We start from the raw sequence: 114,418 nt of genomic DNA, 5'->3' as shown, positions 1-114,418 counted from the left end.
AGAGGGGCTGGGATGTGGCTCAGTTGGTAGAGTGCTTGCCTACGATGCCTGAAGCATTGGGCTTCATCCCTAGGACAACATAAATTGGACGTGGTCACACACCTTTAATCACAGCCCTAGGAAGGCATTGGCGGAATTATCGATGGCTCGAGGTCATCATAGAGATTTGAAGGCCAGCCTGGGCCTTCAAATAACAATATAACTTGTGCAAGTTAAATTTAACCATTCTGCAATATATATTTATCTCAGCTACTTGGAAGGCTGAGGCAGGAGGATTGCAAGTTTAAGGCCTGCCTAGGCCACAGAGTAAGTTCAATGCCAGCCTAGGCAACTTAGGAAACTCTCTCAAAATTAAGAGGGTCATCATAGCGGCACATACCTTTAATCCCAATACTCAGGAGGCAGAGATAGGCAAATCTCTTAAGAATGCCAAGCCAGCCAGACATAGTAAGACCCTATCTTAATAGATAGATAGATAGATAGATAGATAGATAGATAGATAGATAGATAAGGGGCTGGGGAGATAGCTTAGTGATTAAGAGCACTTACTGTTTTTGCAGAGGACCATGGTTCAGTTCCCAGCACCCATATGGTGGTTCACAACCATCCATAAACTGCAGTTCTAGGGGATCCAACACACCCTCCTGGCCTCTGTGGGTACCAGGCATGCATATATGGTGCACAGACATACATCAGGCAAAACATAAGATAAAACAAATAAATCCAAAAAAATAAATAAAAGAGGACTGTTAATATATAGCTCAAACACAATGCTTGTCTGCCATGCAAGAATCCCTAGGTTTAATCTCCAGTATTATATATGCATACACATACATCTAAGTATATATGTGTGTATATGTATATATACCTACATACATATATATATGTATTTATACATAAATATGTGATCATAGAGTAAGTACATACTATATTGCCTGTCAGTTAAAGAAAAAATTCTAATGTGATCCCAAGAATGCCACCATCTCCCTGGTCCATGCCATATGGTGAAAAAGAGCCCTGATTTCTGTGTCTGTCATATCCCCGGCACACTCACCAAATCCCTGACCCTCTGGGTCTCAGTTGCCCTGTCCAGTAAGAATAATGTCTAATGCCTACCTTGCCCCCCCCCGCGCCCCACACACCTTTCTGGGTAATTCTCCTAAGGGTTCCTTTTGAGTGTGTGTTCTATTCTCTCTTGGCCAGAGTGGGAAGCTATGGGGTGGCCGATTTGTGGGTGCTGTCGACCCCATCATGGAGAAGTTCAACTCATCCATCTCCTATGACCGGCATCTGTGGAATGTGGATGTGCAGGGGAGCAAGGCTTACAGCAGGGGCCTGGAGAAGGCGGGCCTTCTCACCAAAGCCGAGATGCAGAAGATACTGCAAGGCCTGGACAAGGTAGCCTCCATGTCCTAAGGCCCACCCTACATCCACTCCCCTGGGAACCCAGGCTCCTACCCCAAATCCCTAAGCACTACATTCAACTTTATTTCTTCCTTCGGATGCTGGAGATGGAACCCAGAGCTGTGGTGCATTCTGGGTAAATGCTCTACTTCTGAGCTATGCCCCCAGGCCTTCACTGGGAGATTCTAGACAAGTGTTCAATTCTACCACTGAGCCATATCCTGGCTCTTATATCCTGGGGCACAAGCTGTAGTATTCCAGGTTTGTTGTTTAATCTTGAGGTAAGGAGATGACTAGAGAGGTGTTACAATCACCATCTTTATCTTTTAATGAGTCCTCCTGGCCCAAGACCAAGGTGGAATGGGTCTGAGATCATCCCTCAAGGATGAGAAATATTCTGTGGCTAAGCTTCCATACAAGGGCGTTTAACCATGGTGGATCCAGACCAAGGCAGGGAGACTCCTGGCTCCTGATGCCTGTTAATCTGATACCCTGGGTTGCTGCCACCTGCTTCAGGTAGCTGATGAGTGGGCCCAGGGCACCTTCAAACTACACCCAAACGATGAAGACATCCACACAGCCAATGAGCGTCGCTTGAAGGTATGACACACCCTTTTCCCTAACAATTGGTCTCCCCTTTTCACCTTACCCTGGACACTAACCATCATTGGCAGAGTAGAAATGCTAAGAGGCTTGGGCAAGACCGGGGTTCCCTGGCATAGGGAGAGAAAGCCATAGGCTGGCAAGGACCGCTACCTAGACTCAGCATTTGCACTGAGCAGGGAATTCTAGCCTACTAACTTCATGCCTCTTCACCCCTAGGAGCTCATCGGCGAAACCGCGGGAAAGCTACATACAGGACGAAGTCGCAACGACCAGGTATCAATCACCAGCCCTCTTTACCCTCTGCTATGAACTTTTCAACCTCGGGAACCCGGGAGGCTCTTAGGGGCTCAGCTGTAGTCCTGGCTCTCCAGGGAGGCAGCAAGCTCCTCTCCCTGAGTGGGGCCTTTTCATCCCCACAGGTGGTCACGGACCTCAGGCTGTGGATGAGGCAGACCTGTTCAAAACTCTCTGCCCTCCTCTGGGCGCTTATTGGAAGCATGGTTGACCGGGCTGAGGCGTAAGTCTTCTGGGGGACACTGCCACGAGGATTTTCTCTCTAGGGGGAATCTAAGCAAGGAATGGGTGTTGGTAACCCTAAGGCAGCCAGGCTGGAAGTACGCAGGCACCCAGCATGGATGATGGTTCCGCTGTGGCTCCATAATAGATGGGGTCCCAGCCTATATACCCTAGCTCCTCCAGGGACCAGATGCGAGACCATGTACAGTTAGAGCAGAATTGCATATAAACGCCTGAGTAATACGGAATACTCAAGTGAGGGACCAAAGAAGCTCCTGCTCCTTCCTAAAGGAAGAGAGTATCAACAGTCCACAGGCCCAGTTGGGTTTGGGGGAGGTGGTATTTGTTTTAGATTTATTTTATTATATATATGAGTGTTCTGATTGCATGTATACATGTGTTCCATCTGCATGCATACATGTGTTCCACCTGCATGCCTGATGCCTCTGGAGGTCAGAAGAGGGCATCCGATCCCCTGGAACTCAAGCTGTGAATAACTATGAGCCCCCATGTGAGAACTGGGAGTCAAATTGAAAACAAGTGGCCTTAAGCAATAAGCTATCTCTCCAGTCCCATGGGCCCAACTGTGATAGGCTCAACTGCTCTCATGAAGATGGCAGCGGTTTGGCTCAGAGGATAAGGCCTTAAAACAGACACTGGGAGTCACAGAGGCTCTGTGTTCTCTAAGAGCAAGACCTAGATGGCAGGGGTGAGGAGAGTTGGAGAATGAAGCCCTGAGGTATTAGGTGGGCTTAGAGCTCCAAAAACAATACAGAGTAGTAAGGAATGGGGAATATATATATGTATGTATGTATGTATGTATGTATGTATGTATGTATGTATATAAGTTTTTTGAGACAGGGCTTCTCTGTGTAGCTTTGGAGCCTTTCCTGGAACTCACTCTGTATCCCAGGCTGGCCTCGAACTCACAGAGATCCGCCGGCTCTGCCTCCCCAGTGCTAAGACTAAAGGTGTGTGCTGCCACCACCCGGCTTTGTTTTTGAATTTTGACACAGGGTTTCTCTGTAGCCCTGGCTATCCTGGAACTCGCTCTGTAGACCAGGCTGGCCTAGAACTGAGATTCACCTGCCTCTGCCTCCCGAGCGCTGGAATTAAATTGTGCGCCACCACCACCTGGCTAGGAGTGGAGCATGTCTTCATAGCTCCAGCCTGGATCACAGGGCAGTGACCAGTCATCTTTAAGGATCTTTGGAGACAAAAGCTCCAGGTGCCCGAGGAAAGGTCGTGACTGAGCCCGCAGCAGGCAATCACCCCTCAGTTCACACTGTCCCCTCTTACCCCACATCCCTCCCCGACATGGAAGGCAAACCACAGAGCCAAAGGCTGCCTCCCACCAGCATCATCCCATGCTTTCGTGTTCTAATGTCCCTGGAACGGGCTTTGTCCCCTGCAGACTTGACAAAGGAGCCCCTGAAAAATCTTAGGTGGTATCAGAATCAGGGATGACCCCCTCCTTGTTCCTGACTCTGTGTCCCCTATAATTGTGAATACATGGGGTGGGGTGCTGGGAAGAATAAGGGATGTGAGGGCAAATTAATACAAGGTTGTTTGTAGTGGCATGATAACAGCATTCTGAAAGAGAATATGGTGATGGTTATACACTAAGGGTCGCCTGGGACTTGCTATGTAGCCCAGGCTAGCCTCAAATTTAATCTCCTCCTCTCCTTCCTGTCCTCGACTTTTCATTTCTTTCTTCTTTTTTTTTTCCTTCCTACAGTCCAAGCTGTCCTTATAGCTTCTATGTGACTGAAGCTGACCTTGAACTCCAGGTCCCAAATGCTATGGTCACATGTGTGCGCTACCACACCCAGAGCTGGGCTTTGTTTTTCCGAGAGGTTCTTATCTGTAACCCAGGCTGCGTAGGACTCACCATATAGCCAAGGCTGCTCTCAATCTTACGGCAATCCTCCTGCCTCAACCTCCGGAGCACTGAGACTGTAGACTTGCACCCCTTGTGCCCTTCCTGGCTTAGTCTTTGATCTCATTGTCTCGCTTCCGGTCTCTTTTCTCGGAAGACCTGTTTTGTCTCCTGGTGAGCATCTGGTCCCCTCTTCAGGCAGAGCCCCACAGGTCTGTTCCTACTTTCCCTGAAAAGAGCCTAGCCTGCAGGGTTCCAGGTATCCTAGGCAAGCCTTACCTGTCCCTGCTGGACCCCAGCCCCTCAGGTCTCCTGCTTCTTCCTCGATTGCAGGGAACGTGATGTCCTCTTCCCAGGCTACACACACCTGCAGAGGGCTCAGCCCATCCGCTGGAGCCACTGGATCCTGAGGTGAGCTGTGTGGAGCAGGCAGGGGGCCCTAGCCAGGGGTCTTGATGGACGGGGAGGCTCCCTAGCGTCCTGCCTCCCACCACCCACCCGTTTCCGGTTTCCCACAGCCACGCTGTAGCCCTGACGCGAGACTCAGAGAGACTGCTGGAGGTGCAGAAGCGGGTCAATGTCCTGCCGCTGGGGAGGTACGGCTGTCCTCAGTGTCCCCAAGGCCTGATGGGAAGTGAGGGCGGAGAGCCACACAGTCAGCATGGATGAAGAAAGCTTGGGGGTTAGAGGGAGGGGCTTGTGAGGTCCAGCCCCTTCCTCAGAGTCTATTTATACACAGTTCCGGGTGCTGGGGCGGGGCATTTCTTCAGTGGGTAAGTTGCCCATGCTGCTGTTGGGAACCGTTCACCCGTGTGCCTGTAGCATCCCCAGTGAAACCCATTGGGTTACCAAAAAAGACATGAAAATAGAAGGAGCTGGGGACGGGCTGGAGAGATAGCTTAGCGGTTAAGAGCACTGATGCTCTTCCGGAGGACCCGGGTTCAATCCCCAGCACCCTCATGGCAGCTCACAACTGTCTGTAACTCCAGTTCCAGGGGACCCACACACAGGCAATAACACCAATGCACATAAAATAAAAATAAATCAATAAAAAAAAGGGGGGAGATGGGGAGAAAGGATCAGTAAGGTTGGGAGGACAAGAGAGGGTAATGGAGGAGTGAATATAATGGAAATACATTCAATATAATTGAAATACGTTTTTTTTGAGGGGATGTTGGGTCCCTTGGAACTGGAGTTAGACAGATGTGAGCTGCCATGTGGGTGCTGGGAATTGAACCTGGGTCCTCTGGAAGAACAGTCAGTGCTTTTAACCACTGAGCCATCTCTCCAGCCCCTGAAATACATTCTATACGTGTATGAAAAATATCATAATGAAATCAGATATGTATAATATATATGCTAATTAAAAGCTCCAAGGTGGGCTGGCTCACTGGTTAAGAGCACTTGCTCTTCTGGACTAGAGTTCAGTTCCCCGCACTCACATTGGGTGACTTAATAACCCACCTGTAACTCCAGCTCCAGAGAATCCAGTACCCTCCTCTGGCCTCCATGGTGGCCTCCATGGGCACCTTCATACATGTGACATATTCACACGTGTACATATATGTACACATAAATAAAAATAATAAAAACAAATCTTTAAAAACAAAACAAACCCATAAAGGCTAGAGAGGTGGTTAAGAGCATTGGCTGCTCTTGCAGAAGACCCAGGTTCAGTTCCCAGCGCTCACACTGGGTGGCTCACAACTGCCTCTAACTCCAGTTCCAGCCTCTCTGAGGTCTTCTTTTGGCCTCTGTGGGCACCTACCTGCATATGGTTCACATACAGACAGGAAAGCACACACATATACACATAATGTTTTTAACAACAACAACAACAAAAAGCTAGTCCCTACGTGGTCTTCCAGCTCGCTAACAAGGGGAATAACCAAACTTAAGAATGTGCCGAAACTCCAGCCAACTTCCCATTGGACACCATTTTCCCTGCCCAATGCCAAATGTTTGGGGTCTTAGGTGGCCAGGCCAGCAAAGGGGCTGAGTACCTAAGATTTGAATCTGAGTGTTGCGTGTGTGCGGTACCCAGAACCTCAATCACTATGAACCCTTTGTCTCTACAGTGGGGCCATTGCAGGCAACCCCCTGGGTGTGGACCGGGAGCTACTCCGAGCAGGTGAGGTATACTCTGTTCGTCCTTCTCCGGAGACTGTCACTCTTAGCGCCTGCTGGGTCCCAAAGACACAAGAGATGACATGTGGGAGATACGGAGGTCCTTGTGTTCACCGATAAGCACTAGGGGAGCCAGGAATGTCAAATACACAGGGTTGTAGGTTCAACACAACTTCATGTTGGTTCAAACTTTGGGAATCTGACCCCAAGCAGTTTATTTTAGGCATTTTGAAGCACAGCACAATTGGATGAAATTTTCCTTGGTGATAATTAACTCAATCCCATGTGCACGGTAATCCCTTGTGTCATAAAACTTATGACTATATTGAAACTCTTTGGAAAGTACATGTGACACCTTCCATAAAGATAGGTTCTATAGATTGACAAGCTCATGATAAGGGTCGGTGGGGGGGGGGGATCTGGTGTGGTCTTGGCCACACAGAGAGTGCAAAGGTCACCAGGCTATTAACCTCTTCTGCTCCCAGCCCTCTGGGTGGAAAACAGGTTATACACCCCTCCTTTTGAAGTGACAACCCTATGTGTTGTCATTTCTGGGTTCCCCTAATGCTTATCTGTGAACACAAAGACTTCTGTGCCCCCCCCCATGAGAGGGCAGAGGCCCTCATATCTTGCCTATGGGTATTGAGATGAATGGGGTTGCCTATGGCAGGGGTACCTATTGCTGGGAATTCTCAGACCTCCATCCGCCCTCCTGAGATCTGTACAGAGGCCCCTCTCCCCATCCCATACTCCTCCTCCATTCTCATTTCCAAGAAGGGGTCCAGGATGAAGCTGGGGACCCCAGTTCAGGGTAGAGAAGAGTGCTTCTCACCTTCCAGTCCAACCGTTTTTCCTCCCTCAACACCCAGAACTGAACTTCGGGGCCATCACACTCAACAGCATGGATGCCACCAGCGAGAGAGACTTTGTGGGTAAGAGAGAGAGGAGTCCAGGGCGGGGGATGGTACGTCAGTTAGTAGAATGCTTCTTAGTGTGCATGAAGCTCCGGGTTTGATCCTCAGCACGGGGCATGAACTGGGCGTATTGGTTCCCACCCACAGTCACAGCACTTGGGAAGTGGAGGCAGGAATTCCAGTAATGGGAGGACATCCTCTGCTAGTGAGTTCGAGGCCAGCCTGGGCTTTCTAAGACCCTGTCTCAAACAAAGCCCAAAACAAATCCAGCAGGATTACTCAGTGGGGCTGGGCGGTGGTGGTGCACACCTTTAGTCCCAGTACTTGGGAGGCAGAGGCAGGCGGATCTCTGTGAGTTCGAGGCCAGCCTGGGCTACAGAGTGAATTCCAGGACAGGGCTCCAAAGCAACACAGAGAAACCCTGACTCGAAAAACCAAAGAGAGAGAGAGAGAGAGATTACTCAGTGGGTAAAAGCGCATAGTTCCAAGCCTGATGTCCTGAGTTTGATGCCCTGAACCCACATGGTGGAAGCAGAGCTCTGACTCCTACAAGCTGTCCTTTGACCTCTATGAGAGAACCCACACAGAGGGTCAAAATTAAAAGAAAGAGCCTGTTGTGCCTTCCAGCGGAGTTCCTGTTTTGGGCTTCGCTGTGTATGACCCACCTCAGCAGGATGGCAGAGGACCTGATCCTCTATGGCACCAAGGAATTCAACTTCGTGCAGCTCTCCGATGCCTACAGGTAAGGGCGGTATCTCAGTACCAACAGGAACGGCTTCCTCCCACCCCGTCCACCCCAGCCCTTGCAAGACCCGCCCAGTGCCTCTGCCAGTGGGCCAGCCAGGCGTAAGCAGAGCCTTAGTCCTCACACCTCTGTCCCCAGCACTGGAAGCAGCTTGATGCCCCAGAAGAAAAACCCAGACAGCCTGGAGCTGATCCGGAGCAAGGCGGGCCGAGTGTTTGGGCGGGTGAGCTGGGAAGAGTGGAAGGCCAGGCCTCCAGACGGACCCAGTGGGTCCTCGGGGGACTCCATGATTGGCTCTGGTGTCCCAGCTCCTCAGCTTCGTTCTTCCTGCAGTGTGCTGGGCTCCTGATGACTCTCAAGGGACTTCCAAGCACCTACAACAAGGACTTACAGGTACGAGGCTGGGAATGTAAGGAGGAATCCTCCGCGATACCCCAGCCTTCTTCTCAGAACACTGACACACCCCAACAGGAACCCCTAGAATTATTCCTTCCTGTCCTGGGCACACAGTCCGTGACTGCCCTCAGAAGTACCCTGCTGCTTCTTGGGGTAGAAGGGAGAGGTGCTAAGTGTACCGAACGGAACAAGGGGAGAAATCTGGGTGACGGGTGGGGCAGCCGGCCCCTTACCTGCCACATGCCTCCCAGGAAGACAAGGAAGCCGTGTTTGAAGTGTCCGACACCATGACTGCTGTCCTCCAAGTGGCCACGGGAGTCATCTCCACGCTGCAGGCAAGACTAGCCCTCCCCATATCACCTACCTACACCCTTCACTAGGCCCTTGGTCAGTGGAAATGCCAGTGATTTGCAGGGGAGGAGATGAGGCCAGAAGACCTGGGATGGGGAGGGCAAGGCCCCAAAACCTGGAACAGAAGAATAGGGATGGTTAGATAACACCAAAGTCCCAGGTTTTGGACAGAGTAGGATTTTGTTTTGTTTTGTTTTGTTTGGAGACAGGATCTTACTGTGTAGCACAGGCTGGCCTCAGCCTCTTCCCACTCTCCTTCTGAGATCGGGTCTTGCATATAGCCTAGGTTGGCATTAATCTCACCATCCTGCTGCCTTTGTCCTAAGTGCTGGGGTCGCAGGCATGCTCCTTACCGCTAACCAGATTCCGGCTGTAGCCGGTTATCACATGAATAGCCGTTTCTTTTCTCGGGGGCGCGGGGTGGTGGTGGTGGTGATGGTGGTGGTAAGACAGGGTCTCAACTATGTAAACTGGCTGTCCTGGAACTCACTATGACCAGGCTGGCCTCAAACTCACAGAGATCTGCCTGCCTCTGCCTCCTGAGTGCTGGGACTTAAAGGCGTACACTGCTACACGTGAGTTAGTATATATACTGAACTTTCAGTATACAACAAAGAGGCATAGAGAACCCCCATGTGCCAACATCCAGCTTTAAAAATAACCACCTCATGGTCATTCTTTGGTTAAGACAGGGTCTCACTGTGTGGTCACATGTTGCTTCTGCTGTCTTTCTTCATTTCTTCTCCTCTCCTACAGTTATTCTGAAGTCAGTTTCCAATGTCTCCTCATTTCATCCTTGAATAGTTCAGCTCTTTCTAAAGTACTGGTTCTCAAAATGTGCCTCTGCTTACCTGATGCGGACGGAGGAGATCGCCCAGTGGTTAGAGCACTTGCTTCACAAGTGTGAGGCTCCGAGTTCCCATCCCCAGAAACACATGCAGATACCAGCTGGGCATGGAGGCACATCTGTAATTCCAGACCCCCAAAACAGAGACAGGGTGTCTTAGTTAGGGTTTCTATTGCTGTGAAGAGACACCATGACCACGGCAACTCTTATAAAAGAAAACAGTTGAGGCAGCTGCTTACAGTTCAGAGGTTTAATCATTATCATCATGGCGGGGATGGTGGTGTGCAGGCAGACATCATGCTGGTGAAGGACCTGCTGCATATTGACTTGAAGACGACAGGAAGTGGTCTGAGACACTGGGTGTGGCTTTAGCATATATGAGACCTCAAAGCCCGCCTCCACAGTGATGCACTTCCTCCAACAAAACCACACCTACTCCCAGAAGGCCACACCTCCTAATAGTGTACTCCCTTTGGGGACCATTTTCTTTCAAACCACCACATAGGGGATCCCCAGAGGAAGCTGGTTAGTGAGACTAGCCATGTCTGTGAGGCCTGGGTTTGATTGAGAGACCCTCAGTGAATAAGGTAGAAGCACTAACAAAGATGATTCCCTGCCTCAGCCTCAGGCCTTCACATGCATGGACATGCACATGTGCCCGCACACATATTTTTTTTTAAAATCAGGCTGGAGAGATGTCTCAGAGGTTAAGAACACTGGCTACTCTTCCAAAGGTCCTGAGATCAATTCCCAGCAACCACATGGGGGCTCACAACCATCTGTAATGAGATATGGTGCCCTCTTCTGGCCTGCAGGAGTCAATGCAGGCAGAACACTATAATAAATCTTACAATAACAAAAACCCTGAATTAAAAAAAAAAATCATGCACATACAATAGGTACACCACACACACAAAATGGAAAAAGAAAAAAATATATAACCCTATACTGGGAGCATGGGGACACCCCTGTAATCTCAACACTGGGGGTGCTGAGGCGGGATTGTAAATGTGAGGCCAGTCTGGGCTACAAAGTCTCAAAAGATAAAAACAAACTGACAGTGCTGAATATGTCCAGCTGGTGGGGTGGGGTGGGGCCATAAGAGACTGCTCGATTGCTTAGCACACAGTAGGGCAGACCCCACAGGATCCCCTAGCTCACTTTTACTGAACCTGTGCCCCCAGATTCACCGGGAGAACATGACACAGGCACTCAGCCCTGACATGCTGGCCACTGACCTCGCCTACTACCTGGTCCGCAAAGGGGTGAGTGAGAAGCAGCTGGGCATGCGGACAAGGGTGTCCCCAAAGCCGGGCACCCAGCTCACGACAGCACCCGCCTCCGCCTTTGTCTCTAGATGCCGTTCCGCCAGGCCCATGAGGCCTCAGGGAAAGCTGTGTTCATGGCAGAGACCAAAGGAGTCGCTCTCAACCAGCTGTCGCTGCAGGAGCTGCAGACCATCAGGTGTGTGCGCCCCCCGCCCCCACCCCCACCCCCACCCCGGAAGCTGACCCTGGGCAGCTCCAGGTTGGCATGCACTGTCTGTCCTGACTCGTCTTTCTCCTCCAGCCCCCTGTTCTCCGGTGACGTGAGTCACGTGTGGGACTACGGCCACAGCGTGGAACAGTACAGTGCCTTGGGCGGTACTGCACGATCCAGTGTCGAGTGGCAGATCGGCCAGGTGCGAGCCCTGCTGCGGGCCCAGCAGGCCTAGATTCCACCCACCCAAAGCTGCTCGCGCCCCAATAATAAAGTGGGACCCTGAAGAGACGCCGTGTGTTTCCTGCTTCGGCCTGTCTTCCGCTCGGATGGGCTTGGGGGTTTGTTGAGCTGGCCACTGGGGACATGAAAGTAGGGAAAAAAAACTGAATGCCAATGGTGAGAGGCAGGAAGGGGAGTCGAGGCTCCCATCTGATCCTGTTGTTTCCAGGCTCTACACCTCCCATGCCAGAGGCCCCGGGCAGGCAGTATAGCTATGAATGCTCGATCAACACAAAATCATAAACTTAAAACATCATGAAGGGGTGCTGGAGAGATGTGACAGTGCTGACTCCTGCAGAGAGCGGCCCCATCAGGAGGCTCACAAACCTACCTACCTGGAACTTCAGCTCCCGGGGCTCTGACACCCCCTTCTGGCTTCCATGAGTACTGCACATACCCACATACTCCTCCATACCACATACACGTTTTGGTTTTGTTTTAAAAAAAAAACCACGTGATAAAGGCCTGGGGCCACATGAGCGCCTGTCTCAATAAAACAAAATCAAGTAAAAATACAAAACATACCGGGCGGTAGTGGTGCATGACTTTAATCCCAGGTAGGTCTCTGAGTTTGAGGCCAGCCTGGTTTACAGAGAGTTTCAGAACAGCCCCTACACAAAGAAACTCTGCCTCGAAAAACCGGGTGGGTGGGTGGGTGGATGGATGAATAGATAGATAGATAGATAGATAGATAGATAGATAGATAGATAGATAGATAGATAGATAGATAGATAGATAGATAGATAGATAGATAGATTAGGTAGATAGATAGATAGGTAGATAGATAGATAGATAGATAGATAGATAGATAGATAGATAGATAGATAGAGGGGCCATGATCAGCAAAAAGTGAGGAGGCTGGGGAACAGGTCCCCAGAAGGAAGGGGAGAAAAACCTTCACTTGGTTGGAGGCAGAACAGATGCAGCAAATAGGGGGAGCACCTTGACCATCCTGGGTGGAATAAAGCCATTGTTAGGGACACATGGAACAGACTGAGGGACCTTTGCTATATATAGCATTGCCCACTTGGTAGCCCAGGCTGACCTCAAATCCAGAGATCTGACTGCCTCTGCCTCCTGAGTGCTGGGATTAAAGGCGTGCGCCGCCGCCACACACACACACACACACACACACACACACACACCCCGTATAATTTTTAAAATTTTTTATGTGTATGACCTAGTGGTTAAGCGCACTGGCTGCTCTTCCAGAGGACCCAGGTTCTATTCCCAGAACCTACATGGCAGCTCACAACTGTCTCTAACTCCAATTCTAGGGAATCTGACACCCTCATCTGGTCTCTGGGGGCACACACATGTGGCATCTATTCACACACACAAACACATTCATGTATATAAAAGCAAGTCTTTTTTAAAAAAGCACTAAGAGGCTAGAGAGATGGTTCAGCAATTAAGAGCAATTGTTGCTCTCACAGAAGACCTGGGTTTGGCTCACAGCACCCACACAGTGGCTCCCAACCACCTGGAAATAGTTTCAGGGGATCCAGTATCCTCTTTGGCCTCTACCTGCAGAAGGCATGCACATGATGCACACACATACATGCAGGAAAAACACTCAGAGATGGAAAATAAATCTAAAAAGAATTTTACAGGGTGGTGATGGCACATACCTTTAATCCCAGCACTCAGGAGGCAGAGGCAGGGGGATCTCTGAGTTGGAGGTCAGTCTGGGCTACAGAGTGAGTTCTAGTTTGGCCAGTGCTACACAGAGAAACCCTGTCTCAAAAAAAAAAAATTTTTTTTTTACAATAAACAAGACTTAGGTTGTTCAGGATATGCAATATATAAATTGGGGTTTCTGGAATGAGCATGGGTAAATGACTATTTACTGGAGCATGGACCACATATTTGTGGTCACTCCATTGAAGAGAATGACACACACCCTTCAGGGCTTTGTGCATGCTAGGCAAGCAGTCAGCCACCTAAGCTTCATCTCAAGACACCGAATTATTTATTTATCTTTTAGCTTTTTGCTTTTCTTTTGTTTTTTGTTTTTTGGGGTTTTTGTTTGTTTGTTTTTTTCAAGACAGGGTTTCTTTGTGTAGTTTTGGTGCTTATCCTGGATCTTGCTCTGTAGACCAGGCTGGCCTTTCAGCTCAGGCTGACCTTGAACTTCTGATCTTCTTGTCTCCATCTCCCCAATCCTAAGACCACAGGTGTGCCCCGCCACGCCTGGTTTCTGGAGCACAGGCAACGGAACCCGGGGCTTCTGGCGTGCTAACCCCATTATCATGAATCCTTCTTTCTTTCTTTTTTTTTTCTTTTTCTTTTTTCTTTTTTTTTGGTTTTTCGAAACAGGGTTTCTCTTGTGTAGCTTTGCGCCTTTCCTGGAGCTCACTTGGTAGCCCAGGCTGGCCTCGAACTCACAGAGATCCGCCTGGCTCTGCCTCCCGAGTGCTGGGATTAAAGGCGTACGCCACCACCGCCCGGCCCCATGAATCCTTCTTTCAAAAAGGTTTAGTTTTTATATATGGATAAGTGTGTGTGTGTGTTCAAGCTGAAGCCAGAAGAGGACGTCTGATGCCCTGGAGCTGGACTTACAGGCGGTTGTGAGCCACCTGATGTAGCCACTGGGGACCAGGCTGGGGTCCTCAGAAAGAGTGTTAAGTCCTCTTCATTGCTGGGCATCTCTCCACCCTCTGCAGCCATGGTTCCTCCACAGGCAACTTTTCTCTTCCTGTCCTGTCCCTATTGGTGTCCCACAGCTTTGCCCACCCTGCAGATTCTCATCGGACCTGGAACCACAAACACTTTGAAGCTTTTGTCGTCTGTAGTGACGTGTGGCCATTCTCTCGTCCTTAAAGCATCTACTTTAACACCAAGAGCTGACACTACAAGAGCTGCTCACTTCAGACCCAGGTTCAATTCCCAGTATCCGTGTGGCAGCTCACAACTCTCTGTAACTCCCATTCCAGGAGATCTGACACCTTCACACCAATGCACATAAAATAAAGTTAAATAAGTTATTTAAAAAAGAAGAACTGCTCACTTCAGTAGTAGCCACAGTCGATGTTCCTATCCAAGATTATCAGGTTTCTCAGAGAAAGGGATTAATGGTGCAAGATCCTGATTTATCATCATTCTTCTCATCTGATATCCACCTCTTGCTGGCCGAGGACCAAGAATTGTGGCATAATTAAATAGATTACCTGCTTTAAAAAAAAAAAACAAAACTGTACTCGTCTTTCTGAGAGACAGCAGAAGCAAGATTGTGAGAATAGTTAAGGAACTATGCCAAGCCAACGCCCTTGTGAGCAGTGTACACCGAAGCATCCTATTGATGAGTTTTTCTCTCTCTGCCTGTGCTCCCTTCTCAGCTTGAAAGCCTGCAGAACAGACCTAAAAAGGTCTCCACTTCCAGGATAGAAAGAATCCTGTGGATACGATACATTGGCAGGTGTGGTGGCAAGCTTGTAAAGCCAGCACACGAGAGGTGGAGGAGGCAGAGATAAGGAGTTCAAAATCAGCCTCGTTTGTATAATTGATCCTCCCCACCAATTAATAAGAGATTTTAGAAGCAAGATAGAACAAGATAGAAAGATGGGGAAAGTATTGAAAGTCCTGGGTTCAATTCCCAGCATCATATAAATTGGCATGATGGCCCACACCTGTAATCCCAGCACTAATACTGGGGAGGAGATGGGGGTGGGTGAAGAGCAGGATCAGAAGTTCGAGATCATCTTTGTATATAGGGAGTTGGAAGCCAACCTGGGCTACATCAGACCTTTTCAAAAAGAAAGAGGAGACAGGGAGGGAGGGAGGGAGGGAGGGAGGGAGGACATGAGCAAAGGAAGAAGCCTCACCCTGTCCTGGCTAGTTTTGTGTCAACAAGGCACAAGCTAGAGTCATTTGGGAAGAGGGAACCTCTACTGAGAAAGTGCCCCCAACCAGGCTCACCTGTGGGGTATTTTCTTAAAGATTAATGATTGATGTCTGAAGGTACAGCTCACTGTGGGTGGACCCACCCCTGAGCTGGTGGTCCTGGGTGCTATATAAGAAAGCAGGCTGAAGCTGGGCAGTGGTGGCACACGCCTTTGATCCCAGCACTCAAGAGGCAGAGCCAGGCGGATCTCTGTGAGTTTGAGGCCAGCCTGAGCTACAGAGCAGTTTCAGGACAGGCTCCAAAGCTACACAGAGAATGGGGGGTAGGCGGGGGTAAGGGGAGGGGGTGGGAGGGGGGAGAATAGGGGAACCCATGGCTGATATGTAGAACTGAATGGTATTGTAAAATAATATATATATATGTATATGTATATATATGAAAAGAGAAGAAAAATACCATTTAGAAATTCACGTTACAGTGTAATATAAAATATTAGTTCTTTTATTTTTTTACTCCAAATCTGAAATAATGTAAGTCCATGAAATAAAGTTTAAATTGGAACAGTGTCAAAAAACAAAAACAAACAAACAAACAAACAAAAAACCAAAAACACAAAGAGAAAGCAGGCTGAACAAGCCGTGAGGAACAAGCCAGTAAGGAGCGCTCCTCCATGGCTTCTGCATCTGTTACTGCCTCCAGGTTCCTGCCTTGAGTTTCTGCCCTGATTTCCCTAAATAAAGGTGAAATAAACTCTTTCCTCCCCAAGTTGCTTCTGGTCATGGTTTTATCACCATGGAAACCCTAACTAAGACACACACCCCCTTGGGTGGCTGGCTGCTGATTTATGCTTCTAACTGACCAAGTCAAGAACTTGGACATAACTTACACACAATCAAAATTCCCATCGAGAGTTCCTTCAGCAACATTGCTCAATTTTTCAAAGATGTGTCTCCAACAAGAGTGTTTAAATAGCCAATCTGCCTTGCTTACAGTCAGAATGTCTGTGACCTTTGATTTAACCTTATCAATCCTGCTCTCCATGCCTGGATCTGAACAGAACACCCCAGAAAAACCACCTTACAGTTTCATTTACAAAAGAAAATTCTCCAAGATAAGAGGAATACACGAACCAGCTCGTTTTTCTTTTTTTTTTTTTTTTTGGTTTTTCGAGACAGGGTTTCTCTGTGTAGCTTTGCGTTTTTCAAACAACCTTTAAACTCTACTTAATATTTAAACTCTGTTCAGCCCTTGAACTTGGTTCTAAATGACATTGTTTGAGTAATATAATTTCAGTTGTGCAAGGTGGTGCACACTTGTCAGCTCAGCAGGTGGGAGGTAGAGGCAGGGGCATTAGGAGTTCAGGGTCATCCTAGATCAGCCGCTGAATTCAGCACCAGTAGGGGATACATAAGACCCTAGTTTTTAAAAAAAATGCTAGCAAGATGGCTCAGCAGGTAGAGGTACCTGCTACCAAGTCTAAGGACCTGAGTTCAATCCCCAGGACTCACTGGAAGGAGAGGACCGACTCCCACAAGTTATGCTCTGACCTCCACACTCATGACATGGCATAGACGCATCTCCATACGCAAATAAGTAAATACTTGTTACTTATTTATTTTTGGTTTTTTGAGACAGGGTTTCTCTGGGTAACAGCCCTGGCTGTCCTAGAACTCACTCTGTAGATCAAGCTGGTCTCGAACTCAGAGATCCGCCTGCCTCTGTCTCCCGAGTGCTGGGATTAAAGGCATGTGCCACCACTGCCTGGTAAAAATATAGGTTTATAATGTTTCAGATATAGAATGACAATGGCAGAGGTGGTGGTGCTTTAGTCCTTGCACTCAGGAGGCAGAGACAGGAGGATCTCTGGGAGTCTGAGGTCAGCTTATCTACACAGTGAGTTCCAGGACAGGCAGGACTATGTTGAGAGACCCTGTCTCAATATATATATATTTACATATATATATGTAAAATACACATATATGTGTATAAAATGTGTAAAATAAAAAAGATGCTAAAGGAGTGAAATCACTTGTGTAACAGAAGGAAGCAAAATTGGTGAGTGGGGCAGTGGTGGCGCATGCCTTTAATCCCAGCACTTGGGAGGCAGAGGCAGGCGGATCTCTGTGAGTTCGAGGCCAGCCTGGTCTACAGAGTGAGATTCAGGACAGGCACCAAAACTACACAGAGATAAGTACAAAACTCTGTGTGTGTGTGTGTGTGTGTGTGTGTGTGTGTGTGTGTGTGTGTGTTTTGTTGTTAGGACCTATGCTGGTTTGGTAATGTGGCAGTTGATCGGACTGTACAAGTACAAGACATCACTAGCCCTGGGTAGCTAGGTTTTTTGGTTGTTTTTTTTTTCTAATCACTCTAACTCTATAAGTTATCTTGGAGCCCAAAATGGCAACACCTCCCATATTGATCTTTCAGCTCATGACTGCTATGAGAATCTGAAGTCTTTTCTGATTCCATGTGAAATTTAGGAGATTTTTTTCTTTTCTATTTCTATGAAGAATGTTAACTTTAGTTAACTTTATTGTGATTGTGTTGTATCTTTAAACTGTTTTTTTGTAGGATGATAATTTCCCAAACATTAATCCTACCATTTTATGATTTTTTTTTTTTTGAGACAATTTCTCTGTGTAGTTTTGGCGACTGTCCTGGATCTCTCTCTCTCTCTCTGTAGACCAGGCTGGCCATGAACTCACAGAGATCCACCTGGGTCTGCCTCTCAAGTGCTGGGATTCCATTTTATGATTATTAAATGTCTTTCCATTTTGTAGGATTATTCTTCAAACTCTTTCTCCTGAGATTAGAAGTTGACTTTTCTTCTTCTTGGTTCTGTTTATCCCAAGATATTTTCTTTTCTTCGATGCTACTGCAGATGGATGTCTGTCCACATCTCCCTCAGTGGCTTTGTCGTTGGTGTATAGAAAGGAAGTTGATTTTCGTAAGCTGATTTTTTTCCTTGCCATTTTGCTGAAATCGTTGACTCTTCTACCTATATTCTGGTATAATTTGAGGATGTCTTATATGTAATATCACATCATATGGAAACAGGGATAACTTGAATTTGTCTTTTCATAGGTGTATGCTTTTAAATTTCCTTCTCTGTCTGTATTGCTCAACGTAGTGCCTCCAACATAACACTGAAAACTGGGAGGGCAGCCTGTCTTCCTCAGTTTTTAATGGATTTCCTTGAAGTTTTTCTACATATAGGATGATGTTGGCTATACGTTCGTCACAGATAGTTTTTATTATTTTGAAGTATATTCCCTCCAGCCCTACACTCCCCGGGAGTTTTACCTTAAAAGCATGATGTATTTTGTCAAAGGCTTTTTCTTCATCTATTGAGTTCATCATGTGATTTGTGGCCTTCATTACATTTTATGATTTATTATATTTATAGAATGATCTATGTTGAACCAAGCCTGTACCTCTGGAATGAAGCCAGCTTAATCATGGCAGATGATCTTCTTGATATGGGCAGGCATTCATTTTGCTAGTATTTTATTAAAGAATTTGCCCCTATGACCATCAAGTGTATTGTTCTCTCTCTCTCTTTCTCTCTCTGTCTCTGTCTCTCTTCCTCTTTCTCTGTGTGTGTGATCTTTATGTTGGGGCTTAAATTAATACTGGCTATATATAATATATTTTAGAGTGACCCTTCACTTTCTATGTTTAAAAAGAATTGAGAGAGTTTGGTTGTAATTCTTCTTTGAAGGGCTTCTGATAAGACTGATGTCCTTTTCAGGGTCCTCCCCACTGATCTTGATGGTTGCTATACCAGTTTTCACTTCCACCAAGAGCAAACAAGCATGGTCCTTTCTCTGCATCCTCACCAGCATGGCTTATCACTTCTTTTATTGATCTTGTGCATTCTGACTGGGCTAAGACAAAGTCTCTAGACAGGTTTTGTTTTGTTTTGTTTTGTTTTGGTTTGGTTTGGTTTGGTTTGGTTTTTCGAGGCAGAGTTTCTCTGTGTAGTTTTGGTGCTTGTCTTGGATCTTGCTCTGTAGACCAGGCTGGCCTTGAACTCACAGAGATCCACATGGCTCTGCCTCCCAAGCTCTGGGATTAAAGCCACCACCTGGCTATATTCTATTATTATCTCTATTTCTTTTTTTTTAAAAAAAGATTTATTTGTTTGTTTGTTTGTTTGTTTATTTATTTATTTATTTATTTATTATGTATACAGTGTTCTGCCTGCATGTCTGCAGGCCAGAAGGGGGTGCCAGATCTCACTACAGATGGTTGTGAGCCACCATGTGGTTGCTGGGAATTGAACTCAGGACCTCTGGAAGAGCAATCAGTGCTCTTAACCTCTGAGCCATTTCTCCAGCCCCTATTATCTCTATTTCTTGAGATTATAATTACATCATTTCCCTTTCCTTCCTCTAAGCCCTCTAATATACACCCCCTTGATCTTCTTCAATTTTGTGGGCTCTTTTTTTCACTAAATGTTTTACATGCATATGAGTTCCAGGGTCTCAAGTGAGTCCTAAACCTTTTCTGAAGATTTGGAGCTAGGAATAAGGTAAGAGACAGAACATGCCACACTTGTTTTTAGAGATCTGGGTTGCCTCACTCAGTAGGATCTTCTATAGTACCTGCCATTTACCTGCAAATGTCATGATTTCATTTTTCTTCACCATGAAATATATTCCATGGTGTGTATGTTCCATCATTAGACTGTTCCATCCATTAGACTGTTGTTTCCATTTCTAGATGCTGTGAATAGAGCAGCAATGAACATGAATGAGGAAGTAACTGAAATAGAACGTGTCATTTAGGCATATTCCAAGGAGCTGTCTAACTGGGTCACATGTACATTTACTTTTAGAAAATTAAGAATTCTCCATAGTGTTTCTCAGAGGTGATGTTCAAAAAAATGTCTCTGGGGCACTTGTTCAATCTCTCTCTCTCTCTCTCTCTCTCTCTCTCTCTCTCTCTCTGTGTGTGTGTGTGTGTGTGTGTGTGTGTGTGTGTGTGTGTGTGTGTGTTTTCTTTCCAAATGACTCTCTTCAGGGTCCAGGCCCATTTTGTGGGACTGTATTATGATCAATCCACGTGAGTCTATTAAATGGGTAACAGAATTTCTTAAGATTATAAACTGAGGAAATACACTCACAAATACAGAGTGGGGTAGACAGCAGAAGTCATCCTCTGATCTGACTGGGAGTGAATCCACCTCACAGGCAGGAGCAGGGAGAAGGGGCGTGTGACCCTTCTCCAACTCCTTATAAGAGGTCATACACAATGGCAGGAAGCACCACCTCCTTTCGGCCGTATAGCCCAAGGTCATGGGAGGAGAAAATACCGCTACAGGACTGTGTGTTTTTTGACACTGTGGGTTTTAAACTTGTTATGTATTCCGGATATTCATCCACAGCTAGCTTGTTTGCTTACACTGGGCCTAAACTAGTCATTTCCTGTCTTCTGAAGGTTATGGAAGGGGACCTGGCTCATGGGATTGCACACTTCCTTTCTGAACTGGGCCACTGGTAGGTTTGGGATTGGAAACCTTCTCCATTATTCCCACTTGTGAGGCCATTAGGGCCCAAGAGTTAGTTCCAAAGCTAAGGGCACACACATAGCCCTGGTTAAAGTCATAGGGCCACAAATAAAATGAAAATAAATGATACTGGGAAGGGGACTTGTTGGTGGAGGGGTTTTGGCAAGACTGAGATGAAAATGCTAGACATCAGAGAGAAGAATTATCAGAATACTTTATATATGTGTTAGACTGTCAACAACCAAGAATTATCAGAATATTTTATATATGCATGAGATTGTCAACAACCAAGAATTATCAGAATACTTTATATATGCATGAGATTGTCAACAACCAAGAATTATCAGAATACTTTATATATGCGTTAGACTGTCAACAACCAAGAATTATCAGAATATTTTATATGTGTGAGACTGTCAACAACCAAGAATTATCAGAATACTTTATATATGTGTGAAGTGGTCAACAACCAATTTTCTAAAAATAAAAGCATTTTATTGGAGAGATCCATGAAAAGTTACCAGTATGGAATGAAATTTGAAATTCTGAGACAGTCTGTGCATTCAGGTTCACAGCCCTGGGTTCCTGAGTCACAGACTCTTTCTTCCATGCATTCCTCCACCCTGACCCAAGACTCAATCTTCTCTTTAAATGATGCTAGTGGAATGTATGTGTTCTCCCAAACTGTAGAATTTAAAAAAAAAAAAATAAGAGTGGAAGGGACACTGGTTTTCAGGCTTCCTTCATGTGCTTTGGTTTTCTGTTACCAGTCAATAAGAATGAGCACAGAATCCACTTCATAATCCAATAACAGACTGATGATACACTTTTCCGCTGGCTGACCTTTTCAAACCAACTGGATGATTCGCTGATTTCTGTCTCTCAAGAACTCAGCTGCTGTGGATCTTGGCTTGATTCTCAGGATCAATACGAACAGAAGTCGCCTGCATGATTTCACAGTTCCCAAACACCGGTCTGAGAATTCAATTGCCTCCACCATTTTGCCAATACTCAGCCTTGGAGCACAGAAATATTGCAATGTGTTCATCATGGTTTCCAGTTTTATTTTATATTTTCAGAAGGAATAAAGTGACTTGTTACATGACTGCTCCATTTCATTATTTTCTAGAGCCCTCTGTTCAAATCATCACTCATTTATCTTAGCTGTGTTCACTTTTGTTAATGACATTAGGGATTTCGCTACCCATTCTGAATACATGTGCTATCATAAATAATGTATTTAAATATCTTCCCAAATATATGACTTTTCTATCAACTATTTCTTCAGTGTAGCTCAAAGTCCCAAATATCTAAATTTTGATCAAGTTTACTGCTGTGCCTCTGCCTCTCTCTGTCTCTCTGTCTCTCTGTCTCTCTCTCCCCTTCATAGGACAATGCAGACATTCAGTGGTGATTTTCCTAAAACATTTTCCCTCTATCCTATATTCAAGATGTTAAAGCTTCAGGTGACCAGTTCTAAATCTTTTCCAGTGTTTGCCTCTTCAATATATGCATCTCAGGTTTTCCTGGATGTAGCTCTATGTACTGTGGAAAGTGACTCAGGAGTTTCTGATTACACATACTCATTTTTTTTCCTGAAAAATAAATATGTTGCAAGGAGTAACTTTTTTAACTCCCAAATGTTTATCAAAATACTTCTGCACAGAATATCCACCATCAATGTGCTCCTTGACATTTTCAATAAAAGTTTATTTTCCCTATTCCCAAATGAATAGCTACATCTGGACCATGCTACATTATGAAAGGATATGCTTTCAGTTAAATACAAATTACGACTAAACAGCACCAGAGTGAATCAACCAGGGTTACTCAGAAAACCAATACTCTTTAATTTTCAGTTGAGTGACAAATCATTTCAGAATCCCAACCTCAAGCAGTGCCTTTAGCTTAGGATTCCCGTATCATCAAAGACACTTATCACCATCCATTCAGGTTGATGTCACATCAGAATCAATTTATTTTATTGTTTTCTCTTTCCATCATCTTTCCTCTTCTGTATGGCAGGAAGATGCCCTGGACATTTCCAGTGTTTATGGTGGAGTAAAAGCATATGCATTTTCTATTTACTGATTTACCACCGTGTCTCAGAATCCCAAATATCTAAAGGTTAATAAAGTAAACCTCTCCTCTCCACCTCTTTGTAAATCCTAGAATAAAACGTTCGCTCCTTGATGTTTTCCCTAAAGGAATTCCTATGGCTAAAATGTCCAAGTTCTTAGACTTGATCAGTCCTTCTAAGCTTTCTTCTACTCCCTTCTTAAACACATAGATCCATGGCTCATCTAGATATAGCTCTAGTGTGTGTGGGAGTCTGTCAGAGTCCAGCTCCAACCTGTGGAAGGGTTCTTGGGGGGAAGAGAGAGGAATGAGGACATGACAGAAAGAAAGACAGACACAGTAAGAAAGACAGAGACACTGGATAGCTTCGGGAGGGCCCTGGGTCAATCAATACCCAGTCGCCTTGAGGTTTATTCCAAAGGGCCCTTTATACAATGGGGGGGGGACTTCCCCCTTTCAAGATCAAAAGCACAACACACAGCCAAGTGTAGACCCTTCAGAACACCTGGTAACCGTGCCCGTGACCAAATCATCCTATTATGCAGCCCTGCTGGGTAAAGCAAGCTCAGACTCTGACCTTGAGTCATTTGGGCCCCTACAAGTGTATTGGAGGAAATGAGTCTGAAATTTTTGATTGTAGATAGCCATTTCTCTCCAGAAATGTGTTTATGATAAATACCATTTTTCTCTTGTGCTTATCAAAATCCTTCTAGATATCCACGGACAACTGTCTCCTTTATATTTTCCAGTATTCAGTATATTTTTAACATTCCCAAATTAATATCTACACACTGAGGTTTAAAGAGTACAAAGCTGAATCGACCATGAGAGTCTGAAAAGTAAACACTCTGTGATGTTCAGCTGAGTCTGAGTGAGAAATCACCTCAGAGTCCCCAACCTCGACCGTTCCCTGGGGTTTTGGCTTCATGTACAATCCTTGGCAATTTGCCTCATCCGTTCAGGTTGGAATCTAATCAGGACAGTGTGTAAATATTCCTTCTTCCCTCGTCTTCCTCTTCTCTATGGCATTAATGCTCCATGGATTTCCCCGTGTCTTTGCTGGAATATAAGCATATGCACAAACTTAGTTAAGGATTTGGTTTTCTTTTCTTTCTTTCTTTCTTTCTTTCTTTCTTTCTTTCTTTCTTTCTTTCTTTCTTTCTTTCTTTCTTTCTTTCTTTCTTTCTTTCTTTCTTTCTTTCTTTCTTTCTTTTTTCTCAAGACAGGGCTTCTCTGTATAGTACTGGTGCCTGTCCTGGATCTCACTCTGTAGACCAGGCTGGCCTTGAACTCACAGAGATCCGTCTGGCTCTGTCCCCCAAGTGCTGGAATTAAAAGCATGCGCCACCACTGCCTGGCCTAAGAATTTGGTTTTCTGAAAAGCTTTATCGCACACTTTTAACGCATTCATTCCAGTTCCCTTGTATCTATCTATCTATCTATCTATCTATCTATCTATCTATCTACCTACCTACTATCTGTCTATCATCTATCTACCTTTCTAAAATAACCACAAAACAGATATGTTAGTTCATCAAATTTTCCCAATTTTCTTTTTTTCTTTTTTTTTTTTTTATTTATTTTTATTTTTCGAGACAGGGTTTCTCTGTGTAGCTTTGTGCCTTTCCTGGAGCTCACTTGGTAGCCCAGGCTGGCCTTGAACTCATAGAGACCCACCTGGCTCTGCCTCCCGAGTGCTGGGATTAAAGGCGTGCGCCACCACCGCCTGGCAAATTTTCCCAATTTTCAATGTGACAACAACTGATTTAACAAAGTCCTGAATTATGACAGAAAAAGGAGGAAATACAGGATGGTACAGAAGAAGGAAAGGTAAGGAGCAAATGATATGATTAATATAATATCTTAAAATTAAAGAAATAAAAATATTTCAGGGCTGGAGAGATAGCTCAGAGGTTAAGAACACTAACTGCTCTTCCAGAGGTCCTGAGTTCAATTCCCAGCAACCACGTGGTGGCTCACAACTATCTGTAATGAGATCTGGCTCCCTCTTCTGTGTACATAATAAATAAATAAATCTTTTTAAAAAGTTTCAACAACTTCTACATTAATGTCTGTTATATAGTGCTGTATCTATTTATTTTGAAATGTGTGAGATCCATTTTTTTCATTTCTTTCATATTCCCTTGATTTTTTATTTTATATTAATCTTATGAATGATGAGCCTTATGGGCTCCTTTTGATCTTGTATTCAGAACTCAACCAAGGGTAGTAACTATGAATTCCATGGTCACACAGTGAAAATACCCAGGATTCTGCCACATGAGATCCTTGTCTAAGAACATGTTGCGTTCTGAGAGCTTTCTCTCACTCTGATGGCTGACCTTAAGCTAAGGTTTTGCTAGAAGGCGAAAAGCCCAGGCAACACCATTCAAGGCAAGTACAACTTTATATCCATGAAGCTATTTGTCCTTTATTCTGCATGTTTTGTCCTTAGAGTCACACATTCCCCACGTAAAACAATGGACTCTTCCACACTTTCCTCTGTTTCTGCTTGTCTGTGTATTTTTCTCTGCACAGAGTCAATTTGGCAGACGCTACCTTCCAGAGCCACGGCAATGAGGAAAGTGTGTAGATATAACCAACAGTCTTATTAAATAAGAAACACAGAACCAATGTAAAAGAGAAAGCCGAGAGGTCAGAGCTCAGAGCTAAAATCTCACCCTTCCCCCTGCGGTGTCCCAGCTTCCCGTAAGAGAGCTATATCCTGTCTGTCCGTCTTTTTATAGTATTTTGTTCTGCCTTCTCATTGGTTGTAAACCCAAACACGTGACTACCTCGTCACTGTCTGTATGTACAGCCCCCCAGGTCTTAAAGGCATATGTCTCCAATGCTGGCTGTATCCCTGAACACACAGAGATCTATGGGATTAAAGGCGTGTGCCACCACCGCCACACTCTGTCTATGGCTCTAATAGCTCTGAACCCCGGGCAACTTTATTTATTAACATACAATCAAAATCACATTTCAGTACAATTAGAATACCACCACAAAAGGGAGCTGTTGGGAGTGACTCAGTTGAAACTATGGATGGAAACATCTCAAATCATTTTCAGAACATGTGATGAAAAGTAAGAAGAAATGGTCCTCAACCAAGAGAACAGTGACATAATTGATATCGAGAAGGATTCAGATGAATCATAATCAATGATTCATTTACAGTAACGTCTGGTCCTGACTGTAAAATGTAGGAAGTTCAGTTCTCTGTTGGATTTGAAGGAAAATCCCAACTCAGATCCAGATGTTTAACTATGTTCTTTACATATCAGGTGCCGTCTCAACACATTTCCCTGTTTTCAGCTGTCACCAACCTACATCATTTTCCCTCCTCTTTTCCTCCCTCCAGCCCCTCCCACCTGCCCTCCCTTAAAACGCCTTCTAGAGACCCACCCACTCAAGTTTATAGCCTTTTGCTTTGATTATTATTGATACATGCATATGTATATGGATATACATCTCCCCGCCACACACACACACACACAACCTGATGAGTTCCGTTTTCTTGTGTGTATATAGATGGTTTCAGGGCTGTCCATTCTGCACTGAACAGCCAATCAGGGTGTCACTCTTCCCTGGATGGGGTTATTTCTCCTTCTCCCTGCACTCCTTAGTTTGCTGTGGTCGTTACTCAGGGGTGGGACTCTACATAAATTTCCCGTTCCATGTTAACATGTCCACGGATATTTCCGGTTTTCCCCCCCATCTTGTTAATTCAACTGTTTATAGCAGAGAAAGTTTCACAGCAGAATTCCTGGTATTCTGGCTTTTAGTACCCTTCCATGTTATGGCCCTTGAGAAGTCCCACAAAAGGCCACCAGACACATATGCAATCAGCAAGAGTGTTTAACAAAAAATTCCAGCATGCTGGGGTCAAACCATATGACAAAGTGGCCAATATCAATCCTGAGAGAGAAGCTTGTAGGCTCCTTTTGAACAGGATTAGGGGAATTTCAGCTGTGGTTAAGTGTACTTTGAAATGATTGGGTCTAGACCCTTACTGGTACAAAAATCGTTTTATGATTGGCTCATGACATCTGGTCACCAACTGTGGTTGCAAGTGTCAGGGGTCTTTTTGGTTGAAAATAGCAAGAACAGGTCCTGCTTGTGGCTGGGTAGGATTGGCTACCAGACTAGACATACTTCTTGAGGGTCTGATTGAAGCCAGACATGCATCAACAAAGGATAGTGGGGTGATATGGGGCGGAGGTCTTAGCAAACTGGTCCCTGGAAAAAAGCAAAATAAATAAACAAACAAACAAACAAACAACTGGCCCTGTTAGGTTCTGTCCTGTTATAAAAGGGGACAGCTGTTTCATCCATGCCCTCTTCAGAGATGTTCCCTGGTCCCTAGATGCAGCTGACATGTAGATGGGTCCATTGGGGCCTGGGCCCCCACGATCTGTTGTTCTCTTCCTTGTCTCCAGTTGTGGTCCTTCTGTGATGGTTTCCGTCTGCTATAAAGAGAAGCTTTTTCTCGGGAGGGGGTTCTGCCTGCACTCATCTGTGGTTAGAAAGATAAGCTTTAGAGTGTAGGCAGGAATTGTGCCGGTCTAGCCAAGCTGCAGTGGTAGATGCTTTTCTAAAATCCATGACCTCACTATTCCTGGGCACTTGGCAAAGTTTCCAGCACCAGAAATGATTTCCCTCCTGTCGAGAGGTTCTTGAGTCCTATCCGACAGCTGTTGACTGCCACCAACACACAAATGTCACTTCTTGTTCCTTCGGTGGGGGCCCACAAAGGTTTCCTAGTGAGATCTGAGCTTGCTTTACCCAGCAGGGCTGCATTAGAGGATGGCTTGACCACGTGTGTGGTTACCAGGTGATTGGAAGGGTCTACACATGACTGTGCTGAGGTAGAACTTTTGCTCCACCCCTTGGCAAGCCTATAGAAAGCCCTTTAGAAGAGCCTGATGGGGCCGGTGGATAAGGATGCAAGTCCTCTTGAGGCTAACCTGTGTTTCTCTCCCCTCCCCCTCCCCTCCCCCTTCCCTCCCCCTCCCCTCCCCCTCCCCTCCCCCTCCCCCTCCCTCTCCCCCAATAGCTAGCCTGGTCTACAGAGCAAGAACCAGGAAAGGCACCAAAACTACACAGAGAAACCCTATCTCGAAACCTCCCCCTCTCCCAAAAGATGTGAATGGCTATGCATATGCATATGTATATATATGTATATAACCCACATTCAGATGTTTTGTGCATATTTTCATGCATTTGTATATAAATACAAAATAAAATTTTAAAATGAATATGAAATATCCCTTGAGGCTTGATCAAACAGCTCTGTCCTCATTTCGCTCCCCGCTCCCTTCCCCCATTGTATTAAATTATTTCCCTCACCCTCATCCCCACTTGGAACTTTGGCCCTATGATTCTGTTTTCATCTTTATAGCACCTTTATTCTGCCATTGACCTCCCCATCCTCAGCCCCTCCCTGCGTGTGGTCCCTCTACACGTTCCTCACGTCTTTGTTCACTCAGTGTTGTATAAATCTGTGGCTCTGGAGCTAGGAACTGCAGACGAGAATGCAAATAGGATGTTTGGATTTCTTGGTCTGGGTTAGCTCGCTCAATATGGTCTCCCCTTCCTCCTTTGATTAACCCACAAAGTTCACGATTCCAGTTTTATTCACCTCTGAATAGTGTTCCATAGTGTACGTGGAACACATTGTCACCATCCATTCCTCAACTAAAGAGAATCCATTTCCTAGCTATTGTGAAAGGAGCAGCAATATGCATTGACTGAGAATGTGTCCATGGGAAAGGAAGTCAAGTCCGTAGGAGGTGGGTGGCAGTGGCGCATGCCTTTAATCCCAGCACTCAGGAGGCAGAGGCAGGTAGATCTCTGTGAGTTCGAGGCCAGCCCGGTCTACAGCGTGAGATCCAGGACAGGCACCAAAACTACACAGAGAAACCTTGTCTCGAAAAACCAAAAAAGAAAAAAAACAAAACAAAACAAACAAACAAAAAAATCTAAATAGGAAGTCAAGTCCTTTGGGCATGTGCTAAGGAGTGGTATAGTCATTTCATACAGTATATTTACTGTCAGCCTCTTGAGAATTATCCGCACTGGTCTGCAGAGTTGTACGATTTTGCAATCCCACCAAAAGTGAATAAGCATTCCCTTCACCCCTTCCCAGGCATCCTGTTTGTTGTCTGTTTTGATCTTTGCCCTCCTGGCTGGGTTCAGATGAAATCTCTGTGGTGCTTTGGTTTGCATTTCCAAATGACTAGTGCAGAGGGACATATTTATGAGATGTTTCTGAGGCATCTTTCTCTGTATTTTTTTTTTAATACTCTCGATGGGTCCAAGGCCCATTTTGAATGGAGTATTTATTTTCTTCTTCTTTCTTTCTTTCTTTTTTGCTTTTTGTTTGTTTTTGTTTGTTTTTAGAGACAGGGTTTCTCTGTATAACAGTCCTGGCTGTCCTGGAACTTTGCTTTGAAATCCACCTGCCTCTGCCTTCCAAGTGCTAGGATTAAAGGCATGTGCCACCACCGCCCAGCTGGAGTATTTATTTTCTGACTCCGCTTGTTTGTTTGTTTTTAGCTCTTTACGTCTTCTGTATATTAATCCTATACCAGCTCTAGAGCTGGCAAAGTTTCCCCCCTGTTCTGTGGGCTTCCTCCTCACATTGATTATTGTTTCTTTGGCTATATCATTTTTTTCTTTTATAAAGTCTTACTTATAATGCTTTGGCCTTAATTCACATATTACTTGTTTCCCTGCACTGAGCCTATACAAGACTGTGTTGGGAATTCTGGATGAGGAGCTGATTCATTGGATTTTACCCTTCCATTCTGACCTATGGGCCATGGAAAGATTTTTCTGCAAGGAGAAACATTGCCTTCATTATTGTACCCATTGGTAAGGCCCTGCACCCCACTGTCATTCCCAAAACTACCTGTAGTCACACTGATAGGATAAACTTATTGTGTCAAATAAGAAAATTAAAAAGCGGATCTCTAAAAGGGACTTGTTGGTTGGGAAGCTTTGATGAGTTTGGCATGAAGATTTGAGAGGCGTGAGATGAGAGGAAACAGTAAGAACGCCGAGTGTGCCCCACATCTGTGAAAGAAACATCACTAAAGCTTAAATCACACATCAGACCCCACACACTAATAGTGGAAGACTTCAACACCCCACTCTCACCAATGGACAGGTCTGCCAGACAGAAACTTAACAGAGAAATAAGGGACCTAACAGATGTTATGACTCAAATGGACTTAACAGACATCTATAGAACATTTCACCCAAACACAAAAGAATACACCTTCTTTATGGCACCTCATGGAACCTTCTCTAAAACTGACCACATACTCAGTCACAAAGCAAATCTCAACAGATACAAAAAAAAAAAAAAAAAAAAAAACAAAAACAAACCCTGAAATAGTCTCCTGTATTTTATCAGATCACCGTGGCTTGAAGTTAGAATTCAACAACAACACAAACTACAGAAAGCCTACAATCTCATGGTAACTGAATAATGCCCAAATGAATCACCACTGGGTCAAGGATGAAATAAAGAAAGAAATTAAAGACTTCCTAGAATTCAATTAAAATGAATGCACAGCATACCCACACTTATGGACACTATGAAAGCAGTGCTAAGAGGAAAGTTCACAGCACTAAATGCCTGCATAAAGAAGATGAAGAAATCTCACACTAGTGACTTAACAGCACACCTGAAAGCTCTAGAACAAAAAGAAGCAAATTCATCCAGGAGGAGTAGATGCCAGGAAATAATCAAACTGAGGGCTGAAATCAATAAAATAGAAACAAAGAGAGCAATACAAAGAATCAATGACAAAGAGTTGGTTCTTTGAGAAAATCAACAGGACAGACAAACCCTTATCCAAACTAACCAAAAGGCAAGAGAGAATATCTGCTCAAGCAGCAAAAATATAGGAAGTAGGATTTCAGCTGATTATGACAAGCTAAGACCTGGAAGAAGCCAAGGGCCTTCCAGAGGTCAAGCTGAGGCTCAAAGAGTCTTGGCAATACTGGCTTTTGATTATTAGCCATTTCCTGCTATGAATTTCTCGCGTGCTACGAGGTTTTCCATCATTCTTTGGGCACAATTTCCCTTCTACTAAAGGAATATTTAGATAAACTTCTGTGCAGTAACGCAGCCAGGATCCCTAATTTAGGCCTTTCTGTAATTATCGTCATTAACAGCATCTGGCCAGGACCATCCCTGGATGCTGACGGAAGTATCTTATCAGAGATACCTCACAGACTCTTTAAGAACAGACTTAAGCATCCAGACTATCTGTTTGAGAAGGCCTGGTGGATGTGCTAATTAAGCTTAACTTTCTCCTTTCCAAAGTCTTATCTCTAGTTTTAGATCCACCCTTAACAATTAACTCAGAACTAAAGGGTTGCTACTTACAGGTACATTTAGCTGTGCTAAGCCAACCGAGCACACTTCCTCCTGCCCTGCCAGAAACTGTGGGAGCAGAGATAGCTTGGAGAGATAAGGGCCAAAGGGATAAAAGGTAGTTTTATTTTCAAAGCAAGGACGAGACATAGAAGAGAAAAGAGAATGGAAGAACTAGATGGGTAAGAACTGGAGGGGAATGAACTGAAATGGGGAAGAACTAGATTGAAGGGCTAGAAGAGAGGACAAGAGGAACTCGATGGAAGATGAGAAAGAGTCAGATGGGGCCGGGCGGTGGTGGCGCACGCCTTTAATCCCAGCACTCGGGAGGCAGAGGCAGGCGGATCTCTGTGAGTTCGAGGCCAGCCTGGGCTACCAAGTGAGTTCCAGGAAAAGGCGCAAAGCTACACAGAGAAACCCTGTCTCGAAAAACCAAAAAAAAAAAAAAAAAAAAAAAAAAAAAAAAAAAAAAAAAAAAAAAAGAAAAGAAAGAGTCAGATGGGGAAGAACAAGATGAGAAAGAAGGAGATGGGAGAGGAATTAAGATGGGAAAGAACTAGATGGATGAGAACCTAGATGGAGCAGAACTAAGATGAGAGAATTAAGACAGAACTTAGAGGGGACAGCAGATAAATATAGAGAGAAATCAGGCAAGAAAGGAGTTAGGCATGAGAGCAGAATTGAAGCTGAAGAGATAAAATTTTATCCCAGAAGAATAAAGTAGATGGATGAAAGAGTTTGGTGCACTTAGATTCTTTTCCTGAAAATAATTTGCACCGTTCATAGCTTCTCTTCTGGGTTCCTGGAAGGGAGATTGTTAAGAATATCCAAATTAACAAAATCAGAAATTGTTGTAGAATATTATTTTAAGATGTGTTACATTTATTTGTGCTGTGAAACATTTGTTTAATGATGCAAAGATGTGTTGAGTTGTTTTCTGTTGCATTTGTTTAACTCCGTGAAGCTGTGTTACTTTGCCTGTCTAAAACACCTGATGGTCTAATAAAGAGCTGAACAGTCAATAGAAAGGCAAAAGAAAGGCTAGGCAGGGCTGGCAGGCAGAGAATAAATAGAAGGAGAAACATGGGAGGAGAAGAAGAAAGAGCTAGAGAACAAGGAGAGAAGGATGTTAGGGGCCAGCCACACAGCCAGCCACGGAGTAAGAGTGAAAGTAAGATTTACAGAAGTAAGAAAAAGAAAGGGCCCTGAGGCAAAAGGTAGATGTGATAATTTAAAGTTAAGGAAAGCTGGCAAGAAACAAGCCAAGCTAAGACCAGGCATTTATAAATAAGAATAAGTCTCCATGTGTGATTTATTTGGGAGCTGGGTGGCAGGTCCCCAAAAGTGTAAAAAAAAAAACCAACAACAAGAAATGAAAAGGAAGATGTAACAGCTTACACTAAGGAAATCCAGAGACTCATTAGGTCATACTTCAAAAACCAGAACTCCACAAAATTGGAAAATCTAGAAGAAATGGACAATTCTCTGGATAGGTACCACATAACAAAATTAAATCAAGATCAGATAAACAATTTAAATCGACCTATAACCTCTGAGGAAATAGAAGCAGTCATTAAAAGTCTCCCAACCAAAAAAAGGGCAGGGCCAGATGATTTCAGCACAGAATTCTACCAGAATTTCAAAGACGAGCTAATACCAATACTCCTCAAATTGTCCCACACACTAGAAACAGGAGAAACATTGCCAAACTCTTTTTATGAGGCTACAGTTACTCTGATACCCAAACCACAAAAAGATGCAACAAAGAAAGAGAATTACAGACCAATCTCCCTCATGAACATTGATGCAAAAATACTCAATAAAATACTGGCAAACTAGCTGGGCAGCAGTGGCACATGCCTTTAATCTCAGCACTCGGGAGGCAAAGCAAGGCAGTTCTCTGTGAGTTCGAGGCCAGCCTGGTCTACAGAGTGAGATCCAGGACAGGCATCAAGACTACATGGAGAAACCCTGTCTCGAAAAAAAACAAAAAACAACAACAAAAAACCCCCAAACCAAACCAAACAAAACAAAACAAAAAAACCCTGGCAAACTGAATCCAAAAACATATCATCTCCCCTCCCCCGCAAAAAAAAAATCATCCAACATAATCAAGTAGACTTCATCCCAGAGATGCAAGGATGGTTCAACATACAAAAATCTGTCAATGTAATCCACCGTATAAACAAACTGAAAGAAAAAAAACACATGATCATCCCATTAAATGATGAAAAAGCCTTTGACAAAATCTAACACTCCTTCATGATAAAGGCTCTAGAGAGATCAGGAATACAAGGAGCATACCTAAACATAATAAAGGCAATTTACAGCAAGCCAACATCAAATTAAATGGAGAGAAACTCAAACCAATTCCACTAAAATCAGAAACAAGACAGGCTTTCCACTCTCTCCATATCTATTCAATATAGTAATCGAGGTTCTAGCTAGAGCAATAAGATAACAAAAAGAGATCAATGGGATACAAATTGGAAAGTAAGAAGTCAAATTTTCACTATTTGAAGATACTATCATATATAGTATACATAGTGACCCCAAAAATTCTACCAGGGAACTCCTCCAGCTGATAAACACCTTCAGTAATGTGGCAGGATACAAGATTAACTAAAAAAAAATCAGTAGCCCTCCTATACACAAATGATAAATGGTCTGAGAAAGAAATCAGAGAAACATCAGCATTTACAATAGCCACAAATAATACAAAATATCTTGAGGTAACTCTAACCAAACAAATGAAAGACCTGTATGACAAGAACTTTAAGTTTTTTAAAGAAAGAAATTGAAGAAGATCTCAGGAAATGAAAAGATCTCCCATGCTCTTGGATAGGTAGGATTAAAATAGCAAAAATGGCAGTCTTACCAAGAGCAATCTACAGATTCAGTGCCATCCCCATCAAAATCCCAACACAATTCTCAATACTCAACTTCATTTGGAAATACAGAAAACCCAGGACAGCTAAAATAATCCTGTACAATAAAAGAACTTCTGGAGGCATCACCATCCCTGACCTCAAGCTCTACTATAGAACTATAGTATTAAAAACAGCTTGTATTGGCATAAAAACAGACACATGAATCAATAGAATCGAATGGAAGACCCTGATATAAATGCACACACCTATGGACACCTGATTTTTGACACAGAAGCCAAAATTGTACAATAGAAAAAAGAAAACATCTTCAACAAATGGTGCTGGCATAACTCTATGTCAACATGTAGGAGAATGTAAATAGATCCATATCGATAGCCCTGCACAAAACTTAAGTCCAAGTAGATCAAAGACTTCAACATAAATCTAGTCACACTGAGCCTAATAGAAGAGAAAGTGAGAACTAGCCTTGAACATATTGGCACAGGAGACTACTTTCTGAATATAACACCAGTAGCACAGACACTGAGATCAACAATTAATAAATGAGACCTCCTGAAACTGAAAAGCTTCTGTAAGGCAAAGGACACAGTCAATAAGACAAAACACCAACCTACGGAATGGGAAAAGATCTTCACCAAACCTACATCTGACAAAGGGCTAATCTCCAAGATAATCTCAAGATACTAGACATCAAAATACCAAATGATCCAATTAAAAAATGGGGTACAGATCTAAACAGAGAATTCTCAGGAGAAGAACCTCAAATGGCCAAAAGACATTTAAGGAATTGCTCAACATCCTTAGTCATCAGGGAAATGCAAACCAAAATGACTCTGAGATACCATCTTACACCTGTCAGAATGGCTAAGTTCAAAAACACTGATAACAGCTTATTTTGGAGAGGCTTGAAGTAAGGGGAACACTCCTCCACTGTTGGTAGGAGTGCAAACTTGTACAGCCACTTGGGAAATCAATATGGTTGTTTCTCAGAAAATTGGGAATTAACCTTTCTCTGTCCAGCCATCACCCCCTCCCTAGTGCTGGGATTAAAGTTGTGTGTACTTCCCAAGCAAAGGCATGAGATCTCAAGTGCTGGGATTAAAGGTATGTGCCACCACTGCCTGGCTTTGTTTCACTTCTAGTCTGAGTCAATCTCATGTAGTCCAGGGTAGCTTTGAATTTACAGAGATCCAGACAGATCTCTGTCTCCCAAGTGCTAGGATTAAAGTGTGTACCACCACCACCTGGCTTCTATGTTTAATCTAGTAGCTTGTTCTGTTCTCTAATCTTCAGGCAAATTTTATTAGGGTACACAATATGTCAACACAAACAAGTGTCTTCTAATGTAGCCAGCTCCCAGGCTGGCCTTGAGTTTGCTATGCAGCCAATGATTCCTGATCCTCCATCTTCCAAGTATGGAACTCTGGACAGAATACAGGACTTTGGGCATGCTAGGCAAGCTTTCTACCAACTGACTTGTATCTCCAGCCTACACTCCTTTGGAGGGACATGGTTTCATTCACCCAAGGTTGTCCTCAATGTAGCTGATGATTACCTTGAAGTCCTGATCCTCCTGCCTCCATCTTCTGGGTGCTAGGATTACCAATACACCTGAGAAGATATGCCAGGCATACTTGGGGCAGGATGGAAAGGCTGGTAAAACAGTGCTGTGGTGGCTCACACCCTTAAGCCCAGCACTTGGGAGGCAGAGGCAGGTGAATCTCTGAGTTCAAGGCCAGCCTGGTCTACAGAGCAAGTTCTAGGACAGCCAGGGCTACACAGAGGAAACCCTGTCTCAAGAAAAAACAAAAAAAGAATGAAAGAAAAGAAAGGCCGGTAAAGTTTTGGGGATACGACTGTAGAGAGGTGCCTTTTACCCAGGACTCTAGTTGAGGGGTCTTGCCAATAGAGAAGAATTAGCTACTGCCAATCTTACCAAAAGCAATTTACAAATTCAATGCAATCCCCATCAAAATTCCAACACAATTCTTCACAGACTTGGAAAGAACAATACTCAACTTTATATGGAAAAACAAAAAACCTAGGATAGCTAAAACAATCCTGTATAATAAAGGAACTTCTGGAGGTATCACCATCCCTGACCTCCAGCTCTACTATAGAACTATAGTATTAAAAACTGTACTGGTATAAAAACCGACATACAGACCAATGGAATTGAATTGAAGAGCCCGACATTAATCCCCATACATATGAACACCTGATTTTTGACAAAGAAACCAAAACTGAGCCATGGAAAAAAGAAAACATCTTTAACAAATGGTGCTGGCATAACTGGATGTCAATATGTAAAAGATTGCAAATAGATCCATATCTGTCACCATGCACAAAACTCAAGCCCAAGTGGATCAAAGACCTCAACATAAATCCAGTTACACTGAACTTGATAGAAAAGAAAGTAGGAAGTACTCTTGAACACACTGGCACAGGAGACCACTTCCTAAATATAACACCAGTAGCACAGACACTGAGAACAACAATTAATAAATGGGACCTCTTGAAACTAAGAAGCTTTTGTAGGGCAAAGGACACAGTCAATAAGACAAAAAGACAGCCTACAGAATGGGAAAATATCTTCACCAACCCCACATCTGACAGAGGACTGATCTCCAAAGTATATAAAGAACTCAAGAAACTAGACATCAAAATACTGAACAATCCAATTAAAAATTGGGCTACAGAGCTAAAGAGAGATTTCTCAAAAGAAGAATTTCAAACGGATGAAAGACATTTAAGGAAATGCTCAACATCCTTAGTCATCAGGGAAATGCAAATCAAAATGACTCTGAGATACCACCTTACACCTGTCAGTGAAAGACCCTAACCCTTCAGGCTTACACACACCCCCAAGCCCCAGGAGAATGAGGAACTAAAAAGCTAGTTCCAAGGGCAAACTGACTCAGCCACCCCTGCCACAATGTAACAATGTAAAGAGATCTCTATTAAGAGATGCGCTTGCCGGGCGGTGGTGGCGCACGCCTTTAATCCCAGCACTCGGGAGGCAGAGGCAGGCGGATCTCTGTGAGTTCGAGGCCAGCCTGGGCTACCGAGTGAGTTCCAGGAAAGGCGCAAAGCTACACAAAGAAACCCTGTCTCGAAAAACCAAAAAAAAAAAAAAAAGAGATGCGCTCAACTGTGACTGGGATAATAGCAAGTGTTCCAGGAAAGACCACTGTAACCTTTGTGCAACTCTCACTCCTACCCTGATACCCCCCTTGAGGTTTCGGGAAGAATGTGCATGGGAATGTGATTGTACCCACCCTGTGATCAGGCCATGATCTTGTGAAATTAGCCTCTAGACATAAATCAATCGAAACGAAATTGTATGGGAATTGTAATCTTGTGGCTTTTGTGGGTTTTTCCTTTAAAATTACCTATGTGGCTGTAGTAGGATGCGACTCTTGCTCTCAGGACAAGAGTAGCCTGACTGTACAGCCGCATCAATAAACCTCTTGCTGTTTGCATCAACTGGACTGGAGTCTGGGTTCTTGGGGTGCCCACCGGAGAAAGTAGTAGTACCCTGGGTCTGAGGTTTATCATCAGAATGGCTATGATCAAAAACACTGATGACAGTCTATGCTGGAGAGGATGTGGAGTAAGGGGAAGACTCCTCCACTGTTGGTGTGAGTGCAAACTTGTACAACCACTGTGGAAATCAGTATGGTGGTTTCTTGGAAAATTGGGAATCAATCTACCTCAAGACCCAGCCATACCACTCTTGGGCATATATCCAAGGAATGCTCAATCATACCACAAAAAAACATGCTCAACTATGTTCATAGCAGCATTGTTTGTAATAGGCAGAACCTGGAAACAACCTAGATGCCTGTCAACTGAAGACTGGATTAAGAAAATGTGGTACATATACACAATGTAGTACTCTTCAGCAGAGAAAAACAATGACATCATGAAATTTGCAGGCAAATGGATGGAACTAGAAAATACCATCCTGAGTAATATAACTGAGACTCAGAAGGACAAACATGGTATGTACTCATTCATAAGTGGATGCTAGATATAAAGCAGAGGACAATCAGACTACAACCCACAGATCCAGGAAGGCTATCTACCAGGGAGGACCCTGTGGCCTATAGTAAGTTCTGGTTTTGCCCAGTCACTGGGCAAACATTTAGTGAAACATTTCACTATTAGTATAATAATTTGTACCATATCAAGCTGATAAAAGAATATGCTGGCTGTACTTTTGGGAGAGGAGGCTAAAATCTTCTTACATTATGGATTAGCCTATAGAAAAATGGCTGCCTTAAATCAAGCAGTGAGGGGGAAGATAAATAGGAATCTCACTTGCATAACTTAAGTAAATCATAGCTCTCAGAACAGATGAAGATAGATCTCTTCTGTATCCCAGAATCTAATCAATATTTATATGTATAATTCAGCTATCATTTGGCTTAAAAGGGCTTATTGGGAAATGTTACCATTTTTACTATTTTCTACAGAGAAAATATTTTCCAGTTTTAAATAATTCTGGACTTTAGAATTATAACCTGTTCTTATATTAAAAAAACATTGAAGTGTAAAATGCTGAAGGACCACTGAATTTGATGTTGTATTTACGTATCTATATCTGCATAAAATAATGATTATAAATGTTTGTTTAAAAGGGTGAACTGAAAATATGAAAATAACAAGAAGTTGTAGATTTTCAACACTGTACACAAACTCCTTTGTTACAAATAAATACTTAGGCTTCTAAAAAAAAAGAATTAGCCACCGCTTAAGGCCCGTCTTCCTCCCAGGCTGTCGATGGCAGTTTTCTAGGACTCTTACCACAACTCCATTTTCAAAGAAAGGACACCTACTCGACTTCTTGTGCAAGCCGGCAGCTCCTCCGGGTTTCCTCTTATCAGATTACAATTCCACCCCACCCACGGCATCTTCAGAGGCACCCTACAATCTCAGCAAGTCAAAGATGAGCAAGGGGCAAAGGTTTCTTAACACTTTGGGGTGTAACTTGAAAGCCATCAAAATGATCTACACAGCAAATGCTAAGACCATTAATCACAATTTTCTCTCGAGGAGTCTACACCCACCCTTGAGCATGCCCTGCTGCTCTCCTTACAAAGCACATGCCCACCGGTGCTCACAGGTGTGTCTTGCTTGCCTCTCTGTACTTAAGCCTGTATCAGAACGTATTTGGGGGACCAAGTGTGTGGTGGTGCATCCCATTAGCCCCAATACTCGGGAGGCAGAGACCAGGCGGATCTCTGTGAGATCGAGTCCAGCCTGGTCTGTAGAGTGAGTTCCAGGACAGCCAGGGCTATACAGAGAAACCCTGTCTCAAAAAAAAAAAAACAAAAAAAAACCCAACAATATTTCAATTTTTAAAAATAAAAAAATGGATAAAAAAACAAACAAAAATGTTTGTCTCTAACACAGGCTGGAGGGGACCTGAAATCCTAGTTAAATTTTCATGTGATGTGCTCTGTTCTTTGCTTTCTAAATCATTAGATAGCACAGGCACAATGGGGAAGACATTAGACTTCTTTTTCCCTTGTTATTACTAAACTAAACAATAATCCATTTTCCTTTTACCAACTTCTATTTCACTATTTCTTTGAAATACAGGGAAACTGAGGCAGTAGGTTAATGAACCAGAAACATAAACAAAAGCCTGTTGCGATTGCTCTTGCCTGTATTCCCTATACTTAAAAGGCTGAGGCAGGAGGATCACTGTGTGAGGCTAGCCCAGTCTACATAGTCCCCCAAGACCACACACAATTAGGCCGTAAGTACACACAAATTGCCTGGTCAGAACCGATGGAAACGCAGCTCAAGACTGTTTTCCAAGGGAGTTAGCCTGCTGTCTTTTCATTTTGTTGATTTTCCAAATAAAGAACTATATTTTGTTACTTATTTTTAAATTTTTTGGGGGAAGTGTTTCAAGACAGAGTTTCTCTGTGTAGCCCTGACTGTCCTGCAACTAGTTTTCTATAGACCAGGCTGGCCTCGAACTTACAGAAATCTACCTGCCTCTGCCTTCTGAGTATTAGAATTCAAGGTGTGCTCTACCAATGCCTGGCACACTTATTTTTAGTTAAAAGCATTGTTTATGTGTATGGGGCATTTTGCCTGCCTGTAGGTCTATGGGCCACATGCATGTCAGGTGCCCACAGAGGCCAGAAGAGGGTGTCAGATCCCCTGGAACTGGAGTCACAGACAATTGTGACCCTCTACGTATTTGAACCTGAGTCAGCTGAATCTGTGCCCTCAACTGCCTTAAACCAGAATATTGGAACACGGGTCTGTATCCCAATACTCCAGAGAAGGAAACAGGAAGAATGGGAGTTCAAGGTCATCTTGGCCTCATGCACTTCCTGGCCAATCTGGGCTACGTGAGAACCTGTCTCAAAATAACAATAAAAACGGCCGCCAGCCAGAGGTGGTGGTGCACACCATTAATCCCAGCACTCGGGATGCAGAGGCAGGTGGAACTCTGAGTTCCAGGCTAGCCAGGGCTACAAAGTGAAAACCTGTCTCAAAATAAAATAAAATAAAATGTTCTCCAAAGGCTCAGTTGCCCAGTGGGTGGGTTTTAGAAAGATGACTGGACCTCGGCAGTGGATTAGCCTATTCACGACTGACACAGATTGAACCATAATGAGGCAAGATCTAGGTAGAAGCATGTCACTGGGGTATTCCTTTGAAGGTTCTATCTTATCCCCAGACCTTCTCCCCCACCCCCCCCCACCCCCCGCTTCCTGATTGCTGTGAGGTGAGTTGCTTTCCTCTGTCACGATCCTCTGCTTTCCAATAGGTGTGTCCTGAGCCAGGCAGGTCATATGACCACAGACAGCTATCCAAAACCATTGCAAGAGACATTTAGCGCTCTTTAAATTATTTGCTCCTTTTTGGGGGGTCACAGTTATGAAGAATCGCCTCAAGGGAAAGTTAACCAATGCCTAAGAGGACGCAGGAGGGACCAGGCCTGGAGTGACAAGGCCACTGCCGGGACATGAATTCTGAGATGGTGGGAACCTGCAGGCGCCAAGGATCTAAACGCCTCAGTGAAATTACGTACAAGGAGCAGGAGAATGACCTGGATCAAGGGACATATGGCAAGAGTAAAGATGTCTTAACTGAGTTGAGTGTGGTGATACACACCTGTAACCTTAGCATTGGGAAAGCTGAGGCAGGAGGATCACCAGCAGTTCAAGGCCAGCCTGGGGGAAGAAGGGAGGGAGAGAGAGAGGGGGTAGTTGAGTTTAGGAGAGTTTACTCATTGGGATAAGGAGAAAGGCTTCCAGTAGCGGGGGAACGGAAGGCCCAGAATGAAATCAATTCAGTTAAGCACAGGTAATGTTCATATGGTGCTAATTGGGATTCCAATGTGAGAAAATACAAATTTAGTTATGATAATAGTCAGTTCAGGTTTTTCAAAACAGCCTTCATATTTTTGTTTTTGTTTTCTGAGACAGGGTTTCTCTGTGTAGTTTTGGTGCCTGTCCTGGATCTTGCTCTGTAGACCAGGCTGGCCTCGAACTCACAGAGATCTGCCTGCCTCTGCCTCTTGAGTGCTGGATTAAAGGCGTGTGCCACTGCCGCCCAGCACAATAAGGAGACTGGACTGGGGAGATGGCTCAGTTGGTAAGGCTGTTGCCGGGCAAGCATGAGGACCTGAGTTTGAATCCCCAGCACCCACATAAAAAGCCAGGCACAATGCACCTATAATCCCTTGAGCTGGGGAGGCAGAGAAAGGTGAGTCTTTGCAGCTCTCTGGTCAGCCAGCTTCATGGGGTCAGTGAGCTCGGTCTCAAAACATAACGCCGAGGAGGGCTACTGAGATGGCTTAGTAGATAAAGGTGTCTGCCACCAAGTCTGATGGCTTGAGTTCAATCCCTGGGAACTACAGGGTAGAGAGAAAAAGCCAACTCCAGCAAGCTGTTATATGACTTTCCACACATGCATGGGTGCATGCAAATAAATATATAAATGGAAAAAATTAAAATAGAACAAGGCGGATGGAACTGCAGAACGGCTCAGTGTATAAGAGCACTGGCTGCTCTTTTCAGAGGACCTGGGTTCCGTTCTCAGCATCCACATGTTGACAACTATCTGTAACTCTGGCGCCCTCTTCTGGTCTCCATGAGTACTTCACACACCTGGTATACATACATTGCAGCCGGCAAAACATCCATACACATTTTACTTATATATATATAGTAATTACATATATATTATATATGTGTAACACACACACACACACACACACACACACACACACACACACACACGACAGTTTTGCTATGTAGCCCAAGCTGACTGGCTCTCTTTATCCTTCTGCCTCAACATCCTGAGAGCTGGATCACAGGTGTGAACAACCACGTCCAATTCTAGGGAAGTTTTTTTGTTGCTGCTGCTATTTTTAGAGCTTATTTAGTTTATGTTCTGTGTATGGTTGTTTTATCAGCATGCATGTCTGCGCACCCCACGGGTGCAGTGGCTGCTGAGGCTAAAAGAGGTCAGCAGATCCCCTGGGACTGGGGTTAAAAATGGTTGTGAGCTGCCATGTGGGTGCGGGGAATCAAACCCCGTCCTCTGGAAGAGCAGCCAGTGCTCTTAACCACTGAGCCATCTCTCCAGCCTTCCCCAGTAAATAAATAAATCTAAAAAAATAAAGTCAAATAAGGTAGAAGGTGATTGACCTCTGACCTCCACATCGCATGCTCCTGCATACATACACATTAAGGGCATAAGAAACCTAAGTACACAAACATAAACAAGTGGATTAGAAACTAGAGTAGTTGTGTTTGGCAAGGTCTCCCCGGCTTAAGAACCGCTCCTACCTGCTCAGCTACGCCCCCAACTCACTAACCACTACACTGACAATTGTAAGGAAAATACAGGAATTTTGTAACAAAAAAAAAAAAAATTGGGAGTGCTGGCAGGGTGGTTGGGAAAGCATCCATTGTGCTGAAGTTGGCAGGTTTTCATTACGCTTTAAGGAACTCCCTTTCAGCTCAGTCCGAAAGTCCTAAGGCACATCTTGGGGTGGGTGTATCTGAAGCCCAGTTCAAAGACTGATGTTGAAACCTAATCATATTCACCTCCATTTTAAGAACTGGGAACTAGCCGGGCAGTGGTGGCATACGCCTGTTGTTTGAATATAGATGGTCTTTTAATAAAAAAAAAGAAAAGAAAAGAAAAAACCAGAGCTAGGCATCAGGGTGAAAATTGAAAGATCAGAGAAGCAGAACAGACAGTTACTAGTTCTTTTTTTTTTTTTTTTTTTTTTTTTGGAGACCATGAAACTTTATTTAAAAACAAAACCACTTGCAAAATGTATCACAGGCTCGACAGCAAACTGACAAGAATTATCACTGTTTCAAGTAATTAATTGGTATAAATACAGCATAGTGCTTATCCAAAAGATAAGGTGCCACGTTGGGGCAGCAACACGGCTCTGCAAAGCCCCAGGCATTTGGTGAGGTGTGCCTGTCTAGCTCTACAGTGGTCCCCGCTTTCCTTGGCCCAAGCTGCTTACTCTTAGGCTTCCTTGTGCTAGAGGATTACCTCTACAGGGCTCTGTGAGTTCAAGGGCCCGAGGGAGTAATATCGGGTTTGGATTCTGTCAAATTCAGGTTTTCCCAAACCTAGTACTTCTCAACAGTTCCTATTTGACTGTTTATTCTCAGCTACTGGTATGTGACTGACAATCACACTCCCTTGCTCTTCATGGGGATGTGTCACTTTGCCCCAGAAGTCAGGGAAGGAAGCTGTTTCCCACGCACAGTATGATACTGCCCTGCTTCTTCAGGGGCTTCCAGAATGACAGGATTTGAAGAAATAGACTTTCCCATCTTGATGGCCAAAACTTACAAGGAACCTTTAGAAGCTATTCAAACTTCTCTCCCTCCTGTATCTATCTTAAATCCACTTTGTGCCCTTGCATGTAAGACAAACCGAAAGGTTCTAGAAGGAAACCTTTTCCTCCCTCTAAATGACTAGCCGACTGAGTGTTCTTTCAGAGCACATGCGCTTGTGTGGTAAACAGGAGCTTGGCAGAGACACACTTGAGACACACTTCTCAAACTTTACCAGCAGGTTGAAGAAAGCTGCCAGCTCGATGTCTCTGTAGTGAGAATCTGAGCCCTCGGTATAAGGGCAATCTCTCCGGCCAGAACAAGCACTGGCCCGCGACAATTTAGGCCTAGAATTCTCCCCCTGTGCTATCTGTGATCCAAACTTTAGCACCAGCTGCTGCTGCTTCTTCTTCTTCTTCTTCTTCTTCTTCTTCTTCTTCTTCTTCTTCTTCTTCTTCTTCTTCTTCTTCTTCTTCTTTTTGGTTTTTCGAGACAGGGTTTCTCTGTGTAGCTTTGCGCCTCTCCTGGAACTCACTTGGTAGCCCAGGCTGGCCTCAAACTCACAGAGATCCGCCTGCCTCTGCCTCCCGAGTGCTGGGATTAAAGGCGTGTGCCACCACTGCCCGGCAATGCACCAGCTTCTTTCCACTTCACCTTCTAAGATCCAGATGCAAAGGAACTGGTGTCCAGAGGTGAGTGGCATTTGCCTGGAACTTGCTGTGTCCTGGGTTTTCCTCATTCATCAACACTGCTTGTAAACATTGCTAAACTTCCATTCTTCCTTTTAAATAGCATGCCCTCAGCCCCACGGTCACTGGCAAACCATTTTCTTTCCCGATGGATGACAGAGACGCCTTCATCTTTTTGGCTATTGTTGGGATGAGGTGCATGTGGTCGTCCACACACTTGGCCACACAGCTGTCCAGCTGCCGCTTCACCTGCAGCTCCTTGTTTCCTGTGTCTATCGAGTCTTTGGCTTTGGCTTTGCAACGCATGGTGCGCCCGGCCAGGCGGTCCTGGAACCTTTCCAGCTCACTGGTCCCCAAGGCCTGAGCTTGAGCCAAAGGCGCATGGCAGCGCTCGAGGCATTGGTGCCCCGGCTGCATAGATGCCTGGTTGTCCTCACAGCAGTTGGCGCTACGCCGGAACACGAGGCCCTGCATCTTCCGGATGGTCTCTTTCTCTACGCTTTTCACCATGGCGTCCACAGTCTGCTGCACCCGGAGTTGCTGCACTCCGCCATGGCCACCCTGAGCTGCGCCGCCAGTTACTACTTCTTACCTCTGAAACCCTCAGCTCTAAAGAGAGCGAGTTCCGCCGGGTGGTGGTGGCACACGCCTTTAATCCCAGCACTCGGAAGGCAGAGCCAGGCGGATCTCTGTGAGTTCGAGGACAACCTGGTCTACAGAGCGGGCGCAAAGCTACACAGAGAAACCCTGTCGAGAGAGAGAGAGAGAGAGAGAGAGAGAGAGAGAGAGAGAGAGAGAGAGAGAGAGAGAGAGAGAGAGAGAGAGAGAGAGAGAGAGAGAGAGAGGTTGAGAGAGGGAGGGGGGGAACTTGCCACAAAACAATCTTTCTTGCCTACAGGTCAATTTGATGGATGCGTCTTCCCAGAAGACTCTAGCTTGTCTCAAGTCAACAAAAATCCAACCGTAAAGAGACAGAGGACACTCCTGATGTCCTCCTCTGGCTTTGCAGATGTATGTAAGCATATCTATGCACACACATAAAATACATTTTAAAAAGCATAAAAAAAGAAAAAATTCATCTATAAGAGCACATAGATACTCCTTTCACCCCTTTGCTTTTTAAAAATTAATTAATGGCTTGGTCAATTATAATTATTTTGTAATGCATTTTTCATTAGGAAAATTCAAAAAATATGGGTAGCAAAATGACTGCAATCATATAATTTTTTTGGTATATTTGTATATACTATAAAAAATTGTTTTGTTGTTTGGTTGCTTCTTGAGACAGGGTCCCATGGTACCCAGGTTGGCCTAGAACCTGCTTTGTAGCCAAGGTGGATTTGGAATTCTGTGTAATCCTCCAGATTGCTGGTGCCTGCGAGGCAAAAAGGGAACTTTAGGTTTCCGGGCAGAATTGGAGTATCCACACCGAAGTTCAAGACGCTTGTAGAACTGACACCATCGGGCATGAAAGAAATGTCTCCTGCGCCTGTGCTTTGTCATTGAGTGAAAGGTGTAGGTTGCGATGGGTGGTCCGCAGGTCACATGACCTGCAGAAGCTGTTCCCCTCTCACCCCGGTCCTCAGTGGTCTTCATACCGCCCCACCCCCATCCACACTCCAGTAGCTAACAGATTTTCAAGTCCTCAGATTTCTCACGTGGGCGAATGAATAATACATCTAAGCAGGTATTGATGGCCACACAACTTATATCCCCCCCTCCTCGCCCACCCCTTCCCTGCCTTCTGCCTGGGCATCAGGAGAGCTAGGCTGCAAGGTTGTGCGGTGAGACCACCCCCTTCCTCAGGGACCTACAAGAAGGGACTCTCATTTCTGGCACTGGGACCTGCACTCTCTTGGGAGCCCCTACCTCGGGAGGTTGTCTATGTGTTGTTCCCAGGCCTTAAGACACCCCTTTCATAAACTCCTAATCCCCAACAATCCTTTTTTTTTTTTTTTTTTTTTTTTTAAAGAACTGAGGACCAAACCCAGGGCCTTGCGCTTGCTAGGCAAGCGCTCTACCACTGAGCTAAATCCCCAACCTAAAGGATGTTTTATTTACTTTTATTTCATTATTTATCTGTCTATCTATCTATCTATCTATCTATCTATCTATCATCTATCTATCTGGTTTTTTGAGACAGGGTTTCTCTGTGTAGTTTTGGTGCCTGTCCTGGATCTTGCTTTGTAGCCCAGGCTGGCCTCGAACTCTGCCCTAACAATCCTTCTACGTGTCTCCCTTGAGCCCTTCATCCGGGCCCTTTCACAGGAGTGGTGAAGAAATGCTGGGGACCAGGACTTCAAGGGGTCTCCCAGACCTTAGCCTAGTGGTCCTGGGAGGCACAGCCCCAGGGAGTGGGGGGCTGTCAATGACTGTGAGACTGGCGGGGACCTCTGGCCTTCCCAGGGGAGGACGACTCGGGACTTCATGCCTTTGGGGCTAGAAGGAATATGAGAGTTTTTTCTCTCTCTCTCTCCGCAGATCCTAGCCCGGGGACCTCTGGATGGCCCTGCCCCAGCCTCCGGACAGGCACGGACTTGCCCTCAACCAAGTTGGCGCCGGCGGCTTCACGCGGGACCATGTGACCCTCCCAGACCCCGCCCCCGCCCTCTCCGGGAAGGCCCGGCTAAAAGCCCAGCCGCTGGGCGGTGGGCAGCCAGGCCAGCATGTCCCCAAAGCTGAGCGCGTGCTGGGTGGCGCTGGGTCCGCTGCTGTGCAGCTGGGCGCTGGCGCTGCAGGGTGGGATGCTCTTCCCCCAGGAGAGCCCGTCTCGGGAGCTCAAGGCGCTGGACGGACTGTGGCGCTTCCGCGCCGACTTCTCCGACAACCGGCTGCAGGGATTCGAACAGCAGTGGTACCGGCAGCCGCTGCGGGAGGTGCGCGCTCCCGGGGTGGGGTGGGGAGGAACCCCAGGTCTGGAAGTTTCTGGAAGCCAGGGGATGGGTGGAGGGGTGCCTGTACCTGGAGATCCCCTTCCCTTGCGCGGGTCTAGAAGAGGTTAATAGGGGTTTGCAGGCTGGAGTGGGGAGCGGCCGGAGCAGGAAGTGGGGGGACCTTGCATGCTGGAGAACCACTTGAACTCCAGGGCTTCTGCCAGGCAAGCGCTGCCCCAGGCAATGGATTTTTTTTTTAACTTTTTATTTTATTTCAAAGTGCTGGGAGGTTGAACCCAGGACCCTGTGCGTGCACGTCACTGCTGAGCCTTTTGTTTTTGTTTTGAAACTGTCTCATTCTGTAACCCAGGCTGGCCTGGATATCCCGGTGAATTTTTTTTTTTTTTTTCGAGACAGGGTTTCTCTGTGTAGTTTTGGAGCCTGTCCTGGCTCACTCTGTAGACCAGGCTGGCCTCGAACTCACAGAGATCCGCCTGGCTCTGCCTCCCAAGTGCTGGGATTAAAGGCGTGCGCCACCGCCCTCCCGACCCCCCCCCCCCCCAACCTCTTGCTCCAGTTCTCCCAACCGTTAGAGCGAATGTTTGTGCACATTGCCTCCTGCATGCTCGCTCACATTTAGCGAGCAGCAGAACCCTAGGAGTGTACAGAGGGGATGCTGCCCACCACAAAGATTTCGGGGGGGGGAGTAGAGGAGGGGACCATGCGGGGTTCGGCTCAACCAAGAGAAGGGCCTTGGGGTTGCAAGATTCAGATAGAGGACAGGAGTTTGCACACAGCTAGCAGAGGTCTCCATCTCTGCTCTCCCTTCCTAACTGGGCAGGGTTGGTGCAGGAGCAGGGAGAAGAAAACCTGTGTGCTCACAGCCTCCACCTCTCCCGGATTCATTCATTCAGTCATCCCTCACTCCCTCTTCCCCTCTTTGGCTCTCTCCTCCACTTCCCGGTCTTTCTCCTTTTTTTTTTCCTTTTTTTCAGAGCTGAGAACCGAACCCAGGGCCTCGCTAGCAAGCGCTCTACTACTGAGCTAAATCCCCCAACCCCGGCTCCCTTCTTTGTTTAACATTTATAACATCCATTTGTGTGTGCATGAGTGTGGGCACCCGTGTGCCACCCAGTGCATGTGGAGGTCAGAGGGCACCTCGCTGGTCACTCCTCGGTCCCAGGGATCTAACTCGGGTCATCAGGCTTGGTGACTAGGTAGCGCCTTAAACCCAGAGTCATCTCAGCAGCCGTGTGTGTGTGTGTGTGTGTGTGTGTGTGTGTGTGTGTGTGTGTGTAAGAGAGCGAGAGAGACAGACACATGGACGGACGGACGGACAGACAGCTCCTCACTCGGGCCCACTCTGGCCTCCACCCCTTCACCTCACAGGTGCCAGGGTTACAAGCGATGGGCCACCGCATCTGGTCTAGCCGCTCAGCTTTCACCCCGCACCGCCCAGCATTCAGCCCAAGAGGAAGTGAGGAGGAGACAGCGCCTCACATGCCTTCTCCGTTTCCTCAGCTCGGGGGCCCCTGGGCCCTGCTGTTGGCCTTCCCCCTGTGGCAGTGGCCATCAGCCTCTTTGTCAGGCTCTGGTTCTTCCTGTCTTAGGCGGGCTGGGCTGTGGCCCTTGGCTCACCCTTTCCATGGGAATCTCGATCCTGGTGCCATCTGTCCTGGGGAAGAATTGGGTTTCAACGGTCTTTTGTACCAACTGCCCAAGCAGCCAGTGTTTCCCGAGTCCCTCCTCTGTGTCCCTGCGCTTCTGTGAGGTGCTGGGGGTGGGGGTGGGGTGCAGGCAGGAAGCACAGCCCTGATTCTCGCCCTTTAGATAGCGTCTCATGTATCCTCAGATACGCTGTGAAGCAGAGGACTTAGCCAGGGTATGACCTTGAACTCTGGTCTTCCTGGCTGCACCTCCCAGGTGCTGGGATTACTGGTGCACACCCCCATTGGTTCACGCCATGCTGGAGTTGGAACCAGAGGTCCCATGCATGGTAGGCCAGCATGCTACCAGCCGAGCTACATCCCCAGCCCGTGACTCCAGCTCTTCTTTCCCCAGTCGGGCCCAACCTTGGACATGCCGGTCCCTTCCAGCTTCAATGACATCACCCAAGAGGCGCGGCTTCGGAACTTTATTGGCTGGGTGTGGTATGAACGGGAGGCGATCCTGCCACAGCGATGGACCCAAGACCCCGAAATGAGAGTGGTGCTGAGGATCAACAGTGCCCATTACTATGCTGTTGTGGTCAGTGGAGGGAGAGGCTGGCCCCGGGGGAAAGCAGTCTAGGCTGTTGAGCAGGGGTCTGTGCCACGGGTCGGAGAAAGGGTGGCTTCGTGGGCTCCGTTAGAACACCATTCTTCCATCAGGCTTATGGCAGGGCCCGCTTCTGGAAGGGGGTTCCCCTTGGCCCGTTGCCCTCCGCTCATATTTCCTGTGTCTGCAGTGGGTGAATGGGATTCACGTGGTGGAACATGAGGGGGGTCACCTCCCCTTCGAAGCTGACATCAGCAAGCTGGTCCAGACTGGGCCGCTGACCACCTGCCGGATCACCATCGCCATCAACAACACCCTGACTCCTCAGACTCTGCCACCGGGGTCCATCGTCTACAAGGCCGATACCTCCATGTGAGCAGCATCCTCCCTCTTCCCTCCCCTCCCCTGTCCAGTGAATTTCCACACAGGGAGAGTGACTTTAGCCCCGGATCTGGGGAGACCAGGGGACACATGCTAGTTAAACCTGAAAGGAGGCAGAGGGCCGGGCAGATGGCTCAGTGGGTAAAATACTCACTGTGTAAGCATGAAGTCATGAATTTGAAGTCCAGGCTCCCATGTAAGGATGGATGTGATAGGCTGGATCTGTAATCCTAGCGTTCTTGAGTGCTACTGTGTCGGGGTAAGAGGTGGAGACGGGATTCCTGGAAGTTCTCGCGCCAGCTAGAACAAGGGACCCTGTCTGGAGGTAGAAGGCAAGAACCAGTACCCAAGGTTGTCCTATGATCACACACACACACACACACATGCACGATTTAAAAAAAAAAAAAAAAGACACGGGAACAATCGACCCTTGTTTTTCCTAGGTATCCCAAGGGTTACTTTGTCCAGGACACAAGCTTCGACTTCTTCAACTATGCGGGACTGCATCGGTCCGTGGTCCTCTACACCACCCCCACCACCTACATCGACGATATCACCGTGACCACTGGTGTGGAGCAAGACATCGGTGAGGGCTCCTGGCGGGAGGTTCTGTGCTAGGCTGGGCCCGGGTTAATCTCAGTTCCCAAGAGGAAATAATCCCGAAGGCAGAAGGCTTGGGGCGTCTTGTAACTGTCACCTGCCTGATCACCCTCAGAAGACAAGACCCAGACTGTCCGAGCCGACAAGGGCTTCTGAACTCACCCATCTGGTGGACCTCACTTTGCGAGGAAGTGAGGGCCAGTGGGAAGTGGGGTCTTGTCTGAAGTACATAGCTCAAGATATTGAGTCACATGGCTCTTCCCCTATTGTCCCACCCCCAATCTCTCCTCCCTGAACAATAAGCTGAAAAAAACATCAAGCAGCTGTTTGCTAGGGTCTTGGAGCCTGAGAGGACTTCCCAGAGTGCTATGATAAAGTCCTCTGTCTGTTTCTGTCCCCATCTCTCGTTTCCCACAGGGCTGGTGAACTACTGGATTTCCGTCCACGGCAACGATCATTTTGAGCTAGAAGTGCGTCTTTTGGATGAGGATGGCAAAGTCGTGGCCCAGGAAACGGGGCACCAGGGTCAACTTAAGGTGCCCGGTGCCAACCTCTGGTGGCCTTACCTGATGCATGAGCATCCAGCCTACCTGTACTCCTTGGAGGTAATGGGGAACCTGAGCTGGTGCTAAGGAAGGTCCTCTGCTGCCACCTGGTGACTGTGTCTCAGCAGGCATTCCAGGACAGGTGGCTCGGCGGGCACCGTCCTAGATTCCTGCTTTTCTGTCCCTTGGTGGAAAAGTCCTGAGAGTATGTTCTTCCTAAAGACAGACTGTAATTTTGGCATCTCCGCTGAAGCCTTGTGAGATACACAGGTCCTTTTTAGTCAGGCCCAGGGGTATGGGATAATACGATCAAGTAAGTATAGAAGTTGATGTCAGCCTGGTCTACCTAGTGAATTCCAGGACAGTCAGAGCTACAAAAACAAATAAAAAACCCCAGCTAGCTAGGCATGGGGGTGCACACCTGCAATCTTAGCACTTGGGAGGTATAGGCAGGAGAATCAGGAGTTCAAGGTCATCCTTAGCTACAAGTGAGTTTGAGGCCAGCCTAGGATACATGAGATCTGACTTAAAAAGAAAAGCTGGGCGGCGGCGGTGTACCTCAGCACTCAGGAGGCAGAGGCAGGCAGATCTCTGAGTTTGAGGCCAGCCTGGTCTACAGAGCAAGATCCAGGACAGCCATGGCTACACAGAGAAACCCTGTCTTGGAAGGAAAAAAAAAAAAAAAAAAAAAAAAGCTCCTTCCTGTTGGGTGACATGGACGGGGCTCAGTCTACCTGGGTGCTCTTGCCTGGCACATTGGTCTCCTAGGTGAGGATGACGACAGCTGGGCCCATGTCTGACTTCTACACCCTCCCTGTTGGGATTCGAACAGTGGCTGTCACCGAGAGCAAGTTCCTCATAAACGGGAAGCCCTTCTATTTCCACGGCGTCAACAAGCACGAGGACTCGGATGTGAGTTGTGGCTGTGGTATCCCCTGGTCTCTCCTTCGCCTTCCTCTGAGTGCTCTGAAGATGCCATCGTGGGCTGGGGTTTGTGAATCGAGCCTAGATGGAGGGAGGGGGTGACTCTCTAGGGGCTGGGGCTTCAGAAGAAAGTGGGTGTTCTCCAGCGACAAGGGCAGAGGTCCACACGGTCCTGCTGTCCCCTAGATCCGAGGGAAGGGCTTCGACTGGCCACTGCTGATAAAGGATTTCAACCTGCTCTACTGGCTGGGTGCCAACTCCTTCCGTACCAGCCACTACCCCTACTCGGAGGAGGTTCTTCAGCTCTGCGATCGCTATGGAATTGTGGTCATCGACGAGTGCCCTGGTGTGGGCATCGTACTGCCGTGAGTGCCCTCGCCGCCCGCGATGCCCAGCTTGCCCAGCTCTTCTCAAGAGCCTTTGGTGACCCTTTCCTTCCTGGCTCCGCAGCCAGAGTTTTGGCAACGAGTCTCTCCGGCACCACCTCGAGGTGATGGAGGAGCTGGTGCGCAGGGACAAAAATCACCCTGCGGTCGTGATGTGGTCTGTGGCCAATGAGCCGTCTTCTGCTCTGAAACCTGCTGCTTATTACTTCAAGTGAGTACTACCCTTCCTCCCCTGGGCTGAGTCAGACTTGGTGGCCTTTAGCTCTTTGGCCTGCCTCAACCTCTATAGGCAGCCAGGAGCGTGGAAGTCAGCCTTGAGGGGGTGGACGTATGCTCTGAATGTCACTGTTCCCTCCTGGTCCATCACTTCTGGGAACCCAAATCAGCCCACCCAAAAGGTGGTTTTTCCACCCATTGAGATCCTCCTAGTCATACCTGAGTTCCCTTTGATGCATAGAACTTCAGATTTTTATATCACATTATCTGTCTGTCTATCTGTCTGTCTATCTGTCTATCTATCTAAGGCAGGGTCTTGCTATGTATCCCTGGCTGGCCTCAAACTGGCACTGATCCTCGACCCTGCCTTCTGAGTGCTGGGATTACAGGCATGATCCACCAAGCCTGACAATTTTTTGGTTTTAGATTTCTTTTTAATTCGTTTATTTCTGTATGTGCTGTAGCATACACGGGGAGGCCAGACGACAGCTCGTAGGAATTGGTTCTCTCTTTCCATCCTGGAAGTCCCGGGGCTTGAACTCCAGTCACTGGGCATGGCAATAGGTGCTTTTAATCACTGAGTCATTCTCCAGACCCTTGTCAGATTTTTTTAAATAGTGTAGGCCGACCTCAGATTTGTTACGTAGCCTTCTGTCTCTACTTCCTTCTTGGGACAAGGATTACAGGTGTGCTCCATCACACCTGGCATTCATTCACTCATTCATTCTAGACAGAAACATATGTGAAAACCCTAGAAAACCACTTTGTGATGTTTTGGGTTCATATCTATCTATCTATCTATCTATCTATCTATCTATCTATCTATCTATTTATTTATTTTCCGGAACTGAGGACTGAACCCAGGGCCTTGTGCTTGCTAGGCAAGCGCTCTACCATTGAGCTAAATCCCCAACCCCTGGGTTCATATTTATAAAACCAGTTTACACAGCCATGTGAATATGAATGGGATTTTAAATTGTTTTGTGTGTCTGGGTATTTTGCCTGCATGTATGTGTGCTTGCTGCCTTCAAGGCCAGAAGGCATCAGATCCCTAATAATAACTGGAGTTACAAGCTGGTGTAAGCCACCATGTGGGTGCTAGGATTTGAACCCCAGTCCCCTGGAAGACAGCAACCACTGGGCTCGCTCTCCAGCACCATAAAAGGGGATTTTTTTTTAATGACACCGAAAGATGTTAAATGTACTTTCTAATGTGGGGATCCAATCCAGGGCCTTATCTATGCCTGCTAGGCGAGTGCTCTACCATTGAGCTCTATCTCCAGGCCCATTCCTTTATCTGTCATGAGAACTGTCACTTAGTCTTTAGGGTGAATTATACTGCTCGTCACAGAGAGGCAATGGTAGCTTCTGATGCTGCATCCCAGTTCCACAGTAATTTGAGCTCCTCTGAGCATGTAGTATGTATGAGTACGTATGCCGGGCCAATGACAGCTCTCGACACTCAAAGCCCTTTAGAGCTCATGGTGTACAGGGGGCTTTGGGACCAGGGTTGGGTAGATAGGACTTTTGTCTTGAAGGGGAAGCATGTAGCTTCCTGAGGCTCGCAGACTTTTTCAGGAGGTGATGAGGGAGATGCATGGGTTAGGGGGCAGCATGGATGAGGCCAAGACTGGCTAGGCTGGAGTAGCCCAGACTGGCTCTGCTGGTTTGGAGCTGTCTGAGAAAGTGAGTTCAGAACCTAAGTCCAAGGGGCAACACATAGCCCTCATACAAGAAAAGTAATGCTCAAAAAGATGTAGAGATGGCTCAGAGGTTAAGAGCACTGGCTGCTCTTCCAGAGGTCCTGAATTCAATTCTCAGCAACCACATGGTGGCTCACAACCACCTGTAACGAGGTCTGGCGCCCTCTTCTGGCCAGCAGGCATACATGCAGGCAGAATACTATATACATAATAAATGAATAAACCTTTAAAAAATTGCTTTAAAAAAAAAAAGATGGGCTGGAGAGATGGCTCAGAGGTTAAGAGCACTGGCTGTTCTTCCAGAGGTCCTGAGTTCAACTCCCAGCAACCACATGGTGGCTCACAACCATCTGTAATGAGATCTGGCTCCCTCTTCTGGCCTGAAGGGATATACACAAGCAGAACACTGTATACATAATAATTAATTCAATTATTACATAATTTAAGGAAATTTATACATAATAAATTAATTTAAAAAAAAGATGTAAAAGAAAAAAAAGTCTTCAATGGTGAATGATAGTGATCTGTGCTGTGGAGGTCAGGAATAGGTCCCAGGTACCAAACCCTAACCCCAGACTAGTCGTTCCGTTCAGTTCTCTCCTCTCCATCCCTCATGAGTCAGTGGAATGAACTCAGCACGACTGTCATTACTTTGAATTTAAATCAGCCCCCCGCCCCTGCCTCACAGGGTGCTACACCCCCCTTCATTTCTGCTGCCTCTGGACATTTCAGTTTGTCCTCACCTCTGCTCTCATGGCTCCGTGCAGCCATGGCCTTAGCTGGGAGCCACCACTGATGGGGGAGCGGGGAAGGAAAGGGAGAGAGAGATGCTTGAGAGCCCCTCCCCACCTGACTCCCTTCTGCCTTCCACGGACAGGACGCTGATCTCCCACACCAAAGCCCTGGATCCCACCCGTCCTGTGACCTTTGTGACCAAGACCAAATACGATGCAGACCTGGGGGTGAGCCTGGGGGCGAGCCTGGGGGCTGGGTGGTCCCCACACTGCCTCTGCTTGCCTATGCTTGGCCTTTAGTCTTGTGCTTGCTCACATGAACCAGCAGTGGCCCGTCCGGTCATTTTCACGAGTGGTTAAAATGACTAACTTCCTGCTTATCCCCTAGGCAGTGTGGCTTCTAACCCCAAGAAGGCTGGGCTATAGTCAGGACAATGTACCTGTTTCATTGTAGCCTTGAGCTTTTCTAGAGATGATTTTTATTAGCATCATATATATACATATATATGTATATATGTACATATATATGTATATATATATTATATATATAATAGCTTTATTTGACTATATTTTCCTATGTATAGCGTATTTTGATCATAGTCATACTCCCTTGCCCATCTCATACTCCTGCTTTTCCCAACGTGTCTCCCTTCGACTTTCATGGTTTTTGTTGGCTTTGTTTGTTTTTAGACAGGAGCCCACTATGTAGCCTGTAGCCTAAGCTGGCCTAGAACTCAAAAATCCTCTTGAGCTCTAGGATTATAGGGTGAGCCATCATGCTGGACAGACTCAGCCTCCCCACCCCCCATTTTTTCCCCCCGTAAATTGTATGCCTTCAGTGCGTATTAGCAGGCAGGCATGGTACTGGAGCAGTGGCTGAGAGCTCACATCTTGAGACACGACCACATCTGCATTCTGTTCTGACCTTGAAGAGGCCCCTCAGTGTGAGAGGCCACCTCAGTTGGCTACTCTTGTCCCGGGCCCAGTATGTGGACATGATCTGTGTAAACAGCTAACTTCTCTTAGTATCATGACTATGGGCATTTGGAAGTGATTCAGCCACTCGGAATGAAACTTAAAAACCCACCCCCAATGACACACCTCCCCACAAGGCCACACCTCCTTATCCTTCCCAAACTGTTCCACCAACTGTAGACCAAGAATTCCGACATATGAGCCCATGGGAGCTGTTCTCATTCAAACCACCACAGTATGAGCTCCTAGCCAGAGCCATCTCTTCAGCATCTACCTCCCCCTCTTATTTTTTGAGACAGGGTCTTGTTAAGACAGTCCTCATGGATAAGAAAGCCTCATCAGAGGACTGGAGCGATGGTTTATTGGTTAAGAGCACTTGTTGCTCTTACAGAGGACCAGAGTTAGGTTCCCAGTATCCACATAGTGTTGGCTCATAACCATCTTGTTCCAGGGGATCTGACACCTCCTGATGCATATACAAATATAGAGGGAAAACACTCATTTATAAATTAAATATCTAAAAATAGTTAACAACAACAGAAGTCTTATTAGTCCTGGCTTCTCTCTATCTCTAGAGTCCACCCTTCAAAAAAACAGATTTTGCACTGAGGCCCAGGGAGGCCCAGGTGGGCCATTCCAATGCTTGCCCTATCTTCTGTGAGGACGGGGAAGGCTTTGCTGGGTGCCCTGTGCCTAGCCTCTTTACCTGGAGTGTGCTTTATGAAGTGACACTATATGACCCCTCACAGCTTCCTGCAGCTTGCACCTTCTCACCACCACAGCCGGAAAAGGGTCTGAGGTCCCTTGGGAAAGACCTCATCATTCCAAGGGTAGCTTTGGAGCTGAGCAGAGCTAGAAAGAGACGTGCCTGTGTGACGCGGGAGGCTAGCCAGCTAGACGCACAACTCTTTCCTGTTGGTTAGACGCATTCCTATCCCTGCTCAGTGGACACCTCACACTGCCTAGGAAGAAATCTAGCCAGTCTATGACTCACAGCAATTGTGCCTTCCCAGTTGTGGATCAGAGGAGACCCTGTGAGGGGCTGGTGACGTGTCTCGGTGGTATAGCCTATGCTTAGCACATACAAGCCCTTGGATTGCCTCCCCAGCACCTCCCCTTACCAAAAAATGAGCAGGAGGTGTAGCTTAATTGATAAAGTGTTTGCCTTGAATTTCTGAAACACTGCCAGCAAGGCAAAAAACTAAGTATAAGTACACCTGTGACCCCAGCACTTGGGAGGTGAAGGCAGGCGGATGTCAGTTCAAGGTCAGCCTTGGCTATATAGGGAGCTTGAAGCCAGCTTGAGCTACGTATGTCTGTCTGAAGAACTGAACTGTGAGGAGAAAAAACATCCGCTCTTCAGGTTGGGTCCTATCTCCAGGCACGGCCACAGGAGACCAGCGACAGGAATAGGAAGGAGTGAAGTCCCACAAGGTCAGGAACTGATGGCAGCCTGCTGTGCTCCCAGCCATGACCCAGTTGGGAGCCTCTGCCTAGCCCCACTTGGGTCTGTTCTTGGCTTTCTTTTCTACATGTTGGGTGGGGTAGCCTAGTCATCTGCTTTCTCTTCTGACCTTGAAGAAGAGGTCCTCAGTGTCGGGGGTAAACTCACTTTACCACTCTTGTCTTAGGCCCCCTACGTGGACGTGATCTGTGTGAACAGCTACTTCTCCTGGTATCATGACTATGGGCATCTGGAGGTCATTCAGCCACAGCTCAAGAGCCAATTTGAGAACTGGTATAAGACTCACCAAAAGCCGATTATCCAGAGTGAATATGGAGCCGACACAATCGCAGGGTTTCACGAGGTAAACAGTGTAGAATGTTTTTTGTTTTGTTTTGTTTGTTTTCTTCAAGACAGGGTTTCTCTGTAGTTTTGGTGCCTGTCCTGGATCTCACTCTATAGACCAGGCTAGCCTCGAACTCACAGACATCCGCCTGACTCTGCCTCCCAAGTGCTGGGATTAAAGGCCACTGCCCAGCAGTGTAGATTGTCTTATTGTCACTTACCACAGTGGTGACACTACTTGTCTCTCTGGGCTTTCCCTGCCCTCAGTTGGACCAGTGACCCAGCCTTAGCGCTCAGGTACCTCCCCAACCCTACACACACTGTGGCCCCTGCATACAGGCCTCCCTCTGCTCGGCTTGTGTGGGTCCCGGAGGCAGCCTCACTTTTGTCGTCCCCCCCCACCCCCCCCCCCGCCACAATCTGCTATCCACATTGTTTTTTTGTTTTTTCTAAAGAAGGTCTTTGTTTGATGCCCAGGCTGGCCTCAAACTCACAATCTCCCTTATCCTTTTGAGTGCTGGGATGACAGGTGTGTGCCTCCACACCTGGCCCAATTCTTTTTTTTTTTTTTTTAAGGTTTTTCAAGACAGGGTTTCTCTGTGTAGCCATGGCTGTCCTGGATCTCACTCTGTAGACCAGGCTGGCCTCGAACTCACAGAGATCTGCCTGTCTTTGCCTCTCAAGTGTTGGGATTAAAGGCTCCAATAATGACTTTAAAATTCTCAGCCTGTGGGCTGGAGAGATGGCTCAGTGGTTAAGAGCATTTGCTGCCCTTCCAGAGGACCTGTTTGGTTCCCAGCACCCACATCAGGTAGTTTACAAGTGCCTGTAACTCCAGTTCTAGAGGATCTGGTAGCCTCTTTAGGCCTCCACATGAACCTGCGTGCCTACCTGCAGTGTACAGACACAACATAAAAAATGAACAAATCTTTTCTAAATGGTAATTTTCAGACTGGGCAGTGGTGACACACACCTTTAATCCCACCATTCAGAAGGCAGAGGCAGGTGGATCACTATGAGTTTGAGGCCAGCCTGGTCTACAGAGTGAGTTTCAGGACAGGTGCAAAGCTACACAGAGAAACCCTGTCTTGAAAAACCAAAAAAAAAAAAAAAAAACCAGTCCAGCACGCATAAAGCTCCACATTCTACCCCTGCACCAGACAGAGCTGGTGTGGTAATGCACGTCTGTAATACTTGCACTGGGAAGTGGGGGCAAAAGAATCTGAAGTTCAGGGTCATCCTTGCCTACATAAGGAGTGTGAGGCTAGTTTAGGATACAGAAAACCTGTCTCAGAAAAACAAACATTCTCCTGTCGAGACCGGTGTTGATGGCAACTAGCCACGTAACAGCTACTGAGATTGAGATGTGGGTAGTAGACTACGTTGGCTTGGTGTTATCCTAATTTAAATGGCCACACGTGGCTGGAATTGCTGTATTAGCATGGGTGTGTTTCCATTAAAAGTCATGGTGGGCAAGGTGGCCCAAGTCTGTTCTACCACTTGAGTGAAGGCAGAAGGAGTTCAAGGCTAGCCTCAGCTATATATTGAGTTGCAGGCCAGCCTGGGCTACATGAGATGACTCAGATAAAGTGCTTGCTACACAAGCGTGATGACCAGAGTTCAAATCCAAGGAACCCACATAATGCCAGGTGTGGTGGCACACATCTGTCATCCCAGTTCTCCTATTGCAAGCGGGGACTCAGAAACAGGAGAACTCACTAGCTATCAGGCCAGCTACCTGGTATATACAGTGGAGAACAAGAGCCCTTGTCTCAAACAAGGTGGAAGGCGAGGACTGGCCTCTATATGCATGCACCCATGCACATACACGTACATATACCTACATCATATACAAGATTTAACAATTTTTTTTTATGATTTCTCCTTATTTTTTATGTGCACTGGTGTTTTGCTTGCATGTATGTCTGTGAGGATATCAGATCTCTGAAACTGGAGTTACAGACAGTTGTGAGCTGCCAAGTGGTTGCTGGGAATTGAACCAGGATCCTCTGAAAGAGCAGCCAGTGCTCTTAACCTCTGAGCCATCTCTCCAGCTCCATATACAAGATTTAATTTTTTTTTAATTATGTGTATATCTGTGTGTCAGGGTACCCACTGAGGCCAGAGGTGTCAGAGTCCCCTGGAGCTGGAGTCACAGGTGATTGTCAGCCACCTGATACAGGAGTGGGGAACCAAACTTGGGTCCCTCTGCAGTAACAGCACACTCTTAACCACCAGGACATCTCTCTAGCCTCTTATACATATACTTTAAAATAACAACAACAAAGGTCAGTCCCACACGAAGGAGTTGCTAAGGCAGGGTGACTGCATGTTAGAGGGTAGTCTAGGCCCCAGCCAGGCTGTGTGGTAAGGCCCAACCTTGAAAACAAAACCCACAACAAACTTTTTCAGAGTTGAGGTAAACGTACTTTTTACTTCCGAAGTCCTTTAGCTTAAAGAACAGCTAGAGACGGGGACTGTGGATGTGGCTTCATCAGGGAAAGCGCTTGTTCTGTCAATGTAAGGACAAAATTCAGATCCCCACCATCCAGGCATGCTCCAGGCTGGCGTGGCAGGCTTCCGGTAACCCTGGTACTCCAGTGGTGGAGATGAGATCCCCAGAGCAAGATGCCTAACCGGACTGCCTGGAATGCAAGAGACCCTGACTCGATTATTTAAGATAGAATACAATGAAGGATCACCTGCCATCCAACACATGCAACTTGGAGAGAATGAATACAAACTGCTCAGGTAACCTGAGCAGTCAGGGTAGTAACAGCCCAGATGCTTGGGAAGCTGAGGCAGGGTAGCAAGCTCAAGGCCAGCCTGAGCAGTTTAGAGATTCCCTGTCTCAAAATTGGATTGTTTTGTTTTTGTGAGTCAGGGTTTCTCTGTGTAGTCTTACTTGCCCTGGAACTTGATCTGTAGACCAGGCTAGCCTTGAACTCAGAGATCCACGTAACTCTGCCTCCCGATTGCTAGGATTAAAGGTGTGCGCCACGGTCACCTGGCTGAATCTCTAACACTTCAGTCGCAACTCTGACATTCCCTTTGCCTTGAATCCCAGGATCCACCTCTCATGTTCAGTGAGGAGTACCAGAAAGCTCTCCTGGAGAATTATCATTCGGTTTTCGATCAGAAACGAAAGGAATATGTGATCGGAGAACTCATCTGGAATTTTGCTGACTTTATGACCAACCAGAGTGAGTGTCTGTTAGGCTTATGGATTTTTTTCAGGTTGGCTTTTCCAGTTCTGGGCTTTTGTAAGAATACTGGAAACGGGGAGATGGCTTAGGTAGTATTTGCTTTGGTCTACTTTACAACAGTTAAAATTGGGTCAGTTTACACCCCCTAACTTTTGATAGGGTCTCATTATGCAAGCCTGGCTGGCCTGTAGACCAGGCTGACCTGGCACTCAGTGATCCAGACTACCTCTGCCTCCTGGGTGCTAGGATTAAAGGTGTGCTCCTCCATAGTATTTTAAACTTTACTTTACTACATTTTTATTTGGTGTGTGGGAGAGTGGGGTGTGTGCATGCCATAACACATAGGTAAAGGTTAGACAGCTTTGGGAAGTCTGCTTGCTCCTTCCACTGTGAGGGTGCCTGTGACTGAACTTGGGGTGATTTGGTTTAACAGCAAGTTCCTTTACTTTGTGAGCCATCTTATCAGCCCCCCTTGTTTTTTAAAGCACCACTTAGAGTAATTGGGAACAAGAAAGGGATCTTCACTCGTCAGAGACGTCCCAAAAGTGCGGCATTTATTTTGCGAGACAGATACTGGAGGATTGCCAACGAAACCAGGCAGCATCACCATTCAGTGCCAAGAACCCAGTGTTTGGGAAGCAGACCATTCACATTCTAAAGCTAGAACTACCTCACTGCAGACGCGACCTCTGATGAAATGAAAGATGTTCTCAACAGGGCAGGTGTCCCCAGACAGTTCCTGACACCAGAGTTTTTTGACTTCGGATTTTGTGATCTGCTAGAAGGGGACATAAAAAGTGACAATAAAGTTTTTCTTGTATGAGAATAGTGACTTGCTATGAATATCTGAGCTTAAGATCAGTAACACGTCATGCTGAGAAGTGTTTGAGGTCATTTCTGCCTTCTCAGTCTTTGGCCTAGCTTTGTGCACTCTTGAAAACCCGTGTGTGGACACTCACACTTCCTTAAGGGATACTGGTGAAGGGCTGGAGAAATGGCTCAGAGGTTAAGAGCACTGACTGCTCTTCTAGAGATTCCAAGTTCAAGTCCCAGCACCCACTTGGCCAACTGCCATCAGAATCTCCATTTCCCAGGTGATACCAATGTCCTCATTTGGCCTCTGCAGGTACCACATGCACGTGGTGTACAGACAGACACACATGTGGGGAAAATAGCCATACATGTAAAATAAATATAAATTAAAATTTTGTTTTATTTATTATTAGTTTTTCAAGACAGGGTTTTTCTGTGTAGCCCTTGCTGTTCTGGAACTCACTCTGTAGACCAGGCTGGCCTCGAACTCAATAGAGATCCTCCTGCCTCTACTTCCTGAGTGCTGGGATCAAAGGTGTATGCTACCACCCACCCAGATGACAGACTGCTCACTGCCCCAAGACATACACACACTTGGGCATCAAAACTGGCTAATCTTTACCCAGTAAGAGTCTCAGCTGGGCAGTGGTAGCACAGCACTCCAGTAATCCCAGCACTCAGGAGGCAGAGGCAGGAGGATCTCTGTGAATTCGAGGCCAGCATGGTCTACAAAGAGAGTCCCAGGACAGTCAAGGCTGTCTGGAAAAACAAAAAAACGAGTGAAAGACTCATTCATTAAACCCCACAGAGGAGCTGGGTGTAGTGGTACATGGCACATGACTTTAATCCCACACTTGGGAGGCAGAGGCAGGCAGAGCTGTCTCAAAACAAACCCCTACAGATTAGCCACAGACCCATGGGGATTCACATACAGAGAAGTCCTATATAGTGCAGCGGCTGACAGACCACTTTCCATGGTTGAGATGACAAGTATAAGGTTTGAATACCGAGTCTCTGAATTGTGAACTCCCAACTGCAGTCTAGTCTTTGGGTTTATAAGCATGCTTGTGGAGGCCAGAGAACCAGCTCAACAGCTATCCACCTTGGTTTTTGAGGCAGGGCTTCAGATTAGGGGAGAATTCATCCAGTTTAGGCTGGCCGGCCAGCAAGCCCAGGGCTCTGCCTGTCTCTACTTTCCCAGTGTTGAAATTATAAGCACTCTATCAGTCCCAGACTAGCTCTTATGCATGAGCTCTGAGGATTGAACTCAGGGCCCTTATGCGTGTATCACAAGCACTTCTATAGTTCAAACTTGACAGGATAGTTCTGTGTAAAAGCCTAATGGTTCTCAGCAATGCCACTGACTAGGACCTGCCTCTTTCAACAGGGCCTATATAAACTAGTGTTCTGTGGCTTGTACCTCCAGAGTGATGACCTGTTGTCTGGCTAAGTCTTTCCCTGGGGATTTGTCCCTGGATCCCTGGTCCAGACACTCCATTGAAGCAAGTGTATATACAGCCGGGTATTCTTCTGAAGATCAACACTGGTGTGGGGATGATGTCCTGAAAAGGGCTTCTGAGCTGTCCAGTCAGGTGGAAGACAAGGAGCCATGTGCCGTGCTGGAGACAGTGGGTCAGGTGCATGCCTCTATACACATCCCTTTCCAGTCTTCCTTCCCTAGACCCATTGAAAAGGAGAGAGCACCTCCTCCTGCTAGCTTGAGATAATTTAAAACAGACTCTTGGGGGACCCTAGGATGACTGTGGCTTACAATAAGTTTTGGTTTTACTCAACTACTGGGCAAGTCTCAATCAAACATTTCACTCTTAGGATAAGAATTTATACTGTATCAAGCTGATAATAGAAAAATAAATAAATTTTAAAAAATTTAAAAAAAAAATAAAACACTGTTATTCGTTCAAGTGGGAAGGGATTTTAAGAGAGCTGTACTTCATGTCACCATGGACCTCTTAAAAATTCAAAATAATCTAGTTTTGTGTCTCAGCTTATTATACATTTTATTAATATTTTAATAATTTACTTTGTGTATGAGTGTTTGGGTACCATGTGCATGCCTGGCCTGGTGCTGGTGGAAGCCAGAATACATCAGATCCCCTGGAACTGGAGTTATAGGTAGTTGTGAGCCACCATGTGGATGCTGGGAATTGAACCCCAGTCCTTTGGAAGAATAGCTAATGCTATTAACCAATGAGCCATCTCTCCAGTCAGCCCCTAGTTTAAATAAAGTTTCTTAGTTGACAATATCCTAAATGGAAGATATGCAAATGTTTTACAAATTAGAGGTGAGGTATAATTCATAAGTCCAAAAATGGTCTTTTTGCTTTGTTTTTTGAAACAGGATCTCATGTATTCCAGGCTAGTCTCTCTTTCTTGGTTTTTTTTTTTTTTTTTTTTTTTTTTTTGGTTTTTCGAGACAGGGTTTCTCTGTGTAGCTTTGCGCCTTTCCTGGATCTCGCTTTGGAGACCAGGCAGGCCTCGAAATCACAGAGATCCGCCTGCCTTTGCCTCCCGAGTGCTGAGATTAAAGGCGTGCGCCACCACCGCCCGGCTTCTTGTTTTTTTTTTTAAATAAGATGCATAATTTTTTTTTATTTCTTTTAAGATTTATTTATTATGCAATACAGCATGTATGATTGCAGGCCAGAAGAGGGCACCAGATCTCATTACAGATGGTTGTGAGCCACCATGTGGTTGCTGGGAATTGAACTAAGGACCTCTGGAAGAGCAGTCAGTGCTCTTAACCTCTGAGTCATCTCTCTAGCCCCTTTCTTGTTGTTTTGAGACAGGGTCTCTCTCTGTAATCCTAGCTGTTCTGGAACTCGATACATAGACCAGGCTGGCCTCAAACTCAAGAGATCTGTATGCCTCTGCAGGGATTAAAGGAGTGCACCACCACACCTGGCTGGGCTAGTCTTTTAAGTTAGTATTTAGCAGAGAATGACCTTAAACTTTTAAAATTAGAGGACAACTTGTGGTAGGTAATGGGTGCTCTTCTTCAACTGTGTGGGTCCTGAGGACAAATCTCAGGCTGCCAGGATACGGCAAATGCCCTAACTCACTGAGTCTGTCACTGGTCCGACATTGAGTGCTTTGTGCCTCCTGCCTCCACTTCCCAAGTGCTGGGATTACAGGTTCTCTTTTTTTTTTTTTTTTTTGGTTTTTCGAGACAGGGTTTCTCTGTGTAGCTTTGCGCCTTTCCTGGAACTCGCTTTGGAGACCAGGCTGGCCTCGAACTCACAGAGATCCGCCTGGCTCTGCCTCCCAAGTGCTGGGATTAAAGGCGTGCGCCACCAACGCCCCGGCTACAGGTTCTCTTTATCAGTCCCAGTTTATACAAACCTGGGGCCTTATACATCCACCCATGCAAGCTATCAACAGGACTATATCCCCAACCCAAGTCCTAAAGTTTCATGTAAAACATTGCTTTAGTCAGTGAAGGATGGTTAGATTTCAAACGGACTAATCTGTTTATAGATGTTACAAACTCTTTAGAGGGCTGTGGGAATGGAAAAGAAAGCTATGGAAAGACATCTTAAGATCCTCCCTTTTTAGGTGTATGGATTTCTGCCTCCATCCTGTGTCTGTACACCACTGTATTTGCATGCCTGCCTGGTTCCTAGAGCATCACATCCCCTAGAACTGGGGTTACAGATGGGTGTGAGCCACCATGTGGGTGATGGGATCCGAACGTAGGTCCTCTGCAACAGCAGCAGCAAGTGCTCTTAACGACTGAGCCATCTCTCTAGCCCCTGTCTTTTGTTGTCGTTGTTGTTCAAGACAAGGTCTCACCAAATAACTCTGGCTGTCTTAGAAATTCATTATGTAAACCAGGCTGGCCTTGAACTCACAGAATTATGTCTGCCTCTGCTGTGATAAAAGGTCTAAGCTACTACAGCACCCAGCCCTGCCATGGATTCTCGACAATCACATATGTAAACAAACCCACAGGAACCCAAGGATATCACCCCTAAGGAATCTGTATCATCTCTAAGTTACCTGGGATTTAAGAGAAAAGGCTCCAGATTAGTACCTGTAGGGACTGAGTTACAGCACCATGGATACGCATGTTCTTCCTGACTCTAGACTTCATCTCATCCACCTTCGTTTGAGACTCCACACTGAAGTAAGAACAATGGCAGCACAATGTCCACAGGTAACGTCTACATTTATTTTATACCAAAAAAGTTATGTGCAACAAATAAACATTCTTACATATTTACATCGGTTTTTATTTACCAGTTAGCAAAATGGTATCCTAAATCTCTGATAAAGAATATTTCTATCTATATTAAAGAGGGAATCTTCCCAGTGAACTCCTTTTTACATGAATGTTTACTCAGGAGCTTTCGAAGCATGAGTAATAGTTTAGATGGAACAGACTTCACAGGTCATATACACCTATTATTTAGGCCATGCTCAATACAGCTTCATAACATTTCACCTCTTCTGGGCCAATTAGTTTCAAAAGGGGGGGGGTAGGGGGTGTTTGATCAGGTTGCCTGGGATCCTACTCTGCCCCTTTGATTGTAGGGTTGTTCTCACACATTAGGATTCATAAATGTGCTACCTAAAATGCCAAAAGGGGTAGAGGGGCAGGTTCACTGATGGATGCCGAAGGGGCGGTTCCTGGAAATGACAGTGGGGAGCTTTGCTGACATCTCTCTGACTTTTAAGGTAAAGCCACCCCCGTCAGTAGTCATTGGAATCAACTGCTAGTGTCAACTGTAGCTTAGGAAGTCATTGCTGAGCAGTTTTTGTGTTTTTAATTTTGCTTTTGAGACAAGGTCTCATATAGCCGAGGTTGGCCTTGAACTTCTGGTCCTCCTGCCTCCACCTCCCAAGTGCTGGGATTCTAGGTGTGTGCTACCATGCCTGGCTGCACTTTATCATAGTCTTTTGAAAATAATTATAAATAAAAACAAAAAAGCAGCAATATTAATTTGTTGTCCTCTATCTTACCTCATAGGTAAAGGGTACTTTGTACCAAATGAAATACTTGTATATATGCATGGTGTTTCGCCTGCATGTATGTCTATGCACCATGTGCATGCAGTGCCCTTGGAAGCCAGAAGACGGCATCGGATCCCCTGAACTGGAGTTAGAGATGGTTGTTAAGCTGACATGTGGGTGATAGGAGCTGAACCCAGGTCCTCTCCAAGAGTGACGAGTGGGCTTTGTCTCTTTTTATGAAAAAAGTCAACGTCTTTCAACATCCTTCCGTATAAGGAATTTGAACCACTCATTCTAGCACTTGGGAGGCTAAGGCAGGAGGAATGCCAACTTTGAAGCCAGCCTGGGCTATGTACTGAGTTCTAGGATAGCCTAGGCTACAGAATGAGATCATCTGTCTCTTTAAAAAAAAAAATACAGAAGAACAACAACAAAAGAGTTGAAGGAGAGGCTACATATATGAAGCAAAATAATTCCTGGAATGCAGCTAGTGCAACTTGTTAAACCTGAGTTGTTCCAGTTTACCCTCCCTGGTAGAAACCAGCTGTGGGGAAGGACCAAGGGAACTCGCACAGGCCGACCACAGTCCCTGGAGCACGCCTCGCCAGAACTTCTCTTACTCCTTCAAATCTCATCACTACCAAGTGAAAGGCTTCACAGAATTACTGTAGGAGTCATTTCCCTCTAGTTTGCCCGTCCACAGTTACTGTTAGTCACGCTTCAGTGTTTGTTGTTATTTTGTGGGTGGGCTTTTTGAGACATATATATTTATATTTATTTCATTATATAACCCTGGTTGGCCTGGAGCTCACGATCTAGACCAGACAGGCCTCCAACTCAGAGATCCACGTGCCCCTGCCTCCCAAGTGCTGGGATTCAAGGTTTGTGTCACTATGCCCAGCCAAACCCTGCTTCTTCAGTGTTTAAACATTCAGTCTGAAACAGTCATAACAATATTAGCAATTTTATAACACAGTATTTTTTCTCCCCCATTCTACCAGGTTTAATAGAATTTCCTCAGGGCAAAAACTACCAAATAAAACACAACAGGGTCACTTACTGAGAACATATATTTTAGCAAATGCTTTTTTCTTTTCTTTCTTTTTTCTTTTAAAGACAGGATCTCGTGTAGCTAAGGCTGGTCTCCAATTTGCTATGTAGTCAAGGATGACCTTGAACTCCTGATCCTCCTCCTCCTCCTCCTACCTCCCAAGTGAGGGGACCACAGGCAAGTGTGAGCACAGACGCTCTTATTTCAGACAGCACCTGTTAACTCTCAGTGAGAAAGGGGTATTCACTCTATTGGGTCACAGGAATGTAATAAACAAAAAAACCCATACAATCTATAATGGTGGTACTCCCAAGACTTAGGAAAGCAAAGGGAAGCTATGAAGGGTCTGGTGGATGGAATACTCTCACCTTTTCCTGGGTAAGTGTTGAAGACAGCTGTACTGTCAAGACAGGCTTTAACGCCGCTCTGCTGAGTGATACAAGATACAAAAGTTCATTTGGAATTGGGATCCAAGGGACTTGTTTAGCACACCCTTGATATGTAAGTAGCAGAAGTCTTGGCTATTAGCCATTTCCACTGCCTTGGGAGACCTGGACGAAGGGCTACGAGAAGACCTCACTGTACAGTTCTCTCACGAGGACTTGGTTCTCCTAAATACCATTCAGTACTTTCTAGAAGTTCTTTAACTACTTCAGACGACGACGACAACAACAACGCATACATAGTAAGACAGTCATGGAAATGTTCACATTTGTGGGGGAAACACAACCTTTGATGAAATCAGAATTAAGCTTTTTTTTTTTTTAAGAAACTGGTGAGAGAAAAAAGAAAGAAACTGGTTAGAACCTACTAAAAGGGCATTACAATTCCTACTTTATGCCTGCCCTGGGCCAGAGATCCTATGGTGCATAAGTTGTGCCTGAAGGTCCTAAACCACTCAACGACTGCTGACCATATGCGTTCTTTACAAAGCAAAGCCTGGTTCCTCCCTCCAAAAAGAAGGCAAATAAAAGCTCTCAGAATTTGCCATCTAGTTGCCTATTTTTAACATAATCATTAATCAAATTATAAATCAGAACGTTGCCACTACTTCTCAACCCAAGGAATAAAATGGCCACACAGCCCCTTCTGGTAGAAAGCAAATTCTCTGCTTCGTGGTAAGGAATGAAAGGAGGGATACTTCTGCCCCAGTTCAACACACAGAATGATTTGGTTTGAGATTGAAGACAGAAGGCACTTTGAACATCTCCTGTAAGATGCTAACCAGAGAAACACAGTAAACCATGCCATCGGGTTTATTCAGATCACCTCTGGGTTTCTTCTCACTGCTTCTGTGTGGCTACTGGAGTGGGACAAAGTTTCCATGTTTCACTTCCAAGTCTTTCTATGTGTTGTGTTTCTTCTGAGTCAGCAAACTGGTCCTCGTGTCAGCCCTAAGGTTTACAAATTCAATATGTAATTGTGAAACACTTACTGACAATCCTTAGTGCAAGAAGAAACGAGAAAGGAAACACCATGGACCGACCTCGGAGCACAGGCTTGTGCAGATTTCAGTCCTAATACTGTCGGAGCTGACTGGCACCAGGATCAAGGGAACACATCTGTATTGAAAGGTCAGCTACTGGTTAAAAGGCTTTGCCCAAAAATGCCATAGTGGTTTATTTTCTCCAAAGACTACATCCATTTCCTACCATCAGTGTCCCAAGAGCCTTGGAATTACAGGTCTGGTCACATGACATCCTAAACTGTTAGGATCCATCCAGTTTTATGACTAGTCAAACTTGACTGGGATGTTCAGATCTCGCTTCTTCCTCTCAGAGTGGGAGGTGGAAGGGAACCAAGCACCCTACTGTTTCTGCTGTCAACCCTGCACCAGGACTGTCAGCACGTTTCCCAAGATGATCTGCTGCTGTCTACTCTCTCCACTACTTATCAGTCACACTGAGCTGACAACTCTTCATTGCTACACTTCAACTAAACTGTACAGTAAGTTCTGCAGGGGTGGATCCAATGTTTCTACCTTTATTTACAAATATCACACGAATGGACTCTAATTGAATCTACAGATTTAAATCCATCAGCTAAAAACATATTACATATTGTAAACATGGCAATATTTAATACAGTATCTATTCTAAAATATTTTCATGTTCATGATCACATTTGTTATACCTGAAATTGAATTTATACACATTAAAGAATTACTAGCAATGGCTGCTCACTTTACGGTTGAGGACCGGGGGCTAGGGCTACATTTTATTATCTCAGAAACATCTTCAAGGTAAAGTTAAAGCTTGTCTTTGATTGGCTCGGTGTATCCTTTTTTGTATCCGGATTTAAAATGAAGATTGACACAGAAAATAGCTAGGGCCCCTTCTAATTTACAGTATTTTAAAAAATCAGTTTAAGATTCTCAGGGAAAGTGTCTGTTGTGAATTAAAAAAAAAAAAAAAACTTGCAAATAAACTTAATGAAAGAAGTGTCTGAGACAGTTGGGTGGGAATCCGCCAGCCGTCAGTCTTCCTTAGGCTGCAGCTGTCGCTTCCAGGCCTCATTCAAGTAAACTAGTCGTTTGTAATTGATGATGAGGAGAATGAAGTTCAGCACGTATGTGGTGACGCAGATGATGCAAAACTCCTTCAGCACAAAGTACAGAATGTAGGCCAGGTACAAAGAGCCCACCACGGACACGATGGAGGAGGTCATGAGGACAAGGGCCGCAACTGCACTGGCCGTCATGCCTGCAAGAGAGAGACATGGCTGGGTCAGGGCCTGGCCTGGACAGAAGCCTCTCAACTGACAAGTGACAGGCTGCAGCTAAAAGCATTCGTAGATCAACACTGACCTTACCTTCTTGACTCTGAAAACAACCGCCCGTCTGTTTTCACACTAATCAGGCTGAGTTTTACTCAATTCAGGGCGGGTTCAGAGCTGCCAGGTTTCTGACCTGTTACTATTTCACGAGGATGTGTGCACACAGCTATGCAAGCTTACAATCATTTTAAGCAAAGATGCTGACAGTCTCCTAATGTGCAGAGGAATGAGGGCTGCGGCTTTCCTTCCAAGCCACACCTCCTGGGGTAAGACCCTCCCCTGGTGTTTCACTACAGGTTCCCTATCTGGGGAGAATGTTTTCATGGTTAGATCAAATTTACCAAAAACCCAAACCTGGTGATGCCCTCACCAACACTGTGCTGAAGAGGAAAAAACAAAACAGAGTGTCGAAACACTTCAGGATGGCTAACTGGTGGATAAGGCAACTACAGCAGGCCAGTAGCCACATGTGCAGCAAAACCGATGAGGAAAACAGGCCGTCCGAGCCAGGTGTGGTGGCAACATGTCCGTAATCCAGCACTCTGGGGCTGAGGCAGAAGGACTAACGACTGAGCCTGTCTGGGTTATAATAAGAGCCTGTCCCAAGGTGGGGCAAAAGTAATCAGGTATTAGAAGCCAGGGCTTAGGACAAAAGTGTGTCTGGAGTCTTGACTGCCTTCACATGGACTGCTCTGTAATTCCCCAATGCCAGTGACACAAAGACTATATACACTCCTTTTCAAGGTCAAAAAAGGGCAGAGCTTCTTCAACCCTCTGCCTACCCAATGGCTAGAGGGCCAGCAAAGCCCAGACTGTGTTCAGTGTACTCAACTAGCACTGCCCTCACCGTGCTACCCACCTATCTTGAAACTCTAAGCCTGAATAATGAGTGTTAACACCTTAACCTTCTCAGACAGTTGAAAAGGATGCAAGAACCAGGCATGGTGAGCCACTCCATAATCCCAGCACCCAGGAGGCTAAGGCAGGTGGTCGTCTGTACTTCTAAGGACAGCCAAGGCTATGAGTTCCAGCCTGGTCTGATATATGTAAATAAATAAATAAATATTTTGAGAAATGATACTGGTAGGCTAGAGATGAATCTCCGTAATAGTTCTCTTGTCATCTAGATGCACAAGGGTTCAATGCAATCCCCAGCGCTGCAAGCAAAGAACCAGAAAAATAAAATGATATGTAAACTATCTACTGTGTTTTTCTCCTCTCAGATTTCAGTAGAAGACAGTACATGAGCTACCTCCTCAGTCTGTTGTGAGGATTAAGTGAGCTCAGCTAAAGCTGGACTATCTGAGCTACAGTAAGGTGCTCAGAGTGCCTTGGAAATGCTGCTACTGTATTAACGGTGGTATATGTAGGTACTTGTGATTGGTGGGAAAACTGTGGACTTTATAATGGGCCATAACTCTAACAATAAAATATTTTATAGCTGTGAAAAAAAATAAAAACAATGTATTCACATAAAAAAAAAAAAAAACAAAAAAGAGCCGGGCGGCGGCGGCGGCGGTGGTGGTGGTGGTGGTGGTGGTGGTGGTGGTGGTGGTGGTGGTGGTGGTGGTGGTGCATGCCTTTAATCCCGGCAGAGGCAGGCAGATCTCTATGAGTTCAAGGCCAGCCTGTTCTACAAAGAGAGTTCCAGGAAGACCAGGGCTGTTACATAGAGAAATCCTGTCTTGAAAAGCAAAATAAAACAAAACAAATAAACAAAAATCATATATAGATATAGATATAGATAATTAAGATAAATCATAGACCAGTCAAGCAAAATAAATAAATAAATTAATAAATTAATAAATAAATAAGAAATGAAAGAGGGAAAAAAGAAAGTAAGCTGTAGCACAGGGAACACAGCATTTACTTTTTGTGTTTTAAAAGACTAGACCATTTGTTTGTATTTCTTATATATGCAAAAACACACCAGAACCATGAGCTGGTGGGGGGTGGGGCAAAGAAGATAAAACAAACTGGAACTGAGGGGGGACTGCTTGGTTTTTTTTAACATTTGAACTATGTTTAAAATGGACCATCATTTGAAATGATGACAGTCACACAGTCTACCGAGGGAATGAGGTGGCAAGCTCTGGATGTGTTAGCTGATTCAAAAAAACTGACGTTACAAAAGCATGTGGAAACTAACAAGTCAGGAAATATGAGTGGAAATAATACACACGATGAAAGTATGCACATGAAATGGAACCAGCACATTAATATTATAAATGGAAACCTGTCTCACCTCGATTTCCCACATAAACATGGATGACTTTTTCCCTAAGCACTTTCCTATGAAGGGGAAGGAGCTGCTCCTGAGTTGGTGTTTGTACTTTAGAAATCCCACAGAACCAATACACTCGAGATGAACCTGCTCCCTCCAACTACGGAGTCCCTCACTATGCTTGCCATGCACATGCAAACATGATTACCCTAGACTTTAAGCTACATTTTGCTTGTTCTTCTGGACAGCATCCTAATCTGTTCCCACTCACTTTTGCTTTAATGGCTACACAGAACTTTCCAATGTGGACCCGCCCTTGTTAGTTCAGCTGTTACTGACAGACAGCTGAACCCCCAGTGATAGCTCTGCTATCTTAAACTGCACTATCATCTCGTCTACACCTTCCTACTTCTGCAGGATAAGTATGCACATTCAGAATTGGGCAAACTTTTTAGAAAAAAATCACATTCCAAATGTGAATCACAGCAAGTCAACTGCAGACTTAACCAGTCACTGCACAGAAGAGCTGACAAACAATGAATAAAACATTAAAAGTTGAACCGCAAGGCACTAGACCCCAAGCATAACCACAAAACCAACATTTTAAAGGATAAAAGAATTATCACAAATAAGCTTAGTGGGCAGTAAAAGGACATTAAAATACAGTAAAATTACAAAGATGGTTACTGATACTTGATAACTAGAAAATCTGACAAAAACAACACACCCTTTTAAAATGAAGATTAGATGGAGACCAGACGACTGGAGGAGGGGACAACAATTTGGCAATAACTGTTAAAATCCATTAAATATTTTTTGACTGATTAACCTCATACCCGGAAATTTATTACAGGAAAATAACTCAAGGGAGGCAGTACTTTAAAGAAAATGGATCCCCATGGCATTATTTAGTAAAAATGTGAAACTGAGATGTCCACAGACACTTAGGACAATGATATTGAAAATATGAGGCCCTAAGACTTTTTTCTTAAAAGCAAAAGGCAGGGCTAGGGATGTAGCTCAATTATACAATTCTGGGTTCGATCCCAGCACCATGGGGGACAAACAAAAGACCCACAAGACAGGGAAACAGTAGATACATAAAAGCGATGAAGTTATAGCAGCTTCCTGCTACTGTTTACTTAATATGTGCTATTTTAAGATAGCCAGAGTCTATAACATAATTTTAAAAAACAAGCTTACAAGGAAGACTGGAGTAATAATTTCCATGGATGGGGCTGGGTTTCTGGACATCATGACACACTGCTAGCATGACTAAAGGTCCACTGATACCAAGGTCAGCACATCATAAAAAGCAGTGAATCACATTTTCACAGGACAAAAATGTGCTGCCCCTAGTGGTGCTCTATCATCAGCACGTGCTTTTCACTATGAAGATGCACTTAGGGCGAAGACACAAGCACTGAATGGGGAGACAAGCTTATTTCCGCATCTCTGCATAAATACTTACCAAGTAATAACTGCAGTGTATAAAATATAAGTCCAAAGACACTGTTTGGCTGGTTTAATACACCATCTTTTCCAAAAATGGAACCCAAAAGACCAAATCCTCGACCCCATCTGTAAAATAAGGAAAACCAGTAACCCTATATTTGAGATTCCCTAAATTTTAAAATGTAAAATTATTTGAGAATGTTATCCAATTCCAAAATCAACTACGTTGACAAAACGCTTAAATATCTTTTGTTCCAAGGGTGATTTACGAACGCACAGGGGAAGGAAGGCCGATCACTAAATTCCTGTATTGTGTCTGATTTAAAATGATGGTTTAATACAAACAACCCTAAAAGCTCTGTATCTCCATCTAAGACTCTCCACACCACTTTCTTTTTTTCCTGTAGGCAAAGGTTTCTTTACTGACAGTACTCAAGAGAAAGGCTCTCTCTATTCAAGTCACCCTCTCAGACCGTTCCAACTAGGTAATTCTTTGACATGTGGGCTGTTCTTGCTTCCCAGTGTTTAACAAGATCCCTGGCCTCCACGCACTCCATTTCCCACCCTCAGCTGTGACCATTAACCAAAGCCTTCAGCCACTGCTAAGTGCCCCCAAATGAAAACTGGATGTGGTCCGTTCCACAGCTGTACTCAAAATCGACAGTGAGAATTGCTTACTGGAAATTTCACTAAGGTAAGCCTGAGGGATAGATACCCTGGGAACAGATCTTTGAATGCAGAGCAATACAGGAAACATAGGTCTCTTCTAGAATCCTGCTTCCAAAGTAAAAAACTGATACTTCACATTCCTCTGTTTATTTAAAGTAACTTTAAAATTTGTATGTGACTTCATTTTCAGAAGCTCTTAAAATTAACTTTAATTGAGTTTGTTCTTTGACAATTTTATATAAAAGTTCATTCTGTCCACCTTCTTTAATATCTTTCCTACCTCTATTACCCACCCTGGAATCCTTTTATTTAAAAAAATTTATTATTAAAATCATGATTGAATAAGATAATACAAACAGACTAGCAACTGGATAAAAACCTTAAAAGACTTCAGCTTGAACTCAGAAGGACAGTCTTTCTAAATACAAAGAGGAAATAACCACAGAATTTAGTGGGGTACACTAGAGCCACCTCAACTTTGCTGTAAAGACAAACGTCTGAAAATGAGAATGAACGATCGAGTCACACTGATTTAAAGGAATTCATGCCCAAGCAAGAGAACAAAACCCCTTCACACTGATGTCAAAACAGTAACCACCCCAATCTTGGAACTGGGAACTACCGAGGATTTTTATTACATAGACTTACACATTTCAAACCACAAAGCCAGTCCTGTTACACGCATGTACTCTCTCCATTCATCAACTACTTACTGAGTAGTCAGGTACTGAAGGACAGCACCCAAGAGACAGCACTGCCCTCATGGGACTTACATTCTAGTTATGGCCACAAAAACAGAAATAAAAAAATAACACATTACCAAGTACATTACCTTCGGGATTGGACAAGCCTACTCAGCTACACAGAAGAATGGGGGTGGAACATTCCAGGTCAGCACTTGGTAAAATGAAGTCACCTAGTGGGGACTTGTCAAAATGCAGATTTTGCTTCAGTAGGCTGGCAGTGGGGCTAAGACTGCATTCAACAAAAGGAGCTGAGGCTGGGGTGCATGTCTGTAATTCCAGCACTCTGGAGGCTGAAGCAGAAGAATTATCATGAGTGTGAGGCTAACCTGAGCTACACAGTGAGTCCTAGGGCAGCCTGGGTTACAAAATAAGACCCTGTGTCAAAACAACAACAAAAATAATCAACTAGAAATAGACCTCCCATTGGACCCAGCTGTACCATTCCTAGTTATTTATCAGAATGGCCCCAAGCTTGCACATCGATGTTTCCTGCATGTTGTGGATACTGAGTTCAACCCCTGAAACTCACATAAAAGTGGAAGGAGAGAACCGATTCCACAATGTTGTCCTTTGACTTCCACATGTGTGCCGTGGCCATCCACCACCATCCCTGTCCACATCATCTATATATAGTAATAACAAATTTTTAAAAAATGTAGGGCCAGTGAGATAGCTCAGGGAGTAATGGCCTTTGTCACCAAGCCTGAGTTCAACTCTCAGGACTTATATGATGGACAGAACCAACCCCACAAGTTGTCTTCTGACTGGTACACACACGCCATTAAAACGCACTCCCACACACCCATTAGTAATCTTGTGTGAAGAACAGTCAAGGAGCCATTATGGATAGAACATACTCAGAAAATAATTTAAAATATTTTTTTTAAGGTCTCACTGTGTAACCCTGACTATCCTGGAACTCATCACGTAAACCAAGCTGGCCTTGAACTCAAAGATTTGCCTCTGCCTCCTTAGTGCTGGGATTAAAGGCGTGAGATACCATGCTTGGCTTTACCCTAGTGCATATTATAAAAAGATTATTCTGAAGCCGGGCGTTGGTGGCGCACGCCTTTAATCCCAGCACTCGGGAGGCAGAGCCAGGCAGATCTCTGTGAGTTCGAGGCCAGCCTGGGCTACCAAGTGAGCTCCAGGAAAGGTGCAAAGCTACACAGAGAAACCCTGTCTCGAAAAACCAAAAAAAAAAAAAAAAAAAAAGATTATTCTGAAATGGGTATGGAACTTAAGTAAAACATAGCTCTCTGGATAGGTCTCTTCTGTATCCCAGAATCTAATCAATATTTATATGTATAACTCAGCTATCATTTGGCTTAAAAGGGCTTATTGGGAAATGTTATTATCACTTACACTATTTTCTACAGAGAAAATATTTTACTGTTTAAAATAACCCTGAACTTTTAAATTATAACCTGTTTTTATGTTCAGGCTATCTGAGTATTATTTCTCCTGCAGTTGTACATAAAATGTTTTTACATTTAAAAAAAAGGACAAATACTATAGAATTGTATTACATGAAATATATAGAATATACAAATTTATAGAGACAGAAAGATTAGATGTTATCTCAAGACAGAGAAGAAAGGAATATAGAACAATGATTTCCTAAGTACAGAGTCTGTTTTGTGTGCTGGAAAAACCCCACAAATGGACAGTAGTATCAGGACATAATATCATGAATGTAATAAATCAATTCAATTAATGAATATCATAATTATTGAGTGAAAAAAAAGAAATGGGTATGGTTGTATATCTCTATAATCTCAGGACTTGGGAGGCTGAGGCAGGAGGAGAATGAGAAATTGGGCTACAAAGCGATATTCTGTGTCCAAAAAAACAAAAACAAAATCGTTCTAGAGGGCTGAAAGATGACTCAGCAGTTAAGAGCACACACTGCTCTTGAAGAGGACCTGAGTTCAGATCCCAGACCCATGTCTGGTGGCTCACAACTGTTTGTAACTAAAACTCCAGGTGATCGTCTCTGGCCTCCTTGAGTGTTGAACTAACATGAACACACCTACACACACACACACACACACACACACACACACACACACACACACACACGGCCACACCCACTAAAATAAAAATAAGCTGGGGGCAGAAGAAATGGGTCAGTGGTTAGGAGTGCTGGCTGCTCTTCCAGAGGACCTGGTTTGTGTCCCAGTGAAACACAGCATCTCACAACTGTCTAGGGCTCCAGACAGAGGATCTGACTCAACTCCCTCTTCTGGCCTCCTCAAACACCAGGCATACAGGTAGGCAAAATACCCATACACACAAAAATACATAAAATTAAAAAAAAATTTAAATAAAATAAAAATAAGCCAGGAGTAATGATGCATGTCTTTAATCCTAGCACTCAGGAGGCAGAGGCAGGTAGATCTCTGTGAGTTTGAGGCCAGCCTGGTCTACATAGCAATCATGAAGACAGACAGAACTACAATAGGGAAACCTGTTTTAAAAAAATAAGTAAATAAATAGATAAATAAAATATTTTAAAAATTTGTTTAAAAAGGCATTCTAAGCCAAGGAGTGGTGGTACATGACTTCAATCCCAGCATTGGAAAGGCAGAGACAGGTGGATCTCTGTGAATTTGAGACCAGCCTGGTCTACAAAAGTTAGTTCCAAGACAGCCAGGACTGTTAAACAGAGAAACTTTGTCTCCAAACACAAAACAAAATAAACAAACAAAAATAAATAAATAAATAAATAATAAAAATAAAAGGGCATGTTAGCCATGTTGGCCAAATGCTGAAATATGCTAGATTCAGGCTATTTGGAGGGTGCAGCTCCCAGAACTTGCACACACACGGAACATACATGAAGTATGACACAAAGAAATGATGCAACACTGAGGACTTTGACTTGAGCAGTTGGGAAGAGAAGCTGCTCAAGTCTTCTGAAGGCTATGATCAGAAACTGAGCTTTGGACCCAGGTTTATACTGCCTTTATGCATCTACATAAGGTGACGGATAAGCAACAAGATATATGAACTTGCAGTGTAAGCTAGAGATAAATTTGGTGGCAGTCAGGATATGGGTGGAATTTTAGAGTCAGGAGATGATGACATCAACAACAACCTTTGATAAATTAATGGCATCAGAGATGGAAGGGTGAAAATGTGGCTGAGGACTTTGGTGACTTATGTTTGTGTTTACACGAACCACAACTGTTCCTGTTTCAGTTGTCAATCCTGTGCCTTCAGATAGTTTCAGATGCTACAGTTCAATAAAACACCACCCGGCCAACATTAACACTCTAAGTTTCCTCAACTAATTCCAGATTTGGTGGCTTTCCCTTTAACTGTCCTTGAAATGGAGGCCAGAGATGTCAAAATGTGGCTGAAGGGATGAGGAGATGGCTGATTTGGTAAAGTATTTGCTATATAAGCAAGGAGATCCAAGTTCAAGCCCCAGAACTTATGTAAAACGTTAGGTGTGATGGCATCTGTAATCCCAGCCAGGGGATGGGGAACAGGCAAGTGAATATCTGGGATTTGCTGGCTAGCCAGCCTAGCCAGATCAGGATGTCCCCGACCAGTGAGAGACCTTGTCTATCCAGATAGCTCAGTGGGTAAAGGCCCTTACTGCCAAGCCTGACAACCTGAGTTCAATCTTCAAGACCCACATACATGGTGGATGGAGAGAAATGGTTACTGCAAGTTGTCCCCAACCTCCAAATAATTCTGTGGTGTATATACAAAAACACGTATAAATAAATAAAATAACTAAAAAATAACAAGAAGGGAAAGGAAATCATTCAACACTGACCTGCCTCCACATGCACTGGGTGTACACACACACACACACACACACACACACACACACACACACACACAAAAAAAAAAAAAAAAAATCTGGCTGAGAAACATTCTGTGGACTCATCTGAGGTCATTCCACTCATTTCTATGGACTTTACCTTTTTTTCTTTAAGGTTTTGATACCAGATCTCCCATTCTATAACCTATACTGGCCTAGAACTATGTGGCTCAGGCTGGCCTAACGTGACAATCTTCCTGCCTCAGCCTCCCAAGCATGACTGTAGGTGTGAGCCACTATTCCTGGCTGAGTTTTACTCAGCCGTAACCACCAGAAAGCTGTCTTTGGACAACACTGTCTTGTTTTTCTGTTTGTTTGTTTGTTTTTGTTTTTTGAGACAGGGTTTCCATGTGTAGCTTTGTGCCTTTCCTGAAACTCACTCTGTAGCCCAGGCTGGCCTGGAACTCACAGAGATCCACCTGCCTCTGCCTCCCGAGTGCTGGGATTAAAGGCGTGTACTACCACCGCCTGGCCTTGTTTGTTTTTCAAGACAGGGTTTCTCTGTTTAGCCCTGGCTGTCCTGGAACTCACTCTATAGACCAGGCTGGCCTCAAACTCAAAAGATTTACCTGCCTCTGGCTCCCGAGTACAGGAATTAAAGGCATGCACCACCACCACCCAGCTGCACTGTCTTTTACATACAACTGCTTCCTTGGAATTTAATGTTGGTATCATATTTTAACAACTACTAAAGGGAACATGCTTATCAATACTTCACTTGCTAAAGGAATGTTGCCAAAACACCTACAGCTATATATTTTTATGTTACACTTTAAAGGAGATTAATAACTGATAAAGAGACAGCTTTGCCCTCTCATTTTTAAAAAGAGGTCTAGCATCAACTAGTATCAACTCACTTAGGATAGCTTTGAACTAGTTAGTGGTAATCTCCTGCCTCAGCCACTCAAGTACTAGGACTACCGGCATGGTACCTCACCTAGCTTTAATATTTTCTTTTCAGGTAGCCAGCCGGCTAAGCTTGGTGAAGCAAGCCTATAATCCCAACACTCCAGAAGTGAGGCAGAGCATAAAGTCTAAGGTGAGTATATAAGGTATATAAGGTTTGATTCTATGTTTTTACTGTCTTCATAAAAAGCAAAATTACAGTGCTAGAGGGAGAGAACCCAACTATAGTTTCCTCTAGGAGGCTTGTAGGCAGATTCCTGGGATTCCAGGCACACACCACCATGGCTCACCATTTGATCTTTTGAGACAAGGTCTCTCAGGGATCCCTTACCTCTAACACTTGATGTGGGTGCGAGGGATCTGAACTCAACTCCTCACACTCGCACAGCAAGCCCGGTGCTCACTAAGCTATCCCCAGCCCTACCGGAATTCTTGATGTAAAAAATATAGGAAATAAAACAAATTGGGAGTAAAAGACCTCACCATGTACTTTTTGTTTGGTTTTTGAGACGGGCTCACTATGTAGCCCTTGCTGGCCATAAACTCTTTATGTGGACTAGACTGGGTTCAAACTCAAGAGCTCTGCCTGCCTCTGCCCCCCAAGTGCTGGGATTAAAGCAGTGCATCACCACATCCAGCAGATTTATGTTTTTTAGCAACTGTATACGTTTTTCTTTTCTTTTTTCTTTTTAAAGACAGGATCTTGCTACGTAGCCTTGGCTAGCCCGGTACTTGTTATACTAATGGCAATCTTTCTTGCCTCAACCTCGAGTGGTAGGATTACAGGCATGTGCCATTATGCCCAACTTAATTTATAACCTAACACTAGTTAAGCTAGAAAAATAAAATCTACATATGGACGAACAAGCACTGGCATACTACACCAGCAAACCAAAGGAGGCTGGAAGAAACATCCTAGCAATGAAGACCAAGAAGTGTCACCCTCAGAAAAATTCAGCCTCAGTGCCAAGACCGATGGCGGGAGGCTGACAATAGAGTGTGCTGCCTGCTGGGGCAGCAAAACTGAAATGTGTGTGTACATAGGAGGGATAGGTCAATTGGTAAAGCGCTCACTATGCAAGCAATCCCAGCACTGTCTCAAAAAATAAAGCGGATTGTGCCAGAACAGCCAAGGTTGTCATTGAGGCTGAATTTTTAAAAAGTCAGGTCTACCAGGTGCAGTGGTAAGCACCATTTATTTATTTTTAATCTTTTGTTATTTTTATTTTATGTGTATTTGAGTATTTTGGTCTGTATATCACGTACATGCAATGCCTGTGGAGGCCAGAAGAGGGTGTTGTATTCCCCAGAACTGGAGTTTGCCACCATGTGGTTGGTATTGGGAATTGAACTCAGGGTCTCTGGAAGAACATTCAGTGCTCTTAACCACTGAGCCATCTCTCCATCGCGCACCCGCGCGTGCACACAACTCACTCACACACATTTTTTTAATGGAAGGGCTAGGGACAGAACTCAGAGTGCTCAATTTCTGAGCTCCACTCCTAACTTTCTTTACCTAATACTCTTTCTTTCTTTCTTTATTTATTTATTTATTTTTAATATTTATTTATTTTTCATGTAGTGTTCTACCTGTATGTGTCTTTGCAGGCCAGAAGATGGCACTAGACTCATTACAGGTGGTTGTGAGCCACCATGTGGTTGCTGGGAATTGAACTCGGGTCCTCTGGAAGAGCAGTTAATGCTCTTTAACCGCTGAGCAATCTCTCCAGCCCCCTAATACTCTTTAAAAGAATTGTGTTTTGAGGTTTTTGGGGTATTTTTTTGGTGGGAGGAGGTTGGTTTTTTGAGACAGGGTTTCTCTTCTTGCCCTGGCTATCCTGGGCTCACTCTGTAGACCAGGCTGGCCTCAAATTCACAGAGATCTGCCATCCTCTACCTCCCTAGTGTTGGGATTAAAGGCCTGCACCACCACCACCACCACCACCACCACCACCACCACCACCACCACCACCACCCAGCGAGATCATAATACTTTCTTGTCAGTGGCAGACAAGTTTAAAGAGCGAAAACATCCTGTGCTCATTGCATGAGTTGGCTGTTTGAAACCTGGGGCTTATGCAGGGACTCTTGGCTCAGTCTGGGAGGAGGGGACTGGACCTGCCTGGACTGAGTCTACCAGGTTGATCTCAGTCCTCGGGGGAGGCTTTGCCCTGGAGGACGTGGGAATGGAGGGTGGGCTGGGGGGGAGGGGAGGAGGGCAGCAGGGGGGAGAATAGGAGAACCCGTGACTGATATGTAGAACTGAATGGTATTGTAAAATAAAAAAAAATAAAAAGAGTGAAAACAAGGGACCTTCACAATGGCTCAGCAAGTATTATGGCTGGTTTTGATGTCAACTGGCCAGAAATCATGAGCTGAGTAGGAAGCCTCTCCTGAGAGCTGTCCCAACGATAACAGTCCAATCCAAAGGGAGTGGCTAAAGGTGATTGCTCACCTTTTGCTCGCTTGGCCTTCTCTCTTGCCAAGCAGTTGATCTGCCCTGTTGCTGCTGCTGATTCCTTCACTGATATCAGAACCAGTATTTCCAGGCTTCCCTCGTGGGACTAAAGGCCAGTGGCTCTCCAGGAACCTTTCAGACTTCCCACACCAAACTGGAACTCCTCAGGCACCCAGCCTTGCAGACTAGGCAAGCACTGGGCCGTCAGCCTGAGGTGTGAGACAGCTCCCACAGGACTGCTCTGGGTGCCGAGTCACTCAACCTCCAAAATGAACCAGCCCTGTGTGGTGGTCCACGCTCCTAAGGCCGGCACTCAGGAGGTAGAGGCAGATGGATCTCTGTGAGTTGGAGGTCAGCCTGGAACAATGAGTTCCAGGACAGTCAGGGCTGTGTAGAGATCTGGTCTCAACAAAACAAAACAAAAAAACCTGAGCAACTAACAGGTTCTCAGCCTCTGGGGTGTGAGTCAATGGTTGTTGTTTTAATGCAAGCTGACTTAAATTCTTAATACACACATATGTACATATGTAATATATATTCATCCCATTTAATCCAACAGTCCTCTAGAGAATCATAAATAAAACAAGTAAAGGCAACTGCCACCCATCCAGATAACTTGAGTTTGATTCCCAGGACACACATGGTGGAAGAGAACTGACTACAGAAAGTTAAGACTTCTTCTACTGAGTCTACCAGGTCGATCCCGGTCCTCGGGGAGACCTTGATCTGGAGGAGGTGGGAATGGGGGGTGGGGTGGGGGGAGGGGGAGGGGGGGCGAGAACGGGATTTTGTGGCTATTATGTTGAACTAAATGATGTTGTAAAATAAATTTACTTAAAAAAATTATAATAATTAAATATCAAAAAAAAAAAAAAAAAGACTTCTTCTGACCTCCACATGAATGCCATGGCACATGGTACCTCCTGACACACACCACACCCCCATATAAAATAAAAAGGTAAGGGAAAAAAATGTTTTTAAATCTTGAAAACAAAAGTTGGGAACTTCAAGGGGGAGAAAAAGCAGCTTTGAAAAATGCTTTTCATTGATTATCTTGGCCTTATAAACTTAACAAAAAATTCAAACTTGACTTTGCAACCAAATGAGACCTACTTAAAGAAAATATAATAGAACTAAATCTAATCCTTTCATGTAAAGTTATTTTAATTACTCAACATAAAATCTATGAATTGGCTACTATATAAAGATGAAAATGCACTGGAAGCTATATATTACTTCATTTTGTATAAAATTCAGCATGAATGCTCTGAATAGGATCAAACTGTTCAAGGTCTTTTCTAATCCTATAAACAGAACATTAGAACAGTGATTTTGTACTTTGGGGGATTCTTAATACATTTCAAAGTCCAGGAGTCATCCAAGAGTGGTACCGCTCTGAGGTAATCAACCAGAGGACTATATGGGAACTTTTGGAGGGAGGAAAGGGAAGGGAGAAATGATATAATTATAGTCGAAAAAATAAACTATTCTTAAAAAGCTTTTAACTGTTGATTAGTATTTGTTAGTACAAAGTACTGCTCTCCTGTAGTTTTTTTATTATTTCAACTGCAAAATAACTATGCATCTGACTCTATGTCCAGTTTCTATAATTCCTTATCCTGTTCTACTTAAGTATTGAAATGTCAGTTGATTAAACTATTTGAACTTGTATTTTGTATGTCTGATTTCATTGTTTTAGTGATACACTTTACAAACATATCAGTTCACAACGGATTGGAAATTAGTATTTGTGTGTGGGTTTATGTGTGTCCATGTTGAGAAGTGCACACACATGCGCTTGTGTGTGTAGGTCAGAGGTCAATGTCAGATTTTACTCCTCAAAAGCTGTCCACCTTGCTTTTGCAGTCTCTCACTGATGTAAAATATTAGTTTAAAATATGTTCCACTTGTTTATGCCGTGGTGCTGTGGGATGATCTGTATTGCAAATGTGTTGCTCTGATTGGTTAGTAAATAAAACACTGATTGGCCAGTAGTCAGGCAGGAGGAAGTATAGGTGGGACAAGGAGAAAAAGAATTTTGGGAAGTAGAAGGCTGAGTGAGAGACATTGCCAGCCATCACCATGACAAGCCGCAGGTGAAGATGCTGGTAAGCCACGAGCCACGTGGCAAGGTATAGATTTATAGAAATGGGTTAATTTAAGATATAAGAACAGTTAGCAAGAAGCACGCCACGGCCATACAGTTTGTAAGCAATATAAGTCTCTGTGTTTACTTGGTTGGGTCTGAGCAGTTGTGGGACTGCAGGGTGAGAGAGATTTGTCCTGACTGTGGGCCAGGCAGGAAAACTCTAGCTACACGGTGGAACATTTGTTTAGTGATGCAAAGATGTGTTGCATCCTTTTATGTTGCATTTGTTTAACTCTGTGAAGCTGTGTTACTTTGCCTGTCTAAATCACCTGATTGGTCTAATAAAGTGCTGAATGGCCAATAGCAAGGCAGGAGAAAGGATAGGCGGAGCTGGCAGGCAGAGAGAATACATAGGAGGAAAACAAGAGCAAAGAGGAAGAAGGAATGAGAAAAGGAGAAGGACATCAGGGGCCAGCCACCCAGCTACACAGCAAGTCATGGAGTAAGCAGTAAAATAAGATCGATAGAATAGAGAAAGATAAAAGCCCAGAGGCAAAAGGTAGATGGGATAATTTAATAAAACTTGCCTAGAAACAAGCCAAGCTAAGACCAGACATTCATAAGAAAGAGTAAGTCTTCAGTGTGTATTTATTTGAAAGCTGGGTGGTGGGCCCCCCAAATGAGCAAAGAACAAAAAGTAAAGAGTAAAAAACAACCAACTACATCTCACTAGAAACTGACACTGATTATGTTAGGCTGGCTAGTCAGAGAATCACAGGAATTCTCTGGTCTTTGACTTCCTAGCACTTAGATGACAAAGCTCACCACTACAGCAGCCTTTTTATGTGGGTGCTGGGGAACTGAACTCAGGAATTCACGCTTGCCTGACAACCACTACACCATCTGAACCATCCCCAAACCCACCCAGCCTCTGCACTGGAAATTAAAATTAATTAATTTTTTGTACATGAGTGTTTTGCCTGTATGTATGTCTATGCACCACATGTGTGCCTGGTGCCAGAGAGGATCAGAAGAGGGTGCTGGATCCCCTAAAACTGCAGTTAGATGACTATGAACCACAAGTGAGTGCTGGGAACTGGACCTGTGTCCTCTGCTCTTTAACTGCTGAGCCATCTCTTCAGCCCCTGAATTGGGAATTTTACCAACTCTTCACCACTGGGAAAACTAGGCTAGCCTTAGAAAGTTACATGTGTCTTTAGCTTGGTCAGCAGATTAAATATGGATGAAATTCTGAATAAGTCTCTGTTGCTTTGAGATTCTATTAATACTTTGAGTAATTTAAAATTTTAATACTTAAAAGAAATTTGAAGCACACAGGAACATATTTTTAACCACGTCAATATTTACATGTGGATAGTTCAGCTTTCACAAACCAACAAATTAACAGATCTCATACACGGCTTCCCTGTTTCCACAGCTATGTAATAAAAGCCAGAACCAGGGCATGGTGGTTCCTGGTAATCTAGCATCCTGTCCAGAGATTGTTAAGAGACTAGTAGAAAACTCTCTGAAACAACTGAAACCTTTATGTGCACGTGGAGGCTAGAGGTTGATGTGAGTTGTCTTCCTCCATGCCTTCTCTACCTTTATTTTTTGGAGACAGGGTCTTTTACTGAACCTAGAGCTCAGATTGGCTAGATTGGCTGACTAGCAAGTCCCAGGAATCCTTCCCAGGGCTGGGTTTACAGACATGCCTCACCCAGCCACTTCTGTAGCAAGCACTTTGCAAACGGAGCCACCTTCCCAATCCTCCCCTAAACAAAACCTAACTATGTCAGACTAACAAATAACAAACTGTCTTTAGAACTACTAGAATGTTCTGTTAAGCCTAGACTCCCCACAGTTTAAGTACATTTTAATGCAAACAACAATTAAACATCCAGCTCAAAGATCTGAGGATGGTTAGCCCAGCTAGCAGCAGTGAAAATATGAAATCTTCCAGCCGTGTGGTGGTGATGTTTTTTGTCTGTTATTTGTTTGTTTGTTTTTAACTTTATTTTATGTGCATTGGTGTGAAGATTACCAGACCCCCTGGAACTAAAGTTACAGTTGTGAGCTGCCATGTGGGTGCTGGGAATTGAAGCAGGGTCCTCTGGAAGAGCAGCCCGTTCTCTTAACTGCTGAGCCATCTCTCCTGCCCCAGTGGTGTAAGCCTTTAATCCCAGCACTGGGGAGGCAGAGGCAGGCAGTTTTCTGTGAGTTTGAGGCCAGCCTGGTCTACAGTGAGTTCCAGAACAGCCAGGTCTACAAAGAGAAACCCTGTCTCGGATAGACAGACAGACAGACAGATAGATAGATTAAGAGAAAATAACAAAATCTTTTTCTTAGAGAGTAAGACAAAACAATAGTGTTTATTTGGTGGCATTTGCAAGTAACTAAATGCCAGGAGGTCTACTGAGGCCTCTGCTGAGAGAGAAAGCAGGTCTACAGGCTCTTCCAAACTAACTACCAGGAAAAGACTATCAGAAATATTGCCACTATGAGTAAGTTTTCAGGCATGAGGAAGGAAATCAAAAGCTGGCTTGAATGATGAATTTTATGTTTAAGGTAGGGAACATTGAGACCTCAGAAAGTCATCTACCTAGACTGAGGCTTAGGGTGGAGCACTTTCTGTTACTCCCACTCTCCTTCAAAGCATTTACTGTGAGTAAACACACCAGTTCAATTTTACACTCACACCTACATAGGAACTCTACTAAGCATTACTGGAGGTGTTGGGGTGTGAATATGAATGAGAATGTATTTAGTATCAAGTCTTCTACCTTACATTAAGCACTTCTTGGTAATCTTCCTCTTGGGAGAAGGAGGCTGAGGCAGGGCCTTGCTAGTCCAGTCAGGCTCAAACTCATAATGTAGTGCAAGTTGCCCTTAAACTCTCACAGCAGTCCTCCTGCTTCAGCCTCTCTATGGTTGGGATTACAAGTGTGTGCCACCCAATCCAGTTCTAATTTATTTTTACTCATGAATGAAAATTCCCTATTACTACAAAACAAAATCCTAAATTTCCATTCTTTATAAAATTCCTTCTAGCTCCTTACCAGAAAATTCAGGCTATGGGGCTGGAAAGATATAGTTAAGAGTACATTCTGAGCCGGGCAGAGGTGGCACACACCTTTATTCCCAGCACTTGGGAGGCAGAGCCAGGTGGATCTCTTGTGAGGCCAGCCTGGGCTACCAAGTGATATCCAGGACAGGCACCAAAACTACACAGAGAAACCCTGTCTGGAAAAATAAAAAAATAAAAATAAAAGAGTGCATACTGTTCTTGCAGAGGATCCAAGTTTGATTCCCAATACCCATGTCAGGTGGTTTACAACTGCCTATAATTGCAGTTTTAGGGGATCTGACACCTTCTTCTGGCCTCTTCGGGCACCAGGTATTCACATATATTTACACAGAAAAAACATTTATACTTGAAAATGTTTTAATAAATCTCAGAAAATAAAATGAATGATTTTAGGACATTTTCCTATCTGTAGATCATCATGAAGTGAGACAATAACTGAATAATCTGAGAAAAGAGTTTAGAGATGAAAGAATTTCAACTATGTCTATAGTCCTAGACATTTGGGAGGCTGAGGTGGGATCAGGGATTGAGCCAACAAATTCAAGGCCAGTTTAGGAAACACAAAGTGAAATAAATCTCTTTAAAAAAACATCAGACGCCGGGCGGTGGTGGCGCACGCCTTTAATCCCAGCACTCGGGAGGCAGAGGCAGGCGGATCTCTGTGAGTTCGAGGCCAGCCTGGGCTACCAAGTGAGCTCCAGGAAAGGCGCAAAGCTACGCAGAGAAACCCTGTCTCAAAAAACCAAAAAAAAAAAAAATAAAAATAAAAAAAAAATAAAAAACATCAGACATAAAAAGCAAATCTTGCCAGTTGGGCAGCAGTGGCACACACCTTTAATCTCAGCACTCAGGAGGTAGAGGCAGGAAGGAGTTGGAGGCCAGCCTGGTCTCCAGAGTGAGTTCCAGGTTAGTCAGGGCTATGCAGAGAAACCCTGTCTTGAAAAGAAAAGGAGACAGCACATCTTGTGAAATTTAGAACGGCAATACAATCAGTAAAGAGCAGATAAAAACCTAAAAGAAATGAATGCCCCGTGGTGGAGTGCTTGCTGCCTTCGTCTTGGTGTGGTCACCTCTCTGCTGAGCTTCTTGCAATCTGTGCATTTCTAATTTTCTTGGCATCACTTACACACGTTTGCATCTTCCTCTCACGTTCTGTTGTTTTTTAAACTGTTGCCCCTAGTATAGTGACTGATGACTTATTAATATCTCCATTTTTTTTTACATTTTATTTCTGCTTAAATTGTTACATTTTCAAGTTCGCTGAGTTATAGGTGCCTCATCTGTGTGTATTTTTCTTTTCCACTTCTAAATGGTTTGGTTTTTGTTTTGTTTGTTTTTTGAAACAGGATTTCTCTGTGTAGCCCTGACTGTCCTATAACTTGCTCTGTAGACCAGGCTAGCCTCAAACTCGTAGAGATCCACCTGCCTCTGCCTCCCCAGTGCATGGGATTTAAGGCGTGAGCCACTACCACCCAGCTAAATGTTTTATTTGAATAAAATATATATTTTTATCTCCACTGTGTTATACAAATCTTTTACCTTTTCAAACAAACAATCCGTATTTGTTTCAATGTCTTTCTTAATTCCAATGTGTTAGCTCTGAGACTGATTTTCCTCCTGTTTTAAGGCACATTTTCCTGGTTCTTTCCAAGCTTGGTAATTTTTTTAACGATAAGACACTGTTTTCTCTTTTGAGTGCCAGGTTTTTGTTTTGGCAGTGTTAAGTTTCTTGGGATTAGCCTCCAAAATTACTTCTGCACTGGGAGGGTGGGTGTAATGGAGCCTTTAATTAGAGCAGATTGAGCCTTATTTCCAGGACCATACCCTTTGATGGCCTGCAAAGACTCTGGCTAGTAGGAACAGACTCCATCCAGCACAGTGCCTGGATCACTCTCCCTAGAGCTTTCCATGGGCTGAGTAGCCCCCTCTCACCAAAGTGCAGATCAGTGCTCACCAGACTAACAGTGACACTCTGCCTGTCTAGAGTTCTCTTTATCTTCCCCCAATGTAATCTGTCCAAATTTTTCCTCCTCCTCTCCTACTCTATCCAACTTTTATGTCTAGTTTCTCAACCAAGTTAAGACCACCAAACCTGCCGAGTGTGGTGGCACACACCTTTAATCCCAGCACCCAGGAGACAGAGACAGGCAGATCACTGAGTTCGAGGCCAGCCTGGTCTACAAAGCAAGTTCCAGGACAGCCAGGGCTACACAAAGAAACCTTGTCTCAAAAAACAAAAGGCCACCAAACTTTATTTGAGCTCCTTACTCTCTATTCTGCAGCCTGCAAACTTGTATATGAACTGGGGTAACCAGAGAGCTCAGGTTTGCCTCCTTTCCCTCAGAGACCACTGGCCAATGTAGGTACTCCCAGTACCTACAAACTGCTATCTTACACAATGTTTAACAGCTTCCCAGTTTCTTTTTCTTTTAATGTTGAGGACAAGACTAAGGTCTTTGAAGTGGCTAGGCAGCACACTGTACCACTGAGCTAGTTTTCTGGAGATTGTGTTTTTGAGACAGGGTCTTGCTATGTGGCTCTGGCCTGATGGGAACTCACGACATTAAACTCTGCTGGATTCAAAGGTGTGGTGATGCTTCGGCCTCACCCTCACAACTGTTTACCACAACACCTGACTTGTTCTTTGAGATAGTCTCCAATTTGAGAGGCTCTTCCTTTCTTACCCTTCAAGTGCTGGCATTACAGAAGGCCACTATGCCCAGCCAGTTTTCTGGTTTCATTTCTTTCCTATTTACTATTTATTTATGGGGGAGGGGCACAGGTGGGGAGGTCAGAGAACAATTTGCAGAAGTCATTTCTCTACTCTGACCATGTGGGTCCCAGGAATTGAACTTAGGTCATTAGGAACCTTCACCCACTGAGCCATGATAATAATAAATGTCTGATTATTAGTATGGTCAATGTCACAGGATTTAGAATCACCTGGAAGATGACCCTCTGGGCATGCCAGTGAGGGTCATCTTGACTATGTTGACTGGTGTGAGAAGATCCATCTTAACTGTAGGTGGGATCAGTCCCTGGGCGATATGGAATGGAAAGACTAAGGTGAGCACAAGCATCCATTGTTCTCTGACTGCTTCAAGCCCCTGCAGACTAGAGCTAAAATAAACCCTTTCTCACTTAAGTCACTTCTGTCAGGTTATTTTGTCACAGCAACAGGGGATTAAATCCAGGCCTTGTGTTCATACTATTGCTGGACAGACTATCGTAAACCAAACAGTAATGCCTTCATTTCACATCTAAAGCCTTTGTCTCACTAACACCTCCTCTTTGTAATCTCTAACCTATGACTTTCCTCCTTTGTCCTTGACATTTCCCCTGCCTCTCCTTTACAGTGCCACAGTCACAGTGCCTTGGATTTCTTCACTTAGCAACAACCGGGAGGAGAAAAACTTTAGAATGTAATCTACTGTGTTTTAAAATCAGTCTACCCTTTTTAATGCATGTATAAACAGAAGAAAAAAACAAAACAAGTTAATTCCATTCCAATGTTAAGAAAGATGATCCAGCTGGGAGGTAGTGGCTTACACCTTTAATTCCAGCATTCAGGAGGATCTGAGTTCCAGGCCAGCCTGGTCTACAGAGCGAGTTTTAGGACAGCCTAGGTACACAGGGAAACCCTGTCTTGAAAAACCAAGACAAAAAAATACCTGCTCGGGGTATTTTTTAATGGCAATCTTTTTTTTATATTCTTATAATACAAATGTAACACAAAGAAAATGAGATGTATATGTGGTAGAGAGAGAGAGAGAGAGAGAGAGAGAGAGAGAGAGAGAGAGAGAGTGAGAGAGTGAGTTTATGTGGAAACCACGAAGACCAGGCTGGTCTAAATCTGCAGCAGGATCTCCTTACCTCAGCCTCCTGAGCACAGTGTGTAGACATCAACCACAGCTCACAGTTGTAGCTGGTTTTGCAAACCATTCTCTCTAACTGACATTTCTGAAACTGTCAAATACCTTCAACCTACAGCCTTCATGCCCTCCTCCATTCTAATGATGCACAGCCCTCCAATAAGCCTCAATCATTTCAACTCTCTCCTTTGTTCCCACATCAACTCAAAAATCCTACTGTAGCCAGGTTTGGTGGCTGAGGCAGGAAGATCATAATTTGAGGCCAGAGGGGGCTACAGTGAGAACCGTATCTCATGAAAGGCAAAAATTAAAAAGGTAGCAAAAGCCCAAACTTCCCATTAACAATTCCCAGGAAACAGTAAATACTGCAGAGGGCTAGAAGAGTGGTCTCAGAATAGCACTACAAAGCCACTTTTTCCAGGTCAGAGATTCAAGAGAAATCATCAAATATGAAGCAGTGACCCTGGTGTACAAGATTGTGTGGGGAGAAAGAGGTAGATATTGAGGACAGTGCCAATGCTGAATAAGCCCAGAGGAAAAACTATTGAGCAGGGTTGAGAGGCTGAGGACACAAGCCTGCATTTCTGTGTGGTGCCTACTGATAAAGGAAAAATGCACAATGAAATCAGGCTTAAAACAGCATTCTGACACAAAGCTATTTTGACAAACATCTTGACAATCAATATTGGTTGAACTGAATAATGAACACCAGCTACCAACTTTTTACCTCATTGTTAGCCCAGCTCTGAATGATGATGTCTTTTTATGTTATTTTAAAAAGAAGTAATAAATGAACAAAGTACAGAATTCAAACATTGTGAAACAGTATGGATGAAGTCTGAGGCACTGTGTAAAGTAAACTATTCAGCCGGATGTGGTACACATGCATATAATCTCAGCACTCCAAAGGCAGGAAGATCAGGAGACAGAGGCTAGCCTGGGCTGCATGAGACCTTCTTTCAAAACACAACAAAACAAAAACTACTCACAAAAAGACAAACTGGTCGGTAGTGGTGAATGCCTTTAATCCCAGCACTCAGAAGGCTGAAGCAGGTGGATCTTTTTGAGTGCAAGGCCAGCCTGGTCTAGTGAGCAAGTTCCAGGACAGCCAGGATTACACAGACAAACCCTGTCTCAAATCCCCACCCCAAAAGAAAAGCAATTACTAAGTAAGCTTTGCTGTATATATTTTACCTCTATTTTTAACTTTTTCACAATTCAATTTTTCATGTTTTATTTTATTACTTAAGTTGTTTTTTTTTAAAAAAAAAAAAAAAACAAAAAAAAAAACTTGGTTTTTTTAGACAGCCACAAGTATCCCAGGTCATCCTTTAACTATGTAAGCAATCCTGATTTTAACTATCTGAAATCCTGATTCTCCAACATTTACCTCCCAAATCCAAGTAGACTCTATATCCAACTTAAAGCTTTATTCTCATTAATTTTGTCTTTTTCCCCCTTCTGTTTGTCTTTTTGAAACAGGGCATAATTCCACAACACAGTCTGGCCTCAAATATGTAATGATCCTCCTGCCTCAGCCTCTTGAGTGCCAGGATTAAAGGCATGAGCTGCAACAAAGGTTTTTGTTTGTTTTTCAAGACAGGGTTTCTCTGTGTAGTTTTGGTGCCTGTCCTGGATCTTGCTCTGTAGACCAGGCTAGCCTCTCAACTCAGAGAGTCTCTGTCTCTGCCTCCTGAGTGCTAGGATTAAAGGCGTGCACCACTACCGCCCAGCTGAGCTACAACAAAGTTTTAAAGCCACAAAATACTATACATAAGTCTGTCATGGTGGCACACACCTTTAATTCCAACACTGGGGAAGCATAGGCAGGCGGATCTCTGTGAGTTCCAGGCCAGCTTGGTCTACAAGGTAAGGCCACACAGAGAAACTCTGTCTCAAAAAACAAAACAACAACAAAAATACTATACAGAGAAAGTATCTTTCAATTATGCCTTCCAGCCAGTTTCAGAAACCTTTCTATAATACATTCTACTCCCTCAAAGATCATCTAGATATGCTTGCACACATTTTCAAAGACGAGTGAATGTAATTTAAGAAAAACTAAGAACTCCCATGAGTATGAGGTCCCACAGGAGAAAAAGAATACCTCATGTCTTTTAAATAAATCTACATAGTAGTATATGGCTTATTAATAGCATATATATGTACATATATATTGCTCATGTACTTTCATCTTTTCATTTAATGTATCTTAGAGACTTCTGAATTAATTCATATAGGATTACCACCCTCATTCTAAAAGCTAATTCAGCATATGACTATATCATTTTTTTGGTGTTTTACTGACAGGAATTAGGTTTTGTCCCAACTTTTATGATTATCAATGCAGCATTAAATATCTGAATACTATTAACCCCTACAAACATTGTACATGTGCCTACAATTGAATTACTGAAACAGAAAGTAGATGTATTCATGTTACTGTATTTTTGAGCAGCATTTTTCAAATATAATTTTTACTGGTGTATAGGTGGCCCTTGTAAGTTCAGCATCTGCATCAACTGTGGATAAAACACTCAGGAAAAAAAGGGGGGTTGGGGAGCTTAATCATCTTTAAGTGGCTATAATCCTAGATCCTTGGAAGACTGAAGCAGGAGGATCACAAGTTCAAGGCCTGCCTGGGCCACAAATTAGTTCATGGCCCTAGGCAACTTAATGAGACTCTGCTTCAAGATAAAGGCTAAAAAAAAGAAGGGTGGAGATGAGGCTTAATTAGTACACTTGCCTAGCACGTATGAGGCCTTAGGTTTAATATCTGGTACCATGGTCATGGTCTTTATCACAGTAAAGAAACAAACTATGATCCTATGTATATGACTTTGACTTGGAAGATTCTCTGAAATGGTCTCAGGAACCCTGTCTCACACTTTGAGAACTCTTTAAATAGAATACTTAAGAACATAAAACATAGGCCCAATTTAAAAAAGAATGAAATTACAAAAAGAATAAAAGTCCAGATATATCCTTGGTTATAAATTTACCTGATTTATGACAAAAATGGCTCTATAGAGCAAGACTAATGATCTTCTTAATAAATTGTACAATATCAATAGCGACAATATAGAAAAACAGTTGACTATCTCACACCAATAAAAAGATTTCCACTTGTCTTAAAAGGGGGAAAAAAGAAAAGGAAAAGAAAAGCCAAGTGTGGTGGCACATGCCCTTAATCCTATCAGTCAGGAGGCAGAGGCAAGCAGATCTCTGTGAGTTCAAGGCCAATCTTACATGCTGAGTTCCAGAACAGTGGGGCTATGTAGACAGAGAGACCCTGTCTCAAAATAAATAAACAATAAATAAAAAGAAGCCAAGAACACACATGTAATACTGGCACTGAACTCAGGAGGCCACCACAGGAGGACTGTGAGTTCAGGGTTAACCTGAGCCACACAGTAAGAGGCATCTTTAACAAGGGGGCAGGAGGAAGGCTATTGAGATAGTTCTTCTAGAGGACCCAAGTTTGGCTCCCACACCCACATTATTGGCTCACAACCATCTGTAACTCTACCTCCAGGGGATCTAACACCCTGGCCTCCTTGGCACCTGCACTCATGTGCACATACCCATACCCACAAGCAGACATATGCACACCTACACATAATTAAAATTTTTTTAAAGTTCTCTTAACAACAACAAAAAGTCTTTTTAAAAGGGGAAATAAATCCTATAAATTGTTACCTAGATGCAAACAGTAAGACAGAAAATAATATGGAGTATCTTCACATTAGAAGCTAAAAACTCTTCATTTCAAAGGGGAATGTTGATAATACAAGAATTAATTCATTGGCTGTGACAGCCCAGTCCTGCAACTTCAGTACTCAGAAGCCTAAGCTATGTAGTAAGACTATCTCAAAAACAACCAAAAATAAGCCATCTTACAATATTAAAAATTTCTAGCTGGGGACCAGCAAGACGGCTCAGTAGATAGAAAGGCATATGCAAACAGACCAGACAACTTTGGCTGTATCCCTGAGTCCTAAAAGGTAACTCAAGAGAAGTGACTCCCAGAGTTGTCCTCTAACCTCTACAAGTACACAGTGGCAACACACACAGACACACAGGCATACATACAAGCAAAGCTGTCATCCCAGCACATGGTGGGGGAGGCAGGAAATCAAAAACAAGGTCATCCTCTACTAAATAGCAGCTTCAAGGCCAACCTGGGCTAAATGAGACCCTCTTCTAAAAAGACCCGGTGGTCTATAATCCCAGTCACTTGGGAGGAGGACTGAAAATTCAAGGCCAGCCTGGACTACAGTAAGTCCCAAACCAGCCTGAGCAACTTGCTGAGCTCATCTCAAAGTAAAAATAGGGCTGGGAATGTAGTGTAAAGCACTTGCTTAACACTGGGTAAAGCCCTAGGTTCAATCCCTAGAGCTGCAGGGAGTGGGTGTCTTTTTCAGAAGGTTATCTTCAAGAATAAAGAAAAGGCAAAGCCATATATGGGGAGTGAGTGTGAATGTGTGGGGTAATTATATGCATGTCTGTGTATCTCCTACACGGGAGTCAAACAATGATAGAACACCCACTAGAAAAATAAGCAAAAGATTTTAATGAGTCTTTCAAAAAGAAGTTATCCAAAAAGCCAAAGCCCATGTGGAAGGCTGCTCAATTTCTTTAGTAATCAGGGAAACGCAAATTAAAACCAAAAAAGTGTGTTAAATAGTACAATCACTTTGGGAAATTGTTCTATAGTTTCTCACGAACACTCACTCTCTGACCCAGAAAACCACTCCTAAAGACATACCCAAGAGAAATGAGAAGGTATGTAAAAAGATTTGCATGTGATTGTTAACAGCAGCTTAGTTCACAACAGCCAAACTCTTAGAGCCAGCACTCAATAAAAAGGAAGTATAGCCGGGCAGTGGTGGCGCACGCCTTTAATCCCAGCACTCGGGAGGCAGAGCCAGGCGGATCTCTGTGATTTTGAGGCCAGCCTGGTCTCCAAAGCGAGTTCCAGGAAAGGCGCAAAGCTACACTGAGAAACCCTGCCTGGGGGGGGGGGGTGTGATTAGACAAGAGAACTCAACTCAGCACTAGTAATAATGATTTTAAAAACTGATACAGTGAACCAGTTCAATGAATTAGAAAAGTCATTATACTGGGTGAACGATGCCAAACAGCGAAGAGTAAATGCAGTATGACCCCATTCATAAGAAGTTCAAAATACAGAATGAATTAACAGTGTTGAAGTTTGCCTGAGCCTGGAAAGATGGCTTAGAGGTTAAGAACACATACTGCTCTTGCGGATCATCTGAGTTTGCTTCCCAGCACCCACACTGTAATCTCTGTAACTTCAGCTCCAGAGGGATCTGACACTTCTGGCCTCTGAGGGCACTGCATTCCCAAGAGATCATGTGAGGATACAAGCATGAATGCATGCACACATGAACACACACCTAAATTTTATAAAATGAAATACATCTTTAAAAATGCAACAGTTTCAAGGGTTTGTAAGAACAAACAGGAGTTCCCTCCAACATATTATTGGTAGAAATCTATTGAAAGCAACCACTTGGTTACTTGGTCTGACATTACCAACTAACAGTGAACATACACAAAAATGTTCATACAAGCAGTGTTCATAACTGCTGTGAAATGGGAGCAACTGAAATATCCATCAAAATAAATAAATAAATAATGGATGAGGGGCTAGTGAGATGGCTCAGCCAGGCAGTGGTGGTGATGCACGCCTTTAATCCCAGCACTCGGGAGGCAGAGCCAGGCGGATCTCTGTGAGTTCAAGGACAGCCTGGGCTACAGAGTGAGTTCCAGGACTGGCTCCAAAGCTACACAGAGAAACCCTGTCTCAGAGAGAGAGAGAGAGAGAGAGAGAGAGAGAGAGAGAGAGAGAGAGAGAGAGAGAGAGAGAGAGCGCGAGAGAGAGAGAGAGAGAGAGAGAGAGAGAGAGAGAGAGAGAGCGCACGCGAGCTCGAGCGCTAGCTCAGCAGTTAAGAGCACTGGCTGCTCTTCTGGAGGACCTAAGTTTGAGTCCCAGCACCTACTTGGTGACTCACAACTGTCTGTAACTTTGGTCCTAGGAGTCACCATTCTCTTCCAGCCTCTGTGGAAACCAGGCATGCATATGGTGCATAGACATACATGGAAGCAAAATACCCATAGACATAAAACACAAAATTAACAGAATTTTATCCAGCAATGACTAATGAACAAGTATGTAAACACAAAATCTCACAGACTCACTTAGTGAGCCAAGCATGGTGATATACACCTTACATCTCAGCACTCAGCAGATCTGAGTTCAAAGCCAGTCTGGTGTACATAGTGTTTCAGGTCAGCCAGGGCTACATAGTGAGACCATGTCTGTCTGTCTGTCTGTTTAACATTCTCTCTCTCTTAAAAAAAAGTCACTGAGGGAAGGCAGAGAATAAAGAAAAAATTAAAGTTTCCATTAATAAAATTCAAATGATCAAGGCGAGTTGATACACACCTATAACCCAAGAGTCTCAAGATGAAGAGGGAAGACCTCATGTTCAAGACAAACCTGGGCTCCTCTGTGAGACCATCTCAGAAATTAAACGTTTGCCCTTCAGCAGAGCAGCCATCTTCCAGAAATGTACCAGAATGACAAACACGTAGTAGAGAAAGAGGAGAGTCGCCTATTCGATGTTCTCAAGGCCTTCAGGAAACCTGGAGGTGCTCCTTTGGCCACATGTATCTAAACACACAAGAGTAACGCTATACACATCCAGGGAATGGATGTTGTTCAAAAGGAATGCTCCCTAACTGTTCATATACAACAAACGGAGTCAACAGTGTCCCTCTCCATGCTGTGGGCATGCAAGGTAAGGGCACAATTCTTTTTTTTTTTTTTTTTTTTTTTTGATGTACATTGATTAGTGTTTTGCCTGCATGTATGTCTGTGTGAGGGTGTTGGATCCCATGGAACTTGAGTTAGATAGTTGTGAGCTGCCACATGGGTGCTGGGAATTGAACCCAGGTCCTCTGCAAGAGCAATCAGTGCTCTCTTAACTGCCGAGCTATCTCTCCAGCCCCCAAGGACACAATTCTTGTCAAGAGACTTCATGTGTGGACTGAGCAAATAAAGCACTCTGAGGGCAGGGACAGCTTTCTGACAGGTCAAGGAAATGATCTCGGAGAAAAAAGGGAGAGGGGTTAAAGAAAAAGGCACCAGGTTCAACTGAAGCACCAGGCTCCCCACCCAGAAAAGCATTTCGTGAGAACTAGTGGAAAATAGCCTAAATGCTGGGGCCATTACCTATGAATTCATGGCTTAATGTACAAAAAGAAATAAAAGACCTAGGCTGTGAAAAAACAATCAACAGAAGCTGAGTGTGGTGGCACACTCCTTTAATTACAGCACCAGGGAGGCAGAGGCAGGAGGATCTCTGTGAGTTCGAGGTCAGCCTGGTCTACAAAGGGAGTTCCAGAACAGTCAGGACTGTTACTCTGAGAAACCTTGTCTCGAAAAACAAAAATACAAACAAACAAACAAACAGGGAAGTGGTGGTACACATAGATCAGGAGGCAGAGGCAGGCGGATCTCTGTGAATTCAAGGCCAGCCTGGTCTACATTTTGAGTTCCAGAACAGCTAGAGTAGAGAGGATCTATGCCAATAAAACAAAAAACAATAAAACAAAAAAGCAAGTAAACAAAAAACAAGAGAAGAAAAAATACACCAGATTTTCAAGTTCAGATGATTCTTGGCTAAAAAGAAAGTAGTTCTCACGAAAATTAAGACAGATACCATTTTGAGCTAGAGGTCAATTGATCAGAAGATAGCCTTGCACTTACTGATCTGACTGTTGGTTATAGGATAATTATGCTTTATGAATATAGGAAAAGATGCACAGCTCAATGACTTTTACAATCTATTGGGCCTGCTGACTCAACTACACTCGCTATGGGAGGGAAAGAGTCACAGACAAGCAAACAGGCTTTTGACTTGTGCAACAGTCTGCGAAGTGATACCCTTCACTGATAGCATTTTCAGAAGAAGAATATGAACTAATCTTGGGCATGCTGAATTTAAAGTACTTTTTTAAAAACAGGCAGAAATATCCAGTAAGAAAATGGACATGCAAATCGGTGATCAGAGGAGAGGCCACAGGTGGAGACACAACCTTTGGATTCCTCTCTAAGAGATCCTGTTAAAACCCATAGAGAGATGACTGTCAAGAGAAAACAGTCACTGGAGGGCCCAGAACTAATTCACACCAACATTTAATGGTCAGAGCCAGAGCAGGCCAATAAGAAAAGAAGGGAAGGGACCAAGTGGCAGGAGAAAATTAAGAAACATATTGAACCATTAAGCAAGATAACATGGCAAGAGAAAGCCACTCTTCAGGTTGATGCTTACTTAAAGAGTATGCAGATTACAGATAATACTCAGCAAGCCAGTTTCTACTCCACCCTTTCTGGTTAACTCAAGACAAGCAGCATCCCACCAGGAAACAGCTACTTCTGAGAATGGATACAAGTAGTTCTGAGTTACTCTGCTCTGACTGTCAAGGAGGGAGAGGGCATCCTTCTGAGCACCAAGTCTGTGCCACTGGGCAGTGTCACCATTAAAAGGTCAGCATTCAAGGAAGGGCTCACATTTCTGCTCCTTCCATGTGTCTGAACTGGCAGGAGAAGGTTCAACACCCACCCCCCCACACTCTTCTCCGGGGGACACCCAGGGCCAAGGCTATGACTTGTGCAGAACAGGCTGGGGGCAGATGGCCAACAAAGGTCAGCAGTCAGCCAAGGCAAATGGGCTTCTCTGGTTACATGCCCCAGGGTAGGTGACAGGACCTAGTGAAATCAGGCTTTGCTCAGATCTCCAGGGAAGATCTAGCTATATTTGAAAATTAGAGATAGTTCACCTCACGGTATTTTAGTAGTTTGAATAATTTAAGTTTAACTTAGAGTCTAAAAAATACCATTTCTACATGTACCAGCTGAGCTCATGCCAGTCTTCTGTCCTAAAGTTTGTGCCAAAGTCTTAGTTAAGAATAAAACAGGGGGTGGGGCTGGGGGCAGGGCGGGGATGGGGGAAGCTGGAGAGATAGCTCAGCAGTTTAGAGTACTTGCTGCTCTAGTACAGAACACAGATTCAGTACCCAGCACCCACACAGTGGTTCAAAATATCTGTAAATACAGCTCTAGGAGATCTGACCCTTTCCTGGACTCGAAGGGCGCAGGGCATGTACATGGTTCACATATACACATGCAAGCAAAATATTTATATACATAAATTTTTTAAAATCCAAAAAAGCAGGATTAGTAAGATGGCAGGGGGATTATAAATCTGAGACCAGCCTGGGCTATACAGCAAGTTCCAGGCTACCCTGAGCTATAAAGCAAAACCCTGTCTCAAAATATAATAACATCACAATACACAATTGATCCATCAGCACATGAATTCATAATTTTTGTTGTTGTTGCTTTTGTTTTTAGAGACAGGATTTCTCTGTGTAGCCCTGGTTGTCCGGGAACTCTCTGTGGACCAGGCTGGACTTGAACCCAGATTTCTCTGCCTCTGCCTCCCTAGTGCCGGGATTACCACGCCCAGCAGAATTCATAATTCTTAATGACATGAGTTTGGGGAGCTTTTCTCTCTCCTCCTTTCCCCATCTCCTCTCCCCCCCCTCCCTGAGATGGGGTTTCTCTATATAGTCCCGGAACTGGAACTCACTCTGTAGATCAAGCCTCAAACTCAAGAGATCCACCTGCTTCTGCATCCTGAGTGCTGGGATTAAGCCATGTGCCATCACTGCTCAGCTTTTCTTTTCTTTTTTAAAACAGAGTCCCACTATGTTCTGCAAGTTCTAAGACCTTCCGGCCTCAGCACAAGTAAGTGGAACTAAAGTTACACACCACCACACCTGCCCCGGCACTTCTTCAGTCAACTTTTACAAAATTTCACAAATAGTACAGATGATCGAAACACATGGAAAGGAGTACAAGAGGAGGCGTGTGGGGCTGAATTTGGAAATCAACATCACCTCTTCAGCAGTGGCACCCTCTTCCTTACATGTGCACTGCTCAATCACAGGTTACCTAAAGAATCTTCTTTCTTTTCCGTTTTCTGAGATGTTTTCTCTTCTAGGACAGTTTAAAATAAAGTCCAGCTTGTAAGTGCAATATTACTTTACACTGTCAAAACTGGAAGTGAGGCTATGGAGATGATGGGTCAGTAGACAGAGGACTTGCAGTGCTTTATCTGCTAAGTCTGGATCCCTAGAACACAGGTAAAGCTGGGCAAGGATGGTGGTCCCTGCAATCCCAGCAGCAGGAATCTATTGGGACTAGTCTAGCCAGAGTGGCAGGCTCCCGACTCGGTTGTCCTGCCTGAATAAATAAAGTGGAGAGCAATTAAGAAAGAAACAACATGAACTTTGGGCCTCCACCCACATATGTGAACACACATTACGTGCACGTATCCCACACATACACATGTAAAAACATACACAAAAACTTGGAAGTATCCTTAATATCCAACAAAAAAAAAAAAGGATGAGTTCAGTTATCAACTTGATGAAATAGTCCTAATCATTATATGAATGACATTAAGAAAGAGATCACAGGTGACGCACACCTTTAATGTTCTGGAACTCACTCTGTAGACCAAGCTGGCCTCAAACTCAGACATCGCCTGCCTCTGCCTCCTGAGCATCAGGATTAAAGGCACCCCTACCCACCCGGCAATAGCTATCTTTTTAATACATTTACTTAAGAATGAAGTAAAACCATAAAGGGAATCTAGATTAAAAAGGCATCAAATAAGCAACTTAAGAATAGGAAGATGCACTCTAAGGAAGGATTGGTTGGAAAAAAGAAAATTGACTCCTTCCAAAGTCATCTAAAAAGCCAGTACATTTCTAACCAAAATCCCCAAAGGGACATTTTTAGAACCCAGATCTAAGATTCCCATGACAATATATGCATGCAAATAGCTCAGAAAATACTGAAAACAAATTACACTATTAGATACCAAATTGACTGACTATGTACAGTCACAGGGGTCCAAGAAACTGAAAATTGAATCAATATACAGAAAACATTTTTTTCTGGAACAAGAGGAAAGTCCGTGGCATGTCAAACACAGGCAAAGCTGTACAGTATGGTGGTATGTGCCTATAATCCCAACAATTGGCAAGTTAAGGAGAGAACCTCTGGTTTGAGGCCAATCTGGACTATACAGAAAGACTCTGTCTTAGAGAGAGAGAGACAGAGACAGAGAGACAGGGGGACAGAGAGAGACAGAGAGAAAATAAATGGGAGTTAGGCAAAAGCCTATCTATTTAGAAGAAAATAAGCCAGATCTCTACTTAACACTAAACACAAAATTAAATTCCACACAAGATAAAATTATGAACATTTTTTTTCTCTTTTGGTTTTTCAAGACAGTTTTCTCTGTGTAGCCCTGGATGTCTTGGAACTTGACCTGTAGACCAGGCTGGCCTCAAACTCAGACATCTGCTTGTCTCTGCCTCCCCTGTGCTGGGATTAAAAGGGTGTGCTACCACAACAAATCCATATAGTTACTGGTTGTAGTGCCATAGGCCTTTAATTCTAGTACTCAGGAGGTAGAGGCAAGTGGACCTCTGTGAGTCCAAGACCAGCTTGGTCTACATAGTTAAGTTCCAGTTCAGCTAAAGCTACATAGTGGGGCCATGTCATTAAAAAATAAAATATAATAAAATAAAAAAAAATTAGCTACAATGATACCTTAAAAAATGAACTACAGGGGCTGGAGAGATGGCTCAAAGGGTAAGAGGACTGACTGCTCTTCCAGAGGTCCTGAGTTCAATTCCCAGCACCCACATGGGTGGCTCAAAACCATCTGTAATGTGATCTGGCGCCCTCCTCTGTATAGATAATAAATAAATAATTCTTTAAAAAAAAAAATGAACTACAAAAACAGTGAAACATTCAAACCCTTTAAATATCTACAGGAAGTCCAAATCAATACAAAAATTCTAAGAGCTAAACAAGCCATATTCACAAACAAACAAAAAACTATAAAAGCCTGTAAAATACAATTAATAAAAATGTTTTTTAAAAAGTCATCAAGCTGGAGGCAGAGGCAGGTAGATCTCTTGTGAGTTTGAGGCCAGCATGGTGTACAAACAAAGTGAGTTCCAGGACAGCCAGAGCTTGTTACACAGAAAAACTCTGTCTCAAAAAACAAAACTCTTAAGCTGGACTCATGTGGCAGAGTACTTGCCTAAGCATGGGCTCCATCTCCAGTACAGCCTAAAGTGGCCTGCTAGTATAAGCTGTACCGCAGCATTCAGGAGTTAGAGGCAGAAGGACTATCAAGGTTATCCTCAAGTACATTATCAAGTTCCAGGGCAGCCTGTACAATATGACAATTTGTCATCGGACCCATGTTCAGTTCCTAGCCATCCAAGGCAGCTCACAACCATCAGTTACTACAGTTCCAGAAAATCCGGCACCCTCTTCTGGCACCACACAGCTGGATACACATACTCGAAAGCAAAACATATACATAAAATTAAAAAATAGACTTAAAAACATCATTAAGCATTATAGATCCTTGGAGAGGGAGAAATGCCAATCAAAACAATAAGATAACATTTTTCATGCATCAAATTGGCAAAGAACTAAAAAGTGAGACTGCCCAATATTGGCAAGAGTACAAGGTTCCTGACAGTCTCTTACATTACGGGTGTGATTTTTCTTGACAAGGGAAAATAGCTGTGGTGTGTTAGTGAGAGGAAAACCATTAAATACACATAAGACTCAACTATGCTCTAAAATAATTATAACGAGGGCTTTATGCAGGCATTGTCCTTAGACAGTTTACATATACTAACTAGTGCCCTTCACGGTCTCAACAATTCCACGAGATAACACTCTATTTTCCTCATGGGGTAAAGGAGGAAACAGAAACACGGTGAGGAAGTGATAAAGCCAAGATTTCAACCCTGGTTGACTTGTACTGACACTCTATTACATGCACAATGTACAGAAATAAATCAAATTATTTTTGTTTGTTTTTTGAGACAGGGTATCACTATGTAGCTTTGGCTGTACCAGAACTCTCTCTGTAGATCAGGCTGGCCTCGGAGCTCAGAGATTCACCTGCCTCTGCCTCCTGAGTGCTGGAATTAAAGGCGTGTGCCACCATGCCCCACTAGAAATAAATCAAATTCTAAACACAGTGATGTTGACTTACTATCCAACTTAATTATTTTGTCATAGATTTTCTACTATTTTACTTCTCAAATACAATAATGTTTTGGTTGACAAAAAAAAAAAAAAAAAAACAAAAACAAACAAACAAACAAAAACCCCACAAGACAGCAACAATGTGTTCCTGGAATTCCAGTAGAGAAACTAATACAAAAGGAAGTTTACAGGCCAGGAATGATGGAGCTCACCTGTTAGTCCTTGTCTAGGGAGACCGAGGCAGAATGGAGGAGATTAAGGCTAACCTGGGCTAGGCTCCTGTCTCAAAATAAAAACAAACACAAAAATGAAACAAAAAATTTCTAAATGATTGTGAATCTATGAGAAACAAAGCTGATTTTGAATTTCATCTTAAATTTTAAAATACATTTATTTATTTGTGTGGAGGAGTATGTGTGTGTGTGTGTGTGTGTGTGTGTGTGTGTGTGTGTGTGTAGAGATCAGAGGACAACACGAATGAATCCGTTCCCTAATAGCACCATGTAGGTCCCAAGGACCAAACCCAGGTCATGATAGCAAATTCCTTAATCCCTAAGCCATCTTGCTGGCCCTATCTTTTATCTTTTTTTTTAAATCAGTATACTCTATAAGTCCAAATCTGTAACATTTATAGTGAGAGCAAAAAAGTTCTCCTGATGGGGAAAGAAAAAAAACCTAAATTATGATGATTGAGGCAGTCTATGTCAAATCTGCTTTAAATCATATCGCATGAAGACAAATCTGATTCAACCAATCGGGGTGGCCCACACCTTTAGTCTCAGCACTGGGGAGACAGAGGCAGACAGACCTCTCTGAGTCTGAAGTTAGCCTAGTCTACAGTAAGAGTTCCAGAACAGCCAGGGCTACAAAGAGAAACCCTGTCTCGAAAAAAATTTAAAAATAAATAAATAAATAAATAAATAAATAATTCACCAGAGACAAACAGTCACAAATGGCAAGTATTCTGTTCTTTAAAACAAAACAAAAACAGTGCATTAAGGCTAAATTTATTTAAAAGACTATAAAATACATCTCCAAGTTAAATGTGAACATTATTTAAAAATATGAATACTTGCTAATTGCAAATGTTTTAGTACAAACAAATATGTGGTAATCATGATGAAAAGACATATGTATAAGGTAGTTCACAATCAATGACTGAATTGGCTTATGTAACTTAACATGAACAAACAACTACAAGCACGACTCTTCTGTGTGTGTGACAAAGAGATAAAGAGTCTCCCTAGGTGGTTCAGGCTGGCCTTATGATCCTCTTGCCCCAACCTCCCCAAATGCTGGGATTATAGGGCTGTGCCACCACTCCTGCCCAGCCCAAATTGTTAAACTACTACCATAAAGCCAGTCCTTACAGCAAAAACTAATCCTAGGATATGAACAAACTTACAAACTATTCCTAAGATGCCTATCCTGAGTGGTGGCATTACAGATAATTTAAATTTCTTCCTTTTGATTATTTTTGTTTTCCCTCCAAATATTCTAAATATATTGCATTACTTTTTCAAAATTTTGTAATTATAGACTACAGGAACTTGTGAAAAAGAAGAAAAATTCTGGAAGTACTCTTCAGCCAAGCTCCTTGATGATGTAAGTAGTTCACTATCACAACCAGGCACTTGACCTTGATGTGAGGCAGTGTTCATTCAGACCTCACATCAGGTGCAACTCTTATCACAGTCATACCTTTGTGCAATCACAGCTGATACGAGAGCTAGTTCTGCCCCTCAAGACCCTTCGTGCTACTTCAGACCCACACCACCTCTTGGCTTCCATTACGAACTCCTTGCAGCAACTAAGCCTCCTTCATCTCTAGTTTTGTCATTTCAGTGTTATATAAATGCTTTCATAAGACATGACATGCACTCTTTGAAGACCGGTGCTATCCCCAACTCGGTACAGGTCTATTGAGATAACCTGGCAGTACAAATCAGTGGTTCCCAATACGTCAAAAGGCTAGCATGGTAATGCATTGGAGCCTATGTAAATGCCTACAGTGTTTAAGGTTAAAACACTAAAACAGGAATCAAACACTTGTGAAATTCTGACACCGAACAAGGACTCTGAGGAATGAATTTTAGATATATATCTGTCTAGCAGTCTTGCCCAAGTATTTTATAGGAGAAAAACTGAAGACTTGGTGCTCAAGTTTGTTACAAGAACACGGTAGAAAGAATGTCTGGTTTTGGGAGCTCTAGATCTCAGTCCTTACCTAACTGAGGTAGGTCTGTCACATCCAAAGACAACACATGCTGTTTATTCTTTAATGACCAGTTTCCCAATGCTCATGCCTTTCCCAATGCCATTTTCTGGAGCTGTTTCTAGTCACACAGAAACAACTGCATGTGAAGTCTTAGTTCTACCTAGTGATTGAGCCTGCTCAACCAAGGCCCAACCCTGTCTCTGTGTTTACAAGACTCATCCCTTAGAAAGTAGTTCTCAACCTAGGGGTCGAAACCCCCAAAGACTATCAGAAAACAGATACTCACATTACGATTCGTAACAGTAGCAAAATTACAGTTACGAAGTAGCAATGAATATAATTTTATGGTGGTGGGGGTCACCACAACATGAGGAACTATATTAAAGGGTCACAGCACTAGGAAGGTGGAGAACCACTGGATTGCCCCAACACAGATTCAAACCTTCCCCTTCCCTGCAGGTGCCTAGATTCCTTTCTCTTTCTTCACTGGGTGAACCTCCTAAGTCCTCAGGAGTATCTGTTAACCACTGGGTGTGACGAATGGCAGGCCTTCACAGATCTAGGCTGAGAGGGCAAACACTCCAGGAACTTACTTCTTGAACACCACACCTTCTTAGTAATGTCCTTGTTTTTTCCAAAAAGACTGCTGTAGACAGGTAAAAAGCTATCCTAAAACCCTGGGCATTTCTCCAAGCATTTCTATGATAAAATGTCAACACTTCCCATAAATGTTTTTCGTTTTGCTAATATGGGTGCCACTATAAATCAGTATCCCATCTACATGGAATTTAAAGTCATAGTAAAAGGCTAGGCATGGTGGCACACCCCTGTAAACCCAATACCCTGAGAATGAAGCAGGAAGATTGTAAGGTTAGGTCAGTCAAGGTTATATAGTGAGACCCTATCTCAGAAAATAAAAATAAACAGAGGTAAAAGCAATAACCTGGCCAATGAGATGGATAAAAGCTGTTGCTGAACAAGCCTCACAACCTGGGCTTGATCCCTAGAAGCCCTGTAAAGGTGGAAAGAGAAAAGCTGCCACAAAGTTGCCCTCTAACCTCCACATAAATAATAATAAAGGATTTAAAAATAGTAAAGTGCTTGGAGTCCCAAGCCAGGCTGCCTGCATTAGTCAGGCCTCTGCTATTCCACTCTCTGGAATGAGTTTCATTCACACCGTGTGCCTCAGTTTCTCATCTGTAAAGCAATGATGAGTTAACAAACTTAAAAGACTGTTACAAGGATAATATATGTAAAGTTTAGATATTGCCCAGCAGAGAGCAAGCACGCCCTGTAAATACTGACATCTTCACTACATGGTGGCCACCCACATTCACTCTGTGAGTCTTTCTATCCCTCTTTTTGCTTAAGCTCCTTCTGAGATTTGTTACAAGACACAATGGCAACACAGCAATCTGTTTCTTAAATTCATTCGAATTCATTAAATTAGGGAGTTTTCTCACATACTAGCAGTTACTCATGTTTCACTGATATAAATACAAACACTTAAAGTACAGAGTGGTAGAAATAACGCTTATCGAAAAACAAGAGGTGGGTCAGAACATATGATGAAAACTTGTTTAAATTTGTTAAGTAGTTGGACTAGGCGTGGTGGTGGTACACAGCCACTGCTAGGGAAACAGAGGCAGGAGATCAATGATGAGTTCATGGGCCAGCCTGGGCCATAGTGAGAACCTGTCTCTAAAAGAAAGGGGGTGAAGTGGGAGGCTCTAAACTGGTACTCTAGAAGCCATGCTTCTGATCTTAACCTACCACTACCTCCGTGATCCTCATCATGTCTAAAACTCTGACAAAGAAACAGAACATTTCTATGTCCTTTCTCTGTGGTACTGGAGATTAAATGCTTAATGTAAACATTTCAATAAAAGGTAAATAATTCAACGTAAAGATCTGTTACTTTAAGATTCTACTCTTTCAAAAGGCATAAATACCGGAAAACAAACCAATGATGGTGACAGACAGTAGCATAACTATTTTTTGTTTATTGAGACAAGATCTTTCTAGGTAACCTTGGCTGTCCTGGAGCTTGCTATATAGACCAGGCTGGCCTTTAACTCACAGAGATCCCCCTGCCTCGACCTCATGAATACTGAAACTAAAGGTGTGTGCCACCATGCCTGGTTCCATTGCTATTGCTGTTACTGGCAATTCTGCTGCCTCTGAACTTTGGGGCAATGTCTCTTTTGAAATCCAAAAGCTTGGCACTACTCTGTTATGTAATTATACTTCTCAAAACACTAGAGGCCTTAGACACAGAGACCTCAAGATTGTCTAATATTAATGCCTACTTTATTCTATTTCAATTAAGAAATTGAGAAATGAGAATAAAGTGGATTTAAGCAATTCCTAGGAATAACTGCTCAGGAATTTTCTCTTCTGTTAACTTCCTTTTTTTCCCCCCAGAGCCGAGGACCAAACCCAGGGCCTTGCGCTTGCTACTCTACCACTGAGCTAAATCCCCAACCCCCTGTTAACTTCCTTTACCATCCATTCTACTAACTCTTGGGCTCAAGCTTTTGTCTGCTAAAATAACATTGTCTTTTAATACTACTGCGACCTGGCACTCAGTTTTCAAACCAAAGGAACTAATGTGAAGTCTCTAATAGTGCCTCATTTAAGGGCTTTCCCATACTGTCAAGAGCATCTTGTAGATGTTTATACTACCCAATTCCAAAAGAAAATCAGTCTCTAAAGCAAACAGTCTAAATTCCCTTATCTTCATTAAACACTTACACTCGCACGAACGCGCGCGCGAACACACACACCCCTCAAGATAGTAAAAAAGCTAATTCTTGAAAATAGTTTTATATATGGGATATATTTAGTCCTATTAGAATGCCTTCTTTCCTATCCTTTGGCAAGCATCAAATTTAAAAATATTAAAGTCTTTATTTTTAATTATGTGTATGTGTTTATGTGGTATGTGCACATATGTGCAGGTGTCCTCAGAGGCCAGAAAAGGGTCTGGAGTTGGCTCAGTGATTAAGAGCACACATTTCTGCAAAGACTTTGGTTTCATTCCCAGCACCCACATGAGCTGCTCAAAAATGCCTGTAACTCCAGTCCAGGGACCAAACACTCTCTTCTGACCTCGTAGATACCAGGCATACATGTAGTGTATATATGTATTTTCAGGCAAAAGACTCATTTTAAAAAAAAGAAAAAGAAGAAAAGAAAAAAGAGGACACTGAATTCCCCAAAGCTGCAGTTACAGGTGGTTATGAACCACTCACTATGGGTGCTGGGAATTGGATTCATCCTCTGGAAGAGCAGTATATGCTCTTAACTAGCAAGCCATCTCTTCAACACAAATTTAAGATATTTGAATACATCACTATATAACTAAACATCAGCCACAACATACTATAATCACACTTTATATATTATAGAGATATAGAAGCTAGGCATGATGATGCATACCTGTAATCTCAGAATATTAGTAGCGGAGGCTCTCAGTTCAAAGCCAGCTTCAACTTGTGCTGCAACATATACCAAGTTTGAGGCTAACTTGGGTTACATGAAACCCATTTTAAGAAACAATGCTGGGCATGGTGGCATAAAGCTTTAATCTCAGCACTTAGGATTCAGAGGCAAGCAGATCTCTGAATTCCAAGCCAGTCAATGCTACATAGTAAGGCTCTGACAAAAACTAAAATAAATAAGTAGGCCTAGGATGAAACTCAGTAACGAAGAGTTTGCCTAATATTGGTCAGGCTCTGTGTTCAATCTCTAGTACCTCTGAGATAGACATAGAGAGATTTTTAGTCTAATATACTTTAAAATAATGTTCATTCATTAATTGATGTTACTAAATATCATTTAATCATGTCTTATTAAAAAACAAAACAAGGACAGGACAATTGTTTATGCAAGGCTATAATCCCAGTACTCAGGAGGCTGAGATAGGACAGCTCTGAGTTCAAAGTTGGCCAGAACTACCAAGTAAGATCCTGTCTCAAAAAACAAAATGTATGAAAACTTTTTTCTTGTGGTACATTATTAACTATAAGAATATCTAGTGTTTTGTATTTGTATTCGGTATTTATCCATTCAACAAATTTTGGGTGTTATTTAAGTTTAAAAACCCTTTCCAAAAGTGCAAAGAACATAAAAAAAAAATGTATGCATAAAATATACTCAGTGGGACCAGTGAGATGGCTCACCTGGTAAAGATGCTTGCCACCAAGCCTAATGTTCTGAGTTCAGTCCCTAGGACCCATATGGTGGAAAACTGATTCCTACACGTTGTCCATCAACCGCAACTGGGTGTGCTCCCGCTCAACATAAATACAAGCAATAAAAGCAAGATATACTCAGTGGTTCTCAAAGTGTTTGAAGTAAGTCTAAGAAGATTTAACCTGGATGAAAATAAACTCCTGTGAGCTCTTTGTTACACTGATACATTCTATAACGTAAATTGGTGGCTACATCCTCAATGCATTTTTAAATGTTTAAAGAGCTGGGCATGATGATACACCCTTTTATCCTAGCAGAGGCAGGAAGATCTCTGAATTCAAGGCCAGCCTGATCTACAAAGTGAGTTCCAGGATCTCCAGGAATACACAGAGAAACCCTGTCTCAAAATACAAAAAAAAAAAAAAAAAAAAAAAAAGTTTAATGAGGCCATAATGACAACCATTTTTCAAGTAAAAAGGTACAGGAATTCCATTTAAAAGCAAATGAGACAGCCTACCTGGTTCATGAAAAGGGCTAAGTGGAAAAGATAAACAGCCTTAAGTTTGCAAATAAATACAGGAGAAACTCCAACCATAGCTTGTTCAAATATTCCTCCACCAATATGGAGGGCAAAATAAACTGGTAAGCTGTATATTTCTGTCTCCCTAGCAATTTATCAAAAGGAGAGAAAGAAATGTAGTGAAATGTAAGCACTCTTAACAACAATCAAATATTAGGGGTAGGAAGTCTCTACTAAAATTACAAACTATCAATTTTGCAATAATTCTTTTCACTTTTGCTGTTTTTGATGACTGCTACCCTTTTAAAAAAAAAAAAAAGCCTTTTTAAAAAGTGTAAAATAATGTTCCCAAGTCATTTACTTGGAAATATACTAGGAAAAAAAAAATAACGCACTAAATAAAATGTAACAGAAAAAAATATCAATTGTATTTTCAAGAAACAAAAACTGTTCAAACAAACCAGCTTGGCAAAATTGTGCTTATTTAATCTTTTGCGGATTATCCGGTTAATACTGATCAGCAACACTTAAAAGTCATTCTAAGTAACGCATGGTGGTGCATGCTTGTATTTCCCGACATTCATGAGACTGAGGCAGGAGAATAGCTTCGGTGGTTACAGTCAGATGAGTTCCAGGACAATGTGCATCTCAAAATAAAAGTCATCGTAGTAGGTGCCTCAAACATCTTCACTACACACAACATACTCATCTTTTACACAAAACTTAAAGTAGAATCAAACTCTGGCCATTTTCCCCCTGCTGGGCACACTTCATGAAATCCACGAGGGAGAAAAACCCAAGAAATAAATCAGATAGATTAAGTGCTGGTACCTTCCTCTTCCAGAGTAGGGTCAAATGCGTGTCTACCCGCAAATGTCACTGTCGCCTCCAGAAGGCTGCCAAGTCTCTGTAACTCTACGGGAGTACAAAGAGGCCTGAGCACCGAAAACACCTGTCCTGAACAACCGGAGGGTGGTAGGGAAAGCCATCCCCGAGAGCGTACATCCGGCCACACTGCCCCGGGGCAGCAGAGGTCCAAGGACCCCGGGGATGGACACTGGCTTCGCCGATCCCTGCACCGGGGTCTTCACACGCCTCGCGCGGCGACAACGGGGGAGACAAGTCACGCCGGCCAGGACGCGCCCGCGCCCTCCCGGCTGCACCGTGCCACCTCATCCCGGCGGCCTGCCCTCGGCCGCCGCCCCCCCCCCCCCCCGGTCGCCGCCGTCCGTGTCGCGGCCCGGGCCCTGCTCCCTCAAGCCGGAGCTTCCCCGCGCGCTCCCCGCCCCCCGCCGCCGCCCGCGTCGCGCTCCCCTCACTCAAGCCGGGCTACCTGGAGGCCAGGGCGGCGGAGCACTTCACCCAGGGCCCCAGGTCGCAAAGGGCCCGGTGCTCCGGGTCCCTCTCCTTCTCCCGCTCCACGTGGTAGGCGTAGATGGAGAGCAGGATCCCGGCGGCGCACACTGCATACCGGGCCACCCGTTCCCACCGCGGCACCGACACTCTCAGCAGGACGGGCGCCGCCATCTTCCCCCCTCCGCCGCCGCCGCCGCTGCCGCCGCCGCCGCCGCCGCCTCCCTCCGCCTCCACCTCAGACGCCGCCGCCCGTCGGGGCCCGACCCAGCCGCCGCCGCTGCCGCCACCGCCTCCGCCGCCGCCGCCGCCGCCACCGCCACCGCCGCGCCCCATTGGCTCGGTCGCCTCCTCCGGGCCCCGCCCCCACAGGCGCGCGGCCCAACCGCCCCGAGAGGAGTGAGGCGGACTGGGCGGGGAGGGCGCGCGCGCGGGCACGGAGGGAGGGGCGGAGCGCGCAACCGCCAGGGAGGCGGTGCGGCGCATGCGGGGGGCGGGGTCTGAGGGGAGGGAAAGGGCTCGGGGAGGGGCGGGGCTTGGCCGGCATTGGGGCGGGGCGAGGAAAGCGCACCTCAGTGTGGCGGGAGGAGGCGGAGCGCGCCACCG

General features: G+C 44.4%; 4 protein-coding genes across 8 annotated transcripts; 2 read left to right on the top strand and 2 right to left on the bottom strand.

Moving 5' to 3' along the window:
• The first annotated feature begins 1,207 nt into the window (after positions 1-1,207).
• Positions 1,208-11,555, top strand: Asl (argininosuccinate lyase). Its single transcript, XM_037198277.1, has 15 exons — positions 1,208-1,398; positions 1,921-2,004; positions 2,227-2,283; positions 2,430-2,527; positions 4,739-4,816; positions 4,924-5,001; positions 6,484-6,536; positions 7,402-7,464; positions 8,074-8,188; positions 8,330-8,414; positions 8,525-8,584; positions 8,839-8,922; positions 10,970-11,050; positions 11,143-11,249; positions 11,355-11,555. Exons 1-15 carry the CDS (start codon positions 1,252-1,254, stop codon positions 11,497-11,499), a joined length of 1,335 nt encoding a protein of 444 aa, XP_037054172.1. The 5' UTR covers positions 1,208-1,251; the 3' UTR covers positions 11,500-11,555.
• A 33,188-nt stretch (positions 11,556-44,743) lies between these two features.
• LOC114693710 (protein FAM136A-like) lies at positions 44,744-45,364 on the bottom strand. Its single transcript, XM_028870221.1, has one exon. It carries the CDS (start codon positions 45,303-45,305, stop codon positions 44,871-44,873), a length of 435 nt encoding a protein of 144 aa, XP_028726054.1. The 5' UTR covers positions 45,306-45,364; the 3' UTR covers positions 44,744-44,870.
• A 1,900-nt stretch (positions 45,365-47,264) lies between these two features.
• On the top strand, positions 47,265-64,000 carry Gusb (glucuronidase beta). 2 transcript variants are annotated; one of them, XM_028870164.2, is made up of 12 exons: positions 47,265-47,671; positions 49,730-49,915; positions 50,115-50,296; positions 50,749-50,891; positions 51,323-51,510; positions 52,219-52,362; positions 52,561-52,739; positions 52,825-52,971; positions 55,557-55,641; positions 58,020-58,196; positions 61,245-61,380; positions 61,869-62,211. In XM_028870164.2, exons 1-12 carry the CDS (start codon positions 47,462-47,464, stop codon positions 62,039-62,041), a joined length of 1,950 nt encoding a protein of 649 aa, XP_028725997.1. In that variant the 5' UTR covers positions 47,265-47,461; the 3' UTR covers positions 62,042-62,211. The 2 variants fall into 2 exon arrangements, with proteins under 2 accessions (XP_028725997.1, XP_028725999.1); XM_028870166.2 differs by lacking the exon at positions 61,869-62,211 and adding an exon at positions 63,584-64,000 and having other exon boundaries at positions 47,403-47,671.
• Positions 64,001-68,219: 4,219 nt separating this feature from the next.
• Positions 68,220-114,024, bottom strand: Vkorc1l1 (vitamin K epoxide reductase complex subunit 1 like 1). Of its 4 annotated transcripts, XR_005089813.1 has the most exons (4): positions 113,793-114,022; positions 74,689-74,798; positions 69,705-70,920; positions 68,220-69,612 (listed from the first exon to the last, which is right to left on the bottom strand). XR_005089813.1 is itself a non-coding variant. In XM_028870167.2 (3 exons), exons 1-3 carry the CDS (start codon positions 113,984-113,986, stop codon positions 70,694-70,696), a joined length of 531 nt encoding a protein of 176 aa, XP_028726000.1. In that variant the 5' UTR covers positions 113,987-114,022; the 3' UTR covers positions 68,220-70,693. The 4 variants fall into 4 exon arrangements, 3 of the variants coding, with proteins under 3 accessions (XP_028726000.1, XP_037054171.1, XP_028726001.1); XM_028870167.2 differs by having other exon boundaries at positions 68,220-70,920; XM_037198276.1 differs by having other exon boundaries at positions 68,220-70,920; positions 113,931-114,001.
• Positions 114,025-114,418: the final 394 nt, after the last annotated feature.

The sequence above is a fragment of the Peromyscus leucopus genome, chromosome 23, assembly GCF_004664715.2.
Source record: "Peromyscus leucopus breed LL Stock chromosome 23, UCI_PerLeu_2.1, whole genome shotgun sequence".
NCBI classification, from domain to species: domain Eukaryota; kingdom Metazoa; phylum Chordata; class Mammalia; order Rodentia; family Cricetidae; genus Peromyscus; species Peromyscus leucopus.
This window is presented reverse-complemented; position numbering and strand designations above follow the sequence as displayed.

Bases quoted from the DNA above. Each gene is read 5' to 3' on its own strand.
- Asl (XM_037198277.1), top strand. From the start codon at position 1,252: ATGGAGAAGTTCAACTCATCCATCTCCTATGACCGGCATCTGTGGAAT. The intron at 5,002-6,483 runs GTACGGCTGTCC...TTGTCTCTACAG, and splicing joins AATGTCCTGCCGCTGGGGAG to TGGGGCCATTGCAGGCAACC. The intron at 11,250-11,354 runs GTGTGTGCGCCC...TTTCTCCTCCAG, and splicing joins CAGGAGCTGCAGACCATCAG to CCCCCTGTTCTCCGGTGACG.
- Gusb (XM_028870164.2), top strand. From the start codon at position 47,462: ATGTCCCCAAAGCTGAGCGCGTGCTGGGTGGCGCTGGGTCCGCTGCTG. The intron at 47,672-49,729 runs GTGCGCGCTCCC...TTCTTTCCCCAG, and splicing joins ACCGGCAGCCGCTGCGGGAG to TCGGGCCCAACCTTGGACAT. The intron at 52,363-52,560 runs GTGAGTTGTGGC...GCTGTCCCCTAG, and splicing joins ACAAGCACGAGGACTCGGAT to ATCCGAGGGAAGGGCTTCGA.
- Vkorc1l1 (XM_028870167.2), bottom strand. From the start codon at position 113,986: ATGGCGGCGCCCGTCCTGCTGAGAGTGTCGGTGCCGCGGTGGGAACGG. The intron at 74,799-113,792 runs GTAGCCCGGCTT...CTTATTTTACAG, and splicing joins TCCGCCGCCCTGGCCTCCAG to ATGGGGTCGAGGATTTGGTC. The intron at 70,921-74,688 runs GTAAGTATTTAT...TCTCTCTTGCAG, and splicing joins TACACTGCAGTTATTACTTG to GCATGACGGCCAGTGCAGTT.
- LOC114693710 (XM_028870221.1), bottom strand. From the start codon at position 45,305: ATGGTGAAAAGCGTAGAGAAAGAGACCATCCGGAAGATGCAGGGCCTC.